We start from the raw sequence: 134,639 nt of genomic DNA, 5'->3' as shown, positions 1-134,639 counted from the left end.
TCACAAAATTGACTGCCTCCGCACAGATTGCAAGGTGAGTGATGTTGCAGTGCGTAACAGGCACTGGTCTTTCTCTCCTATCTGAAAGAGAAGTGCCTCATTTGCTGACAGAATCAAGCCTTTAGATATTAATAATGATCCTACATTATATTTGTCAAACATGACTGGTGTTTAAGTCCATACGTACAGTGAGGGAAAAAGGTATTTGATCCCCTGATGATTTTGTACGTTTGCCCACTGACAAAGAAATGGTCCGTCTATAATTGTAATGGTAGGTTTATTTGAACAGTAAGAGACAGAATAACAACAAAAAAGTCTTTAAATTGAAAAAATGTTATAAATTGATTTGCATTTTAATGAGGGAAATAAGTATTTGACCCTTCTGCAAAACATGACTTAGTAACTTGGTGGAAAAACCCTTGATGGCAATCGCAGAGGTCAGACGTTTCTTGTAGTTGCCCACCAGTTTTGCACACATCTCAGGAGGGATTTTGTCCCACTCCTCTTTGCAGATCTTCTCCAAGTCATTAAGGTTGCGAGGCTGACGTTTGGCAACTCGAACCTTCAGCTCCCTCCACAGATTTTCTATGGGATTAAGGTCTGGAGACTGGCTAGGCCAGTCCAGGACCTTAATGTGCTTCTTCTTGAGCCACTCCTTTGTTGCCTTGGCCGTGTGTTTGGGGTCATTGTCATGCTGAAATACCCATCCATGACCCATTTTCAATGGCCTGGCTGAGGGAAGGAGGTTCTCACCCAAGATTTGACGGTACATGGCCCCGTCCATCGTCCCTTTGATGCGGTGAAGTTGTCCTGTCCCCTTAGCAAAAAAACACCCCCAAAGCATATTGTTTCCACCTCCATGTTTGACGGTGGGGATGGTGTTCTTGGGGTCATAGACAGCATTCCTCCTCCTCCAAACACAGCAAGTTGAGTTGATGCCAAAGAGCATTTAAAACTTTTCGTTCGACGTTCGGCTGGACCTGAAAGCGCGTTTGGATTTCTTTACCAAACGCGCTAACAAAAGAAGCTATTTTGACATAAATTATGAACTTTATCGAACAAATCAAACATTTATTGTGGAACTGGGATTCATGGGAGAGCATTCTGATGAAGATCATCAAAGGTAAGTGAATATTTATAATGCTATTTCTAACTAATGTTGACTACACAATATGTCAGATATATTTTTGGCTGCTTTGTTGTCTGAACGCTGTACTCAGATTACTGCATGGTTTGCTTTTTCCGTAAAGTTTTTTTAAAAATCTGACACAGCAGTTGCATTAAGGAGAAGTATATCTCTTATTCCATGTTTAACACTTGTATTTTCATCAACATTTATGATGAGTATTTCTGTGAATTGATGTGGCTCTCTGCACAATCACCGCATGTTTTAGAACTACTGAATGTAACGCACCAATGTAAAATGAGATTTTTTTTATATAAATATGCACTTTATCGAACAAAACATACATATGTTGTGTAACATGAAGTCCTATGAGTGCCATCTGATGAAGATCATCAAAGGTTATTGATTAATTTTATCTCTATTTGTGCTTTTTGTGACTCCTCTCTTTGTCTGGAAAAATGGCTGTGTTTTTCTGTGAGTTGATGGTGACCTAACATAATCGTTTGTGGTGCTTTCGCTGTAAATAATTTTTGAAATCAGACACTGTGGCTGGATTAACGAAAATGTTATCTTTAAAATGGTGTAAAATACTTGTATGCTACTTGTATTTGTTGTTTTGAATTTGGCACTTTCACTGGCTGTTGGCGAGGTGGGACGGTACATATCCCAGGGAGGTTAAATAGCCTACTTCCATGTCAGTGAAGGGCTGTTAAGTTAAGACCAGGACACAAATTGAGGGGGTGTGAGAGGGTATGCCATAGGCCTACTTTTGATTAAAGAAAATGGCAAAAACGCACAGGCCTACCCCTTCTTAGCTTAAAAGAATAGAAAATGGATTTGATTATGTAAAGAGATCTGTAAAAGTGCATTGGTGTCACGCCTACTCCCGCTCCAGCGCTCAACGTCATCAGTTTACCAACCACCGCACCTGGCAACGATCATTATGCACACATGCACCCCGTCATTAGGCACACATCTGGACTTCATCACTACCCTGATTACTCCCCCTTTATCTAGCACTCTGTAGCATTACTCATCAGGCAGTATTGGTTCTGTTATCATGTCCAGATGATGCTTGTGTTTTGTTTTCGCTACGATTAAACTCACCAACTGCACCTCCTTCCTGACTCCCTGCGTCTTCGTTACAGAATATACCGCCTCAACAAATTGAATACGCAGGTATTCAAGACATCTCCTAGATGGTTGGCAAACAGGGCAACCTACAACCGCTAACACCGCGACCAGCTGGCGCAACTGGGGACGGCTATGGATGAGGTCCTCCTCATTCAACGTCTCTACGTTACCCGAGGGGCGTCACCTCCAAATAGCGGAGGATTCTCTACCACGAGTTGAGCCAGCACCCCAGCCCATCCAACAGTCCGCCCAGGTCAGCGATGCCCGTTTGTCCCTCCAGGACAAATATGACGGGACTCCATCCAAATGCCGCGGCTTCCTACGCCAGTGCTCCCTCTATTTCACTCATCAGATGGGAGCCCACACCACTGAGAGGTCCAAGGTTGCCACAGTTATTTCCGTGCTGAGCGTTGGAGTGGACTACGGCCATCTGAGAGAGAGGAGAGGAGGAGCTGGGTTCCTATGAGAGGCTCATGGCTCTGTTCAGTGGGGTTCTTCGATCATCCACCGGAGGGCAGAGAGGTGGATGAGTGCCTAATCCAACTACGGCAGGATGGCCAGACCGCTGCGGAGTACGCCCCCTTCCGGACAGTGGCAGAATCCAGCGGATGGAATGAGCCGGCGTTCCACACCCTATTCAGGAGGGTGGACTGCGCGAAGAGTTCCAGATGGAGTTGGCATGCTGAGACAACACCCTCTCCTTGGACACACTGCCTTATGGATTAGCCAATGCTCAAAGTGGAGAAGTGCTTCCGAAGGACATCGTCTCCGACCGTGGCCCCCAATTCATGTCACGGTTATGGAAAGCGTTCATGGAGAAGCTGGGGGTCACGGTCAGCCTCACATCCAGGTATCGGCCTCAGTCTAACGGGCAGGTGTAAAGAATGAACCAGGAGCTGGGGAGGTTCCTGAGGAGTCACTGCCAGGGCCGACAAGCGGAGTAGGCCTGATTCCTTCCCTGAGCGGAGTATGCCCAGAATACATTGTGTCACTCCTCCACCGGGCTGACTCTCTTCCATTGTGTTCTGGGTTATCAGCCAGCCCTTGCTCCGTGGACCCCGAGCCAGACCGAAGCTCCTGCGGTGGACGAGGGGTCAGGTGCGCAGAAGAGATTTGGAACAATGCCGCCTTGAGGCTCCAGTAGGCCGTCTGCTGTCAGAAGGAGCAGACAGATCGCCACCGCAGTGAGGCTCCATCCTGGTGTGTTCCATCCTGGTGATCACGTCTGGCTCTCCACCAGGAACCTCCCACTCCGCCTGTCCTGTGAGAAGCTGAGCCCCTGGTTTTTGGGGTCGTTAAAACATTTATTTTAGGTGAAATATATTTTGTTGAAGGGAGGGCCATTCATTTTATTTATTTTTTACATCTTTTCGGTTTTGTACACCAGCTTCAAAAAGCTGAAAATACAATATTTTTGGTTATTGAAAATATATTTCAGAGCGGTTTAGATGCTGCAATGATTCTCTACACTATACATTTGTCACAATCAGAAATTAGGAAAACAATTCGAATTTTTGCGTCCAGGAAATGGCTGCGTGATTTCTGCATATTCCTATTGCACCTTTAAACAGTTCCTCAGCTACCTTAGATCTCTCTTACCTAGCTCCACCTTTAACTGAACCAGAGAGGAATATAAAGTTTGTCCACTCCAAACCATTGCTGATAATTGCTGCTTGATTGTGCTTGATTGTGCTTGATTAACTGCTAATTCTTCCTTTCTTTTGTCGTCTTCTGTTGACTTTATATGGCGGTTGGCAACCAACTTTAATGGGCATTACCACCACTACCTGGACTGGAGTGTGAGACAGTGACATTCTAAATCCTACCCCATATTCTCGTCTCCTTAAGAAAACAAAATACATAATTGAAATACGACATCCCCTGACGATTTCCCCAGTAGTTATTTAACCCTGGCTCTTCAACCCCATTACTCCGCAAATCTAATAACAATTGCTCCCTTTCCCTCACATATTTCTGGCACTGAAATGGAACGTGTTCCACTATCTCCAGCTCCTGACTATGATCACACCTCCCAGTCGGATGTTTCCCTACCAATTTCAATGTACTATTGAGTCTTGTGTGTCCCAGGCTCAGCCTTGTGGCTACACTTTCCTCCCTTCCATCTCAGCCTGAGGACCTCCCTGCCCCCACTTTTTCCTGGATCTTATACAGGCGTCTTCCCTTTCTCTACCTGTTCCACAACTCTTGTCATTTGTTTTTCAACCACTGTTCTTATTAACCCCTTGGCTTCTGGCTTTACTGATTTGACAATTCCATCTCAGCATTAGGCTGTTTAAGAGCCTGCTTGGTGATAACATCCACCCTACTCATTCCCCTCTACTTCCACATGAATTGTGATTTCTTTGTTAAAAATGGTTAAGCCATACAAATTTGTATCATTCAGAATATCTAGAGATAGAAGTTCTACAACCAAAATGAATAAAAATGGCAAAATTGGGCATCCCTGTCGTACACTTCTGTTGATACTAAATCTTTTGGAAGTATTACGGTTTAGTAGCACAGAACTATTTATATATTTGTAAAACATGCAAATTACTTTAATAAAATGTACACCAAATCCAAAAAGTTTGAGACCTAAAGAGAAATTCATGTTCAATTGTGTCAAAGGCTTTACAGAAGTCCAGAAATAGGATGACCGCATCTGAGTCAATTGCATCTGAATAATCTATAAGGTCCAAGACCAAACGAATGTTAGAGCTTATGTGACGTCTCTTCATAAATCCTGTTTGAGTCTCATTTATAATGGTATCTATTCCTTTCTTTAATCTTTTGGCATAAACCAGAGCAATCAATTTATAATCAACATTTAATAAAGCAATTGGTCTCCAATTGTCAATGAGAGAAGGGTCTTTATCAGGCTTTGGAATCAATGAAATAAGGCCCTGTTTCATAGTGGAGACCATTTCCCCATTTTTAATGCAATCTTGAAACATATTGAAAATCGGGTCTTCTAGCAACTCCCAAAACTGTCTATAGAATTCAACTGACACAACCATCTTCCTGAAATTGAGAGCTGTAAAGGTTTTCTTAAAAGGAATTGACAAATGATGATATTGTAATGGGATCTTTGCATAAAACACCGTTAATTTTGAGTGCAGTTATAGATTTTCTTTTGTAGTTTCTCTTTTCAAGTGCAAAAAAGTAACTAGTGTTTGTTTCCCCCTCTTCAATCCATTTGACTCTTGACCTTACAAAGGCGGCCTTTGCCAGATCCGTGTAAGTCTGTTCTAGTTCTAGTTGTAAAGACCTGAACACAGACTCCTCTTCTTCAGATAGATGATCTTTCTTTAGAAAACTGTCAAGCTTGCTCATCATCGTCTTTTCTCTATGGTTCTTTAAGTGCATCAGCTCTTTGGCGCGTTTAAGACTTGGGTCATCTACTTCCATGACCCAAGTCTTTTCTTGCGAAAATATCTTTAGCTAATGATTTTATGTTTTCAATGAGATCAGTATCTTTAAGAAGTGTGTTTTTTAATTTCCAATATCCTCGAGTACCTTTTTATTTTTTAGTAGCTTGTAAATTCAGGGAAATCAAGTGATGATCAGAAAAGGGAGCCAACTGATGATCTACATCTATAACAAATTGTAACAAAAAAGGGGAAATTAGGAATAAATCTATTCTAGATTTACGTGACATAGTTTTGTTGGTCCAGGTATAACCCTTAGCATCCGGATTGAAATAACGCCAGGCATCCTCAACACAGAGATCCTTGCATAATGTAATGATAATGTTACTATTTTGAGGGTTTTGTCTCATTCTAGGAGGAAAACGATCAGCAGATGCATCAGGTGTTTCATTAAAATCCCCTGAAATAATTAGAAAAGCCTCTGAGTATTTGTTGTTTAAATCCTGTACTTTCCTGGTAAATTGGGTGAAAAGGGTCTTATTAGGAGCATGTGAGTTATGTCCGTATACATTACAGATGATGAAAATAGCATTGTCAAGTTTAACAGTTACTATGACCAATCTGCCATCTTGTGAAGATGTGGATTCTAGAATGTCACCTTTAAACTTGTGAATAAGGGTCAAAACACCAGCAGAATGGTTTGATCCATGACTGAAATAGGCCATATCTCCCCATTGTGCTTTCCAAAATTTCAAATCACTTTCACCCGAATGAGTTTCCTGAAGAAGGACAAAATCTGCATTACTGCGTTTACAGTATAAAAATAAAGCTCTCCTTTTTGTAGGATTTCTCAAACCCCTAGCATTCAGACTAACGATATTGAGTGACTTGAAAACGAACTCCTGCATTAAAAAAGAAAGAACACAAATTAGATAACAAGTATTAATGTGAACAATAAAACAAACAGTGAACCTTGAGAAGATGACTCGACGGAAAACTACGCTCAGATGAGGTAGCGGTGGTTAACAGAATAACAAATCTATTTACTTCCTTTTCTTTGGCAAGTGTTCATTAGTTGTAGATCGAACGTTACATGTATAAATGGCAGTACATTAACTGTACTCATGGTAGTACTCACAGTTCCAATTTGGTTAATGTCAACAGAGTTACCCAGTAATCATTCTTCCTTCGATAAACGCGTGTGGGCCCTTGAACCCCGCCTTCTTTCCTTCTTGTCGCGCCTTCTGTATAAGTGGCCACACTTTCTCTCTGGCAGCCTGATCCTGCGGTATCAGAGCTTCTTTGATGCAGAGTTTCTTCTCGTCCAGAAACTTGTTCCCCTTGGCCATTTTCCATATGATGTCCCTGTAATGGTGCATAGTTGAGCGCAAGTCGATGTACCACATCAATCACGTCTCTCAGTCTGTATTTGATGCATGATGCCACTTTTTCCAGGATATTAATGACTACCTCTCTAATATCCTCTACCTCTTTTACACCTTGGATTTTCAGATTCCACCTGCGAGAGTACCTTTGAAGTTCAGCTACATTCTCACACAGCTCATTATTTTTGGATTGCATTTTCTTCAGCTCATTCTCTAGGAACGTTATCTTTTCCTTGTTTATCTTTTCCTTGTTCTCGCTCACAATTTTGCGTAGTTGATTGACAGTTTCTGACAAATGATCGATCTTCTTTGATGTTTCTTCTGTAGCCCGCTCTATGATGGACACTTTGGAGAGCGTGGCGTCTTGTTTAGTAGACAGGGACTGGATTGCAGAGAAAAGTTCCGACATGGAAATTGTCTTCTTTTACTTTTTTCACCGGTGGATTTTTACTTGGGGTCTGAGGTAAAGAGGTTGCAAGGATTTCATCCTGGTCAGTTGCGTTCTTTCTCTTGCTTGAGATCGGGGCTTCTTGTGTATCCATGCTGCTCTGGTCCTCGTGGTGGCTAGCTAGCATGTCAGGAAAAAGAAGAGTCTGTGACCGAAGTTTATGGAAGAAGTTGACTCTTGTCTTTTGGCGGATCCATTTGTGGTTTCACGGTGGGTGAAAAAACAGTTGGGTCGTGTGGAATCGGTGAGGGTAACCAGAAGTGGTCTAGTGATAATTGTTTGTGTTTCTGTTGGGCAGAGGGAGAATGCGCTCGGAGTAAAACGAATGGGGGTAAGAAAGGGGCACCAAGAAAGGGGCACCAATGAAAGGAGTGATAACTGGGGTAGCAGCAATATAAAAGTTGACCAGCTGAGGGGAAAGATTCCCGGTGTATGTGATGCTCGTCATTTGATGTGACACAGACAGGGTGGCGAGAGTGGGGAAACAGAAGAGTCATTGTCGGTTCTTTTGAGTTTAGAAGTTGAGTCTTTGCCTGACAAAGTGAAGTTAGGATATATACAGTGCCTTGCGAAAGTATTCGGCCCCCTTGAACTTTGCGACCTTTTGCCACATTTCAGGCTTCAAACATAAAGATATAAAACTGTATTTTTTTGTGAAGAATCAACAACAAGTGGGACACAATCATGAAGTGGAACGACATTTATTGGATATTTCAAACTTTTTTAACAAATCAAAAACTGAAAAATTGTGCGTGCAAAATTATTCAGCCCCTTTAAGTTAATACTTTGTAGCGCCACCTTTTGCTGCGATTACAGCTGTAAGTCGCTTGGGGTATGTCTCTATCAGTTTTGCACATCGAGAGACTGAAATTTTTTCCCATTCCTCCTTGCAAAACAGCTCGAGCTCAGTGAGGTTGGATGGAGAGCATTTGTGAACAGCAGTTTTCAGTTCTTTCCACAGATTCTCGATTGGATTCAGGTCTGGACTTTGACTTGGCCATTCTACACCTGGATATGTTTATTTTTGAACCATTCCATTGTAGATTTTGCTTTCTGTTTTGGATCATTGTCTTGTTGGAAGACAAATCTCCGTCCCAGTCTCAGGTCTTTTGCAGACTCCATCAGGTTTTCTTCCAGAATGGTCCTGTATTTGGCTCCATCCATCTTCCCATCAATTTTAACCATCTTCCCTGTCCCTGCTGAAGAAAAGCAGGCCCAAACCATGATGCTGCCACCACCATGTTTGACAGTGGGGATGGTGTGTTCAGCTGTGTTGCTTTTACGCCAAACATAACGTTTTGCATTGTTGCCAAAAAGTTCAATTTTGGTTTCATCTGACCAGAGCACCTTCTTCCACATGTTTGGTGTGTCTCCCAGGTGGCTTGTGGCAAACTTTAAACGACACTTTTTATGGATATCTTTAAGAAATGGCTTTCTTCTTGCCACTCTTCCATAAAGGCCAGATTTGTGCAATATACGACTGATTGTTGTCCTATGGACAGAGTCTCCCACCTCAGCTGTAGATCTCTGCAGTTCATCCAGAGTGATCATGGGCCTCTTGGCTGCATCTCTGATCAGTCTTCTCCTTGTATGAGCTGAAAGTTTAGAGGGACGGCCAGGTCTTGGTAGATTTGCAGTGGTCTGATACTCCTTCCATTTCAATATTATCGCTTGCACAGTGCTCCTTGGGATGTTTAAAGTTTGGGAAATCTTTTTGTATCCAAATCCGGCTTTAAACTTCTTCACAACAGTATCTCGGACCTGCCTGGTGTGTTCCTTGTTCTTCATGATGCTCTCTGCGCTTTTAACGGACCTCTGAGACTATCACAGTGCAGGTGCATTTATACGGAGACTTGATTACACACAGGTGGATTGTATTTATCATCATTAGTCATTTAGGTCAACATTGGATCATTCAGAGATCCTCACTGAACTTCTGGAGAGAGTTTGCTGCACTGAAAGTAAAGGGGCTGAATAATTTTGCACGCCCAATTTTTCAGTTTTTGATTTGTTAAAAAAGTTTGAAATATCCAATAAATGTCGTTCCACTTCATGATTGTGTCCCACTTGTTGTTGATTCTTCACAAAAAAATACAGTTTTATATCTTTATGTTTGAAGCCTGAAATGTGGCAAAAGGTCGCAAAGTTCAAGGGGGCCGAATACTTTCGCAAGGCACTGTAAGTTATCCTGTACGAGCGTATGTGCCAAATACATTACGATGTTACAGGTGTCAAGCTTATGGGCATGTGGCAGCCGTGTGTAGAAGGGTTCAAAGGTGTGAGAAATGTGCAGAAGGGAATGAGACAAATGAATGTGTAGTATTGGGGATAGTAATGGAATGTGTTAATTGTAGGGGATCAGAAATGCCCCGTGCGAGAGGGGCAGGTTGAGGTTTCCAGGGTTAGAGTAGTGCAGAAGGTGCCATATGCTGAGGCAGTGAAGAAAGTACAGGAAGATGGGTTTAAGGGGGAGGATTGGTGAGAGTAGTAGAGACATACCAGTACAGAGTACAGTACATAGTTTTGAAATTAGTGAGTGTAGTGTTAGATGGTAGGGTATTTATTTAGTACATCATTTTTTTCAAGCAAAGTATAAGGGAATTGTACTCCAGTCTAGTAGGTGGCGGTAATGCAACAAATTGGATGCCAACCACTGTTATACCTCATAGAAGAATAGGGTTTAGGGCGGAGGGCTGTCTACGGTCCAAACACTTAAAAGACACATCCTTGTCCACTTATGATCCCCGTCACCGTCTTGGAGTGTGGTCCAAATGATTAACCAAGCAAGGGAAGTTTGCAACGTAAGCTCCGCAGCCCTCGTTTTCAGTCGGCTTTGTGAGTGTACAATTATGTTCACTCCGGGGCCTGAAACTCCCCATAATTCAACTTGCAACGATTGCACATCCGCTAGTCAAAAGTCTGCGAAAACTTAAAAACAACATCAATGGAGAAGTCAAAACAAATGCATATAAGTTAGAAATTGTTCTACTCCGTAAAAAGTAAATATATTTTTGTTTGGTTATCTGTTGGAAATTGTAGAAATAAAACATTTCCCTTCTTCAGAGGTTCCAGCTAGGCAGGATAGTGTTAGTTAGCTAATTAATTTGCTAGCTATCATATAGAGGCGTATATTAATTATTATATATTTAATATAAGTAGACATGCGCTCATAATTTTATGTAGCACATATAAAGCCACATACAAGCCACCAGTGGCTGAAAATACAATCATTGCGGCATGAAGGAGTGACAATTTCCGGCCAAGGATGGTCCATTGCCCTGCAAGTGTATACTCGTCAGACGTCATTATACGTCATCAGAAGTGTCCACTTAATTTGTTGGCTGAGGGGATAGGAAGGTGGCTTGAACAGAAGCTTTTTTTACGAAGCTCCGCACCAAACTTCAGAAAGATTGTGAAGAAAACAAGTTTACAGTCATTACTATTACTGTTTTTATTTGTTCAAGATATAAGAACTTTCCTGTGACTGGAATAAGAATTGGATATTTTATCTCGGCATGTCGATGCAAAGTCGTGACAAAAAAAGAAAGGAAGCTATCCGTTCTCTTGCTAATCAACAAAAGAGAAACGTGCTTATAGACAACTGCCATAACTATGCTTGCCCTATGGATAACATCATGCTTTCGAATGCTGTTAAAGATGACGAATTCCTCTCTTTACCGGTTACTCCATGCAAACCTCCACCCTCCAAAAAACCCAACATGAACTCTGACATCGTGGCTACCCTCTCCTTACTCATCAACTCCAGGTGTGACGCCATTGAGAAAATGGCAGGCACGAACACCATGGTTATCGAAGGCTTGAAAAAGACTGTGGAGTTTGCATGTGGTGAAATCAAGGATGTGGAAATGAGAGTGGCAAAAGTTGAAAAAAGTGTGGAAAAGGTGGAAAAGAATAACAATGTCTACCATAGATGTCTCACTGATCTGGAACAATACACAAGAAGATGGAACCTGAGACTCTATGGCTTGCCAGAGGTGGAGAATGAGGATGTGCGAGGGAGGCTATCCGCATCTGCCAAGAGTGTTACGCCTGCAGAGAAGAACAAAGTTGGTAATACCATCGACGTTGTGCATCGCCTCGGCAAGAAGCAACAGCAAAATGATTCAAGACCAAGGGGTATCATAATCCTCTTCACTGCCAGATTCTACAGGGATGCTGTCTGGAAAGCTGCTAGGAAAAACGCCTTCCTTCAGAGCCATGGTATGCGTTTCGCCAAACATCTCAGCCCGGAGGACATAGAAAGAAGGAACAAGTTGTGGCCAATGATCAGGAAAGCACGAAATGAGGGAAAGGCTGCTTATTGGCGTCCAATTTGTCTTCTTAATAATGACTATAAGATATTATCCTTACTACTTGCAAAAAGAATTAAAGAAATCATGGATGCAATCATTGATGAAACACAGTCTGGCTTTACGAGGAACAGACATATTAACTTCATGTTAGTTTGCAATTATAGTATTGACAAAGTTCCAGTGACACTTTCTGCTTTTCATCGGCAGGGTTTCTTGTCATGGTCCTTAATTTTGAGCATCATTTTTCTCCACACAGATATTATGTATGGAATAATCAGGATACACTGTATATTGTATAAAAATACTTCTTTGTTTTTAGAATATTGGTTCCGAAATAATATCCTATTGGTGAGCCAACTGGTAAATGCAGAGGGTCTTTTACTCAGTTATAAGGAAATCTTATCACTTTACAAGGTCCCTGTAACGTCTAAAGATTTTGCAACTGTTTTAGATGCCATTCCCTCAGGTGTTGCTTTATTATTCAGGAATGTGTCAAGACCTGACCCTCAGAGCCTACCTTCCGTTGACCCTGTTGACTCGTCAGTAGGAAAGATTTGTTTATCTTTTCATCCATTCAACAACAGAGTGATACGAACCTTGTTTCAGCAAAATGTTGTATCTCTATACCTTATGTCATGCCTTATTGGAATGGATTTATTTCTAATATCTGTTGGAAAAAAGTTTGGATGTTGCCACACACATACCTACTTGTTAACAAAATTAAGTAAGTTTCATTTAAAATTATTCATAAATATTATCCTGCCAATCACGATATGAAGAAGTTTAAGGAAAACATCAACTCAAATTGCTCCTTTTGTAATGACCACCCAGAAACCATGTTGCATCTTTTTTGGCATTGTATTCATGTAAGAAAACTGTAGCAAGACATCAGTAGATTTATAATTGAACACATTAATGAAGATCTTACACTCTTGTGGAGAGATGTACTGCTTGGATTCTTTACCTACGATAGAAATAAGCTGAAACATTTTATGTAATTAATTTCATTATTCTTTTGGCCAAATTTCATAAATGTAAATTTACAAACAAAACACATTGTCTTACCTTACAAAAATAAATTGACCTGTATTTTAAGACAATTAAATACTCTACTAAAAAAAAAAAGCTGTTAGAATAATAATGTATGTATGTCCCTTAATAAGGTCCTTGTGTAATGTGATATTATACCTCCTAGCCCAATTATCCTTTGTACATTATTTATATATACAAGTGTGTTCCCACATGTACTTCCTGTATTGATTTGTTGTTGATAAAAAAATATTTAAAAAATAAAAGCGCTGAGGTGATAGGGTGTGTCTTTCATGTGTTTGGACTGCACACTTTGATTTTGAAACGCAATCCCTGTTTACGTTCCTTTGTTTGCCCTCTGGGGCCTTTACTCATTGGTCAGAAAGGATCCGTTTTCGCGCCAATTGCACCACAGTGCATTGTGGGAATTCAATGACCGGTGGTGTGTTTGTGGTGTCTCTGGACTGCTTTGTTGACATAGATAGCTATATTTTTTAATTTCTCTGCCACTGTAACTTAGATTTACAAATGCGGGGAGACGAGTCAGATTCCGACTCCGGGCGGACGGACGAGAGCTCCGTCCGAAAGAGCTTGGAAATGCTTTGTCAGGAGCTGAATATGGACGAACAGACGGCATCTGAAGCCATGCAAAACTTCAAGTCGATTTGGAATACATACACACTGGAGGTAAACTAGCCAGCTAACTAACAGTAGCTAGCTATATTATTAAACTAGGTAGTTTTAGATAGACGTAGTCTCTTAGCGGTACTTTGTTTAGGACGTTGGGAGCAGATATTGTGGGATCAACAATGCGGCCGGACATGGACGGTCTTAACTCTCCTGTCGCGTGTGTTCAGCGTAACGTAAATGTTCATATTTATATTTGGTAACGTTAGTTGTGTTAGCAATGTTACTAACGTTGTTCGTTTTGAAAGTTAGTCGTTTAGCGCATATAGAAATTAGCTAGCTAGCTAACGTTAGCTGAACATAGTAAATAACACTATTTTCCATCAACCAGCCCACTTGCCAAGACAGGGAACTGGTAATTTGCGACATCGGTCACAATGCTAGACTTTAGGTTGTCTATCTAGTTAACTAACTCAACTAATTTGGGAACACACCAGTCGCGGTCAGTTCCGTTAAAGATTATGGAGGACGATTTTTTTTATGAACTCATTGTAACTTAAGGTGACCAGTTTTCTGAAATTAAAACCATCGACATTTCCAGTTCGGTGGTCAATATATAATTAAAATATACAATGTTATTATCTATGAAATAAAAAAAGGGGGACAATTCCGGTTTCATGTATTTAGTCTAACGGGCACACTGGGATAGAGAAAACAACTATATTACAGAAACACTACAGACAAGACAGAACAAGTTAGTCTGTAATATATTCTGTAATATAGTTGTTTTCTCTATCACAGTGTGCCTGTTAGAATCTGAACAGCCATGCAGTGGTCCTGGTAGTCTGGGTAGAATAAGAGCATGTGAGAACATGAGCCAAATTTAAAAATCAGGCAATAGTACATGTGAAATACTTAATAAAGAAATAAGATGATGATGTGATTGGTAACTACATAATATAACTTATACCAACCTAATCTATATATTTCTCAGAAGAATGTATCTTCTTAACGATTGCTCTGTCTTTGGCCAGCTTCTCCATGAACTCCTGGCAGGGGAGGTTGAAGTTTGTCTTCACAATAAGCATAGGAACCGTGAACCTATTTCTTGCTGCTGTCCATGTATCATTCATTCTGTTTCTTGGAAAGAGCCATTTTCTTCTGCTCCAATCTTTCTCCTCTTTTCTTCACTCGTCTTCCTGCTCTCTTCCTTTCCTTCTCTTTACCTTTCCACCTCACTCTTCTACACTCTCTTCGCTTCACTCTTTTTACTCCTTAATTTTCCCTTCTCTTTCCTCTCTAATTTTTAATAATAAATAGTACACTATTTGATAAAATACTTTGGTTAACAGATTCCCATTGCTTGCCTAATTTTTGTATTCCAAACATTGTTTGGAATAATAAATTGGCAGGCTCTGTAATCATATCTTAACCTTTCCTCCTCTATCTCTTTCACTCTTCTTCCTATCCAGTCTTCCTCCTCTCTTTCCTCTCCACTCTAACAGAAAACATTATGCCAATGTTATCCATGAAATTTTCAAAATATATTTTCACACTACTTATTATAATGCCAAACCATAAAAATTGTAATCTACAAATAAATATTCTCATAATTAATTGCGCATTAATTTAATATAATAATATTTTCAAAATAGCCCGTCCACTGCATGTTTACATGTGAACGTTTTTTAACCTAGCTAAGTTACCGTGACAGTAGCTAGCTAACTTAGTCTACATAGCTAAAGTTAGCTAGCATAATTTATTTAAAACCTTATAGAGCAGATCATCTATCTATATAATACATTGTGACATAACATCGGCTAGTATCTCAAAAGATTGTAACTAACCTGGCTTGAAGATATGTTTGTGGTGATGTTGTGGATTCACTTCTGGCTGAGTTTTCCACAGCAGTTTTCTCTAAAACTAGCGCAAGTAGTTAGTAGAAGAAGAGTGAATGAAGCTGCTATAGCGAGCAGCCCCCTCTGCTGGAGAAAACAAGCACAATGTGATTGAGACGTCAACCGGTAGGCTCTGCTGCCCGGTCTTTAATGCCACGTAAAATATTATTTCACTTTGCAGTTTGTTTTTAATGCACTGTTAAAAACAGGGACATTTCCGGGGACAGCTTCAACAGGGGACAGGCCACTAAAAACGGGGACTGTCCCCGGAAAACAGGGACGTCTGGTCACCCCAATGTAACTGTCTCCTTTAAGTCCATTATTGGGCAAACGTTACTCCTTCTAGTCCATGGACCCTACATGTTCTGTTTTAAAGACAAATTGGTTGTTGAAGCCAAAACATCCAAATACTCCATGTAATTGTGAATCGATTCTCAATTGCAGTACGGTTCTATAAACAAATCCTTCTACTTTCATATCACTTCAAAGATAATTTCACAACTTCGAACAACAATTTATATATACAACAGATGACTGATAGGGGGCTCTGTGTACTGAACCGCCATCTTGGCACGTCACCTCAGCTTCCAAAACGGAAGCTATAGAAATGCATTTATTAATGTCTCCGTTCGTTTTTCCCCCATGTGTTCTATTAGACAATATTAATGCAGATTTTTCTATTGTTGTGAGTTTAACATAAAAATACAAAATAACATGTTTAATACATTTTTTTATGGCTAATTTTACTGTCCCCACTACAACAAAAACATACTTCTATACATGTAATTTTGTCCTTGAAACCTTTAGGCCTAATTTGAAATGCTGTAGAATTCCAATGGTGTGTCGCAACGTGTAAATGTATAATTATTTAATTAATTGATTTGGCCAAGTGCGACTGCGGTCTCTGTTCAGTGCGCTCTCTGCTTAGCAGCGGTGTCAGCTCAGTTTGGCAACTGCACGAGTGGGAGAGTTTTCTTGGAAGATCACTCCGACACACGCTGCAGTGCTGCAGATAAGGCGCTGTAAGCCACTGATTTGTCATTCCCACTCGCCAAATGGACTCCTGCTTGCAACAAGTTCAGACTGAGCTCCATTGTCATGAAAAGTCAATACACCGATGAGTTTCTCTTTCATACACGCTTTGAGAATCAACAAGGAGCTTCTTCAATGTGTTTTGTGCGGGGAAGTGATTAGTAAGGAGTCAATCAAAACAAACAAATTAATTTAACGACACGTCCCGACCAAACATCCACAGCATTGCAGTATACCTAGGGAATTCTTTCAGAACAGGTCAGAGTGCTTCAGGAAACATTGCTTCGACAGTGGAAAAGTAAGTCCCCCAGCAAGGTATTGTTATTTTATAAAAGACGATAAGCAGAAATAAGGGAGTACTGTCTCATAGTAGTATGAGTTTCTCTTTCAAACAATCTCCTGGTATTGTACACAGCTAATAGCTAATGTTAGCTCAAGCAAGTTAGCTAACTACTGATAGGTTTGCACTAAGTAACAGTACAGACGAAGATGAAAAATTCAGGCCTACTGTACACATTACTGTAGAAGTTCTTATTGAAAACAAGTCTAGGTTGGAATCATTGCTGTTAAAGTACAAGCCATTTTTATGGCCATTACGAGCGGCGCTTCTGGATGAGCGTTTTCTTGTTTGCTTATGTCCTTAGTTGGTTGAGTGTGGTCTTAATGCCAGCATCGGTCTATAATATAAATGAATAATATAAACTCAGCAAAAAAAGAGATCCCTTTTTCAGGACCGTGTCTTTCAAAGATAATTTGTAAAAATCCACTTCACAGATCTTTATTGTAAGTGGTTTAAACGCTGTTTCCCATGCTTGTTCAATGAAACATAAATAATTCATGATCATGTACCTGTGGAACGGTCATTAGGACATTAACAGCTTACAGGCGGTAGGCAATTAAGGTAACAGTTATGTAAACTTAGGACACAAAAGAGGCCTTACTGACTCTTTAAAACAGGCATGCTGCAAGAAGGCATGAGGACTGCAGATGTGGCCAGGGCAATAAATCGCAATGTCTACTGTAAGACGCCTAATACAGAGCTACAGGGAGACAGGACGTACAGCTGATCGTCCTCGCAGTGGCAAACCACGTGTAACAACACCTGCACAGGATCCGAACATCACACCTGCAGGACAGGTACAGGATGGCAACAACAACTGCCCGAGTTGCACCAGGAACGCACAATCCCTCCATCAGTGCTCAGACTCTTCGCAACAGGCTGAGAGAGTCTGGACTGAGGGCTTGTAGGTCTGTTGTAAGGCAGGTCCTCACCAGACATCACTGGCACCAACGTCGCATATGGGCACAAACCCGCCATCGCTGGACCAGACAGGACTGGGAAAAGTGCTCTTCTCTGATGAGTCACGGTTTTGTCTCACCAGGGGTGATGGTCGGATTTGCGTTTATCGTCGAAGGAATGAGCATTATATCGAGGCCTGTGCTCTGGAGCGGGATCGATTTGGCAGTGGCGGGTCCGCCATGGTCTGGGGCGGTGTGTCACAGCATCATTGGACTGAGCTTGTTATCATTGCAGACAATCTCGATGCTGTGTGTTACAGGGAAGACATCCTATTCCCTTCATGTGGTACCCTTCCTGCAGGCTCATCCTGACATGACCCTCCAGCATGACAATGCCACCAGCCATACTGCTTGTTCAGTGCATGATTTCCTGCAAGGCTGGAATGTCAGTGTTCTGCTATCTCCAGCGAAGTGCCTGGATCTCAATCCCATAGAGCACGCTTGGGTCCTGTTGGATCGGAGGGTGAGGGCTAGGGCCGCCCCCCCTCCAGAAATGTCTGGGAACTTGCAGGTGCCTTGATGGAAGAGTGGGGTAACATCTCACAGCAAGAACTGGCAAATCTGGTGCTGTCTATGAGGAGGAGATGCACTGCAGTACTTAATGCAGCTGGTGGCCACACCAGATACGGACTTACTTTTGATTATTTTGACCCCCCCTTTGTTCAGGGACACATTATTCCATTTCTGTTAGTCACATTTCTGTCGAACTTGTTCAAATATGTACACATGTTAAGTTTGTTTAAAATAAGTGCAGTTGACAGCGAGAGGACATTTTTTTTTTTGCTGAGTTTAGATGAGAACAATCTTGGTAGATAGTGTAGTCTACATCTTATCATAAGGTACTCTACCTAATTCGACTTCTTAAATGTTAGACATCGCCCACCAACTGTTATTGATAAATAGCAACACACCCCTACCCCTCATCTTACCAGGCGTAGCTTCTTCTCTGTTCTGCCGGTGCATGGAAAATCCCGCCAGCTCTATTATTCGTGTCATCGTTCAGCCACGACTCTGTGAAGCGTAAGATATTAGTGTTTAATGTCCCGTTGGTAGGGTAATCGTTGGTGATCAATTTTATTTTCCAATTATTGCATGTTAGCCAGTAGAATGGATGGCAGTGGGAGTTGACTCGCTACGGATTCTCAGAAGGCAGCCTGACCCGCGGCCCTTCTCTTAACGCATATGACGGGGATTAGGGCCTGTTTCCTGCAAAGCAGTATATCCTTCTCGTCAGACTCGCTAAACGAAAAAGCTTCTTCCAGTTCGTGGTGAGTAATCACTCTTATTTTTGGTCATAAGAGACGGTAGAAGAAACATTATGTACATATTAAGTTACGAACAAAATAGACAGTTGGTTAGGAGCATGTAAAATGTCATCCATCCTCTTCGGTGCCACCTTTCCAGAATGGGGAATGTGACTTAGATGCACAAGGCACGTCTCTCCAGAATGCACTCTCGCCATTTTGTGTGCATTTATTGTGAATGGTTTTCCCTTTTGATTGTTAGTTCCTTTCAATTCCATTACATACAGTGCATTCGGAAAGTATTCAGACCAGAAGTATTCTTGACTTTTTCCACATTTTTGTTACATTACAGCCTTGTTCTAAAACATATATATATATATTTTTAATCTCAATCTACACACAATACCCCATAATGACAAAGCAAAAACAGGTTTTTAGAAATGTTTGCAAATGTGTGAAAAATAATAAACAAATACCTATTCACACCCTTTGCTAATGAGACTTGCATTTGAGCTCAGGTGCATCCTGTTTCCATTGATTATCCTTGATGTTTCTACAACTTGATTGGAGTCCACCTGTGGTAAATTCAATTAATTGGACATGATTTGGAAAGGCTGTCTATATGAAGTTCCCACAGTTGATAGTACACGTCAGAGCAAAAACCAAGCCATGAGGTCAAAGGAATTGTCCGTGGAGCTCAGAGACAGCATTGTGTCCAGGCACAGATCTGGGAAAGGGTACCAAAAAATGTCTGCAGTTTTGAAGATCCCCAAGAACACAGTGGCCTCCATCATTCTTAAATGGAAGAATTTTGGAACCACCAAGACTATTCTTAGAGCTGGCCAAACTGAGCAATCGGGGGAGAAGAACCCGATGGTCGTTTTGACAGGGCTCCATGAAAATACTTAGGAAATGTGAAATGTACACTATCTCTCAGAAGTTTGGGGTCACGTAGAAATGTCCTGGTTTTTGAAAGAAAATAGAAAAAAACTGTTCTTTTTTAAAATAACATCAAATTGATCAGATACAGTGTAGACATTGTTAATGTTGTAAATGACTATTGTTGCTGGAAATGGCTGATTTTCAATTCTGTTGAATTGGGGATCGTTTAACCCAAATATGCCACAAGACCTAGACTTGCCATGTGTATCCCAAATAAAAGGTTAACTGTTATAAGCTAACTTTTTAAAAATGAATTTAAGCTAAATTCCCGGGCTTAACCTCCTATGGAAAATTTCCCGGAAAGTTTCCGACCTTTTGCAACCCAAGGCCTACAGCTCGATGGTGGTTATATAATTCTGCTATACTAAGCCTACTACTGACATTTACATTACTTATTATTATAATGAATGATCATAATAGTAATAATAACAACAAGGAGATCGAGGGGAGGGCTGCTATAATTTTCCTGACAATTTGGAACAGTGTAAGCACTACTACATTATTATACCTGCTGGGCTGGTCTAAATTTAAAAAAGGTTGAAGCCTTTATTACAGCATAGCAAAGATTTAAAATTTCACGTTTGTTTATTATTTTTTTTTATCTTGAGGCTTGGTGCTCACTGAATCAGGAGGCTATCAACCAAACACTCAAACAGGCAACAGAAGCAGGATCTGTTTTTATTTCTGTAGATAAACGGACCAGTCAAAAGTTTAGAAACACCTACTCATTCTGGGGGTTTTCTTTTTTATATTTTCTACATTGTCAAATAATAGTGAAGACCTCAGCTATGAAATAACACATGGAATTATGTAGTAACCGAAAAAGTGTTAACCTCTCTAGGGTATGTGGGACGCTAGCGTCCCTCTGGCCAACATCCAGTGAGATTGCAGAGCGCCAAATTCAAATACAGAAATGCTCATTATAAAAATTCAGAAAACAAAACATATTTTACATAGGTTTAAAGATTAACTTCTTGTTAATCCAACCACGGTGTCAGATTTATAAAATGCTTTTCGGCGAAAGCATACCCTTTTTATTTATTTGTATTTTACCTTTTTTTAACTAGGCAAGTCGGTTAAGAACAAATTCTTTTTTTTCAATGACGGCCTAGGAAGAGTGGGTTAACTGCCTGTTCAGGGGCAGATCGACAGATTTGTACCTTGTCAGCTCTGGGGTTTGAACTTGCAACCTTCCGGTTACTAGTCCAACGCTCTAACCAGTAGGCAACCTAGCCAAGAACAGCCCAGTTGACAAATGATTACAAACAGTAACCAGCCAAGCAGAAGCGTTACAAAACTCAGAAATAGAGATAAAATTAATCCCTTACCTTTGATGATCTTCATATGGTGGCACTCAGACATTAATTTACTCAAATGTTCCTTTTGTTCAATAAAGTCTCTTTATATCCAAAAACCTCGGCAGTGTAGACTACCAATGATTTGAAGAGAATAAACGGTTGGTCCTTCTTGAATTCACCTTCTTAGATACAGTGCTTCTTAGATACAGAATAGCCACTCCACCATAAACTTAAATGTTCATAGATTTTCTTTTGTCTTCAACGTCGTGTTGCATTTCGGGGTCACGACAAGTCGTATACCTCAGGCTGCAGCGCGTGGTCAACTTAGTCTGCATGTAAATTCTTAACTCGCATGTTTTATGCCCTCGGGCGTTTCCGTCTTTGACATGGTCTCTGGGTTCCCTGGGGCGTATCTCGTTTCAAGGTATTAGGATTTAGTAGGATCTCATTTAGACGACTAAAATCAGTCTTATCGTCACCAAAACATTCTTTCATCTGGATATTCTCTACACAACAAAGTATGTAAACAGCACATATACATTAACTCAAGTTACAATGTTTGTCATAACATCTTTATTTAACTATTAATAACATAACAAAATCAACATTCATTTTCATATTCATATTCCATCTACCATTGTTACCACCATTTTGTCTGATGAAATATAATGTCCCAAAGTCCATTTATTTGACCTGTATTTCCGGGCTGTAAACTCTTCCTAAGGCACACACATTCCAGTCCCTCACATTAGAGACTAGGAAGGAGTTGGGCTGCTGCCTTATACTTTACGATGGGTGTGAGGTCATAACACCCCCCCCCCCCCCCCCCCCCGGTCAATCCCTCTACACCTCTCTGTAGAAAGATCTCTGTAGAGCTGTGATCCATTGTAACCTGATCCTCACAGGCCAGTCATGACACAGTTGATGAGCTTATTTCGCAAGTCAGTTGTTTGAATGGAGCTAGGAGTGTGTTCATGTTTCAAACTTGTTCTCAAATGCCATTGAAATGGCAGCAGCGGTATGAGATCCAGCACATTCTTGAGCATGCAATATGGCTTTCCTCCGTACTAAATCCTCGTCGACTAACTGTCCTGTCAGACTCAGCATGCTCATGAGGCTGACATTGCTGGTCCAAATGTCAGTCGTGAAGCTAATAGCAGTGACGCCCATATCAAATCAAAATCAAATTTATTTCTATAGCCCTTCATACATCAAGTCCTGTACAGAAAGCCAGCCTAAAACCCCAAACAGCAAGCAATGCAGGTGTAGAAGCACGGTGACTCGGAAAAACTCCCTTGAAAAGCCAAAACCTAGGAAGAAACCTAGAGAGGAACCAGGCTTATGAGGGGTGGCCATAGCAGGTTGATGTGCGTTTTCAACAATACTGTGTAACTCCGGTACAGCAACGTCGGAAAAATAGTGCCTACTGTGTGTACCGGGGCTCGAGGTGCTCAACCAGTCCGCGAAAGACAACATCATCCACGACAGAGATGTCTTGATGAGTTCTATTATCTTGGCGTTAACTTCTTGCGTCGAGCAATCCCGTATCCGGGAGTGTAATCATAGCCTCAAGCTCATTACCATAACGCAATGTTAACTATTCATGAAAATCGCAAATGAAATGAAATAAATATATTGTCTCACAAGCTTAGTTAGCCTTTTGTTAACAACACTGTCATCTCAGATTTTCAAAATATGCTTTTCAACCATAGCTACACAAGCATTTGTGTAAGAGTATTGATAGCTAGCATAGCATTAAGCCTAGCATTCAGCAGGCAACATTTTCACAAAAACAAGAAAAGCATTAAAATAAAATAATTTACCTTTGAAGAACTTTGGATGTTTTCAATGAGGAGACTCTCCAGTTAGATAGCAAATGTTCAGTTTTTCCAAAAATATTATTTGTGTAGGAGAAATCGCTCCGTTTTGTTCATCACGTAAGAAAAAACCCAGGAAATTCAGTCATCACAACGCCAAACTTTTTTCCAAATTAACTCCATAATATCGACAGAAACATGGCAAACGTTGTTTAGAATCAATCCTCAAGGTGTTTTTCACATATCTATTCGATTTTATTTATTTTATTTTACCTTTATTTAACTAGGCAAGTCAGTTAAGAACTGATTCTTATTTTCAATGACGGCCTAGGAACAGGAACGACAGATTTGTACCTTGTCAGCTCTGGGGTTTGAACTTGCAACCTTCTGGTTGCTGCTCTAACCACTAGGCTACCCTGCCGCTCGATGATAAGTCATTCGTGGCAGTTGGGTTTCTCCTCTGAAGCAAATGGAAAAATACACGCAGCCGGAGATTACGCAATAATTGCAACGGAGGACACCAAGCGAGCACCTGGTAAATGTAGTCTCTTATGGTCAATCTTCCAATGATATGCCTACAAATATGTCACAATGCTGCAGACACCGTGGGGAAACGACAGAAAGTGTAGGCTCATTCCTTGCGCATTCACAGCCATATAAGGAGACATTGGAACACAGCGCCTTCAAAATCTGGGGCATTTCCTGTTTGAAATGTAATCTTGGTTTCGCCTGTAGCATCAGTTCTGTGGCACTCACAGATAATATCTTTGCAGTTTTGGAAACGTCGGTGTTTTCTTTCCAAAGCTGTCAATTATATGCATAGTCGAGCATCTTTTCGTGACAAAATATCTTGTTTAAAACGGGAACGTTTTTTTATCCAAAAATTAAAAGAGCGCCCCCTATATCGAAGAAGTTAATGGATTTGGCCTTTTCTCGCTGAAATGTTCTTAGTCTTTCAAATGACTGCTCGACTTGTTGACTGCTTAATCCACACAGCAGACATAGTGGGCTAGGTTAGGAATGCTGTGTTGCACATGTAGCGCTGTATTTTTTTTGTGGTGTCATTACATTGTCTACCTACGTTATATAGGTATGCACGTCAGCTTTGATATTCATTTTGCACATCGGGAGGGTTCTACTAAGCTAAAAATAAAAAAAAAGATGGACAAGGATCATTTTTCTATTTGATTTTGGACCCCTTAGGGTATCAAATAATTATATAGCAAAAGTATTTGAAAAATTCGATTTGGCATCAATGCTATTAGGGAAAAGGAAAGGGGGATACCTTGTCAGTTGTACAACTGAATGCATTCAACTAAAATGTGTTTACCACATATAACCCAAACTCTGAATCAGAGAGGTGTGGGCTGCCTTAACTTCCTACGGCTGAAATCCCATTAACGGGATCGATATGACAACATCCAGTGACAGTGCAGGGCACCAAATTCAAACAACAGACATCTCATAATTAAAATAAAAAGTAAAAAGTATTATACACCATTTTAAAGAGTAACTTGTTAGGTCAGCACCTAGTCACAGAAAACCACAGCCATTTTTCCAGCCAAAGAGAGAGAGTCACAAAAAGCAGAAATAGAGATACAATTAATCACTAACCTTTGATGATCTTCATCAGATGACACTCATAGGACTTCATGTTACACAATACATGTATGTTTTGTTCGATAAAGTTAATATTTATATCCAAAAATCTGTTTACATTGGCGCATTATGTTCAGTAATGTTTTGCTTCCAAAACATCCAGTGATTTTGCAGAGAGCCACATCAATTTACAGAAATATTCATAATAAACATTGATAAAAGATAACTGTTATGCATGGAATTATAGCTATACTTCTCCTTAATGCAACCCCTGTGTCAGATTTCAAAAAAGCTTTACGGCGAAAGTACAGCGCTCAGACAAAAAAACAAGCCATACAGATACCCGCCATGTTGTGGAGTCAATAAAGTCAGAAATAGCATTATAAATATTCACTTACCTTTGATGATCATCAGAATGCACTCCCAGGAATCCCAGTTCCACAATAAATGTTTGTTTTGTTCGATAAAGTCCCTCATTTATGTCCAAATGCCTACTTTTTGTTTGCGCGTTTAGTTCACAAATCCAAATTCATGAGGCGTGAGCACTAGGTCCAGACAAAAAGTCAAAAAGTTCCGTTACAGTTCGTAGAAACATGTCACACGATGTATAGAATAAATCTTTAGGATGTTTTTAACATAAATCTTCAATAATGTTCCAACCCGACAATTCCTTTGTCTTTAGAAATGCAATGGAACGCAGGTCACGCTCACGCGCGTGACCAGCTCATGGCCTTCTGCCAGACACCTGGTTGAAACAGCTCTCATTCGCTCCCCCTTCACAGTAGAAGCCTGAAACAAGGTTCTAAAGACTGTTGACATCTAGTGGAAGCCTTAGGAAGTGCAATCGGACCAAATTTACACTATCTTGGATAGGCAAAGAGTTAAAACTACAAACCTCAGATTTCCCACTTCCTGGTTGGATTTTTTTCTCAGGTTTTTCCCTGCCATATGAATTCTGTTATACTCACAGACATCATTCAAGCAGTTAAAAACTTCAGAGTATTTTCTACCCAAATTAATATGCATATCTTAGCTTCTGGGTCTGAGTAGCAGGCAGTTTACCTCAGTCTCAGTTGCTAATATATGCATATTATTATTAGTATTGGATAGAAAACACTAAAGTTTCCAAAACTGTCAAATGTTGTCTGAGTATAACAGAACTGATATTGCAGGCGAAACCCTGAGGAAAATCAAACCAGGAAGTGGCTTCTATTTTGAAAACTCCATGTTCCATAGCCTGCCTTTGCTCCATTTAAAAGGGTATCAACCAGATTCCTTTTCCTATCGCTTCCTCAAGGTGTCAACAGTCTTTAGACATAGTTTCAGGCTTTTATTTAAAAAAATTAGCAAGAAAGATAACATTGCGTCATTGTATGGCCGGGTGCCAGCAGCGTTTTGTATGCATAACTGAATTTGGGCAGCCATTGCCTTTCCCTCTCCGACTGAAAAATACAGTTGCGGTTGATATATTATTGATTATATATTTTAAAAACAACCCGAGGAATGATTATAAAAAAACGTTTGACATGTTTCTGTGGACATTACGGATACTACTTGGAATTTGTCTGCGTTGTCGTGACTGCGCTTTCCTGTGGATTTCTGAACATAACGCGCCAAACAAACGGAGGTATTTTGGATATAAAAATAATATTTATGGAACAAAAGGAACATTTATTGTGTAACACTCGTGAGTGAAAACATCAGGAGATCATCAAAGGTAAACGATTAATTTGATTGCTTTTCTGATTTTCGTGACCAAGCTACTTGATGCTAGGTGTACATAATGTTTTGTCGAGCGATCGATAAACTTACACAAACGCTTGGATTGCTTTCGCTGTAAAGCATATTTTCAAAATCTGACACTACAGGTGGATTAACAATAGGCTAAGCCGTGTTTTGCTATATTGCACTTGTGATTTCATGAATATAAATATTTTTAGTAATATTATTTGAATGTGGAGCTATGCAATTCAGCGGTTGTTGATGACAATTATCCCGTTAACTTCTTATGGCTGCCATCCCGTTAATTGACATCCACATCATCGGCGTCCGGGGATTCGATCCATATATACTTCACTTTTTTAAAACTGGTCCCGGGGCCCTTCAGGGGAGGCTTGTGGGCGTCCTAGAACAAAACGTGTTTGAAACTCACCTTTCCACAGAGTGGTCAGCACACTGAAATGACCCAACTGTTCGGAAGCTACAGACCAAAGTTGTCAGAAGATGCTGTACCGACTTCAGACGAGTCCCGTGGTGATTTTGGGAGTAGTAGAGCAAAACAGAGAATGCCTTCCTGTTCGTGTCATCTTTCCACATAAGGGTCATAGTAGTTTCTAGGCCAAACTGTTTGCACGCCACAGCTCTTATTGTGAGAAGACCATTTCTTTCTTTTTTTTTTGTTGGCGGGGGGGATGTCTCATGGTCTGACAAACACCGCTGTAGCTCTGCCACCTTTCACCGTAGAATCGTAAGGGTGATATCAGCGGATATGGTGGATTGAGACAGCCCATGCAAAAAATAAATATATCGCTAGCTTAAATAGACAGATTGATGGGGATTTTTTAAAATTTTAATTTGATTTCTGCGGGGCTGCTGAACTTGTAGAAGGGTTAAAATAGTTATAAGTAGTGGTGTAGCACTCACCCCTGCAGACCCTTCTGTCTGGGGTTGCCCCCAACCCTCCAAATTTGTGTATATTCATACTTTTTTCTTTACCGTATTGAAAATCATACCGTCTGTGTTTCGAAATACCCCGATATACGGTATAGCATAAAGCACTGTGACTTACTGTCATTTTCCATACACTTCTGACTTGTCTTTCTTTCAGGGGGAAGTAGTTCATTGGCTAGCCTGCTCTCTCTATGCAGCCTGCAGAAAGGGCTCCACACCCACTGTGGGTAAGGGGGTGATGGAAGGCAACTGTGTGTCCCTGACTCGAATACTCAGGACGTCAAAACTGAGGTCAGTGATAAGAGGCTTGGTCCCCAAACCTCCCACAATTTACAGTGCCTTCAGAAAGTATTCACACCTTTTACTTTTTCCAAACTAATAAAACATGTATTGAGTCAACCCATTTTTGTTATGGCAAGCCAAAATAACTTCAGGAATCAACATTTGCTTAACAAGTCATATGTTGCATGGACTTTTTGTATGTCTCTGTACCGTGCACACAATTATTTGTAAGGTCCCTCAGCCGAGCAGGGAATTTCAAACACTGATTCAACCACAAAGACCAGGGAGGTTTTCCAATGCCTCGCAAATAATGACACCTATTGGTTTTTAAAAAGCTGACCTTTAAATATCCTTTAGAGCATGGTGAAGTTATTAATTGCACTTTGGATGGTGTATCAATACACCCAATCACTACAGAGATACAGGCATCCTTCCTAACTCAGGTTGACGGAGATGAAGGAAACTGCTCGTGGATTTCACCACGAGGCCAATGGTGACTTTGAAACAGTTAAGAGTTTTATGGCCGTGATAGGAGAACTTTGTAGTTAATCCAAAATACATAATACAAAAATTCTAGAACTTGCATCCTGTTTGCATCAACTCACTAAAGTAATACTGCAAAACATGTGGGTAAGCAATTACCTTTTTTAAATCCTGATTACAGAGTGTTATGTTTGGGTCAAATTTAATACAACACATGACTGAGTACCACTCTCCATATTTTCAATCATAGTGGTGGCTAAATCATGTAATGGGTATGCTAGTAATCGTTAAGGACCGGGGAGTTTCAGGATAAGAAATAAACTGAATGGAACTAAGCACAGTCAAAATCCTAGAGGATAACCTGGTTGTCTGCTTTCCACCAGGCACTGGGCGATTTAATTCACTTTTCAGCAGGACAATAACCTAAAACACAAGGCCAAATCTACACTGGAGTTGCTTACCAAGAAGACAATGAATGTTCCCGAGTGGCCGAGTTAGTTTTGACTTAAATTTGCTAAAATCTGTCAAGACTTAAATTGTTGTCTAGCGAGGATCATCAAGCAATTTGAAGGGCTTGAATTTAGAAAATAATGGACATTTTGTACTGTTGGGTTCTGAGAATATTAAGATATACTTAGTCATGTCACTGATGGAGAGCTTAGGTTTAGAGGGTCTACACCAGAGGTTAAGGGTTATTGGAGGAAAGTATATAGTGTGTGCAACTAAGCTAGGAATGTGTTGAGTGCAGGGAAGCGAGTACATGTGGCAGGCATTTGATAAGGGGAGACGGGTGGAGATCTTAGAAACTAACAATGTCACTGAGGGAGAGAGAGTAATGTATAACGTTTACATTGTCAGGATATTTTTGTTGTTATCCATCAGGGATCCTCTGGGAGGAGAAGAGAGTGTCTGGTATCAATAACCATGACAGCCTTGAGTTGGGGAGGAGTGAGTACTTTGGGTTAGAGGTCAGGTTAGATGAAGTGAGGAAGAACGGGTATCACTAAGGTTCTGTCTAGCAGCAGAGATGCATTGGCTGTTCAGTTGTGGTGGAGGAGGAGACTCAGCCTAGGAGAAAGGGTTAAATATTAGTGCTTGTGTGAAATTGTTTTTTTTTGTCTGAATACAGGTGTGTCGACCCTTTGGGAAGAATTAAACTTGGTTAAGCATATCGAGTGTCTGTGAGGTTGTTTACTCTGAAAAATTAGAACCTAACAGTACAATCCATGTGTGAAAAGCTTTTTAGGGACTTACCTAGAAAGACTCACAGCTGTAATCACTGCCAAAGGTGATTCTAACCAGTATTGAATCCGTATCTAATGGGATATTTCTATATTTCATTTTCAATAAATTTGCAAACATTTTTAAAAACATGTTTTCACTTGGTCATTATGGGTTATTGTGTTTAGATGGGTGAGAAACCTCCCCAATGTAATCCATTTTTAATTCAGGCTTTAACACAACAAAATGTGTAATAAGTCAAGGGTATGAATACTTTGATGGCACTTATGTGCACTGTGATTCTTTCCATAACTCGTAAGTTAATGTAATTTATTTTCATACATTGGTTTCAGTTTGATTCAGTTCTTCAACAAGATGAAGAAATGGTCGGATATGTCCAACTTATCTCAGGAATTTCGGAATCGCATGGGCCGCCTGGAGAGAACCTTTGAAGTGTCAACTGTGATCTTTCGGAAGTTTGAGCCCATATTCATGGACATGTTCCAGGATCCTCAAGGGGAGCCCCCACGACAGCCTAGAAGCAGAAAACACAGGTATAGGCCTACATTTCGCTCCCTCTCTAGCCCCATTTCCTTTTTCTGCCTCCGTCTGTCCTTCTATCTCCCTCTGTCTCTCTGTTTGTCTGGCCCGCTCTGTCTGTCTGCCTCCCTTTTATTTTAGTTCTAAAATAAAGCAAGCCTTAAATAATTAGCTTAAATAAACTGTTCCATTTTTGGAAATTGCATTCACAAATGAATGTGACTGTTTTTAGTGTTTGCTGTAGTACAACAGACTCTCTGGTACACTTCTAATTTATTTAGTAGTGTTTACATTGTTCCAAACAGTCAGAAACATTGTTGTAATCTATACAGCACCTGTTTGGCACACACAATATGCACGCAGCCCTCGGTCCTTAACTTATTTTTCTTTATCTCCAGTATTTTCCACGAGTCAAATTTAATCCAAACATCTGACTTTCCCTTTACCTCCTAAGCAACCATTTCCCTTTTCGAGTTTGTCACGTCCTCTGCATCCATTGTGTTGTCACGGTGTTCAGAGTTTGTTATATAGTGCCTTGCGAAAGTATTCGGCCCCCTTGAACTTTGCGACCTTTTGCCACATTTCAGGCTTCAAACATAAAGATATAAAACTGTATTTTTTTGTGAAGAATCAACAACAAGTGGGACACAATCATGAAGTGGAACGACATTTATTGGATATTTCAAACTTTTTTTTAACAAATCAAAAACTGAAAAATTGGGCGTGCAAAATTATTCAGCCCCCTTAAGTTAATACTTTGTAGCGCCACCTTTTGCTGCGATTACAGCTGTAAGTCGCTTGGGGTATGTCTCTATCAGTTTTGCACATCGAGAGACTGAATTTTTTTCCCATTCCTCCTTGCAAAACAGCTCGAGCTCAGTGAGGTTGGATGGAGAGCATTTGTGAACAGCAGTTTTCAGTTCTTTCCACAGATTCTCGATTGGATTCAGGTCTGGACTTTGACTTGGCCATTCTAACACCTGGATATGTTTATTTTTGAACCATTCCATTGTAGATTTTGCTTTATGTTTTGGATCATTGTCTTGTTGGAAGACAAATCTCCGTCCCAGTCTCAGGTCTTTTGCAGACTCCATCAGGTTTTCTTCCAGAATGGTCCTGTATTTGGCTCCATTCATCTTCCCATCAATTTTAACCATCTTCCCTGTCCCTGCTGAAGAAAAGCAGGCCCAAACCATGATGCTGCCACCACCATGTTTGACAGTGGGGATGGTGTGTTGCTTTTACGCCAAACATAATGTTTTGCATTGTTGCCAAAAAGTTCAATTTTGGTTTCATCTGACCAGAGCACCTTCTTCCACATGTTTGGTGTGTCTCCCAGGTGGCTTGTGGCAAACTTTAAACAACACTTTTTATGGATATCTTTAAGAAATGGCTTTCTTCTTGCCACTCTTCCATAAAGGCCAGATTTGTGCAATATACGACTGATTGTTGTCCTATGGACAGAGTCTCCCACCTCAGCTGTAGATCTCTGCAGTTCATCCAGAGTGATCATGGGCCTCTTGGCTGCATCTCTGATCAGTCTTCTCCTTGTATGAGCTGAAAGTTTAGAGGGACGGCCAGGTCTTGGTAGATTTGCGGTGGTCTGATACTCCTTCCATTTCAATATTATCGCTTGCACAGTGCTCCTTGGGATGTTTAAAGCTTGGGAAATCTTTTTGTATCCAAATCCGGCTTTAAACTTCTTCACAACAGTATCTCGGACCTGCCTGGTGTGTTCCTTGTTCTTCATGATGCTCTCTGCGCTTTTAACGGACCTCTGAGACTATCACAGTGCAGGTGCATTTATACGGAGACTTGATTACACACAGGTGGATTGTATTTATCATCATTAGTCATTTAGGTCAACATTGGATCATTCAGAGATCCTCACTGAACTTCTGGAGAGAGTTTGCTGCACTGAAAGTAAAGGGGCTGAATAATTTTGCACGCCCAATTTTTCAGTTTTTGATTTGTTAAAAAAGTTTGAAATATCCAATAAATGTCGTTCCACTTCATGATTGTGTCCCACTTGTTGTTGATTCTTCACAAAAAAATACAGTTTTATATCTTTATGTTTGAAGCCTGAAATGTGGCAAAAGGTCGCAAAGTTCAAGGGGGCCGAATACTTTCGCAATGCACTGTAGGTGTTGCTTGCGGTTTGCGCAAGAAAACAATAACTGATTCAATAAATTGAATAAAGTTTTGTGCATAAGCTATGTATGAATGAATGTGCATATGAATTGAATAAGAACCTCCAGGCTTCCGACCGACAGAGACAGCCAGCGAGCGCCCGACCGACAGAGACAGCCAGCCAGCGAGCGCCCGACCGACAGAGACAGCGAGCGAGCGCCCGCCCGACAGAGACAGCCAGCGAGCGAGCGCCCGCCCGACAGAGACAGCCAGCGAGCAAGCGAGCGCCCGACCGACAGAGACAGCCAGCGAGCAAGCGAGCGCCCGACCGACAGAGACAGCCAGCGAGCGAGCGCCCGACAGAGACAGCCAGCGAGCGAGCGCCCGACAGAGACAGCCAGCGAGCGAGCGCCCGACAGAGACAGCGAGCGAGCGCCCGACAGAGACAGCGAGCGAGCGCCCGACAGAGACAGCGAGCGAGCGAGCGCCCGACAGAGACAGCGAGCGAGCGAGCGCCCGACAGAGACAGCCAGCGAGCGAGCGAGCGCCCGACAGAGATAGCCAGCGAGCGAGCGAGCGCCCGACAGAGACAGCCAGCGAGCGAGCGCCCGACAGAGACAGCCAGCGAGCGAGCGAGCGCCCGACAGAGACAGCCAGCGAGCGAGCGAGCGCCCGACAGAGACAGCCAGCGAGCGAGCGAGCGCCCGACAGAGACAGCCAGCGAGCGAGCGAGCGCCCGACAGAGACAGCCAGCGAGCGAGCGAGCGCCCGACAGAGACAGCCAGCGAGCGAGCGAGCGCCCGACAGAGACAGCCAGCGAGCGAGCGAGCGCCCGACAGAGACAGCCAGCGAGCGAGCGAGCGCCCGACCGACAGAGACAGCCAGCGAGCGAGCGAGCGCCCGACCGACAGAGACAGCCAGCGAGCGAGCGAGCGCCCGACCGACAGACAGCCAGCGAGCGAGCGAGCGCCCGACCGACAGAGACAGCCAGCGAGCGAGCGCCCGACCGACAGAGACAGCGAGCGAGCGCCCGACCGACAGAGACAGCGAGCGAGCGCCCGACCGACAGAGACAGCGAGCGAGCGCCCGACAGAGACAGCGAGCGAGCGCCCGACAGAGACAGCGAGCGAGCGCCCGACAGAGACAGCGAGCGAGCGCCCGACAGAGACAGCGAGCGAGCGCCCGACAGAGACAGCGAGCGCCCGACAGAGACAGCGAGCGAGCGCCCGACAGAGACAGCCAGCGAGCGCCCGACAGAGACAGCCAGCGAGCGAGCGAGCGCCCGACAGAGACAGCCAGCGAGCGAGCGCCCGACAGAGACAGCCAGCGAGCGAGCGCCCGACAGAGACAGCCAGCGAGCGAGCGCCCGACCGACAGAGACAGCCAGCGAGCGAGCGCCCGACCGACAGAGACAGCCAGCGAGCGAGCGCCCGACCGACAGAGACAGCCAGCGAGCGAGCCCCCGCCCGACCGACAGAGACAGCCAGCGAGCGAGCGCCCGACCGACAGAGACAGCCAGCGAGCGAGCTCCCGCCCGACCGACAGAGACAGCCAGCGAGCGAGCGCCGCTGGCTTTCTCTGTCGGGCGAGCGCTCGCTCGCTGGCTGTCTCGGTCGGGCGCTCGCTCGCTGGCTGTCTCGGTCGGGTGGGCGCTCGCTCGCTGTCTCTGTCGGGCGGTTGCTCGCTCGCTCGTCCGCTGGCTGTCTATCAGTCGGGTGCTCGCTCGCTGGCTGTCTCGGTCGGGCGCTCGCTCGCTGGCTGTCTCGGTCGGGCGCTCGCTCGCTGTCTCTGTCTGTCGGGCGCTCGCTCGCTCACTGTCTCTGTCGGGCGCTCGCTCACTCACTGTCTCTGTCGGGCGCTCGCTCGCTGTCTCTGTCGGGTGCTCGCTGTCTCTGTCGGGCGCTCGCTCGCTCGCTGTCTCTGTCGGTCGGGCGCTCGCTCGCTGTCTCTGTCGGTCGGGCGGGCGCTCGCTCACTGGCTGTGTCGGTCGGGTGGGCGCTCGCTCGCTGGCTGTCCCTGTCGGGCGGGCGCTCGCTCGCTGGCTGTCTCTGTAGATCGGGCGCTCGCTCGCTGGCTGTCTCTGTCGGTCGGGCGCTCGCTCGCTGGCTGTCTCGGTCGGGCGCTCGCTCGCTGGCTGTCTCGGTCGGGTGCTCGCTCGCTGGCTGTCTCGGTCGGGCGCTCGCTCGCTGGCTGTCTCGGTCGGGCGCTCGCTCGCTGTCTCTGTCTGTCGGGCGCTCGCTCGCTCACTGTCTCTGTCGGGCGCTCGCTCACTCACTGTCTCTGTCGGGCGCTCGCTCGCTGTCTCTGGTGGGCGCTCGCTCGCTGGCTGTCCCTGTCGGTCGGGCGGGCGCTCGCTCGCTGGCTGTCTCTGTCGGGCTCGCTCGCTCGCTGGCTGTCTCTGTCGGGTGGGCGCTCGCTCGCTGTCTCTGTCGGGCGGTTGCTCGCTCGCTCGTCCGCTGGCTGTCTATCAGTCGGGTGCTCGCTCGCTGGCTGTCTCGGTCGGGCGCTCGCTCGCTGGCTGTCTCGGTCGGGCGCTCGCTCGCTGTCTCTGTCTGTCGGGCGCTCGCTCGCTGTCTCTGTCTGTCGGGCGCTCGCTCGCTGTCTCTGTCTGTCGGGCGCTCGCTCGCTCACTGTCTCTGTCGGGCGCTCGCTCACTCACTGTCTCTGTCGGGCGCTCGCTCGCTGTCTCTGTCGGGCGCTCGCTCGCTGTCTCTGTCGGGTGCTCGCTGTCTCTGTCGGGCGCTCGCTCGCTCGCTCGCTGTCTCTGTCGGTCGGGCGCTCGCTCGCTGTCTCTGTCGGTCGGGCGCTCGCTCGCTGGCTGTCTCTGTCGGTCGGGCGCTCGCTCGCTGTCTCTGTCGGTCGGGCGGGCGCTCGCTCGCTGGCTGGCTGTCTGTCGGTCGGGCGGGCGCTCGCTCGCTGGCTGGCTGTCTGTCGGTCGGGTGGGCGCTCGCTCGCTGGCTGTCCCTGTCGGGCGGGCGCTCGCTCGCTGGCTGTCTCTGTAGATCGGGCGCTCGCTCGCTGGCTGTCTCTGTCGGTCGGGCGCTCGCTCGCTGGCTGTCTCGGTCGGGCGCTCGCTGGCTGTCTCGGTCGGGTGCTCGCTCGCTGGCTGTCTCGGTCGGGCGCTCGCTCGCTGGCTGTCTCGGTCGGGCGCTCGCTCGCTGGCTGTCTCGGTCGGGCGCTCGCTCGCTGGCTGTCTCGGTCGGGCGCTCGCTCGCTGGCTGTCTCGGTCGGGCGCTCGCTCGCTGTCTCTGTCTGTCGGGCGCTCGCTCGCTCACTGTCTCTGTCGGGCGCTCGCTCACTCACTGTCTCTGTCGGGCGCTCGCTGGCTGTCCCTGTCGGTCGGGCGGGCGCTCGCTGGCTGTCTCTGTCGGGCTCGCTCGCTCGCTGGCTGTCTCTGTCGGGTGGGCGCTCGCTCGCTGTCTCTGTCGGGCGGTTGCTCGCTCGCTCGTCCGCTGCCTGTCTCTATCAGTCGGGCGGGCGCTCGCTGGCTGTCTGTCGGGCGGGCGCTCGCTCGCTCGCTGTCTGTCGGGCGTGCGCTCGCTCGCTGGCTGTCTCTGTCGGTCGGGCGGGCGCTCGCTCGCTGGCTGTCTCTGTAGGGTCGGGCGGGCGCTCGCTCGCTGGCTGTCTCTGTCGGTCGGGCGCTCGCTCGCTGCCTGTCTCTGTCCGTCGGGCGGGCGCTCGCTCGCTCGCTGGCTTTCTCTGTCGGGCGGGCGCTCGCTGTCTGTCGGGCGGGCGCTCGCTCGCTGGCTGTCGGGCGGGCGCTCGCTGTCTGTCGGGCAGGCGCTCGCTTGCTGGCTGTCTGTCGGGCGGGCGCTCGCTCGCTGGCTGTCTCTGTCGGGCGCTCGCTGGCTGTCTCTGTCGGGCGGGCTGGCGCTCGCTGGCTGTCTCTGTCGGGCGCTCGCTGGCTGTCTCTGTCGGTCGGGCGCTCGCAGGCTGTCTGTCGGTCGGGCGGGCACTTGCTCGCTCGCTGTCTCTGTCGGTCGGGCGCTGGCTGTCTCTGTCGGGCGGGCGCTCGCTCGCTGGCTGTCTCTGTCGGTCGGGTGGGCGCTCGCTCGCTGGCTGTCTCTGTCGGTCGGGCGGGCGCTCGCTCGCTGGCTGTCTCTGTCGGGCTCGCTCGCTCGCTCGCTGGCTGTCTCTGTCGGTCGGGCGCTCGCTGGCTGTCTCTGTCGGGCGGGCGGGCGCTCGCTCGCTGGCTGTCTCTGTCGGTCGGGCGGGCGCTCGCTCGCTGGCTGTCTCTGTCGGGCGGGCGCTCGCTCGCTGGCTGTCTCTGTCGGTCGGGTGGGCGCTCGCTCGCTGTCTCTGTCGGTCGGGCGCTCGCTCGCGGTCTGTCTGTCGGGCACTCGCTCGCTGCCTCTGTCGGTCGGGCACTCGCTCGCTGCCTCTGTCGGTCGGGCGCTCGCTCGCTGTCTCTGTTGGTCGGTCGCTCGCTCGCTGCCTCTGTCGGTCTGGCGCTCGCTGTCTGTCACTCTCTCTTTACCAAAGATCTCATCACCTTTGAAATATTAATTGCATATTTCAGACGATTGCATGAAATGCTACCTATGACATCCCATAACGGAAACCCTATCTCCCCTCTCACTATGTTAGGCGCATGCCCTGTCACGTCAGCGACGTATTCAAATTCTGCTGGACCCTGTTTGTGTACACTAAAGGTAAGCTAGGAAATGTAATCCGTTTTCTTTAGCATGTTTTAACCAATGTGGGAAATTCTGTTTAATTTAACCCAATGCATTCAGTCCCACCTATTAGTGACATAATCTACTCCCCGATTGTGATTGTAGGAAATTTCCGTATGATTGGCGATGACTTGGTGAACTCATACCACCTCCTGCTCTGCTGCTTGGACTTGGTGTTTGGAAATGCCCTGCTATGCTCCAACAGGAACGACCTTGTCAACCCACTTTTCAAAGGTAGCAAGCTGTAATTGATGTAAAAGTAGGGCTGGACGAAATGGCAAATAAATTATCACTAAATATATTTTTTTACATTTTTCATTCGATAATGATAATTATCACGATATTAATCAAATAATGTTTAAAAGGTGCATATCCGCTTCAGACTCAAGAATGCCTGAACAAACCAAAGGCTTTAATGTTTCTTATTGTCAGAAGTAGAACTCTAAAATAACATTTAACTGTAAACCCTTACAAGCTATGAACAATAAATAAAAAAATATGCATTATAACTGTTAGCCAAATGGCACATAACAGTTGAACTTGGGGTAGTTGTTGTCTTAAAAGTTACAAGCAAGAAAGACAAGTCTGTCTATGGTTTCTGGCTTTAAATCTGCCCTATGGCAGGTCACTATGTTGTCACCTGTGCTAAAAACACACTCTCGGGGGGAGCTGGTCGCAGGAATGCACAGGTAGCGCTTTGCCAGGTGGCTGACTTTGGGAAAGGTTTTTTTGGTGGATCTTCCGCCAGTCCAGTGGATTGATTTCACTGTCAGCATTAGGAGACTGAAGGTAGCAGCTGAGTTCCTTTTCTACCAGCTGGATTTCAGTAAGACCTGTGGTGGTGGAGCATGGATTTTTTTTTTTAACTGCCCAGTGACTTTCTCTTTTTAGCTGTCAGTTGTGGTGAAGCAGCAGCAACGAAAGCCCAGCACAGGGAGACATGTCCCCAGAGGTTTCGTGACCTCTGTATTGAATAGGTGTAGTACTGGCTTCAGGTAAGACACACTGACAGAAGACTCACCAGACAGCATTTGTGATTTCTAGGAGTGGGGTCAATGCCTGGTTGATGGACTCAAGAACACCTACAGTTAAAGTCGGAAGTTTACATATACCTTAGCCAAATATATTTAAACTCAGTTTTTCACCATTCCTAGTATGTAATCCTGGTAAAAAAATTCCCTGTCTTAGGTCAATTAGGATCACCACTTTATTTAAAGAATTGGAAATATCAGAGTAATAGTAGTGATTTATTTCAGCTTTTTTTAATTTCATCACATTCCCAGTGTGTCAGAAGTTTACATACACTCAAATTAGCATTTGGTAGCATTGCCTTTAAATTGTTTAACTTGGGTCAAACGTTTCGGTAGCCTTCCACAAGCTTCCCACAATAAGTTGGGTGAATTTTGGCCCATTCCTCCTGACAGAGCTGGTGTAACTGAGTCAGGTTTGTAGGCCTCCTTGCTCGCACATGCTTTTTCAGTTCTGCCCACAACTTTTTGATGGGATTGAGGTCAGGGCTTTGTGATGGCCACTCCAATACCTTGACTTTGTTGTCCTTAAGCCATTTTGCCACAACTTTGGAAGTATGCTTGGGGTCATTGTCCATCCGGAAGGTCCATTTGCGACTAAGCTTTAACTTCCTGACTGATGTCTTGAGATGTTGCTTCAATATATCCATATTTTTACCTCCCTCATGAAGCCATCTATTTTGTGATGTGCACCAGTCCCTCCTGCAGCAAAGCACCCCCACAACATGATGCTGCCACCCCCGTGCTTCACGGTTGGGATTGTGTTCTTCGGCTGGCAAGCCTCCCCCTTTTCCCTCCAAACATAACGATGGTCATTATGGCCAGTTCTATTTTTGTTTCATCAGACCAGATGACATTACTCCAACAAGTATGATATTTGTCCCCATGTGCAGTTGCAAACCGTAGTCTGGCTTTTTTATGGCGGTTTTGGAGCAGTGGCTTCTTCCTTGCTGAGCAGCCTTTCAAGGTTATGTTGACCTAGAACTCCTTTTACTGTGGATATGGATACTTTTGTACCTGTTTCCTCCAGCATCTTCACATGGTCCTTTGCTGCTGTTCTGGGATTGATTTGCACTTTTCACACCAAGATACGTTCATCTCTGGGAGACAGAACGCGCCTCCTGCCTGAGCGGTATGACGGCTGCATGGTCCCATGGTGTTTATACTTGCGTACTATTGTTTGTACAGATGAACGTGGTACCTTCAGGTGTTTGGAAATTGCTCCCAGGGATGAAACAGACTTGTGGAGGGCAAAAAATATATATATGTCTTGGCTGATTACTTTGGATTTCCCATGATGTCAAGCAAAGGGGGACTGAGTTTGAAGGTAGGCCTTGAAATATATCCACAGGTACACCTCCAATTGACGTCAATTAGCCTATCAGAAGCTTCTAACGCCATGACATCATTTTCTGGAATTTTCCAAGCTGTTTAAAGGCACAGGCAACTTAGTGCATGTAAACTTCTGATCCACGGTAATTGTGATTTAAGTGAATTAATCTGTCTGTAAACAATTGTTGTAAAAATTACCTGTCATGCATAAAGTAGATGTCCCAACCGACTTGCCAAAACTATAGTTTGTTAACTTCTTATGGCTGCAATCCCGTTAACCTGTTGTGACTCTAGGGGCAGTATTTTCATTTTTGGAGAAAAAAAACGTTCCTGTTTTAAACGGGATATTTTGTCAGGACAAGATGTTAGAATATGCAAATAAGCTTTGGATAGAAAACACTCTAACGTTTCCAAAAATGTAAAGACATTGTCTTTGAGTATAACAGAACTGATGTTGCAGGCGAAAGCCTGAGAGAAATCCAATCCGGAAGTGCTCCATATTTTGAAAGCGCTGCGTTCCAATAAGTCCCTATTGAGCTGTGAATGTGCTATCAACCAGCTTACGCTTTCTACGTATTCCCCAAGGTGTCTACAGCATTGTGACGTAGTTTTAAGCATTTATGTTGAAGAATAGCTGTAGGCGGCAACATTGCGTAAGTGGTCACCTGATGGCTCCCAGGGTGATTCTCGCGTAAAATACAGAGGTAGCCATTACTCCAATCGGTCCTACTGGAAAAACGAATTGTCCCGTCGGATATATTATCGAATAGATATTTGAAAAACACCTTGAGGATTGATTATAAACAACGTTTGCCATGTTTCTGTCGATATTATGGAGATAATTTGGAATATATTTCGCCGTGTTCGTGGCTGCAATTTCCCGGTGATTTCTCAGCCAAACGTGAAGAACAAACGGAGCTATTTCGCCTACAAAAATAATATTTTGGGAAAAAATGAACTTTGGCTATCTACTTGGGAGTCTCGTGAGTGAAAACATCTGAAGTTCATCAAAGGTAAACGATTTAATTTGATTGCTTTTCTGATTTTCGTGACACGGTTACCTGCTGCTAGCAAGGCATAATGCTATGCTAGTCTATCGATAAACTTACACAAATGCATGTCTAGCTTTGGCTGTAAAGCATATTTTGAAAATCTGAGATGACGGGGTGATTAACAAAAGGCTAAGCTGTGTTCCAATATATTTCACTTGTGATTTTCATGAATAGGAAGATTTTCTAGGAAGATTTATGTCTGTTGCGTTATGCTAATTAGTGTCAGGAGATTATTACGCTCCCGGACCCGGGATGGGGAGTCACAAGAAATTAACGGGAGTGATATGACAACAGCCAGTGAAAGTGCAGGGCGCCAATTTCAAAACATCAAACATCTCACAATTAAAATTCCTCAAACATACATGTATCTCATACCATTTTAAAGCTAATCTTGTTGTTAATCCCACCACAGTGTCCGATTTCAAATATGCTTTACAGCAAAAGCACCACAAACGATTGTTAGGTCACCACATAGGTCACCAGCCACAGAAAAACAGCCATTTTCCAGCCAAAGAGAGGAGTCACAAAAACCACAAATAGAGATCAAATTAATCACTAACCTTTGATGATCGTCATCAGATGACACTCATAGATGACACTCATAGATGACACATGTTACACAATACATGTATGTTTTGTTTGATAAAGTTCATATTTATCAAAATATGAGTTTACATTGGCGCTTTACGTTCACTAGTTCCAAAAACATCCAGTGATTTTGCATAGCCACATCATTCAACAGAAATACTCATCATAAATGTAGATGATAATACAAGTTATACACATGGAATTACAGATATACCTCTCCTTAATGCAACCGCTGTGTCTGATTTCAAAGAAACTTTACGGAATAAGAAAACCATGCAGTAATCTGAGACGGCGATCAGAATAATTAGTCACAATAGCCGTCATGTTGGCGTCAACATAAACAAGAAATTACATGATAAATATTCCCTTACCTTTGATCTACATCAGAAAGCACTCCAGGAATCCCAGGTCCACAATTAATGTTTGTTTTGTTCGATAATGTACGTTATTTATGTCCAAATACCCTCTTTTGTTAGTGCGTTTGGTATACATATCGAAACGCTCATTCTGGTCAGCGTTACTTCGGACAAAAACTTTAAAAAGTTATATTACAGGTCGAAGAAACATTTCAAACTAAGTACAGAACCAATCATTAGGATGTTTTTAACATATAGCTTCAATAAAGTTCCAACCGGAGTATTCCTTTGTGTCTTCATGAGCAATGGAACGCAAGTGGATACCATGAGGAATAAGCATGATCAGAAAATGGCTGACTGCCAGACACCTGATAGATTCTGCTCTCATTCACTCCCACAACACAGTAGTCTCATTCAAATTTATATTGCTGGTTGACATCTAGTGGAACCCCTAGGCAGTGCAACATCATTAATATCTCAAGGGGATTTCATTGGGAACTGTGGTGAATACATACAAAGCTCAGATTTCTCACTTCCTGTTTTGATTTCTCCTCAGGATTTTGCCTGCCAAATAAGTTATGTTATACTCAGACATCATTCAAACAGTTTTAGAAACTTTAGATTGTTTTCTATCCAATACTAATAATAATATGCATATATTAGCAACTGAGACTGAGGAGCAGGCTGTTTACTTTGGGCATCAAATTCATCCAAGCTACTCAATACTGCCCCCCAGCCATAAGAAGTTAACAAGAAATTTGTGGAGTGGTTGAAAAACAAGTTTTAATGACTCCAACCTAATTGTATGTTAACTTCCGACTTCAACTGTATATCTCTATAGGTGGGAGCTAAGTTCTGGGTCTTGTCACTGGACAAGACGTGTGAAATGGCTTTCTCCTGCTCCAGTGCTCTTTGCACCATCTTTTGACGTGATCCCCAGCTGGTTGGCTGCTCTGTCACCAACTTGTGCTGTTCTAGGGCAACTGCCAGGTATCTTCTTTTTCCACAAATAGGAAAAGGCACCTACCACTTTCTTACACACTACAATTGCTCGATGCAGTCGTTTTTATCTACCCACGCTCTGAGAAATCACAAGATTTTAATCAAATGTTAAAATCACAATCCCTTTAGTTATGTACAAATGTAATATTTAACTTAATCACTTCAATATACACAATTGACAAAGTTACTTACCAATGGCCAGTGCAGACGAAGTCCAAAACATTGCAGTCTGGTCCATTTGTTGATTTGAGCGGCCTTCACCACGTTCGCACCACTATCCGTTGTAATGTCTTGTCTGTCTTGACTGAGTTCCCAGGAGACGAGAGTGTCAATGAGCACCTCTGCTATAGCTTCACCCGTGTGGTCATCGGGAAAGTATGATGTTTGAAGGCATTTCGAAGATTCCACTCTGTCAATATAGTGGATAGTGAGGCTAATATAAGGCTCTGACGTGTGACTAGACCACAGATATGTAATAGTAGCAAAATACGTAAAATCTTTAAGCAGTTCCTAAACTTTTTCCCTACAGTCGGGCGTAGAGTTTAGGCAGTGCGGTGTGAGAGAGATGTTTGCGGCCAGAGAGAACGTACCTGGAGTCAATTAAATTGATAAGCCTCTTGAAACCTTCCTTTTCGGCTGTGCTAATTGGTAGCATGTCCTTGGCAATGCAATGCATAATAGCATTTGTGATGTCTTTTCGATGTTTGCTCGTAGGGCATAAACGCTGTCAGTGTTGACTGCTTTGGGCGAACATCCCTAGATTGGCTGGTGCTTGAGGGGCGTTTATCAATACCGTGGCACAAACTCAAACTTTCAGCATGTTCCAAAGAGTGATTTTGCTTCAGATGGTGAACAAGGTTTGTCGTATTACCAGACTTGGTAGCCACCTGTCTACGGCACAAGTCACACCAAACATTGCTCTTCTCTTTGTCGGACTTCAAAAAACCAAACCACCTACAAATAACAAACAGTTGAACCCTTTTTATCAATAATTTCTGAGTTGGAAGCTGCTCCTACTCCATGGCTATCACCGCCACTTTTCGCCTACATCACTCATTTTTCAAGGTGCTAAGTGGTTTTTAGTGTGCCTATACCTCTCCACGTGCATATTGTCACTTCTCTGCACGTTCCTTCTGCGTCAGAGGGAAAATGGACTGCTGTACCTAATTATTCTTTATCGACAATATTGAAAATTAATCTGAACTTTTTTATATCGTTATTGAGGGAAGTAATTACCTCTAATTATTGATATTGATTTATCGCCCAGCCCTACGTAAGTAATTTGCAACCAATAACAAAACACAGCTACATTAGAAAAGGTAATAAATAAAATGAAGCGAGCTGATGACACTTATTTGACTTACTCATTCAGACTTAAATTATGAAAAATAGCATTATACTTTTGAATATGAGATAAATGGAGAAAGGGGCAGATTAATCAGTGGTGATGCGTCGATAACATACTGAAGAGTGGAGATAAACAAAACAAAATGTAAAAATGTTCTTTGACCTTGGCTTCCTTTGTCCTCAGGCATGCCCAGCATCTTCAGGTTGGAAAACAACACCCCGGACGAGCCGCCATGTGTCATCGATCGGCTGTGTGAGCTACACGACGGCTTGGTGGTGGAGGCGAAGGGCATCAAGGAGCACTACTTCAAGCCCTACATTAAAAGGCTCTTTGAGCGGCAGGTGAGACCCCTCAGTAAAACAATGACAACCTGCTATCTGGAGGAGTACTGTGGTGGGTTAAAACGACCATGCCCCACACACACACAAAAGCTCAGTAATGTACACATTCCATAATCCAACCACAAACCCCTACACATAAAATGTTCAGACACATGCCCCCCCCCCCCCCCCCCCAGCCAAGGTCATTTCTCTTCTTCTGTCAGTCCTTCTGTGGGAGGATTCCCCCATCCACAGCACATAAATACAGATGCCGGCATAATTCATTTTGAATATAGTAAATCCTGTGGGAGATAGTAGTTGGAACATCTTTTTGTCTGGACTAGAATAAAATGATCCTTGAAAATATGGGAAAGTGCATCAGTCTCGTTTGATCCCTGCGAGGGAACTGTTAAGCCCCCAGGGCCCAGTGTGTTGACTCATTCATTGTCTTCTCCAGATACTTAAAGGGAATGAGGAGCTGCTCACTGATCTTCTGGACACACCAAATTTCATAGATAACAAGTAAGTTTGTTATTGTATCCTAATCTGTCATTTGTAGAGGTGCCTAGAATGTTTTCAATCTCGGTCACGTTTGAAGCTTCTTGTGTTTAACATTGCTTGCTTATGGTCTGATAACGTGTGGGTGTGTGCGTGCCACCCAGTAAAGCGATAAACCGGGAGTATGAGGAGTATGTGCTGACTGTGGGGGACTTTGACGAGAGGGTGTTCCTGGGGGCGGATGCCGATGAGGAGATCGGGACACCCAGGAAGGCTGCACCAGAACCCCGGGCCTGCCAGCTGTCAGCCCGCATGCAGGTGGAGAGCAACCTGCAACAGCACTTTGAGAAGGTAGATACCTGAAGCCAGTTAAATTCCTAAACATATAGCTGAAAATCAACAGGGATGAGGCTCATTTATGGCACCATCTCCGCAAACTAACTGAACAGATGTTTTTTCCTGATTATTCATAAAATATAGATTTTTCTAATTAAATTGCCACATACTGCTAAAAAAATGCCCTCTGTCTTGTCTGTGTTCGCCACATCTTTGCTAATGTCATCTCGCTAAATAATGTTGTGAATAAAATGTGAAAGAGTGAGTCCACTCTCCCATTTTCAGTCACAAATCAAAATCCTGCCACTAGCGGGACACCTCGACAGCATCCGGTGAAATGGCAGAGCGCCAAATTACTATAAATATGAAACTTTCATGAAAGTGAAATACAACAAAATAAAGCTTAACTTGTTGTTAACCTCTTGATACTACCCTTCCCGGATCCGGGTGCGTAATCATCGCCTGAAACTAATTAGCATAACGCATCGGACATAAATATCCCTAGAAAATATTCCAATTCATGAAAATCACAAATTAAATATATTGAGACACAGCTTAGCCTTTTGTTAATCACCCTGTCATCTCAGATTTTCAAAATATGCTTTACAGCCAACGCTAGACAAGCATTTGTGTAAGTTTATCATAGCCTAGCATAGGATTATGCCCTGCTAGCAGCAGGCAACATTTTCACGAAAATAAGAAAAGCAATCAAATTAAATCATTTACCTATTAACTTCGGATGTTTTCACTCACGAAACTCCCAGTTAGATAGCAAATGTTCCCCTTTTCCAAAAATATTATTTTTGTAGGCGAAATAGCTCCCGTTTGTTCTTCACGTTTGGCTGAGAAATCGACTGGAAAATGCAGTCACTACAACGCCAAAATAGCTCCATAATAACAGAAACATGGCAAACGTTGTTTAGAATCAATCCTCAAGGTGTTTTTCACATATCTATTCGATAATATATCCACCGGGACAATTGGTTTCTCATTAGAAGTGATTGGAATAATGGCTACTTCTGTACTTTACGCAAGATTTTCTGCGGGAGCCATCATGTGACCACTTGCTCAATGTGGTCCCTTACGGCTATTCTTCAACATAAATGCGTAAAAAGACGTCACAATGCTGTAGACACCTTGGGGAATACGTAGAAAACGTAAGCTCATTCGTAGCCCATTCACAGCCATATAAGGAGTCATTGGCATGCAGCGCTTTCAAAATATGGGGCACTTCCTGACTGGATTTTTATCTGGGTTTCACCTGTAACATCAGTTCTGTTGCACTCACAGACAATATCTTTGCAGGTTTGGAAACGTTAGTGATTTCTATCCAAAGCTGTCAATTATATGCATAGTCGAGCATCTTGTCGTGACAAAATATAAAAAAAATTAAATACTGCCCCCAGAGTTTCAAGAGGTTAATCCAGCCGCCGTGTTAGATTTCAAAAATACTTTATGGCGAAAGCAAACCATGTGATTATCCGAAGACAGCGCCCAGCACACACACATGCATAACAAATAATTTTCAACCAGGGAGTTGTGACACGAAAGTCAGAAATAGCGATATAATATATGCGTTACCTTTGAAGATAATCTTCTTCTGTTGGCACTCCAAAAGGTCACAGTTACGTTACAAATGGTCCTTTTGTTCGATAAAGTCCTTCTTTATTTATATCCATAAAAACTCAGTTTAGCTGTCGCGCTTCAGTCAATATTCCACTCGGTTTCCCTCCTTCAAAATGCATACAAAATGAATCCCAAACTTTAACAATAAAATTATCCAAACAAGTCAATCAACGTTTATAATCAAACCTTAGGTACCCTAATACGCAAATAAACTATACAATTTAAGACGGAGAATCGTTATTGTCTTTACCAGATATAAACAAAAAGAATGCGCTCTCTCAGCCATGCGCTTGGAAACATTTGGAAACACTACAGCCAAAATGGGAGACACTTAAAAAAAATACAACTTCTACCTCATTTTTCCAAAAAACAGCCCGAAACTCTTTCTAAAGACTGTTGACATCTAGTGGAAGCCCTAGGAACTGCAATCGGGGACGATTTCACCCAATGAAATCAGTGGTATTTCTTTTTAATGGTTTGTCCTCTGGTTTTTGCTTCTGTTATACTCAGACATTATTCTAACAGTTGTAGAAATTCTAGAGTGATTTCTATCCAAATCTTCCAATTTTATATGCATATCCTAGCTTCTGGGCCTGAGTAGCAGGCAGTTTCCTTTGGGCACGCTTTTCATCCGGACGTCAAAATACCGCCCCCTATCCCAAACAAGTTTTAAGGGGCTTAAACAGAGATCCTGTGACTCCTGTGACTTTGATAGGAAATAAAACCTTTTTCTGTCGTGTGTGTGTCTGTGTGCAGAAGCGCACCCTGGCCCCCTCCACTCCTCTGACAGGCAGGCGTTACCTGAAGGAGAAGGAGCTACTGGTGACCCCTGTGTCCTCGGCCACGCAAAGCGTCAGCCGACTCCAGAGCATGGTCTCGGGCCTGCGTAGCGCCCCCAGCGAGGCCCTGATGCAGATATTCAAGTAAGCTCACATCCACTGCCTCAAATGTCCATTAGTGTATAGGGACATTTTCATGGACCCAGATCTGAGATGAAGCCTCTTCTTGGATTAAAAATGTCGAATCTATGGAGAATCTCCATTTGAAAGTGTATTTTAGTCCAGGACTGGGTTTATAACAAGGGTCGGGGAAACCGTCGCTACATGTTAAATAGTTTTGTCTAAACTAGGCATGTTAATCTGGTTTTGGGTCAATTACAATTCAGGAAGTAAACAAAAATGTAAATTTTCACATTGAAATGTAATTGCCCCTAACTGTGATTTGGTTGATAAATCAAGTCCCAGGGAGAGGAGAAACAGAGGCCAGAAACAGAGACTTGAATTGGAAGGTATGTGGTGTTTAACTGTTTTGGCCCTGTGACTTTTTCCACCTGTAGGTCATGTTCGCGGGACCCCATCGTAGCCATTCTGAGCAGAGTGAAAACCCTGGGCGAGACGTTCAAGCAACATTACACAAAGGACTCAGAGGAGCTGCCTGGATCACACATGGGTGAGATACCAGACACACATGCAGATGGAATACATTGAGCATGTAGAAATAGGGGTTAAATATGCTTGGAGACGGGGTACATCACAAATGTCAAAAAGTAAACATTGGTACACAAAGTGGACTTAGTACACAACTGCTCAAACACTCTTTTGCTATTTACCTTAAGTGTTCTGTCAAACATGCCTCAAAATTATGAGGTGTCTCCATCTACTGTGCATGTTCCGCTTTCTATGCATATTACTTCTACGTTTGATCAGGCAAAAAGCAGACACAAGACCACTATTGAATTAAGATAATGGGTCAATGAAAGCTTGCATGTTCTTCTTAATGCCATTTCTTGGCCCCTTCGTTCAGATTTTGCTGAGAACAGGATGAAGCTGGCTGAAATCCTCTATTACAAGATCCTTGAGAACGTCATGGCCCAAGAGACAAGGAGGCTACACGGCAAAGACATGGCTGTAAGTTACACCTGGGTCGTGTTCATTAGGGTACACAGTATATGAAATGACAACTGAAAAAGTGTTTATTGGACGAGTTCAGATAGTGCCTCTCTGTTTCAGACCGCTTTCTTCTGTTTCATGCTATGGCACACATCTGTGTAACTAACGCTTACAGATATGAAGAATAGCAAAGCTAATGTGTGATGGTGCATTGCATCAGACTGTTGGACATTCAGTGTGCCAATGACTGAACATTCTAGGTGCTGCTGGAGCAGGACATCTTCCACTGCTCTCTGATGGCCTGCTGTCTGGAGGTGGTGCTGTTTGCCTACAGCTCCCAGCGCACCTTCCCCTGGATCATCAGCATCTTCAAACTACGACCGTTCTACTTCTTCAAGGTAAGTGGCCCGCCGCCTAGCTGCACTCGCACGCAAACACTCAATCACAGTAGATTCTAATCAACCCCCCCTTTCTACTCTGCCGCTACTCTGTTATTATCTATCCATAGTCACTTTAACAAAAGTCCCTGCTCATCTGCGTGAACGTGCCTTAGGCATGCTGCAAGGAGGCATGAGAACTGCAGATGTGGCCAGGGCAATAAATTGCAATGTCTGTACTGTGAGACACCTAAGACAGAGCTACAGGGAGACAAGATGGACAGCTGATCGTCCTCGCAGTGGCAAATCACGTGTAACAACACCTGCACAGGATCGGTAGATCCGAACATCACACCTGCGGGGCAGGTACAGGATGGCAACAACAACTGCCCGAGTTAGACCAGGAACGCACAATCCCTCCATCAGTGCTCAGACTGTCCACAGGTCCCCACCAGACATCACCGGCAAGAACGTCGCCTATGAGCACAAACCCACTGTCGCTGGACCAGACAGGACTGGAAAAAAGACTAGCTGACGAGTCGCGCTTTTGTCTCACCAGGGGTGATGGTCGGATTTGCGTTCATCGTCGAAGGAATGAGCGTTACACCGAGGCCTGTACTCTGGAGCGGGATCGATTTGGAGGTGGAGGGTCCGTCATGGTCTGGGGCAGTGTGTCACAGCATCATCGGACTGAGCTTGTTGTCATTGCAGGAAATCTCATCACTGTACGTTACAGGGAAGACATCCTCCTCCCTCATGTGGTACCCTTCTTGCAGGCTTATCTGACATGACTCTTCAGCATGACAATGCCACCAGCCATACTGCTCGTTCTGTGTGTGATTTTCTGCAAGACAGGAATGTCAGTGTTCTGCCATGGCCAGCGAAGAGCCCGGATCTCAATCCCATTGAGCACGTCCAGCAGGTATATTTCACTGGTCGTCTCCAAAGCCAACACTTCCTTTGGCCGCCTTTCCTTCCAGTTCTCTGCTGCCAATGACTGGAACAAATTGCTAAAATCACTGAAGCTGGACACTTATCTCCCTCTCTAACTTTAAGCATCAGCTGTCAGAGCAACTTACCGATCACTGTACCTGTACACAGCCCATCTGTAAATAACACACTCAACTGTTAACTCAAAATGACACAACGACAAGGTTCCAGTTTAACAAATTTTACTATACCGTATGAACACCCTCACAGGTTGCCATTATTCTCAAGGCTAGGTCCACCAACCACCAGACTTCATGCGCATGCGTACTCTTGACTGAGTGATAGCCCCGCAATAACAGAAATATTGGGATACTTAAAACATTTAACTTAACAATAACTACCTCATCCCCATATTGTTATTTATCTTGCTCTTTTGCACCCCAGTATCTCTACTTGCACATCATCATCTGCACATCTATCATTCCAGTGTTAATATAAAATTCTAATTATTTCACCTCTATGGCCTATTTATTGCCTTACCTCCCTAATCTTCTACATTTGCACACACTGTACATATATTTTTCTATTGTGTTATTGACTGTACGTTTGTTTGTTTAACTGTTGTTTTTGTCGCTCTGCTTTATCTTGGCCAGGTCGCAGTTGTAAATGAGAACTTGTTCTCAACCGGCCTACCTGGTGAAATAAAAATGTCTACTGATACACACACACACTATCTGATGTCAAACTACGCTGAAAATGTGCACATGCAGGTAATTGAGGTGTTCATCCGCTCGGAAGAGGGCCTGTCCCGGGACATGGTGAAGCACCTGAACTCCATCGAAGAGCAGGTGCTGGAGTGCCGGGCCTGGACAGCCGACTCTGTGCTGTGGGAGGCCCTGGAGCAGGCTCACAACAAGGTCCCCACCGTGGAGGAGGTGAGCACCCAAGAAACACTACAACTACAATGCACAGCCCATGGGGGATCTACTGTACATCAGATTATTTTTATTTTTTTACTGTTGTGGTGAATAAGTTATAAGATGCATTAATTTAACTTTTGGAATGTGGTGAGCTAGATCCTGGCTCTGTCTTTAACTGACAAATAATTTCTGTGGTTAACTGTGCCTAGTGCATTTTGATTTGGCACTTAAACCCTACAAATTACAATAATGCAAGCCATATAATAGTAGAAGTGCGTGATCCAAGGTAACATGGACCAAATGGAATTCTCATAAGGCCAGGTGTCAGTTAACCATTTACAAATATATCTATTCTTAACTATTCCTAACTGATCTTCCTCCCCCTATCATATCCAGGTGAACTTCCCCAGTAGTTTTGACACGGGGAGCAGTAGTGCTGGTCCCTCCCACCTCCCTCTGGTGGCCCTTTCCCCCATCATCCACCCTCGCATCCGCGAGTTTAGGACGGGCCTGAGCAGCGCACGCAAAGGTAGGCCACTTTGAGGTGTTAGAGCCTCTCTCTCAATTAGTCTTTCCACGATTCCTCGCATTGTATCTCCTTTCCACCTCAACCGCATTGGAGGAGAAATTACAAGGACCTTATCAAATCTGCTTCAGAAAGAGGCAGGTAGAAGGGATGTGAGGAATTGAGAAAATCTAAATTGAGAAAGAGACAATATGTCAGCATTTCTTATTTTTCTCCTTTTGGTGTATGTCAGTATTTTATGTCAGTGTGTCCTCACTCAGCCACTAGAGGGAGGTTGTATCATAATCTTCGGGTTCACATGGAGTGGTGTGACTTTAATGTCCCTTTTGATAACAGTAGACTGTACATCCATATTGTCCTATAACAATATGGATGTACAATAACATGAAAGCTCTATTGAATTCTGTGCCCGTCTGTGTTACGATGAAATAAAGCCACGTAATTTTCTACTCAGGCTTATGCTAAGTTCCCCAGGAAAATGAATGCTATTTTAAGTCTAACAAACTGAACCTCTTTTCCTTTTCCCAGACATTCCTCCGTCGCCCTTATCCGTCCACGACCGTTACAGCTCCCCGGCGGCGGGCAGTGCCAAGCGGCGTCTGTTTGGGGACGACAGCAGCAGCCAGGCCCAGCAGTCTCCGTCCCTTGCCAAGAGGCTCATGTTCACACCCGGCGGGACGCTGAAGATCGACACTCCCACCATACTCAATATGACCACAGCCAACGGCCAGCAGCTCAGCATCCCACTGCAAGGTACACCTGCGATGATAACACTCATCGCACGCTGTGGTATTTATACACATTTTTGGTCAGTTAAATTAATGATTTATACGGATCAATCCATTTGAATTCAATCACTTTTTGATAGCACCCCTTTTGATTTGAACGGAACCTTCCATACATATTTACCCATTGTAGAAGTGCTCAGAAAGTTACTTTTTGGACCTGAATGCCAAAACATTTAACAGATAAAGGTGCTTAGAGTTGACCCATTTTGCATACCATGAGATATCCATGTCTTAATCACTGGAAAATATCAACATCATTTAAAAGCTTACAAACAGGGTTGTCAAACTATTTGATAACTTCTGGGGGGGAAATTATTTTTAATTAAAAAACATACCATTATCCTCAATTACTGTTGTAGTTTAGACCATATTTTACATCTAAGGTAGGGATTGGCAGCTAGTGTTGCTTTTTGTAGTCCCCCGGATCAAACGTTGTCAAGAGGGTGGCTTCTGAAATGTTTTGCTCACAATTTCACTTAGGGCCCCCAGACTGTTGGTATGGATGTAGGAACCGTCTATGACTACAGCCACCCTAGTCATAGACTGTTCTCTCTGCTACTGCACGGAAAGCGGTTCCGGATCGTAAAGTCTAGGTCTAAGAGGCTTTTAAACAGCTTCTACCCCCAAGCCATAAGACTCTTGAACATGTGGCTACCCATTTGCATTAATAATTTGCATTGCCCCCCTCTTACGCTGCTGCTTTTCTGTTTATTATCTATGCATAGTCACTTTAATAACTCTACCTACATGTACATATTACCTCAACTAACCGGTGCCCCCGCACATTGACTCTGTACTGGTACCCCCCTATATATAGCCTCACTATTGTTATTTTCTGCTGCTCTTTAATTATTAGTTTTTTCTTTAAAAAAAATCCTAACTGCATTGTTGGTTAAGAGCTTGTAAGTAAGCATTTCTCTGTTGTATTCTGTGCATGTGACAAATACCGTTTTATTTCAGGTATGCAGACCCGTGAGCCACTGCGGCCCCTCAGGATGAGTTCAGATTTTTGTGTGGCGCACATCCCTGATCGAAGGTTTTTGTGTTGTGCTAGCCATCGGTTGAGCCACAAAATGCTCTTGAATACAGGCTGGTTGTCAGGTTTTGGCTTATAAATGTACTTTTTAAATGGTACCACAAAGAGAATGTTGAGTTAAGTGGGAATATCTTTTTTTGGGGGGGGGGGCTTTATTATACTGTCAATCCTCCATAGGAAACCTATTGAAATGTAGATGATAGAATAGACATGACAATTTTAAGTTAGCAGTGGGTGGACCGGCAGCCATCTTTGTCGTTGTAATTAGAAGTAAAAAAATAAATTCAATTTTACATTTCAATGGTGTACCAGCTATATTGCAGTGTCTTAAAGGGATAGGTTCGTTAAATGAGTTATATTTATATGATAGAAATGACACCCATCCTGTATTCAAGACAAATTTGTCTCTCAACCGATGGTAGGCAAAACACAACCTCAGCTGATGTGAAATAGGGTCTATGCTACATTGTATTTTTTAAATATGGAGCCAATTAGATTTTAGCACTTATTTCCATGACTGATCAAAACAAATTTTTCTCATGGCTCTCTTTTCCCTCAGCAGCAGACATGGTGAGCAATATGTTTGGAACATTGACTCGCAATACATATAGAATCGTGAAAATCGTATCGGCACCTTAAGTATCGTGATTAATATCGGTCCCAGGCAATTCCCAGCCCTAATGCAAATATGGAAAACAAATGGCTGTTTCCTCATTTTTAGATAATTGACGGTAAGTTGAAAATGACTTTTTATTCAAGCAATTTTTTTTTCACCAGAATGTTTTGGACTCTAAAAAGTAACTTTCTGGCCACTTCTTCTACGTGAAAACATGTATGGAAAGATTTGTAAACCAAAAGGGGTGCTGTCAAAAAGAGATTGAATTAACACGTATTTACCCAGCAGTGGAAGAAGTACCCAATTGTCATACTTGAATAAAGTAAAGCTTTTAGAAAGTTACTCAAGTGAGTCACCCAGTAAAATACTACTTGAGTAAAAGTCTAAAAGTATTTGGTTTTAAGTATACTTAATTATCAAAAGGAAAAGTACAAATAATTTAAAATTCCTTATATTAAGTAAACCAGATGGTACCATTTTCTAGTTTTTTACTGAAAGCCAGGGACATAATCCAACACTCAGACGTAATTTATAAATGAAGCATGTGTGTTTAGTCAGTCCACCAGATCAGAGGCAGTAGGGATGACCAAAGATGTTCTCTTGATAAGCGCATGAATTTGACAGTTTTCCTGACCTACTAAGCATTCAAAGTGTAACGAGTACTTTTGGGTGTCAGGGAAAATGTATGGATTAAAAAGTACATTTATTTTCTTTAGGAATGTAGTGAAGCAAAAGTTAATTGTCAAAAATATAAATAGTGAAATACAGATACCCCAAAACTACTTAGTTAAGGAGTACTTTAAAGTATTTTAATTTAAGTACTTTAAACCACTGGATTTACCCATACCCATCTTGTGGCTGATGTTTATTTTTTAATTAAGGAGAATGCCTTTAAAAAGCGACAAACAAACCCTAAAGGATACCACTACGGTTCTAGAGGATAGTGGTGTCCTCAGATTTATTTTGTCCGTATCTTGTATAACAATCTCTGATAAATGGTCTGCAGACTTCGGCTAACAAATAAATTAATATAGAATGTATTAAGTTATTCTCGAAGATTGAGTAGCGAATAAAAATCATGATCAATTTGGTACCATCACACACGCAACTAGTTTTCCTGAATTTTCAGTCATCTATGGTTACTTTGGACATTTATAGTTTAACTATTTAGTATTAATATACACTGCTCAAAAAAATAAAGGGAACACTTAAACAACACAATGTAACTGCAAGTCAATCACACTTCTGTGAAATCAAACTGTCCACTTAGGAAGCAACACTGATTGACAATAAATTTCACATGCTGTTGTGCAAATGGAATAGGTGGAAATTATAGGCAATTAGCAAGACGCCCCCAATAAAGGAGTGGTTCTGCAGGTGGTGACCACAGACCACTTCTCAGTTCCTATGCTTCCTGGCTGATGTTTTGGTCACTTTTGAATGCTGGCGGTGCTTTCACTCTAGTGGTAGCATGAGACTGAGTCTACAACCCACACAAGTGGCTCAGGTAGTGCAGCTCATCCAGGATGGCACATCAATGCGAGCTGTGGCAAGAAGGTTTGCTGTGTCTGTCAGCGTAGTGTCCAGAGCATGGAGGCGCTACCAGGAGACAGGCCAGTACATCAGGAAACGTGGAGGAGGCCGTAGGAGGGCAACAACCCAGCAGCAGGACCGCTACCTCTGCCTTTGTGCAAGGAGGAGCAGGAGGAGCACTGCCAGAGCCCTGCAAAATGACCTCCAGCAGACCACAAATGTGCATGTGTCTGCTCAAACGGTCAGAAAACGACTCCAGGAGGGTGGTATGAGGGCCCGACGTCCACAGGTGGGGGTTGTGCTTACAGCCCAACACCGTGCAGGACGTTTGGCATTTGCCAGAGCACACCAAGATTGGCAAATTCGCCACTGGCGCCCTGTGCTCTTCACAGATGAAAGCAGGTTCACACTGAGCACATGTGACAGACGTGACAGAGTCTGGAGACGCCGTGGAGAACGTTCTGCTGCCTGCAACATCCTCCAGCATGACCGGTTTGGCGGTGGGTCATACATGGTGTGGGATGGCATTTCTTTGGGGGGCCGCACAGCCCTCCATGTGCTCGGCAGAGGTAGCCTGACTGCCATTAGGTACCGAGATGAGATCCTCAGACGGTTGGCCCTGGGTTCCTCCTAATGCAAGACAATGCTAGACCTCATGTGGCTGGAGTGTGTCAGCAGTTCCTGCATTAGGAAGGCATTGATGCTATGGACTGGCCCGCCCGTTCCCCAGACCTGAATCCAATTGAGCACATCTGGGACATCATGTCTCGCTCCATCCACCACAGACTGTCCAGGAGTTGGCGGTTGCTTTAGTCCAGGTCTGGGAGGAGATCCCTCAGGAGACCACATCACATCAGACCTCATCAGGATCATGCCCAGGCGTTGTAGGGAGGTCATACAGGAACGTGGAGGCCACAAACACTACTGAGCCCTCCATGGGTTGATTTCCATTGATCATTTTTGTGTGATTTTGTTGTCAGCACATTCAACTATATAAAGAAAAAAGTATTTAATAAGAATCATTCATTCAGATCTAGGATGTGTTATTTTAGTGTTCCCTTTATTTTTTGGAGCAGTGTGTGTGTGTGTGTGTATGTGTGTGTATATGTATGTATGTATGTATGTATGTATGTATGTATGTATGTATGTATGTATAGTATTCCTTTTCTATATCTGTGTCCATGAGTTTCTATTGGATAGACCATATAGTTCAAGAGAAAATTGCATTACAGACCCCTGTACACAAAAAGGCCACTAAATTCTGGTAGTTTACTGCTGAAATCAGTTTCCAGTAATATACCCTCCCTTTGCAACTTTATGCGTAACACACTTTTGGTAAATTTATTGATATGAACTTGTGCAACGCCTCCACAAGCCAATCGCGCCCCTTCGTTCTGAGTACAATGTGCCTATGTGATCCCCAGGTATAAAGAATGATCTGGGAGGCATCACGCTGATCCAGGTACAGACCAGAGGGGAGCCCGGCAGTCCCATTACAGCCCAGGTCCTCTTGACAGCCTCCCCCAGCCGGCCCATCCCGGCACCCCAGGCTCAGCCAGACCCCCAACAGAGCCGGCCCCGACGCACCGGCTCCTTGGCCCTCTTCTTCAGGAAGGTGAAAGAGGACACACAGGCTGCGTCACAAAGGCACCCTATTCCCTATATCAGTGGTTCGCAAACCTGTCCTTGGGTTCCCCCGGCCATTCCACGTATCTATCCCAGAGAACAGCACACAGTCATTATCCTCAGGGGGCCTTTATTTTTACATGCAACACAAATGATGAATAATGGTGTACGTAGTACTAGCCGCTACAAATAACTCAAATGTTTCACTCTTGGAGCGTTAAATCTTCAGCCAGCTGAGACACATTCCCGTTCGCCCGCCGCTCTCGCCCGCCCCCCCCCTTGCACTCGCTCTCGCTCTCTCTCTCGTCCCCCCTCGCTCTCTCTCTCGTCCCCCCTTGCTCTCTCTCTCGACCCCCTCGCTCTCTCTCTCGCCCCCCCTCGCTCTCTCTCTCGCCCCCCCCTCGCTCTCTCTCTCGCCCCCCCTCGCTCTCTCTCTCTCTCGCCCCCCCGCTCTCTCTCTCTCTCGCCCCCCTCGCGCTCGCTCTCTCTCGCCCCCCCTCGCGCTCGCTCTCTCTCGCCCGCGCACCCCCTTGCGCTTGCTCTCTCTCGCCCCCCCTCGCGCTCGCACCCCCTTGCGCTTGCTCTCTCTCGCCCCCCCTCTCTCTCGCCCCCCCTCTCTCTCGCCCCCCCTCGCGCTCGCTCGCGCTCGCTCTCTCTCTCGCCCCCCCTCGCGCTCGCTCGCGCTCGCTCTCTCTCTCGCCCCCCCTCGCGCTCGCTCGCGCTCGCTCTCTCTCTCGCCCCCCTCGCGCTCGCTCTCTCTCTCGCCCCCCTCGCGCTCGCTCTCTCTCCCCCCCCCCCGCGCCCGCTCGCTCTCTCCCCCCCTCGCGCTCGCTCTCTCTCTCCCCCCCTCGCGCTCGCTCTCTCTCTCGCCCCCCCTCGCGCTCGCTCTCTCTCTCTCGCCCCCCCTCGCGCTCTCTCTCTCTCGCGCTCGCTCTCTCTCTCTCGCTCGCTCTCTCGCCCCCCCTCGCGCTCGCTCTCCCCCCGCTCTCTCTCCCCCCCGCTCTCTCTCCCCCCGCTCTCTCTCGCCCCTCCCTCGCTCTCTCTCGCCCCTCCCTCGCTCTCTCTCGACCCCCCTTCGCTCTCTTTCTCGACCCCCCTTCGCTCTCTTTCTCGACCCCCCTTCGCTCTCTTTCTCGACCCCCCTTCGCTCTCTTTCTCGACCCCCCTTCGCTCTCTTTCTCGACCCCCCTTCGCGCTCTCTCGACCCCCCTCGCGCTCTCTCGACCCCCCCTCGCGCTCGCTCTCGACCCCCCTCGCGCTCTCTCTCGACCCCCCTCGCGCTCTCTCTCGACCCCCCCCTCGCGCTCTCTCTCGACCCCCCCCTCGCGCTCTCTCTCGACCCCCCCCTCGCGCTCTCTCTCGACCCCCCCCTCGCGCTCTCTCTCTCGCCCCCCCTCGCGCTCTCTCTCTCGCCCCCCCTCGCGCTCTCTCTCTCGCCCCCCCTCGCTCTCGCTCTCTCTCTCGCACTCGCTCTCTCTCTCTCACTCGCGCTCGCTCTCTCTCTCTCGCCCCCCCTCGCGCTCGCTCTCCCCCCTGCTCTCTCTCGCCCCTCCCTCGCTCTCTCTCGCCCCTCCCTCGCTCTCTCTCGCCCCCCCTTCGCTCTCTCTCGACCCCCCTTCGCTCTCTCTCGACCCCCCTTCGCTCTCTCTCGACCCCCCTTCGCTCTCTTTCTCGACTCCCCTTCGCTCTCTTTCTCGACCCCCCTTCGCTCTCTTTCTCGACCCCTCTTCGCTCTCTTTCTCGACCCCCCTCGCGCTCTCTCGACCCCCCTCGCGCTCTCTCGACCCCCCTCGCGCTCTCTCGACCCCCCTCGCGCTCTCTCGACCCCCCTCGCGCTCTCTCGACCCCCCTCGCGCTCTCTCGACCCCCCTCGCGCTCTCTCGACCCCCCTCGCGCTCTCTCTCGACCCCCCTCGCGCTCTCTCTCGACCCCCCTCGCGCTCTCTCTCGACCCCCCTCGCGCTCTCTCTCGACCCCCCTCGCGCTCTCTCTCGACCCCCCTCGCGCTCTCTCTCGACCCCCCTCGCGCTCTCTCTCGACCCCCCCCCGCGCTCTCTCGACCCCCCCGCGCTCTCTCTCGACCCCCCCTCGCGCTCTCTCTCGACCCCCCCTCGCGCTCTCTCTCGACCCCCCTCGCGCTCTCTCTCGACCCCCCTCGCGCTCTCTCTCGACCCCCCTCGCGCTCTCTCTCGACCCCCCTCGCTCGCGCTCTCTCTCGACCCCCCTCGCTCGCGCTCTCTCTCGACCCCCCCTCGCGCTCTCTCTCGACCCCCCTCACTCGCGCTCTCTCTCGACCCCCCTCACTCACGCTCTCTCGACCCCCCCCGCTCGCGCTCTCTCGCCCCCCCTCGCTCGCGCTCTCTCGCCCCCCCTCGCTCGCGCTCTCTCGCCCCCCCTCGCTCGCGCTCTCTCGCCCCCCCTCGCTCGCGCTCTCTCGCCCCCCCTCGCTCGCGCTCTCTCGCTCGCGCTCGCTCTCTCGCCCCCCCTCGCTCGCTCTCTCGTCCCCCTCGCTCGCTCGCTCTCTCGACCCCTCGCTCGCTCTCTCGCCCCCCTCGCTCGCTCTCTCGCCCCCCTCGCTCGCTCGCTCTCTCTCGTCCCCCCCGCGCTCGCTCTCTCTCGCTCGCTCTCTCTCTCGCCCCCTCTCGCGCTCGCTTTCGCTCGCTCTCTCTCTCGCCCGCGCTCGCTTTGCGCTCGCTTTCGCACTCTTTCCCCCCCTCGCTCTCTCTCGCTCGCTCTCTCTCTCGCCCCCCCTCGCTCGCTCGCCCCCCCTCGCTCGCTCGCTCTCTCGCCCCCCCTCGCTCGCTCGCTCGCTCGCCCCCCTCGCGCTCTCTCTCGACCCCCCTCGCGCTCTCTCTCGACCCCCCTCGCGCTCTCTCTCGCCCCCCCTCGCTCGCTCGCTCTCTCGCCCCCCTCGCTCGCTCTCTCGTCCCCCTCGCTCGCTCTCTCGCCCCCCTCGCTCGCTCTCTCGCCCCCCTCGCTCGCTCTCTCGCCCCCCCTCGCTCGCTCTCTCGCCCCCCTCGCTCGCTCTCTCTCGTCCCCCCCGCGCTCGCTCTCTCTCGCTCGCTCTCTCTCTCGCCCCCTCTCGCGCTCGCTTTCGCTCGCTCTCTCTCTCGCCCGCGCTCGCTTTGCGCTCGCTTTCGCACTCTTTCCCCCCCTCGCTCTCTCTCTCTCGCCCCCCCTCGCTCGCTCGCCCCCCCTCGCTCGCTCGCCCCCCCTCGCTCGCTCGCCCCCCCTCGCTCGCTCGCCCCCCTCGCTCGCTCGCCCCCCCTCGCTCGCTCGCCCCCCTCGCGCTCTCTCTCGACCCCCCTCGCGCTCTCTCTCGACCCCCCTCGCGCTCTCTCTCGACCCCCCTCGCGCTCTCTCTCGACCCCCCTCGCGCTCTCTCTCGACCCCCCTCGCGCTCTCTCTCGACCCCCCTCGCGCTCTCTCTCGACCCCCCTCGCGCTCTCTCTCGACCCCCCTCGCGCTCTCTCTCGACCCCCCTCGCGCTCTCTCTCGACCCCCCTCGCGCTCTCTCTCGACCCCCCTCGCTCGCGCTCTCTCTCGACCCCCCTCGCTCGCGCTCTCTCTCGACCCCCCCTCGCTCGCGCTCTCTCGACCCCCCCTCGCTCGCGCTCTCTCGACCCCCCCTCGCTCGCGCTCTCTCGACCCCCCCTCGCTCGCGCTCTCTCGACCCCCCCTCGCTCGCGCTCTCTCGACCCCCCCTCGCTCGCGCTCTCTCGACCCCCCCCCTCGCTCGCGCTCTCTCGACCCCCCCTCGCTCGCGCTCTCTCGACCCCCCCTCGCTCGCGCTCTCTCGCCCCCCCTCGCTCGCTCGCTCTCTCGCCCCCCTCGCTCGCTCTCTCGCCCCCCTCGCTCGCTCTCTCGCCCCCCTCGCTCGCTCTCTCGTCCCCCTCGCTCGCTCTCTCGCCCCCCTCGCTCGCTCTCTCGCCCCCCCTCGCTCGCTCTCTCGCCCCCCCTCGCTCGCTCTCTCGCCCCCCCTCGCTCGCCCCCCCCTCGCTCGCTCGCCCCCCTCGCTCGCTCTCTCGCCCCCCCTCGCTCGCTCTCTCGCCCCCCCTCGCTCGCTCTCTCGCCCCCCCTCGCTCGCTCTCTCGCCCCCCCTCGCTCGCTCTCTCGCCCCCCCTCGCTCGCTCTCGCCCCCCCTCGCTCGCTCTCTCTCGTCCCCCCCGCGCTCGCTCTCTCTCGCTCGCTCTCTCTCTCGCCCCCTCTCGCGCTCGCTTTCGCACTCTTTCCCTTGCTCTCGCCCCCCCTCTTTCTCACCGCCCCCCCCCTCTTTCTCTCTCGCCCCCTCGCTCTCTCTCACCCCCCCTCGCTCTCTCTTTCGCGCACTCTTTCCCTCGCTCTCGCCCTCCCCTCTCTCATCCCCCCTCTCTCGCCCCCTCGCGCTTGCTCTCTCTCTCGCCCCCCTCTTTCTCGTCCCCCTCTCTCGCCCTGCCTCGCACTCGCTCTCTCTCTCGCCCTCTCTCGTGCTCCCTTTCGCACACTTTCCCTCGCGCTCTCTCGCCCTCGTGCTCTCTCGCTCTTGCCCCCCCTCGCTCGTGCTCACTCTCTCGCCCCCCCCCCCGTGCTCTCTGTAGGTGTACCACCTGGCCAGTGTGCGGCTGAGAGATCTGTGCGTTAGGCTGGACATCTCGGCAGAGCTGCGGGGCAAGATCTGGACTTGCTTTGAGCACTCCATCGTCCAGTGTCCGGAGCTGATGAAGGACAGACACCTGGACCAGCTCCTCCTTTGCTCCATCTACATCATCTCTAAGGTACTAAAGCACTGAGAAGAAAGATTTGCTTATTTTTGTTGTTTTACCATCTTCAGTTGAATGCATTGATTAAGCCTCTTGAGATCAACTGCTAAATGGCTTTCTACGTGGCTGTGTTTCTGGATTCACTGAATGAGTTGAGCGATGTTCTGTTGGTCTTGAACCTAGGGATTGACACATTGATAATGACTTGATTATTTCTGTGTCATGCAGGGCACCTAGTACTTAGTATGGTACTTTCTTGTTTTTATTTCTTATGTGCACCATAATAAAATTATTTATTAATCTTTCTTTTTCAATTCACAGGAAAATTGGTTATACTTACGTTCCACATTAAAACACAGAATACCCTTTCTATTCAAATTTGACAAATGCATTCCCTTGTTTCTTAATGTAGAATATCTAATACTTTTCTGCACCATCAAGAAATCTGACTGAAAACATTTGTAATGCTCTTTGGATTCATTATTTTATTGAAGAACTGCAGGTGTTTGCGGGTTTAAAACACTTTTGAATACAGTGGATTTTGGTGGTTCTGTAAACAATACTACTGCCTCCTAGTAGTACAGCCTCTTTTTGGAACCCTCGCTAATCCAAGGTAGAGGTCATCTTTTGGGCAACGGTTGGTCTAGCAGTCACCACCAATGCCGACAGCACATGTCTCTTCTCGAATCTCAGCCCCACTACTCTTCCCATCTGTCCGTTGAATCAAACATACAAAAGAGTGATAATTTCCAGACCGTCCCGGGTCCCTTGGTGCATCGCACCATGGATCGCTTGACGTAGCCGGCGGCTAGGTCAGTGCCCTTGAGAGTGCCCCTGTCTGGAGCTCTTAGAGGACTGTTTGGCACAGATCTCGCCGTGTTTTCTAGGCTGTAATAACTTTACCTCAGGAGGAATCTGCTAGATTGTCTTGTTAAAACTGGTGTTTTATGTTCCCTAGTCACCAGAATGTTTAAACGGAATGTATTGATTAGTTGTGACATGGCTGGCTCAGACATGGCATAGAATGGCATTTTAATTCTGTGGGTGCACATGCTTATGTAGTTGTTCTAATGGACAAACTGCCCAAAATGGTGAATAATGGGACCTACCTGTGTTGATCTGCTTGCCCTCATCTCATATTTAAACATAGATGCAGTACAGGAGTCATTGGAATGGTGCACATTTAACAAATCTGATCTAACGGCATGGATATTGGATCATTGTTACTCTAACTTCCGCGACGCATATAAGGCCCTGCCCCGCCCCCCTTTCGGAAAAGCTGACCACGACTCCATTTTGTTGATCCCTGCCTACAGACAGAAACTAAAACAAGAGGCTCCCACGCTGAGGTCTGTCCAACGCTGGTCCGACCAAGCTGACTCCACACTCCAAGACTGCTTCCATCACGTGGACTGGGAGATGTTTCGTATTGCGTCAGATAACAACATTGACGAATACACTGATTCGGTGTGCGAGTTCATTAGAACGTGCGTTGAAGATGTCGTTCCCATAGCAACGATTAAAACATTCCCTAACCAGAAACCGTGGATTGATGGCAGCATTCGTGTGAAACTGAAAGCGCGAACCACTGCTTTTAATCAGGGCAAGGTGTCTGGTAACATGACCGAATACAAACAGTGCAGCTATTCCCTCCGCAAGGCTATCAAACAAGCTAAGCGCCAGTACAGAGACAAAGTAGAATCTCAATTCAACGGCTCAGACACAAGAGGAATGTGGCAGGGTCTACAGTCAATCACGGACTACAGGAAGAAATCCAGCCCAGTCACGGACCAGGATGTCTTGCTCCCAGGCAGACTAAATAACTTTTTTGCCCGCTTTGAGGACAATACAGTGCCACTGACACGGCCTGCAACAAAAACATGCGGTCTCTCCTTCACTGCAGCCGAGGTGAGTAAGACATTTAAACGTGTTAACCCTCGCAAGGCTGCAGGCCCAGACGGCATCCCCAGCCGCGCCCTCAGAGCATGCGCAGACCAGCTGGCCGGTGTGTTTAAGGACATATTCAATCAATCCCTATACCAGTCTGCTGTTCCCACATGCTTCAAGAGGGCCACCATTGTTCCTGTTCCCAAGAAAGCTAAGGTAACTGAGCTAAACGACTACCGCCCGTAGCACTCACATCCGTCATCATGAAGTGCTTTGAGAGACTAGTCAAGGACCATATCACCTCCACCCTACCTGACACCCTAGACCCACTCCAATTTGCTTACCGCCCAAATAGGTCCACAGACGATGCAATCTCAACCACACTGCACACTGCCCTAACCCATCTGGACAAGAGGAATACCTATGTGAGAATGCTGTTCATCGACCACAGCTCGGCATTCAACACCATAGTACCCTCCAAGCTCGTCATCAAGCTCGAGACCCTGTGTCTCGACCCCGCCCTGTGCAACTGGGTACTGGACTTCCTGACGGGCCGCCCCCAGGTGGTGAAGGTAGGCAACAACATCTCCTCCCCGCTGATCCTCAACACTGGGGCCCCACAAGGGTGCGTTCTGAGCCCTCTCCTGTACTCCCTGTTCACCCACGACTGCGTGGCCACGCACGCCTCCAACTCAATCATCAAGTTTGCGGACGACACAACAGTGGTAGGCTTGATTACCAACAACGACGAGACGGCCTACAGGGAGGAGGTGAGGGCCCTCGGAGTGTGGTGTCAGGAAAATAACCTCACACTCAACGTCAACAAAACTAAGGAGATGATTGTGGACTTCAGGAAACAGCAGAGGGAACACCCCCCTATCCACATCGATGGAACAGTAGTGGAGAGGGTAGCAAGTTTTAAGTTCCTCGGCATACACATCACAGACAAACTGAATTGGTCCACTCACACAGACAGCATCGTGAAGAAGGCGCAGCAGCGCCTCTTCAACCTCAGGAGGCTGAAGAAATTCGGCTTGTCACCAAAAGCACTCACAAACTTCTACAGATGCACAATCGAGAGCATCCTGGCGGGCTGTATCACCGCCTGGTATGGCAACTGCACCGCCCTCAACCGTAAGGCTCTCCAGAGGGTAGTAGGGTCTGCACAACGCATCACCGGGGGCAAACTACCTGCCCTCCAGGACACCTACACCACCCGATGTCACAGGAAGGCCATAAAGATCATCAAGGACATCAACCACCCGAGCCACTGCCTGTTCACCCCACTATCATCCAGAAGGCGAGGTCAGTACAGGTGCATCAAAGCTGGGACCGAGAGACTGAAAAACAGCTTCTATCTCAAGGCCATCAGACTGTTAAACAGCCACCACTAACACTGAGTGGCTGCTGCCAACACACTGACACTGACTCAACTCCAGCCACTTTAATAATGGGAATTGATGGGAAATGATGTAAATATATCACTAGCCACTTTAAACAATGCTACCTTATATAATGTTACTTACCCTACATTATTCATCTCATATGCATACGTATATACTGTACTCTATATCATCGACTGTATCCTTATGTAATACATGTATCACTAGCCACTTTAAACTATGCCACTTTGTTTACATACTCATCTCATTTGTACATACTGTACTCGATACCATCTACTGTATCTTGCCTATGCTGCTCTGTACCATCACTCATTCATATATCCTTATGTACATATTCTTTATCCCCTTACACTGTGTACAAGACAGTAGTTTTGGAATTGTTAGTTAGATTACTTGTTATTACTGCATTGTCGGAACTAGAAGCACAAGCATTTCGCTACACTCGCATTAACATCTGCTAACCATGTGTATGTGACAAATACAATTTGATTGATTGATGATTGATTGATTGGATATTGTGGTTACTTAAGTCCGATTTTGATATTTGGCTGTTTTCACTTCATAACATGTGGAAGTTGTCCCGTTTCAATTTTAGAAGTGACTGCTAAATGCTAACTCCCATTCTTATAAGCTGGTTAGCATAGCTCGCATACTGAATTCGGTGGTGGTAGTCAGTTGTTGTTTTTAACTGCAATGCAGTTGATTGGTAACGATGACATGAACACGTGTTGGGGTTGGCATCCATACAAAAAGCATTATACTGTGGTTTGAGAAATATATCTTTTTTTGCCTCAACAGTTTGAAATGCACAAACAATAGTGTGAATGTAGGTAGATTTTGCCAGGGGGCAATGAGGAGACTGGATCTTAACCCATGGCCCTTTCCCCCCCACGTGTTTCCATGGTAACACCATTGTTTTGGTCGAGTTCGATTGACCGCATCTATGGCACATTTCTCTACCGCATCTATGGCACATTTCCTCGAGGGGAAACTGTAATCTGACAATTGACTCAATAATACAATGTATGTGTCCATCCTACTGCGATAAATGCCATACTCCGGATGGCCCATATCATAAAGAAGCCTCCTTAATCACCTTATCTTATTGACTCAATGTTACCTTCAGCAGAATTGACTCATTTTCACTGTAGAATATTATTCTGACTGCATATTCAGCATATAAATCCTCCCAATATTCGATAGCTATTTTCATTTTTTTTTTTTCACATCTGTTTCTGATCTCTAGGTGTCCGTCCTTCAATAGATAATCAAATAGTAATCTTAAAACAATTATGTGTTAGGGTAGTAGAACCCACAGATTTTTGTTTTGTTTTTGGTTTAAAAAAAAGCTGTACCCAGAGGAAGAAGGCCATGTCTTGCCGGTCCCTGGCACAAACACGTTTTACTGCTGTCATACAGACATTCAACCGTGTTTTTTCTTACCTGAGTGATTGTTGCTTGGATTCTTATTAATAGTGTACATATGAATGTTGTAGATTACGAAAGAAGGCCACACATTCCAGGACATCATGAAATGTTACCGCAGTCAACCACAAGCCAGCAGTCATGTAAGTGACCCCACATGCCAGGTTTTTCTGAATTTATTTCAAGATCTTCTCAAACACTTCTGCAGAGGGAGGTGTGCATAGTCAGAAAACCGATTTTAATATAGACCACTAATATTATATTACATGTATAGAATTTGTGCCTGCCGTGAAGTCAAAAAATAATTTGAGTGACGTGTTCCTTATGGCTCTTGTTTATGCTCACTCCACAGGTCTACCGCAGTGTCCTCATCCGACCCAGCAGCACCAGAGAACAGCCCTCAGACGAGAACATGGAAGTGGACCCCTCTGGTGGAACATGTAAGACAGCACACCCCCAAATAGCCTTTCTATCTGCAGCTGTCCACTACTGGAGTATAGCCAGGTGGTTCAGAGTTATTTTCGCCCCACTAAAAGATACCTCCGCCCTGAGAAAGACTCTGGAAATGAATCCCACTGTATGTAACCTGAATGAATGTCCAGCTGTTTAAAAATGTTGGTTTCATATGGTTTGTTTCTAGCACAGAAATTATGAGAAAAAAAATATATTATTTTTAAATTATATATCAAAAAATTATATTGATACTGTAAGCATATTTTGAAGATAAATACGCAACGCAGAGGACGAAAGGTCAATGGAAAGTGTTTTTTTCTTCTGTAATATCAATGGGTCAGAGACATGGGAGGAATTTCAGTCTGGGACTCATAGCTACATGACAAGTTCTCATTGGTCCAAATTGTTTATACATTGAACCTGAAATAGGATACTTGTTATCTGGCCATTGGCCCAGTTTTATTGCAAGGAATTATAGTTAGTCAACCACAGGCTAGGGCTGGGTTATAACACTACATCCTGTCCCTTTGTTCTGTGGAGAGAATCACTGAGGACAGGGAAGAAATTACCACCTACTTCCAAGCATGATTTGTCCTCTTTGAGTAAACCTGGTTTCCTCCCCCTGATTTGCTTTGGGGTCTGTGTTATTGAAGAATAACATCAACTGCTAACATAACGATAGGCAGACTCTTTGGTGATATGAGTATCCATTACTGAACAATGCATCCACCAGCCTTAATTTCAGCTGCTGAGAAAGCCGACCAGAGCAGCAGAGAGGAGGATCTCGCCCAAGGCGAGGAGCGCGGCGACCTCATCCAGTTCTACAACTCTGTCTATGTGCTGAAGATTAAGGGCTTTGCCCTCCGATACGCCGCCCCCAGCATGGACAACAGGGTATGGTATGAGGTCTGATACCAACAGGCTCGGGAGACCATTTCTATCTACACGCGATCTGAACTGGTCTGATCACCTGCACTGACTCTCCACACCATGGCACACATGCACTCACACACACATACATTCATGCTACACACATACATTCATGCTACACACAAATCACAACTGCCGATAGCAGACTCTTCTCTACTATTGCTAATACTGCACAATTTAAACAATTGCCCTCTAATCCCCCCCTTCCCTGATACTCTGTGTAAATATTTTACTATAAATTGTGCTTTCTTATATTCTACTGTGCCATTTACTTTCTGTTCATGTTATTTCTTATTGTTGCATTGTCGAAGGAACCTGCATGTTAGCATTTCGTTGGACAGTATATACTAATTCAACTTTAATCATGGGTATACTTCTGTCCTGAGCTAGTTGTCTGTAGTTAGTTGTTTTGTTCCCTCTTGTCTTCCAGATGGAGGCCCCTCCTTTGTCCCCGTTCCCCTCGATGAGAGCCCAGCCCCTGTCCCCCCGCCGCATCTCTCAGAGACACTCGATCTACGTGTCCCCACACAAGAACGGCTCCTGTCTCACCCCGAACTCTGCCTACACCTACAAGATCAACGGCAGCCCCTCCAAAGTATGTCCCCACCCTTATGCATGTATGTGTTTGTATTTTGAAGAGGCAGTACAGAAGTTTAGATGCACATTTTTTACATCAAATTGTGTTGTCTGTATGGTTCATATACACATGCTTTAACATAAATCAATGTATTAACTCATGAATCAACATGATCCATAGTTTAAGGCAATATGTTTTGCACATAAGTGTGGGGAGGTGTGGTCCTTTCTTTCCAATGAGGTAATTTATGGACAATATTTCAGTCCATTTACCTTGATGTTTGTCAAACCTCTCCTCAGGGAGCCCCAGGCGTTTCACAATTTTGCTGAACTAGCACACCTGATTGAAGTAGTCAAGGGCTTGATGATTAGTTGATCAGGCCTGGCGTGTTATCTCTGGAATAATTCAAATATATTTGATGGCCAGGTGTACGCTAGGAGAGGCAGATTTATTTATTTAACTAGGCAAGTCAGTTAAATAACAAATTTATTATTTACACTGACTGCCAAACCTGGATGAGGCTGGGCCAATTTTTCGCTGCCTTATGGGACTCCCAATCACAGCCGGATGTGTTACAGCCTGGATTCGAACCAGGGACTGTAGTGACACCTCTTGCACTGAGATGCAGTGCCTTAGACTGCTGCGCCACTCAGGATTTAGGGGACCCCTTTTGGCTCAGGTTCCTTTACTTCCTGTCTGTATGTTAATGTTAGCTCACCTGTGCTTTACCCCCTCCTTCCGCAGGAACTGACTGACATCAACCGGATGATCCGCCAGGGAGGGGTGAGCAGGAAAAGGGCCTTTTCCATGGAGGGCGACTACTTGGGCGAGTCCCCCACCAAACGGGTGTGTCCCGAGAGCGAGGATGTGCTGCTCAAACGGCTGCAGGACGTGGTCAGCGAGAGAGCCCACCACTGAGAACCCCACCCTGAAACTCAATCTCCTTTTAAGAACCCCACATTCCAGTGCCAACAACTCATTCATGTCTTCTGCAAGTGCTTACCCTACTTACAGCATGAGTATATATTTTTCTGGTCAACATTTCTTTGTTTTCAGATGTGATTTCAACGTGATGAACCAAAACCTGCGTTGCTTTTAAATTGTCCATGGACTTCAAGACTGTGACCAAAATAGGCTTTTGCTGCTGAATTTGTCTATCATAAATTATCCTTTGGCCCTCTATTGCATTGTAAAGTATGCAGGCGGTATCGTAGCAGTAAGGGCTAGTCTCTATATGAAATATGGCAGTTGACTTTTTTTCCCCTTCATGCTGCTAATTAAGGCAGCATTTGTGTAGTATCTACACTTTTTATTTGGTCTTATTTTAAGGGAAATTTCTGAGTTATGATTAGTGGTGCTATTTTTGATAAAATATAAATTTGTTTTTAATCTTAACTCAACCGCAACATCTTACAGTAAATCTAAACATCAACTCCATACCAACATGTCTGGTATTGCACAATTACTTGCTTGATCCTTGATGTAGTAGGTGCTCAAATTTGATGGGTTTCTTATCAGGAGTTGAAAATCCAAGTGTTACAACAACCGCATTTAGTAATTGAGCATCATTATGTCATACATTGTATTTGGAAAGTATTTAGACCCCTTTACTTTTTCCTTATTTTGTTATTATTCTTAAATGTATATTTTCCTCATCAATCTACACACCATACCCCATAATTACAAAGCAAAAACAGGTTCTTAGAAATGTTTGCAAATGTATTAAAAAATAAACACTATCACATTTAAATAAGTATTCAGACCCTTTTACTCAGTACTTTGTTGAAGCACCTTTTGCAGCGATTACAACCTCGACTCTTCTTGGGTATGACGCTACAAGCTTGGCACACCTGTATTTGGGTAGTTTCTCCCATTCTCTGTAGATCCTCTCAAGCAAGCTCTGTCAGGTTGGATGGGGAGCGTCGCTGCACAGCTATTTTCAGGTCTCTCCAGAGATGTTTGATTGGTTTCTAGTCCGGGCTCTGGCTGGACCACTCAAGGGCACCCATAGACTTGTCCCGAAGCCATTCCTGCGTTGTCTTGGCTGTGTACTTAGGGTCGTTATCCTGTTGGAAGGTGAACCTTTGCCCCAGTCTGATGTCCTGAGGGCCCTGGAGCAGGTTATCATCAAGGATCTCTCTATATTTTGTTCCGTTCATCTTTCCCTCGATCCTGACTTCTCCCAGTCCATGCCGCTGAAGAACAGCCCCACAGCATGATGCTGCCACCACCATGCTTCGACCTAGGGATGGTGCCAGATTTCCTCCAGATGTGACGCTTGGCATTCAGGCCAAAGAGTTCAATCTTGGTTTCATCAGACCAGAGCATCTTGTTTCTCATGGTCTGAGAGTCCTTTAGGTGCCTTTTTAGCTAACCTCGAGCAGGCTGTTGTGCCTTTTACTAAGGAGTGACTTCCGTCTGGCCATTCTACCATAAAGACCTGATTGGTGGAATGCTGCAGAGATGGTTGTCCTTCTGGAAGGTTCTCCCATCTCCACAGGGAAACTCTGGAGCCCTGTCAGAGTAACTATCGGGTTATTGGTCACTTCCCTGACCAAAGCCCTTCTCCCCCTATTGGTCAGTTTGGCTGGGCAGTTGCCATCTAGTCTTGAAGTCTTGGTGGTTCCAACCTTCTTCCATTTAAGAATGATGGAGGCCACTGTGTTCCCGAGGACCTTCAATGCTGCAGACATTTTTTGGTGCCCATCTCCAGATCTGTGCCCTTACTCAATCCTGTTGAGGAGCTCTATGGACAATTCCTTCGACCTCATGGCTTGGTTTTTGCTCTGACATGCACTGTCAACTGTGGTACCTTCATATAGACAGGTGTGTGCCTTTCCAAATCAATTTACCACAGGTGGACTCCAGTCAAGTTGTAGAAACATCAAGGATGATCAATGGAAACAGGATGCACCTGAGCCCAATTTCGAGTGTCATACCGAAGGGACTGAATACTTGTGTAAATAAGGTATGTTTATTTTTTATACATTTGCACAAAAAATGCAAAACCCGTTTTGGCTTTGTCGTGGAGTATTGTGTAGATAAAAAAAATAAAAAAAATCATCCATTTTAGATTAAGGCTGTAACAATGTGGAAAAAGTCAATGAGTCTGAATACACCATACATGTGCCCGCATTGTCTTCTGTGTTAAATATTATGTTGGAGTAATCTTTTTTAATGATGTGACACTGTCAAACTACATCAGTGTTTTATGAAATTAGTGTTTTACTGGTGATGATGATTGGTCACATATTAATGATCTTTTCCTAACTTGTATTAGCACTGTTGTACAATAAAACGTTGATATCCGTTTCCTTTTTATTTTCACCAAAAGGCTCCGAGCCAAATGTACGTTCATGATTACATTGTCAATAGATAATACATCTGCTTATTCTCATGTCCTCAGAATATTTATTAGGCTATTATGCTCGTATAACTGACCGTGCCTTGGCAAGTTGGATGTCCTCATAGGATGGTATAACTCATCACAAAATATTTTGTGAAGCGATTGTATCACTGTCGTAGTCTTTGGCAAGTAAAAAATAGATTAACACAATCAACTGATCACAGAATCTACTACATTGCAACAAGTCCTTTTAGATTTTGCTCCATGCCACATTGTAGAAGTATTTTGAAGTACTACTATGTATCATGTTCCTGCATTGTGCATACAGTACCAGTCAAAAGTTTGGACACCTACTCATTCCAGAGTTTATTTGTACTGTATTCTACTTCGTAGAATGATAGTGAAGACAAACTATGAAATATCACATATGGTATCATGCCATTAACAAAAGTGTTAAACAAATCAAAATATATTTGAGATTCTTCAAACTGGCCACAGCTTTGTACACTCTTTGCATTTGCAAGCTTTGCATTCTGTCAACCGGCTTCATGAGAGAGTCACCTGGAATGCATTTGTTAAAAGTTCATTTGTGGAATTTCCTTCCTTAATGCAGTTGAGCCAATCAGTTGTGTTGTGACAAGGTAGGGGTGGTATACAGAAGATAGCCCTATTTTGTAAAAGACCAAGTCCATATTATGGCAAGAACAGCTCAAATAAGCAAAGAGAAATGGCAGTCCATTACTTTAAGATATGGTCAGTCAATACGGTCAAACTTTGAAAGTTTCTTCAAGTGCAGTTGCAAAAACCATCAAGCGCTATGATGAAACTGGCTCTCATGAGGACTGCCACAGGAAAGAAATACCCAGAGCTACTGCTAAGTAATGGCTGGTTCCACCCCTCCCATGCAGACCAAGGGGCATCATAAGCCACTGGGTTCATATTGTGATTATCTGCACCTGGTGTTGTTTTAATTCCCACCCAGCTTAGTCTCCCAGATGCAAGGATGATTTTGAGACAATGAGGGATTGTTCTACTCCAAAGCTATCCCTATCTCGGTTACACCCACCCCATCTTGTCAGCTCAAGCCCCACAGACACATGAAAGAGTACTCATCAAACCTTATTTAACGTATAAACAGTATAACATAATCTTGTAATTTTGCCCTCACATTCCCCCATTTTGAGAATTTTCTCAAGAATTACAAGGTTTAAAAAGACTACAATATCGTAAAACAATTATCTGCAATCTAAGTCAGAGTACTAAGAGTACTAATGAGCATATCTTGTTTGACAAATCCAGGTAGTGACTCATGGTTTAAGTAAGATTTCTTATATTTAGTGCCTAATGATACAGGACAAACATCATGATCCCACTATTTATAAGGCTATGGATATGTGCCATTAGCACAAACCTGCTATAGTTCCTGAGTATTATCATTATCATCACAAATTCAATTTGGCAATGGATAGAAATTAGGATCACTTTCACTCAGAGTTCACCCTCTCCATTCACAAGGGAATGCTGAGAATAGTATCAATCTCTTTGGTACACAACTTCTTTACACAGGTCACAATCAGCTTAACAACAATCCAAACAATCAATACATTAATTGTTTGTCACTCATATAGTTAACATGCTAAAAACTTTCTCAAATCAGTCAGTTTTAAAAATCATTCAGTTTACAAATCATAACCCATCAAAACCCAATTAATTATCCAACCCAATTTAGATTGATATTCTTCAGTGATTATATCACTCAAAATTAAAACCCTCAATGTAACACACATTAATACTGGCAGAAGGTACATTTATATTAAACTTGTTGGGGATAGGGGGCAGTATTTTCACTTTGGATGAATTGCGTGCCCGTAGTGAACTGCATCCTACTCTGTCCTAGATTGCTAATATATGCATATTATTATTACTATTGGATAGAAAACACTGAAGTTTCTAAAACTGTTTGAATTATGTCTGTGAGTATAACAGAACTCATAGGGCAGGCAATCTTCCAAACAGGAAGTGAAATTCTGAATGCGGGTCTAATTTTAAGTCATCACCTCTTCACTTCCAAACAAGGTATGGATCTGTTAGCACTTCCTACGCCTTCCACTAGATGTCCTCATTCAGTAGAATGTGGAATGGAGCCTCTGGTGTGAACTTTGACCGAATGGGAGGGGAAATAGTCACTGTCTTAGCAGAATGCAATTTCCCTGTGGCGCATTTGTCTGTGGGTGCCACCGTCGTTCCATTTGGCTGCAGATGAAAACTTATGATCCGGTTGGAACGTTATTGGATATATATGAAAATAATATCCTGAAGATTGAATCTCTACTTAGTTTGACCAATTTATTCGACCTGGAATATATATTTTTGAAGTTTTCGTCCGAGTTCTCGTGGACAAACGTCAGCTTTTGGGCACGTGAGCTGAAAGTGCTAGCAAATGCAGCTAATTGGACACTAGTATTGGACATTATGGAACAAAACAACGATTTATTGTGGAACTAGGACTCCTTGCACTGCATTCTGATGAAAGATCATCAAAGGTAAGGGAATATTTATGATGTAATTTCGTATTTCTGTTGACTCCAAACATGGCGGAGAAATATATTTACGTCTGAGCGCTGTCTCAGATTATTGCATGGTAGGCTTTTTTTTGTAACGTTTAAAAAAAATCTGACACAGCGGTTGCATTAAGAACCAGTGTATCTTTAATGATATGTAGAACATGTATCTTTAGTCAAAGTTTATGATGAGTATTTCTGTTATCTGGCGTAGCTTTCTATAATTCCTCCGGATATTTTGGAGGCATTTCTGAACATGGCGTCAATGTAAACCGAGATTTATGGATATAAAATGCATATTATCGAACAAAACATAAATGTATTATGTAACATGTCATATGAGTGTCATCTGATGAAGATTTTCAAAAGGTTAGTGATTCATTTAATCTCTAATCCTGCTTTTGTGACTATCCTTGGCTGGGAAAAATGGCTGTTTTTTTTTATTCGGTGGTGGTCTAACAAATATATGTTGTGTTTTCGCTGTAAAACATTTTAAAAATCGGACATGATGGGTAGATGAACAATATGTTTATCTTTCATTAGCTGTATTGGACTTGTTAATGTGTGAAAGTTAAATATTTCTAAATAATATTTTTGAATTCCCTGCGCCACCTTTTCAGCTGAATGGGGGGGGGGTTCCCCTAGAGGATCGCCTTGCCATAACAGGTTTTAACATACAAGAATTATAAGATTAATATATTGTATTAACTTTCTCATCACAATTATAATTACAGATCAGTATCTCAATGCATTATTAGTCTAAATTACTATAAACGTAGCAGTGTGTTGACCTCCACAATCAACCTGATACCCCAAATAACAATTTCAGACAAGTCTAAATCAATTACGGGCACAGTTGACCAACCAAATTTCAATGTCTCAGGAATAATCTGATTTTCCCAAACAGACTAATTTATCATCTGAGCCCCACAACTAATGCCGATTATGTCTTGTCTATTTGCCAACCAGTATGTATACCAGCAATATGAGAGAGGTTTTGGAAAGGATCTCCCTCCATGCTCACTCCACGTGGACTTCTGTTGCACTCCTTAGAGAAAAGGCAGTTGATAGCGTCAACTGGATGTTGTACACCGGTTGCTGGCTCGGACTCCAGTTAGAGGGGGTTTTGAGGTTCACACACTGTTTGGTCAAATTGTCCCTTCCATGCATCTAGATACCATCTGTAGTCACCTTTCCATAATTTTGAAAGAGGACAGATCAGAACAACAGTTTAGTTCATTTCTGGTTCAGGAAATTCAGACAAGAATTGGCTATGACAAATTATTACTTTTACCAATATTCTTAATACCAATTTCTAAAACAAATGTCAAAGAAAATAACATCACATTCTGTTGAAACAATTTTCCAAATGAGCTTATCACACTGTCAACCTCATCGCACAGGGTCAGGAAATTATCCAGATCATCCAGCAGACCCAATCTGGTGAGATTTATATCGAAACAAAACAGACAAACAACAATACCCTCCTTCATACATCATTCGATACATTCCTACATATCACTCAAGGTGTGTAAACTTCAAAAACCTAAAAGGACCCTGTAATTTCCCCCATTTTGACACAAATCAAATTAGAATTACTACCCTTAATAATTCCATAAAAAATTGTACCCATAACTTCATAGTAAAATAGACTAGAGGCTGGTCTATCCTTCTCGTGGTCAAAATCACACATAACTATTAATTATCAAATAAGTTATTTCTCTATTAGATTAATTATGTAAAACAATAACATATAACCGATATTACATATTCAAGGGTTACAGTATTTTAAAAATGTTATTTAACCTTTATTTAACTAGGCAAGTCAGTTAAGAACAAATTCTTATTTACAACGACGCCCTACCAAAAGGCCTCCTGCGGGTACAGAGGCTGGGATTAAAAATTAGGATTTTTTAAATATAGGACAAAACACACATTATGACAAGAGAGACCTAAGACAACAACATGGCCAGGCAGAAACGCATTACAACTCAGCATTGTAGCAACAGAACATGGTAGCAACACAACATGGTAGCAGCACAAATAATGGTACAAACATTATTTGGCAGCGATAACAGCACAAAGGGCAAGAAGGTAGAGACAACAAAACATCACGCAAAACAGCCACAACCGTCAGTACGTTTCTTCAGTACATTTCTTATCAAAATAATTCACGTGTTTAATTAAAATTCAAACTTCAGAAAATTCCATGTGTGTGCGCCCCTTTAAGGTACATTTTCTCTGAAAAACCCGATAAGACCAAATGAAAATAGACCACTCATAATAAATCAGACAGCGTTAAAACACTAATAAAAAATGACACCGTAAAGAACACTGTTTCAGAGAGTTCCCGTGGCATTCGTTAATTTCTTTCTTATATTCATCTTTTAGCTTGAAAAAGTGGTCAAATTTTTTAAATAAGGCCTGACGGCTATTTCTCAAATGTTTCCGACAACATACCCAGCAGAACATCGAAGAACTCGACCAAAACCACCACCCCTGTAGATGTGCAGGATGAGCTAACTAATGTTAGCGAAGCTAATACCATTGCAGATCCAGGCACAATGGACCTGGTGATTCAAAAGATGACTGATAACATTACTAAAGTGATCGATATCATAATTGGAACGGTGTTGATGAGGAAGAATTGCTACTGTGGAAACTTCAACTACATCAATGGACACTAAGATAAAAGCACTTGAGAAACAAATGCACAAAATGGGGGGCGCACATTGATGACTTTGATAACCAAGGGCGCAGTTGCAATATCCGTGTGGTGCGACTCCTGAAAAATATTGAAGGGACACGTTCAGTTAAATTCTGACAGCAAGAGCTGGCAAATCTGGACTGCACCCCACTCTTTCACCAAGGCACCTGCACGTTCCCAGACATTTCTGGGATTAATGGCCCTAGCCCTCACCCTCCGATCCAACAGGTCCCAGACGTGCTCAATGGGATTGAGATCCAGGCTCTTCGCTGGCCATGGCAGAACACTGACAATCCTGTCTTGCAGGAAATCATGCACAGAACGAGCAGTATGGCTGGTGGCATTGTCATGTCAGGATGAGCCTGCAGGAAGGGTACCACATGAGGGAGGAGGACGTCTTCCCTGTAATGCACAGCGTTGAGATTGCCTACAATGACAACAAGCTCAGTCCGATGATGCTGTGACACACCGCCCCAGACCATGACGAACCCTCCAACTCCAAATTGATCCCGCTCCAGAGTACAGGCCTCAGTGAAACGCTCATTCCTTCGACGATAAACGCGAATCCGACCATCACCCCTGGTGAGACAAAACCGTGACTCGTCAGTGAAGAGCACTTTTTGCCAGTCTTGTCTTGTCCAGTGACGGTGGGTTTGTGCCCATAGGCGGCTTTGTTGCCGGTGATGTCTGGTGAGGACCTGCCTTACAACAGGCTTAAAAGCCCTCAGTCCAGCCTCTCTTAGCCTATTGCGGACAGTCTGAGCACTGATGGAGGGATTGTGCGTTCCTGGTGTAACTTGGGTAGTTGTTGTTGCCATCCTGTACCTTTCCCGCAGGTGTGATGTTCGGATGTACTGATCCTGTGCAGGTGTTGTTACACGTGGTCTGCCACTGCGAGGACGATCAGCTGTCCGTCTTGTCTCCCCGTAGCGCTGTCTTAGGGGACTCACAGTACGGGCATTGTATTTTATTGCTCTGGCCACATCTGCAGTCCTCATGCCTCCTCGCAGCATGTCTAAGGCATGTTCACACAGATGAGCAGGGACCCTAAACATCTTTCTTTTGGTGTTTTTCAGAGTCAGTAGAAAGGCCTCTTTAGTGTTCTAAGTTTTCATAACTGTGACCTTAATTGCCTACCGTCTGTTAGCTGTTAGTGTCTTAACGACCGTTCCACAGGTGCATGTTCATTAATTGTTTATGGTTTATTGAACAAGCATGGGAAACAGTGTTTAAACCCTTTACAATGAAGATCTGTGAAGTTATTTGGATTTTTACGAATTGTCTTTGAAAGACAGGGTCCTGAAAAGGGGACGTTTTCTTTTTTGGCTGAGCTTATATCCACAGTAAAATGAGTCCTATACTTCGACATAACCTGAAAGGCCACTCAGCAAGGAAGAAGCCACTGCTCCAAAACCGACATAAAAGCCAGACTACGGTTTGCAACTGCACATGGGGACAAAGATCGTACTTGTTGGAGAAATGTCCTCTGGTCTGATGAAACAAAAACAGAACTGTTTGACCATCGTTATGTTTGGAGGAAAAAGGGGGAGTATTGCAAGCCGAAGAGCATCATCCCAACCGTGAAGCACGGGGGTGGCAGCATCATGTTGTGGGGGTGCTTTGCTGCAGGAGGGACTGGTGCACTTCACAAAATAGATGGCTTCATGAGGGTGGAAAATTATGTGGCTGTATTGAAGCAATATCTCAAGACATAAGTCAGGAAGTTAAAGCTTGGTCGCAAATGGGTCTTCCAAATGGACAATGATTCCAAGGATACTTCCAAAGTTGTGGCAAAATGGCTTAAGGACAACAAAGTCAAGGTATTGGAGTGGCCATCACAAAGCCTTGACCTCAATCCTATAGAAAATTTGTGGGCAGAACTGAAAAAGCGTGTGTGAGCAAGGAGGCCTACAAACCTGACTAAGTTACACCAGCTCTGTCAGGAGGAATGGGACAAAATTCACCCAACCTATTGTGGCAAGCTTGTGGAAGGCTACCCAAACGTTTGACCCAAGTTAAACAATTTAAAGGCAATGCTACCAAATACTAATTGACTGTATGTAAACTTCTGACCCACTGGGAATGCGATGAAAGAAATAAAAACGGAAATAAATCATTCGCTCTAATATTATTCTGATATTTCACATTCTTAAAATAAAGTTGTGATCCTAACTAACCTAAGACAGGGAATTTTTACTAGGATTACATGTCAGGAATTGTGAAAAACTGAGTTTAAATGTATTTGGCTGAGGTGTATGTAAACTTCCGACTTCAACTGTACATTGCAGTTTAAAACTGATCAGTTCTACAAAGTGTGGGAACCTTATTTCAATTACCTAGAACCTGATTTATCAGCTATTCTGCTGCAAGGATTTACTTAGAATGGTGGTTGTTTACCTTTCTCAGGATTACACTCATTATTTAATGTGGGAGCTCCCTTAACAGACATACTGTAGTGGACTTCCATCAGTCCTGGAATAATGATTTCTACTCAATCACATCAGATAATACAGTGTTCCATTAAGTGGAATAGACACCTTCTAAAGTAAAGAAACCCAAAGCCCCGTTCTGGTATTCTTATCAGTTTAACCTGTTGTATTAATTTAGTGAAAACATAAAACCTGTTTTTAACAAATCTAGGACCTACAAAAAGTTGGCCTCAATATTCAATCAGCTCAATGTTCAATACTAAAACATTCACTTTAAATACTTGACACTGTTCCACATCGTGGGAACAGATTATTGTTTTAAATGACATTACCTTCAGGCTCCAATTTACTGGTGTTACCTAAACTACAAAACCGAGCAACAATAATCAGAAATTGTCAAAGAAAGTTTTTCATACCTCGACTTCAAACGTCCCACTGCCCGCTCGCTTTCAACCGCAGCTAATCTATTTTACATTCTCAAGGCTCAATCGCTCTACTCAACAGTTAATCTTGTATTGAAACATTAGCTTTTCAAATTACTAAAATATTGCAACATATTACCATTCACATACTGTCAACACTCATTAAGTGTACATCCACCCTCCTTATCAATGTCTTTGTCACTGTCACACATCGTAAGGTTTAGTAAAGAAAATAATCCTAACATGATTTTTCTCTCCTTACCAAAAGGAAAGGTTTTTATTGTAGTCTACCCTAACAATACGACAATATGATATTTTTAATACCACCCTCTGCTGGATATCCCCTTTCTGCTTCACACTTATTAAACGTCTATTTTAAGGTTAACCTGTAATGTGCCAAATGTATAAAATACATCAGCCAATTCTTAAGGAAAAAACATTTTTGTGGGCACAATACTACAGCCTCTTACTACCCACAAATTTTATCCATTGCTGTTGTAGCCTAGTTTTATCATTATCATGGTCACAGCTTTATCGCAATTGCCTACCCTGTATTATTAGAATTCATTAGATTTAGGTAAATGTCTCTTCTGATTAGGCTACAAGTAATAAAACAAACACTTACGATTGTTTACAAGCATATATTCAGTTCAGGATTCAAATACGACTCCATTCTCAGTATATTATTCCAGCAGACCATTTAGGCCACAAAAACGTATTACCTCGAAATTGCCTCGCAATTTATGTTGAATAATTTAGCCTTTAAATTTGAACTAAGCATACTGTTAAAACATTCAGTTTACATCTTAAAACAAACACTGGCTGCTAAGAAAAACATGGAACCAGTTGAATCACAATCAGAAACTCAGATTTCAGTCAGGAACATAGACCCAATGCTATTGAAATTACAAATAAATCCCGCAAATAACCCAATTATAATGGTTTATAGTCTTAACATCTGGCACACAATAACACAACTACCAGGTGAATTAAAAAAATATATATAGTCAAAACAAACATAACTTCTGTTCACAGGGAGGCCACTTTAATTACTATGTTATCTCTTGCCTCGCTGGTTGTACTTTCCCATATGATGCCTTGTGATCATGTTCTACAAAATTGTTTACTAATGTGGCGATGTTCAGCATATGAGTTTCTTCGTCTTTTTACTCCAATAACAAATTCACTACATATTGTATCAACACAGAACACTCAAATCTACACCATTTAGCGATTACATTTAAATGCGGTGTGATGGAGTTTGACTATTTGTAAACATAATTCGTGCTCTCGCCCATATATACTGCCAATTTTAATATGTTACCTAATCCACTGTCCTTGATTCTCACAAGGACTATTCAACCCCAAAATCTGCCAAGGAGCAGGGTTAAGCACCCAAGTTAACTGGCTAAAGTTGGCTAGCTTGCTAGCTACTTCCAGACACAAAACACATCCTCACTCTCCATTCTACTCACCTAGCAGAGCTGATTAGGCTTTGTCAGTGTTATTAAAAGCGTTGGTGACTAACTGTGCTGCTGGTAATAATTTAAATTAAATTATTTTCCTTAACGTTTACTGACACCGGCCATATTCAACGGGCGTTGACCGCTCGTAAATTCATCAATATTCTGCGCTCTAGTACATTCAGACAAGTGCTCTGAAATCCAAACAAAATAGCCAGAGCGAATTTACAAAGCACCCTGTTTAACAATGTCCATTGAGAACGCACAACGACTATACCATTTAGCTAGATAAAAAAAAAGAAGCTAATTAGCAACTTTGCAACTACTTACACCCTAACCTTAACCCCAACTCCTACCCCACGGACAATAAAAAAAAGTTATTTTGTGTGCTTGTGCCAAATTTCGAATAAGTAATTTGTGTTTATTTCCCGATAATCTGTGGTTGTGTGACCACATTCACTCACCATGCTTAAAGAGTGACTGCCCCTAAAAAGCAACTAATTTCTTTGAAAACGGCCTGTGGCATCGATATGAGTCACACATTTATTCTATTGTCAAAATTGACTACAATGTGTAAATAGAATATTTTTGGTCATAAAGTCAGAGTTCGGAACCTGTGTGTCACAACGAGTAAATATTAAGGTTTGGATCACAATTATGTCAACAAATCATGCCCCCTTTTGCCAAGCTCCACGTGCAAATCGCCCCTCTTCCCACGTTGCTTCACTTCATTGAAACGGGCTCCATTGTTTCATCGCCTCTAATGCGTTCAAACGATCAAGGGCCCTATAAGGATTGACCGATTGGAGAACCATCGAATGAGTGAACATGTAATTCATCTAAAACATTCCTACGAGAGTTTGAAAACAACATTTAGTTTTATCTGTATTTAGCACAAGTTTTAAATCAGCAAGGGATTCCTGCATAGCAATAAAATCTGACTGTAGTTTTGACACAGCCTGATCAACAGTCGGGGCAACAGCATACATAATAGTAGAGATGAAACGGTATGAAAATGTCATATCACGATTATAGTGACCAAAATTATCAGGTTATCGGTATATTCACGCTTTTGTTCAAATGTGCTGAACATTTTCAAAAAGTACAGATACACACTTAAATATTAAATAATTTCAACAAGTTTTATATTGAAAACCGACAACAACAAATTAAATTAGCAGCACTATGCACTTTTTGTGTGCATAAACATGAAAATAATAACATTAAAGATGGCACCATGTGGCCATGAGAGGTAAAAGTTTCCCTACTGCAGTTTTAAATGAGTACAACCTTAAGTAAGAAAATCAAATCAAATTCGCAGCACTCACTTTGTAGTGAGGCACGGCAACCTTCATCAGCCTCAGAGAGCCAGGCCTCTCAACAATGTGAAATAACATCATGTCCTTTGCAATGTAATATGAAAAGGCTGCAGTGAGGTCGAGCATTTTTTGATGTGGGTGCATAAATACTGCCTTTTTAAATGCTTGATCGTGTCACAACTGTAGATGAGGAGGGACCATTAGCATCACTGGGTTTGCCTGCTGCACTCCCACTCTGTTAACAAGGGAATAGCAAATGTATTATTATTATTATTTTTGTTACATTATAAGTATTATTATTATCCACTCACACACAGTCTATCTTCTGTGTTGCATTTGAGTATATGCAATGACCCCATTAACAATTTACATAAATACAGGAGTCTTGTATAGTAGTCTATAGTGTTTCTCCTGTTGAAACACTTTAAACACCAAGTCGACATCTGGCAGATTTTAAATTAACAAAATATGTTGTTTGGGTGACTAAACTACATAACATGTTGTCGTGTGCAATGGGCGAATAGAGTCTGCAGACACACAACGCACACAGCAGTAGAACAAAGTGTAGTGTTTTTACAAGAGTAGGTAACGCTGAAAGCTTCCGTTTACATTATTGACAAGCTATTAGCAAGTTAGACAGACAAACCAATGACATTTTCCCCCATTCCGAAGTCCCCACATCAAGCATTGAGCTAGAAGTTAACTTAGTTCGCTGTAAAGTAGTGGGAGTTTTATTTGTAATTTTTTTATTTAACCTTTATTTAACTAGGCAAGTCCGTTAAGAACACATTCTTATTTACAATGACGGCCTAGGAACAGTTAACCTTTCTGGCGCAGGCGTTCTGCTAGGGACTCACCTCGACAACATCCGGTGCAATTGCAGTCCGCGAAATTCAAATGACAGAAATATAAATATTTAACATTCATGAAAATACAAGTGTCATACATCACAATAAAGCTTAACTTCTTGTTAATCCAGCCGCTGTGTCAGATTTCAAAAAGGCTTTACGGCGAAAGCACACCATGCGATTATCTGAGGACAGCGCCCGCATGCAAAAGCATAATTTTTTTTTAAACCAGGCAGGAATAGCGATATAATAAATGCCTTACCTTTGAAGATCTTCTTCTGTTGGAACCCCAACAAGGTCCCAGCTACATCACAAATGGTCCTTTTGTTCGATAAAGAGATAAACAACAAAGAACGCGCTCTCATCCACGCGCATGAAAACACTACAGTCAACCTGGGAGCCACTTAGAAAAATGACAAATTCTAGCTCATTTTTCCAAAAACAAGCCTGAAACTCTTTCTAAAGACTGACATCTAGTGGAAGCCATAGGAACTGCAATCTGGGAGGTTTTCAACTCATAATAAATATGACAGCCATTGGAAACAGTGGTAGGCTGTGGTTTGTCCTCGGGTTTTTGCCTGCCCATATCAGTTCAGCCATTTTCCAAAGAAAGAGAGGTGTCACAAAGTCAGAAATAGCATTATAAATATTCACTTACCCTTGATGATCTTCATCAGAATGCACTCCCAGGAATCCCCGTTCCACAATAAATGTTTGATTTGTTCGATAAAGTCCCTCATTTATGTCCAAATACCTACTTTTAGTTCGCACGTTTAGTTCACAAACTCACGAGGCGCGGGCAAGTCCAAGCGAAAGTTCAGACTAAAAGTCCCAAAAGTTATATTACAGTTCGTAGAAACATGTCAAACAATGTATAGAAGCAATATTTAGGATGTTTTTTTTATCATATATCTTCAATAATGTTTCAACCGGACAACCGGCGCGAGACTGAGCTCATGGCACTCTGCCAGACACCTGGTTGATACAGCTCTCATTCTCTCCCCCTTCACAGTAGAAGCCTCAAACAAGGTTCTAAAGACTGTTGACGTCTAGTGGAAGCCTTAGGAAGTGCAATAGGACCCCATAGACACTGTATATTCGATAGGCAATGACTTGAAAAACTACAAACCTCAGATTTCCAACTTCCTGGTTGGATTTGTTCTCAGGTGTTTGCCTGCCATATGAGTTATGTTATACTCACAGACATCATTCAAACAGTTTTAAAAACTTCAGTGTTTTCTATCCAAATCTACTAATTATATGCATATTCTAGCTTTTAGGCCTGAGAGCAGGCAGTTTACTCTGGGCACCTTATTATCCAAGCTACTCAATACTGCCCCCCAGTCCCAAAGAAGTTAACAGTTTTAGAAACTTCAGAGTGTTTTCTATCCAAATACACCAATTATATGTATATCCTAGCTTCTGGGCCTGAGTAACAGGCAGTTTACTTTGGGCACGATTTTCATCCAGATGTCAAAATACTGCCCCCTAACCCATAGAGGTTTTAACTGCTTTGTTCAGGGGCAGAACAACAGATCTTTACCTTGTCAGCTCGTGGATTCAATCTAGAAACCTTTCAGTTACAGGTCCAACGCTCTAACCACAAGGCTACCTGCTGCCCCAAGGTGTTGTCCCCTTTCGCAGTGTTTTTTGTTGATTTTTTTGCATGTTCTGCAGACAGGGTGACCATCTTCGATTAAGTGTCCCTCAGCCCTCTTGTAAAACCCAAAATACGACCACACTTCAGATTTGCGCTATCACTGCCTTCCGCCATGTTTTCACACAAACAACTTTGTGCTAACTTTGGTTGATGCTGGACAGTATTTACCGTGACTTTTTCAAACCGTGGTAATCAAAAACGGTTTTAATTAGAATTTGAAACGGTAATTACTAATCGACTGAAATTTTATTGTGAAACCGGTAACCGTTTCATCCCTACATAATAGTATCATCTGCATATAGATGAGGTTTACCATTTTTAACAGATTGACCAATGGTATATTGTAAATAGTAAAGAGAATACGTCCCAAAATCAACCCCTGTGGCACACCTTTATGTACTTCAAGAAATTCAGATTTAACACCATCAACCACAATGGACAGAGTTCTGTCACTAAGATAATCATGAAACCATGAACAGGTGTCAGAGTTCAGGCCTATCGAGGTCAACTTATTCAATAAAATAGCATGATCAACAGTATCAAAAGCTTTTGACAGGTCCACAAGCAAAGCGGCACATTTCATTTTAGTGTCTAAAGTCTTGACAAGATCATTCAAAACGAAAGTGGTTGCTGTAATAGTGCTGTGCCCAGGCCTAAAAACCCTGATTGGTTTACATTCAAAATACATTTCTCAGATAAAAAATAGCAAAGTTGTACATTCAAGAATCTTTGCTAGACAAGGAAGCCTTGAAATGGGGCGATAATTATTAAGATCACAACTATCCTTGCCCTTATGGAGTGGCAGCACAAGAGATGATTTCCATACTTTTGGAATATTTCCTAATAACGATGTCAAATAAAAAAAATGAGGGTTATTGAGACAACAATGCTGGGCACTGCACACTTAAGTAGACCGGGATCCAATTGGTCGACCCCTGTGGATCTTTGGTTGTCTATTGCTAGCAAAGCATCCAGGACTTTTTTTTCCTGCAAATAGCCTAAAAGTATTGCTTTGACTATCATTTATCTGATCATTCAGCAAGTTTCCTCTATCAGCATCCAGCCTAATATCATACGCTTAGAAGTTCTTAAAATGAGAGAGCCCGCTGAAATAAAATGGTGATTAAATGCATTAATGATGGTATATTTTTCCGTAATGAGACCAGTGTCTGAATTAATTTGTTTTGGCAGAGAGGAGGAAGTAGAACCCTTCAGGGATTTGATAGTTTTCCAGAATTTAGCCTGGTTCCCATTACAATCTGAAAGAGCAGTTGCATAATAATCAGATTTTGCCTTTCTAATTTGTCTTACACAATGATTCTTCAGTTTCTTAAAAGCTTGCCAGTCCGGGGCTAAGTCTGTGTTCCTGGCCTTGACCCAAGCATCATCTCTTTTATGAATTTCTAATAATTCCAGACTGTACCAGGCATTCGATCTATCTTTAACCGGTACATTTTTTTAAAGGGATCATGATTATCCACAATAGTATTGAAGACATCTGCAAAAAGGCTCAAAGCTAAGTCCGGTTCAGGTGATAGGCTGAAATGCAATCAAGGTCAATAAAACTAAAATAGCCTCTTCACTGAAGTTTTTAAAATTTTTATTTTAAGTTCCTCTTTATGATGACATAAGGCTTAGCTTTTTGTAATCTCACATCTCTAACACAAACAACTGGGAAATGGTCACTAATGTCTTGGGCGAAGTACCAGTAGTAGCATATTTCTCTGGTGTATTTTTTAAGATAAGATCAATTAGAGTTGACTTTGAAGGGTCTTTAGGGTTGGGCCATGCAGGCTTAGTCACCAGTTGGGTTAGGTTTAGACGGTGCTTAATTTGTAACTCGGGAGGTGCCGGGGAAAATAAAAAGTGAGCGCGAGAGTGGGGAGCTCTGAGGTACTGGAATGCATGAGAAAAAAAATCTCCTTTATAATCAAGCATTGAATGCATACCATCACATTTGCGTAGTGGCATAGAACAGTAGAGTAGAGGCACTTACAGAAGTTGCACACATGAGATTGTTTTTTTTTGTGGCCTAGTGTCGGGGAAATGTTGGGCCTTTTTATGAACGCATTTCATGCAATTCTACATGACTGCCGTGTTTAAAACAACTGGGCATTAGGAGCTGGGAAATCTCTGACTTCAGTGTGTTCAAGACAGCTTTTTTTTTTGACTGGGAAAAACTCGGAATTCGAAGTGGGGGAACTCTGGCCTCTTGCTAGAGTTCCGACCTGAAGATCACTGACGTCATAATTCAACAATTTTTCTGAGTTTCCAGTTGTCTTGAAAGCAGCATAATACTGCACAAATGATCGAAATGACAGGCTACTTTGACACTGACAAACTGAGAATCTGAGATCAATGACAACGAGCTTGTCTTGAATCCATCAATAGCCTAGGTGTGTGGAGACATATTGTATTCTACAATATGAGGGAATTATGTCCTAAAAATGCTTTCATTGAAACACCCAATGATGCACAGCTCACTTGCTGGTGAGGATGCCCTCATGCCAAAATGAGTTCAAAATGAGCTCATGCCAAAAGCCTCTCTGCTTCTCTCGCTCTCTCGTTTTACTTTGTAAAACAATATTTGGAAGTTGATCAAATATTTTGGTAGCCTACAGCTTTCCAGCCTGTGCTTTCCTGCAATGAAACTATTTGAAATATTATTTTATAACAAAATGCAATTTACCACTTGGCTGTCTATTGTTTCACCCGGTCACAGGCCCTCCCAGTAAACACCACTTCATAAGATGAAGTACATTGTTTATGAACTGCCTGATGCAGTTGTTCGAGAGATGTCCAGTTTGCAGCTGAACATGCAACATAGAGAAGACCAGCAAAGGGACCCCCAGCATCAGGCAAACATGCCCTCGCTGTGAGCATTCCTATAAATGGAACAGAGAGGACACTTGAATCAGGTTGGTGACATTTGACCAGATCAAAGGTCAAAACAGTTTTGAGTTTTGTCCCAGTTCACTGTCATAACCTAGGCTGGTGGAACCAGCCTGATCTCTGTGCTTACCATTCTATTTCACTTCACAAATCCTGATATCTGAAGGGAAATAGAAATGTGAATGCAGAAATCAGGTTGTTTCCACCGTGCTAATAATATCCACCATTGAGAATGTAATCAGTGCTCTGGGTGTGACCGATCAGTGCTCTGTGTGTGTGTGTGACCGACTAGTATCTTTGGGGCCAGGAGCTGGTCTACGCTGCCAATGCCCATCAATGGGAGGCTGACAAAGACCCTACCTACAGTCTCACCTTTTGCCTGCTCACCAATTGTCATTGATGGGGAGAACAGACTTAGGTAGGTTTAGTCTGACCTGTTGGGCATGGTTCTGGCAGATGGGTGTGTCTTGGGTGGTAGCAAGGACACACCCAAGAAACGCCCACATCAAACCACACCCCCAAGACAACTCACATTTGGCTTCTGTCATGGCCACCAGAATTTCTTGAGGAGCAAGCCAAAAAATAAGGCCAAATCAGCGGGTGCAGTTCCTCTTTAAAGTAACTACCTAGTAAAAATCGTACTTTTAAAAGTTCATATTTGATTCTACTCGTATCCAAATAACTTTGTTGAATCGTCCTATACTCATCTTTGTGGCCAAAGCATAAATTGTAGAAAGAAAAAAAAACTTTAAAAAAAAAAAAACCCACCTTAAACTTAAAAAATGCTTGCTATTTCCTCATAGAACATGATGTAATCTCCCTGAGGATGAGCTGGCCATTCAGTGGTCTACTTATATTTTTTATGACCGCTATGCACTCACACCAGTCTGTTGTTGGGGTACGCCCACACCATTCTAACACAGAAAAGCTGCTTTTTAACATATTTCACTCATATCGTAAGTAATTATAGGTCATATTTAATAGAAATCGGGAAACACTGGACAGTTACTTTAAGACTCCTCCCTGTTATTCATTGTAGATTTAATAAAGCATATTCAAATGATATAAGAATAATTTCAATGACTAATTAATCCTCCAAATTCAATAACATGATTGATTCCCATAACAGTCAGCGACGAACGGCATGGAAGTGGCCTAAACCTTGGACAGCATGGCAGTTAAGCAGTGGGAAGACACGGAAGAGAACAGCAAACCCCACTGTGTAATTTAGGATGAGCAACTAGCCCTTCACAGCGGCGACATCACGCAGGCTATCGAGAAAAGATCCAACAATCCCTGTGTATTATTCCTCTCCCTCCCTTTCTGGGAAAATAATGCCCTGACATAGTTGTGTTCACATGTGGTCCTGCAGAGAAAAGAGGATGGGAAAGCAGGGAAAGGCTATCCACAATAGAATCGTCTCACCTTTCTCTGCATGTGACCGTTCAGGGGACTGAACAACATTGTCATGGAAAAGAAAACGTTACCATGGAAATATTTGAACTTCTACAATACAAAGAACTGCCTAGCAATATCTCGAAGAAGGCGACAAAAGGAACTTGTTGAATGCAATTAACTCGCATAACCATGAGAATGAGCAGAGCGACACTTACCTGAGTTGTATAGAGTACAATTGATTTCTAGGCCTTAAGGGTTTGACCTTGAGACAGGAACACTTCATTGACACACAGGTTCACACACTGAAGCAAGTGTGGCCCTGGATGCTGAAGCAAGTCTTGCCCTGAACGTGTTCCCGCATATAAATACTTAGGCATTTGGAATGATATGGATTTGACAATAAGAAACTCAGATTTAAAGTTGTCTTTTTCTACAGAAACAGATGGCTCTCTCTAAGCAGTAGGAAGCAGATTATTCAGTTAACCTTTTTTATCCGTTTTTGATTATGGTGATACTATTTATTAAAGTGCAGCTGCTACCACTCTTAAACCTTTGGATGCCATCTACCATAGTGTCCTTCGTTTTGTTACATGTGACAGTCTTGATACTCATCACTGCCTCAAAAGGTTCACTTCACTAAAGGCCAGTAGATCTCTACATTACTTCATTTTTGTTTACAAGGCCCTACTTCATACACTTCCATCTAGTCTAACGTTGCTGTTGAAGTATGCACATCTGAGTTGGCTAACCCGCTCACAGGCTTGGTTAACTCTTGAGGTTCCTAGTTTTAATGCACCGTATTGCTGGAACAAAACTCAACATACATTTCATCATCTTGATTCATCATCTTCATCATCTTGATGTTCTGGTGGCATTCGGGCCATTTAAAGCATTGATTGGGGACTTATTTGTGGAGGAAAGTAACTGTCTATCTGGGTGATTTGTGATGTTTTATTTGTGTTTGCCACGACTGTTTATTTGTATTTTTATGCATATATACAGTACCAGTCAAAAGTTTGGACACACCCACTCATTCAAGGGTTTTTCTACATTATAAACTGACACATACGGAATCATGATCTGGTCTCCGTTGCATACAGGAGCAGTGTCATGATAATACATTACCCTGTTATTGGTTCAAGCGGAGAGAATTTAATTTCCCCCAAATCTGTGGGTGTTTAACTCTGACAGAGGCAGGCTGGGGAGAGGTAGAGAGAGAGAGGGCGTGCGTGTGTGCATCACAGGAGGCCGGTGGTACCTTAATTGGGGAGGACTGGCTCATAGTAATGGCTTGACTGGAATCAATGGAATGGTATCGAACACATCAAACACGGTTTCCATGTGTTTGATACCATTCTATTCACTCAATTCCAGCCATTATTATTAACTGAACCTCCCATTAGCAGCCTCCTGTGGCGTGCATGCATGCACGCACATCTGAATGTGTGAGAGCTTGTTCTTTTGCCACACATTCCACTGACAGCTCTATTATGAAGAGAAATGAGCAATATAATGGGAGTCTGTTCTCTAGTGAGAAGCCCCACGTCCCCTCCTAAATCAAATATGAAAAAGGAGAGCCGTAATCTTTGAGCCCCTCTATGTGATTACAACTGTATATTCAATGATGACTCAAAATACAGCCATGATTTAGCACCACTGTTAAAGAGTCAGAGATATTGAGGTGTGTTCAAATATGATTATTTACTAGGTAGAGTTTTCCCTTAGTTCAGTAGATGTACCTTTTTAAGTCATTCCATTATTGTTGGTCCCTTAATTAATTGTAGGCCTACTGTTCTGACAAACACAACTTTTCATTACCTGCTCATACATCTTTACACTTAAATAAGTGGTTATTTTACACATGCTGTTAGCATATAAGAATGTTAGCGACAGCTGCACCGGGCGCGAATGATATATCTAATGTGCATATTCAACCCATCATCCATTCCATTATGCATTATTGGTTACATGTGAAATGTAAATAGAGATATTTGCAAAACATTGATGTTTCTGTCATTGGACAGAAAGGCACACCTCCTCACCACCATGAGAAACATAATACATTGTATGGAAATGAATCATACAGCTAACATTCAAGCCAAAATATATAAATAATTCTACATTTAAGTCAAATCTAGAAAAATGTACAAATTTTTTCCCCAAATGCCATGCCCAAAAGCCACCGCATTTCAAGAATGACCAATTTAGTGTGTTGTGTACATTGTGTATTTACAGTAAATGCAAATTACATAAATGTCTCAAATTATGCAATTTCCATTTGACATCCTCAATTAAAATTTCTTGATGTGCTGGTTTCTGTAATGAAGAAGAAAATGTAGTAATACATGTTTTCCTCGAAACCCTAATAGAACAACTTGTGACAAAAAAAAATGTAGAACATTTTTCAAACCTGTCATTCTAATGTATAATTGATGTCAATATCAAACGTTCCTCTAATTCTAGAGGAAACTTCTCTGCTGACCCTACAGCTACGTAAAACATGATTTCTGTACTAAGTTTTCTTCCTCCTAGAAACAGTCTCTCTGTGCCTTGTGTTTCATTAGAAACTTTTCATTTCCACAATATTGCGATCAAAATACTATCCCATCCCCATCTTAATCAGAGTAGTCTTTTCCATTGGCACTATCTCTTCCAACAGCCACCTGTGTTGCCCGTACACTAGAAACGTACTGTTGATCCTTTCCTATGTCTGGCACTGCCATCCCTTCTATGGTCTGTATCAAAAAGCACTGAGCCTGTCTCAGAACTCTCACTCTTTATCTTCTCTCACCACTGCTGGTCAGACTCAAAAGCAGTGAGCCCCAAACCCATCTCCCCTGTGACTCTAAAGCAGTTTGATCTGAGAATTGGAGCTACCAGTAGTTACTCCATTCCCACCATTGCCTCCAATGTGACTCACCATTTGGGGGTTTGGAAAGTAACACATCAATTTGTAGAAACATTTATCAAAACGCAGAATTGTTGCTGATATGCACTGTTTTGGGTTGGGGGGATTCTAATCATTCTAACGGTCGACTAATGAACAAAATACAAAAAAAAGATTTTGAGTGAACTATCCCTTTAAGTGTTGAGTAAGCTTACAGAGCTCAAGCACTTCATCCCCTAAAGTCAACCAAAGTTAGTGACTTTGCATGCATCCTTCGCTGCAATCATATTGTAGGGGCTAACTGCTAAACTGCAAAATAGTTCCATCAAAAATAGATACCTCCATACAGGGCATTGTCTAATTATGTTCTGTATTATGTTTCATGTTTTGTGTGGACCCCAGGCTAATGGGGATCCTAATAAAATAGCAGAATACATGCAGCCCGGATTGTAAAATCTAGTGGACTTTTCAGAAGGGGGCACTTGTCTGTTACTTGTTTGTCCAAATTTATAAATCTCTGCTCCCAGAATCAAATCCAGTAGCTGACCCGAGTGCACATGTGCTTTTGTTCCGGGTACTGAGATTACTCTAAAGGTAAATGGCCTGTATTATGCCATAGTATGTTCACATGGGTTGATTCCAAACAGAGGAGAATGACTGCCCCCTCTCATTCAAGCCACGGAAGATCAAGGCCAACCGCGGTACTGCAGGCATTGTTAGCAGAAAACAGGATCCCTGTTATATTGAATGTGTTAGTAATTTATATTATTCTTCAATAACACAAACTCCAAAGCAAATAAGGGGGAGGACAATTGGTTTATTCAAAGAGGACAAATCATACCGGGAGGTAGATAGTCATTCTCCCCTGTCCTCAGTGATGCTCTCCAGTGATGCTCCCCAGTGATGCTCTCCTGTGGTTCTCTCCCTAGAACAAAGGGACAGCATGTAGTTTTATAAACCAGCCCTAGCCTGTGGTTGACCAAATAACAAGTATCCTATTTCAGAAGACATATTCCTCCCATGTCTCTGAACCATTGATCAATAATTCCCTATTACAGAAAAAACACTATTTCCCTTAATCGTTATTACTGTATTGACTTCTCGTCCTTTTGACCTCTCGTGCTCTGTCTCTTGTGTATTTATCTTTGACATATTCTTACAGTCCCCCCTAGATATTTAAAAAATTGTAAAATGTATTTTCAGAAAACAATAAAAAAACATTAAGAAATAGACAGTATAAAAAAACATTAGTAGTAAGCATAAAATCATTCACATTAAACACCTTGCATTTCTATGAAACGCAAAGAGCACATTGTACTTGCTGTTACAATAAGAAATAGATTTCAAAACAAAGTTATAAAAAATAAGTATTAACCGGTGTAATGATGATGTCCCTTACGATTCCTACCACATCCTGTCTTAGGAGGAAATTCACAAAAAATTTTTTTTATCTACAAGACAATAATATTCTATCGTCCAATTGGCAAGGTAATCATTCACCAAGTCCTTTAAAAGTGAGCAGCTCTTCCACACTGGTATCAGTCCCACATAGATAACTATTAGAAGTTATGTTCTGACAGTCTGCCGGTAGTGAGGAATTCTTCTTCCGTTCCACTGGTTGCACTTCACAGGTGGTCTTGTATCGTTTCAGGTACAGTCAAGGGCTATTGCTGCAGCCTCAGACGATAGATTCTCATAACCTGTAACGAAGGAAACAAAAAAGTGAAAATAACATGTCCTGGCTTCAAGAGAAATGTATATTTCAAATAGATTTCCCTGAGTAAGCATGTCCCTATTTTCAGGAAAATGTTGGACATTTCACCTAGATATCCCTAATATGATGACTGTGGTATACAACATAGAAGCATTTTTTTCACGCTGTTAGTGGTAGGTGCACTTGATTCATCAGCCCTAGAACCGGGAAGACAAAGTGTTCCCATTTTGAGCCATTTCATGTGTGTCACGCCCTGACCCGAGAGAGCCTTTTTATGTCTCTATTTTGGTTTGGTCAGGGTGTGATTTGGGTGGGCATTCTATGTTTTGTTTTCTAGGTTTTTGTGCTTCTATGTTTTGGCTGGGTATGGTTTTCAATCAGGGACAGCTGTCTATCATTGTCTCTGATTGGGAATCATACTGTAACGGCTTTCCTCCTAGGAAGGAGAGGCGGACCAAAATGCAGCGTGGTTATAGTTCATGTTTTTAATATAGGAAAACTCAACATGAACATAATACAAAAACAATAAACGTGGAAAACCGAAACAGCCCTATCTGGTGCAACAAACACAAAGACAGGAAACAACCACCCACAAAACCCAACACAAAACAGGCTACCTAAATATGGTTCCCAATCAGAGACAATGACTAACACATGCCTCTGATTGAGAACCATATCAGGCCCAACACAGAAACAGACAAACTAGACATCCAACACAGAATGCCCACTCAGATCACACTCTGACCAAACAAAACATAGAAACATACAAAGCAAACTATGGTCAGGGTGTGACACATACTTAGGCAGCCTTCTTTCCCTGTTGTATTTGTGGGTAGTTGACTTGTGTTAGTGGCACTTTGCCCTCGTATGCTTCACGGTTGTTCATTTTGTTTCTTGTTTTGTTGTCGTCATTCCAAAACAAAATAAAATGTATGCTCACAACGCTGGACACATTGGTCTACATTGACAATGTGTCTGAAGGTAGAACTTCGCCTACCCAGCAGGCCCAGCGAGCAAATTTGGTATTTTATTAGGATCCCTATTAGCTGTTGCAAAAGCAGCAGCTACTCTTCCTGGGGTTCACACAAAACATGAAACATGGCATAATACAGAGCATCAGAAGACAAGAACAGAACTACATACATTTTAAATCAACTGCAACCTCTGGCCAATCAGATAAGGTGTAACCTCCTGTGATGTTTTAAAACAATCTGAGTGGTAGATTCCAGTTCTCTGCTGCCAATGACTGGAACAAACTACAAAAATCTCTGGAACTGGAAACACTTATCTCCCTCACTAGCTTTAAGCACCAGCTGTCAGAGCAGCTCACAGATCACTGTACCTGTACATAGCCCATCTATAAATAGCCCAAACAACTACCTCTTCCCCTACTGTATTTATTTATTTTGCTCCTTTGCACCCCAGTATACTTTGCACACTCATCAACTGTCAAAACTACCATTCCAGTGTTTTAATTGCTATATTGTATTTACTTCGCCACCATGGCCTATTTATTGCCTTTACCTCCCTCATCTCACCTCATTTGCTCACATTGTATATAGACTTATTTTTCTACTGTATGTTTGTTTTACTCGGTGTAACTCTGTGTTGTTATATGTGTCGAACTGCTTTGCTTTATCTTGGCCAGGTCGCAGTTGTAAATGAGAACTTGTTCTCAACTTGCCTACCTGGTTAAATAATGGTGAAATAAAATAATAAAAAAGAAGATCCTGGCTTGCATTTTGACTCAGAAAATGATCTTGACCTCTCAGTTTTGGACTATTTCTTTCTGGAACCCATTTGCCAGGATCCGGTACCTTTCGTAGCATGAAACATTATTTTCAATGTTTGCAATGTAAAAATGATAACAAAAGCAATCAGAATTCATTCAAGTGGACTCCTCTGTAAATCTCATGGCTGACCGCTAAAAAACGTAATGTGAAAACAATGCCTGATATTCTAGGAATTGACTTGTGTTGGGCTGGCCCGAGTTTATGGTTTGCTCAACATTGTAGCCTGTATAGAACAACGCATGGCCATTGCTGTGGTGAGAAAGAGAGAAAAGGGCCTGTGTCTCTCTCAGAACTAGAATGAAATTCACTTTCTATGATATCTCCCTCTCTCTCTGCTCTGATAGACATGAGCATGCAAGTCATCTATCCAGCGTTGCACTTAATAATGTATTTCCGTATAGCCGCGGGAAGGGTGCTGGAGGAGCCGCAGCCCCCCTGATAAATTGAAATAATGTAAATTTGCCAAAATTATAGAATTACTGCTGTCAGCCAAAACAAGCCTTTCGCGATATTTCAAATACAATTGCAGGAAAACACAGATCATGCTAAAAAGAGAAGACTAATGTTTGTAGGCTACTTCAAAATTGAGCGAACAGCATTGTTTTACAAAGTAAAAAGAGAGAGAGAAGCTTCTGGCACATCGGCCATCGCTGGTGAGTCAGTGAATCTGAAAAGCTTTTTTAGGACTGTAATTTCTTCCTCATACTGTACAATATGTGTGTCTCCACACATATTGATGGATTCAAGACAGTCATATTTTTTTTACCCCCTTTTTCTCCCCAATTTTGTGGTATCCAATTGTTAGTCGTTACTCCAATGGCACGTTGTGCTACAACTCCCGTACAGGCTCAGGAGAGACAAAGGTCGAGAGCCATGCGTTCTCCGAAACACAACCCAACCAAGCCGGACTGCTTCTTAACACAGCACGCATCCAACCCGGAAGCCAGCCGCACCAATGTGTCAGAGGAAACACCGTACACCTGGCAACCTGGTTAGCGTGCACTGCGCCTGGCCCGCAGAAGGAGTCGCTAGTGCGCGATGAGACAAGAATATCCCTACCGGGCAAACCCTCCCTAACCCAGACGACGCAAGGCCAATTGTGCGTCGCCCCATGTACCTCCCAGTCGCGGCTGGCTGCGACAGAGCCTGGGCTCGAACCCAGAGTCTCTGGTGGCACACTTTTATAATAAAGCATTGCATGCGTTATAATCACTTTTGTGTACTAGCATAGAGCAATAGAGTAGAGAGAGGAGCTTGCAGAAGTTGCACACGTAGGGAACATTTTTAGTAGCCTAGGGTCCGGGAAAAAAATCTGCCTTTATAAACTAATTTCATGCAATTCTACATAATTTTAGTTGACAATCTTTTTAATACCTCACAAATCTCGAAATGACACTGATACTGACAAACTGAGAATCTGAGATCAATAAAAACGACATTGTGGGGCCTCCCGGGTCTTAGGCGATGCAGTGCCTAAGACCACTGAAGAACTTCTGCAAGCTCCTCTCTCTACTCTATTGCTCTATGCTAGTACACAAAAGCGATTATAACGCATGCAATGCTTTATTATAAAAGTGATTTTTCATGAGTTCAGGTACCTCAGAGCACCCCAGGTCACCCTCCTGTCAGGTTCACATTTTGTTCCGGAACCTCCCAGTTTATAAATTAAGCACTGATCTTGACACTGATTTAGTTGCTATTGCGAGGTCAGTACAGATGCATGAAAGCTGGGACCGAGAGACTGGAAAACAGCTTCTATCTCAAGGCCATCAAACTGTTAAATAACCATCACTAGCACCTTAGAGGCTGCTGCCCTATATACATAGACTTCAAATCACTGGCCACTTTAATAATTGGAACACTAGTCAATTTAATAATGTTTCCATATTTTGCACTACTCATCTCATATGTACACTACCATTCAAAAGTTTGTGGTCACTTAGAAATGTCCTTGTTTTTTTAAAGAAAAGCAAATTTTTTGTCCATTAAAATATCAAATGGATCAGAAAAACAGTGTAGACATGGTTAATGTTGAAAATTACTATTGTAGCTGGAAACGGATGATTTTTAATGGAATATCTACATAGGCGTACAGAGACCCATTATCAGCAAACATCATTCCTGTTTTCCAATGGCACGTTGTGTTAGCTAATCCAAGTTTATAATTTTAAAAGGCTAATTGATCATTAGAAAACATTTTTTGCAATTATGCTAGCACAGCTGAAAACTGTTGTCTGATTAAAGAAGAAATAAAACTGGACTTCATTAGGCTAGTTGAGGATCTGGAGCATCAGCATTTGTGGGTTGGATTACAGGCTTAAAATGGCTAGAAACAAAGGACTTTCTTCTGAAACTCATCCATCTATTCTTGTTCTGAGAAATGAAGGCTATTCCATGCGAGAAATTACCAAGAAACTGAAGATCTTGTACAAGGCTGTGTACTACTCCCTTCACAGAACAGCGCAAAATGGCTCTAACCAGAATAGAAAGAGGAGTGTGAGGCCCCGGTGCACAACTGAGCAAGAGGACAAGTACATTAGGGTGTCTAATTTGAGAAACAGACGCCTCACAAGTCCTCAACTGGTAGCTTCATTAAATAGTACCCGCAAAACACCTTTCTCAATGTCAACAGTGACAGTGACTCCAGGATGCTGGCCTTCTAGGCAGAGTTGCAAAGAAAAAGCCATATCTCAGACTGGCCAATAAAAATAATTTGTTTAAGATGGGCAGAAGAACACAGACACTGGACAGAGGAACTCTGCCTAGAAGGCCAGCATCCCGGAGTCACCTCTTCACTGTTGACGTTGAGACTGGTATTTTGAGGGTACTACTTAATGAATCTGCCAGTTGAGGACTTGTGAGGTGTCTGTTTATCAAACTAGAATAGAAAGAGGAGTGGGAGCCAGTTTGCGCTGTTCTGTGAAGGGAGTCAGCGTTTGATGGGGTTGAGGTCAGGGCTCTGTGCAAGCCAGTCAAGTTTTTCCACACCGATCTCAACAAACCATCTCTGTATGGACCTCGCTTTGTGCACAAGGGTTTTGTCATGCTGAAAAAGGAAAGAGCCTTTCCCAAACTGTTACCACAAAGTTGGAAGCACAGAATTGTCTAGTATGTCATTGTACGCTGGTTTGTTGGTTTGTATGTTAAAGCTTCGCAACAATGTGCTACTAATCCATGCGATCCGTAACGGGCGCGGTCCCAAACAAAAACAACCACGATCTAAATCGATCACACCGATGATTGAGTTAAATACTTTAGAAACTACAAACACTGAAAACAAACAACTTCTGCAGCACAGCACACACAATCAAACTGTCGCGCCACCCAAGAGCCCCTCCCCAAAGAGCTGAACGAGCTCTCTTTATTTCCTCCTTCCTTACTGCTAATGCGCTCTTAAAGTGGCAGCGCACGGTGAAGGCTCCGAGCAGATTTCGCCACAACGCGATACAAAGACAAGCATCTGGACATGAACACAGAACCAATACTGCCTGAAGAGTGCTGCTAGCGAGTGCTAGATAAAGGGGGAGTAATCAGGTTAGTGATGGATTCCAGGTGTGGCTCATGATTGGGCGCAGGTGTGCGTAATGAGGGTTGCCAGTTGTGCGTAATGATGGGTTGCCAGGACTGGTAGTTAGTAAACCGGCGGCGTCGAGCACCGGAGTAGATGTGACATGCACACATGGAGTGTGTCTGAAAGTGGGCGTGTCAACAGAAGTGGGTGTATGGAAAGGGAATCAGCTTATTGGGCAGATTTGTTGCCACACAAGACTGCTTGCGTGGCTGATCGGTGAGTTGATTGTTGACAATTGTAGCATTTTAGCTTAACCATAACCCTTTTCTTAACCTGTTAAAGTAATTTCAATGTTGGAAGATAATTATGAAATAATTCCACTCTGAAACCTTATAACTGTATGAAATTGATTAGAATCATACAATTATTATCTGATAGTTTTGTTTAGGTTTAGTCAGTAAAATTATATATCTGTACAATATATCTTTATAGTATCTTAAACACAGACTGTCTGAGCAAAATTCGGTGCCGACCTTGCTAGGGGCCTCTGAGAGATTTGGGAGAGTGCAGGGAGTACTTCTCAAGGTCCCCCTAAACTCGAGGGAGGACAGGGAGTGCTTCCCACGGTCTCCCTAATCTTTGTCGGCTGGGTAGTGATACAGTATGTGCGTAGGATACCTACTGTTTGTGTGTGTATGTATGTGCGCCGCTATAAAACTGATGTTTTTGTATTGTGGACTTCAGAACGTTCTCGTGAATAAACTGTACTAACCTTTTGCATAAGCTGAGTCTTTGACTAATTATTATTAAACCCATGGTCTTACAAACCTCGGGGATTGGTCAAAGCTATTGATTGATTGATATTATCATTGGGATTGAAAATTCTCGTGATATAACCTTAACCTCATTCTCCTAACCTGCCACGTTAACTACCCTAACCTGCTCTGCATTTTAGCTGTCCCTTTTCCTAACCTTTTTCCAATGCTTTTCTACGCCCTACTCCACATAAATAACGACAAGCACATCATTAGGGACCTTATTTATCAGGGGCCTCCTAAATGAATTATCTTTATCAGTTCTTCCTTTCATCCCCAGTTACATTTTATGCACAGGATAAAGATCCTGAGTCACAGTAAAGTTCAGATGAAGGGTAAAGTGTGCATAGAAAACCTAATCTGAGACACTATCTTGGATTCAATTAAATCTACCCCAAAATATATTCAAAAAGCATGATTTTTTTTTCTTAGAACTTCCCTTTGAGTCCACATAAAGCCAGGAGTGGGACAGTGACAAGGATGTTTTCCAGTGTTGTATACTTACATAGTCTCAGTGGTATTGGTGGTGAGGCACTTAGCCATTTTATATGTCTGCGCCTCTTTACCCTTGGTAAAACTTTCATCCAACCACTAGATTGGGGCGGCAAGTAGCCTAGTGGTTAGAGTGTTGGGCCAGTAACTGAAAGGTTGCTAGATCAAATCCTCAAGCTGTTGTTCGGCCACAGAACAAGGCCCACTGTTCCTAGGCTGTCATTGTAAGAATTTATTCTTCACTGACTTGCCTAGTTAAATAAAGTTAAAATAAAATGACACATACATGTTAGAGGTCATTTGAATACTTACTTTGATATCAGTGCAAATATGATATATGGCTAAGAAATCCCATGTGCTTGTAAGATGGGAGCATTGAAGATGTTTACTCTCAATGACAGCCAATCATAAAGGATACAGCGAACTTGCAAATGTATTACTAACTAGCTGTTTATTATGTTTTTCATGGGATACAGCAAACTGGCAAAATTGTAATGCATAGCACCATGCATTGCATATTTCTTACGAGCTGTTTATTATGTTTTTGCATTTTTGAACATCTATGAAAATGGTCCCCAGTGTGCCAAGTAGGGACATTCATTTTGTGAAAATGGGAGCAAGTAGTCACAGTGAAATTATTTTTAAAACTCTAACCATCTTGATCTGCATAATTATTTATGCAATATAAACAAATATGTCCTTAATGTTGTTCTATCTTAGTGTGATAGACTTTACTGTGCTATTATAGATTATCCAAGTTAATAGAGTTTGAAATTCAATCTCCCGTCTTACCCTCTGGCCTATGTTCCTTGGCCTTGGTTTGAATAACAAGATTACCCAATAACCCAATAACAAGATTGCCTCCGCGTTTAATTGAGCCCCTTACATATCTCTGTCTGGTTTATAAAACCACATTTATATTTGAATATTTTTTTTCAGGAGATAAATCTGGGGAGAATTAAATTTTCTTTCATAATACCCCCATGAGGGAGCAAGGGGAAGAAATTAGAAGAGGGAGAGAGACACAGTCTGACTATGCTATCATTAAGAAGCCACAGGGAGTGATAGAATTAAAAGGTAGCTTTCTAGAAATGTAACTAGAGACCCAGTTCATTATTAATGTCTCAATCAGCTGCATCTGTTAAAGGCTTTATTCTGCAGCTCATATTATCATGTCTGCCATACTGTCAGTGGCTGGACTGTGGACACAGTTTGTAATAATTTCACTGGCCAGGAAAGGAGGCAACCAAACACAGTGGAAGGAAGTAATCAGCATACATTTGCTTACAAAAGGCATCCATGCTCTGTGGGTGGGTATGATTTTCAGAGAGAAAACAAAACAATAAACAATGTATCTCTCAGCATAATTTTCTATAGTGAGGTAATAATGATTTTGCTATTCTTTGGAAAATTCTTAAATGGAAGAAGTTTGGAACCACCAAGACTCTTCTTAGGGCTGTCCGCCCGGCCAAACTGAGCAATCGGGGGAGAAGGGCCTTGGTCAGGGAGATGACCAAGAACCAGATGGCCACTCTGACAGCCCTCCAGAGTTCTTCTGTGGAGATGGGAGAAACTTCCAGAAGGACAACCATCTCTGCAGCACTCCACAAATCAGGCATTTATGGTAGAGTGGCCAGACGGAGGCCACTCCTCAGTAAAAGGCACATGAGAGCCCGTTTGGAGTCTAAGACAATGGAAAACAAGATTCTCTGGTCTGATAAAACCAAGATTGAACTCTTTGGCCTTAATGCCAAGTGTCACATCTGGAGGAAACCTGGTACCAGTGACTGGGAGACTAGTCAGCATCGAGGGAAAGATGAACATAGCAAAGTACAGAGAGATCATTAAGGAAAACATGCTCCAGAGCGCTCAGGACCTCAGACTGGGGTGAAGGTTCACCTTCCAACAGGACAACAACCCTAAGCACACAGCCAAGACAACACAGGAGTGGCTTCGGGACAAGTATCTGAAGGTCCTTGAGTGGCCCTGCCAGAGCCCGGACTTGGAACTCAATCTAACATTTCTGGAGAGACCTGAAAATACATAATACTTATGTAAATGTAATATTTCAGTTATTTATTTTAATACAGTTGCATAAATGTATAAAATGTGTTTTGTTCATTATGGGGTATTTTGTAACATAACAAAATGTGAAAAAAGTAAAGGGGTCTGAATACTTTCCGAATGCACTGTACACTGAACAAAAATATCAACGCAACATGCAACAATTTAAGAGTTTTACAGTACAGGTCAAAAGTTTGGACACATACTCATTCAAGGGTTTTTCTTTATTTTACTATTTTCTACATTGTAGAACAAAATAACAGCTTTGGAATCATGTAGTAACCAAAAGAGTTAAACAAATCAAAATATATTTTCTGTTCTATACTGTAGGTTTGACCATAAACTCTTTTTAAAGGATGGGCCCATATCACTTAAAGGCCCTAGGATCCATGTGTACAGGGATGGTCAGCCAGTCACTGGGACGACAACCCAAATTGGGATGGGGGGAGGTTTTAGTGGGTGGAATATTGGAGGACAATTAGAGGTTTACTTAGTCGCAGCTAGGTTACAGTATTCTTAATTAACAGGGATCAGGTAGGCCTGATCACCGACAACGACGAGGCATCCTATAGGGAGAAGGTCAGAGACCTGGCCTGGTGGTGCCAGAATAACAACCTATCCCTCAACGTAACCAAAACTAAGGAGATGATTGTGGACTACAGGAAAAGGAGGACCGACCACGCCCCCATTCTCATCGACGGGGCTGTAGTGGAGCAGGTTGAGAGCTTCAAGTTCCTTGGTGTCCACATCAACAACAAACTAGATTGGTCCAAACACACCAAGACAGTCGTGAAGTAGGGCACGCCAAAGCCTATTCCCCCCCAGGAAGCTAAAAATATTTGGCATGGGTCCTGAGATCCTCAAAAGGTTCTACAGCTGCAACATCGAGAGCATGGTTGCATCACTGCCTGGTACGGCAATTGCTCGGCCTCTGACCGCAAGGCACTACAGAGTGTAGTGTACCCAGTACATCACTGGGGCTAAGCTGCCTGCCATCCAGGACCTCTACACCAGGCGGTGTGAGCTGGTAATCAAATAGCTAGTCGGACTATTTGCATTGTGTTCCCCCCCACGCTTTTTACGGTGCTGCTACTCTTTAATGTGCTGCTACTCTGTATATACTGTATGCATAGTCACTTTAACTATACACTCATGTACATACTACCTCAATTGGGCCGACCAACCAGTGCTCCCGCACATTGGCTAACCGCGATATCTGCATTGTGTCCCACCACCCGCCAACCCCTCTTTTACGCTACTGCTACTCTCTTTAACCATTTTAAAGACTTTAAGACCACTTTAAACATATCTACATGTACATACTACCTCAATCAGCCAGACTAACCGGTGTCTGTATGTAGCCTCGCTACTCTATATAGCCTCGCTACTGTATATAGCATGTTTTTTTACTGTTGTCTTATTTCTTTACTTACCCATTGTTCACCTAATACCTTTTTTGCACTATTGGTTAGAGCCTGTAAGTAACCATTTCACTGTAAGGTGTTGTATTCGGTGCACATGACAAATAATCTTAAATTTGATTTGAAATATCATGGTACAGTTATACGGAAACTCAATTATCATGGTACTTCTTAATGGTACATTTACAAACATATATTATGGTAAATATAATCAAAACTTGTATCTCATTATGGTAAGTGGTGAAATAAGTGTAGCTAGTTATAATTGTAGTGTCTTAGCAGATAAGAAAAGACGATCAGTATTTACCTGGATAAAAGAGAAGGAATATAGTATCTATTGTTTACAGGACACTCATTCTACACCTTTAGATGATGTTCTGTGGGAAAAGGACTAGGGGGGGTGCAAAGTATATTTCTCCCATGAGCAAAGAAACTCAAAATGGGTGATGATGATATTAATTAACAATCATTTTGATCGGAATTTGCAAACTGTTCAAACAGATCCTCAAGGAAGGTGGATCCTTTTAAATATAATATATTAATCTATACGGTCCATATAATGAGGATCCACGCTTCTTTGAAAATATATATAATCATTTATCGAGCATTACAGGCAATACATAACTCAATTATTATGGTGGGAGATTATAACACAGTTTAAGTACTTCAATGGACCATAAAGGAAATCACTCCTCAAACTATCACCCTGATGTACTTAAGTTTATCACGAATAACATGGATATATTGGAACTAGTGTGTACATTATATGGAAGCTTAAATATCCCGACCTAGTGAGATATACATGGCGGACACTCAGTTCAAACTAGTCGTCTTGACTACTTTCTTATGTCATTTTCGCTGGCACCAAAACAAAAAAGTTTTGATAGGGGACAGAATACGGTCGGACCATCAAATAATTGGTATACACATTACTCTTACAGAATTTACACGAGGGCAAGGATATTGGAAATGTAATCAAAGTCTACTGGATGACAACATGTTTTTGACCAAGACAGAATCATTTCTAACTTACTTTTTCCTACATAGCATAGGTACAGCAGATCCCTTTATTGTATGGGACACTTTTAAATGTGCCTTTAGAGGCCATGCAATTCAATACTCATCTTTAAAACAAAAACAATTTAGCTCAAAAGACTTAAAAAAGGAAATAGAGGAACTAACAGTACAGATAGATAGCAATATAACTGTTACATAGAGGCACAGAATATGTTAGAGGGAAAAATGTATAAATGGAGGAACTTATTCAAGAAAGATCAAGTGTAAAATATTATAAAAATAAAGCGGACACCGAGGAACTTAAAGCTCTCAACTTGCTCCACTGCAGCGACGTCGATGAGAATGCTCAGTCCTCCTTTTCCTGTGGTCCACAATCATCTCCTTTGTCTTGATCACGATGAGGGAGAGGTTGTTGTCCTGGAACCACACGGCCAGGTCTCTGACCTCCTCCCTATAGGCTGTGTCATCGTTGTTGGTGACCAGGCCTTCCACTGTTGTGTTATTGGCAAACTTGATGGTGTTGGAGTCGTGCCTGGCCATGCAGTCATGAGTGAACAGGAAGTACAAGAGGGGACTGAGCACGCACCCCTGAGGGGCCCCCGTGTTGAGGATCAGCGTGGCAGATGTGTTGTTACCTACGTGGGCGGCCCGTCAGGAAGTCCAGGATCCAGTTGCAGAGGGAGGTGTTTAGTCCCAGGGTCCTCAGCTTAGTGATAAGCTTTGAGGGCACTATGGTGTTGAATGCTGAGCTGTAGTCAATGAATAGCATTCTCACATAGGTGTTCCTTTTGTCCAGGTGGGAAAGGGCAGTGTGGAGTGCAATATCGATTGCATCATCGGTGGATCTGCAAATTAGAGTGGGTCTAGGGTTTCTGGGATAAGGGTGTTGATGTGAGCCATGACAAGCCTTTTAAAGCCCTTCATGGCTACAGACGTGAGTGCTACGGGTCAGTAGTCATTTAGGCAGGTTACCTTAGTGTTCTTGGGCACAAGGACTATGGTGATCTGCTTGAAACATGTTGGTATTAGACTCAGCTAGGGACAGATTGAAAATGTCAGTGAAGACACTCGCCAGTTGGTCAGCGCATGCTCGGAGTGCACGTCCTGGTAATCCGTCTGGCCCTGCGGCCTTGTGAATGTTGACCTGTTTAAAGGTCTTACTCACATTGGCTACGGAGAGCGTGATCGCACAGCCCGGAATAGCTGATGCTCTTACGCAAGATTCAGTGTTACTTGCCTTGAAGCGAGCATAGAAGTAAATTAGCTCGTCTGGTAGGCTCGAGTCACTGGGCAGCTCGAGGCTGTGCTTCCCTTTGTAGTCTGTTATAGTTTGCAAGCCCTGCCACATTCGACAAGCGTCAGAGCCGATGTGGTACATTTCAATCTTAGTCCTGTAATGATGCTTTTCCTGTTTGATGGGTTGTCAGAGGGCATAGCGGGATTTCTTATAAGCTTCCGGGTTAGAGTCCCGGTCCTTGAAAGCGGCAGCTCTACCCTTTAGCTCAGTGCAAATGTTGCCTGTAATCCATGTCTTCTGGTTGGGGTATGTACGTACGGTCACCTTGGGGACGACATCATCAATGCACTTATTGATGAAGCCCGGAACATATTCCAGTCTGTGCTAGCAAAACAGTCCTGTAGCTTAGCATCTGCTTTATCTGACAACTTTTTATTGACCGGTGCTTCCTGCTTTAGTTTTTTGCTTGTAAGTAGGATCTAGAGTTTTTTCCCCTCTGGTTGCACATTTAACATGCTGGTAGAAATTAGGTCAAACATATTTGAGTTTCCCTGCATTAATGTCCCTGGCCACTAGGAGCGCCGCCTCTGGATGAACGTTTTCCTGTTTGCTTATGGCCATATACAGCTCATTGAGTGCGGTCTTAGTGCCAGCATCGGTTTGTGGTGGTGTATAGACAGCTATGAAAAATACAGACAAACTCTCTTGGTAAATAGTGTGGTTTACAGCTTATCATGAGATACTCTACCTCGGGCAAGCAAAATCTTGAGACTTCCTTAGATTTCGTGCACCAGCTGCTGTTTACAAATATACATAGACCGTCACCCCTTGTCTTACCAGAGGCTGCTGTTCTATCCTGACTAAAAGCTTAAAACCCAGCTGTATGTTATTCATGTCATCGTTCAGCCACGACTCAGTGAAACAAAAGATATTACAGTTTTTAATGTCCCGTTGATAGGATACGTGATCGCAGTTTGTCTATTTTATTATCAATTGATTGTACGTTGGCTAATAGAACATGTTTTAACCACTCCTTAGAAAATGATCGACTTTCAGATACTCAGCAAGAAGGTCTGATTTCACTATTACTGAAACAGGTTCCAGGTGGTCAATATAAAGATCCAAACTGGAGACCCCTTACACTTCAGTGTTGTGATGCCAAAATACTAGCAAAATGTATAGCACAGAATTAAACATGTATTGTCAGATATCATTCATCCTAATCAGACAAGTTTTTTTTACATGGACGGTAGTATAAGTCAAATACTGGAAACAATAGAACACTATGAATAATCTGGATAAACCAGGCCTTTTATTCATAGCTGACTTTGAAAAGGAGAATTTCTTATACAATGGGTTATGTACAGTGACCCCAGGTGTAAAATAGTAAATAATGACTACTTCTCAGAAAGTGTTAAATTGTCAAGTGGAGTAAAACAAGGTTGTCCATCGGCATATCTATTTATTAAAGTCATCGAAATTTTTGCAATTAAAATCAGAACCAACAATGATATCAAGGGGTTAGAAATCCAGGGATTAAAATCAAAGGTGTCATTGTACACTGACAATTCATGTTTTCTTTTACATCCGCAATTTGGATCCCTGCACAGTCTCAGAGAGGATCTATGTCATTTTTTAACCTCTCTGGATTAAAACCGGATTATGATAAATGCACCATATTACATATTAGATCGCTAAAAAATACAATTTTTACATCACCGTGTAATTTACCAATAAAACGGTCTGATGGAGAAGTGGACATACTCGGTATTCATATCCCGAAAGAAAGACATGATCTCATTACAATACATTTTAATAGAAGTTAGACAAATTAGATATGATTTTGCTACCATGGAAAGTACAACACCAGTCTATTTGTGGAAAGATCACTCTGATTAATTCTTTAGTCATATCCCAGTTTACCTATTTACTTATTGCTCTGCCTACACCTAACGACTTGTTTTTAAAATTATATGAGCAAATAAATATTCCTCTTTATTTCGGACAGCAAGCCAGACAAAATTAAACAAGCATATTTATATAATATATATGAATTTGGAGGGCAGAAATGATTAAATAGTAATTCATTGGACCTCTCACTAAAGGCTTTAGTCATATTATACTTAAATCCGAACTGGTTCTCTAGCAGATTAGAAAGAATGGTTCACCTCGTGTTCAAGAATGGCCTTTTCCCCTTCATTCAGATTATAACCTCTCACTTTTTGTTATTTGAAAATGAAATAATCTCCAAAATATCACTATTTTTTAAACAAACAATATAAAGCTGGTTGCAATTTCAGTTTAATCCACCAGAGAAGTCAGAACAAATATTATGGTTAAGCTCAAATATACAAATGTAATTTTTTACGGTATAATCTTTGTACATTATATTATTAATAGGACTGGTGAAGTTGTCACACATGCAGTCTAACAAAAATTGATGGAAATGTCTTCTCTATCCAAAATTACAACCAACTGATTGCAGCATTACCACATAAATGGAGGAGGCAAGTAGAAAGGGGAAAAGGTAAGGAACTTGTCTGTCGCCCTGCATTAAAGACCAAAATTAGCTAAATAAAATTGTGATTAATAAAAAAGTATAACATTTTCATTTAAGGACCAAAAAATGTACAGCTGCACCATACAGGTTCCAGAATAGTTGGGAGGAGATTTTCCATGTACCGATTCTACGGCACATGGTTTATGAATTGATACACAAAGCGACTTCGGATTCAAAACAAAGTTTTTCAATTGAAATAATTATACAAAATTCTTGCAGCCAATAGAATGTTATATATTTGAAGGATTCAACCATCCCAGCTCTGCAGAATATGCTGCGAAGAGACAGAATAATTACATCACTTGTTTTGGTACTGCCCATTTGTAGCTTGTTTTTGGTCGCAGGTCCAGGAATGGCTGAAGAATTGCAACATTTACCTGGAGCTAACTCTATAAATAGCACTGTTGGGTGATTTGACAAGTAATAGTAAATCTATCAATAATATAATAATACTTTTAGCAAAACAATGTACAATTTGTAGAATCTATGAGATTGGAAAGGTTCAGAACGCTTGTGAAACATCACAGAACACTTGAAGAATATATGGCAACTATCAATTAAACTATATGGTCTTCAGAGACAGATGGGAGGTTTTGAGGGTAGCTGAAAGCTGGGACTAAAAAAAGCAAAAAGATGATAATGTAAAATATTCCGCCCGCGAAATGTATGTAGTATGTACAGTATAAGCTGGAAGTGGATGCCTAAGTATTGTTGACCATTAGTTTACTCCAGTTAGGGGAAGGGTGGAAAGGCTAGGGGAAAATAATAAAGAAGGAAATATTTGACAAAAAAATATATACACTACATGACCAAAAGTATGTGGACACCTGCTGGTCGAACATCTTATTCCAAAATCATGGGCATTAATATGGAGTTGGTCCCCCCTTTGCTGCTATAACAGACTCCACTGTTCTGGGAAGGCTTTCCACTAGATGTTGGAACATTGCTGCAGGGACTTGTTTCCATTCAGCCACTTGGTTAGGTCGAGCACTGCTATTAGGCCATTAGGCCTGGCTTGCAGTCAGTGTTCCAATTAATTTCAAAGGTGTTTGATGGGGTTGATGTCTGTGCTCTTTGCAGGCCAATCAAGTTCTTCCACACTGATCTCAACAAACCATTTTTCTATGGACCTCGCTTTGTGCACGGGGGCATTGTCATGCTGAAACAGGAAAGGGCCTTCCCCAAATTATTGCCACAAAGTTGGAAGCACAGAATTGTCTACAATGTCATTGTATGGTGTAGGGTTAAGATTTCCCTTCACTTGAACTAAGGGGCCTAGCCCGAACCATGAAAAACAGCCCCAGACTATTATTCCTCCTCCACCAAACGTTACAGTTGGCACTATGTGTTCGAGCAGGTAGCGTTGTCCTGGAATCCGCCAAACCCAGATTTGTCCGTCGGACTGCCAGATGGTGAAGGGTGATTCATCATGCCAGAGAATGCTTTTCCACTGCTCCAGCTGAAGCTTGGCATTGCCATGGTGATCTTAGACTTGTGTGCAGCTGCTCAGCCATGGAAACCCATCTCACGAAGGTCCTGACAAACAGTTATTGTGCTGACATTGCTTCAAGAGTCAGTTTCAAACTTGGTAGTGAGTGTTGCAACACAGGACAGATTATTTTTTACATGCTACGTGTTTCAGTACTTGGTGGTTTCGTTCTGTGAGCTTGTGTGGCATACCACTTTGTGGCTGAGCCATTGTTGCTACTACACGTTTCCACTTCACAATAACAGCACTTACAGTTGTCTGGGGCAGCTCTAGCAGGGCAGAAATTTGACAAACTGAGCAGCTTACCGATCGCTGCAGCTGTACACAGCCCATCCAACTACCTACAGTGCCTTGCGAAAGTATTCGGCCCCCTTGAGCTGTGCGACTTTTTGCCACATTTTAGGCTTCAAACATAAAGATATAAAACTGTATTTTTTTGTGAAGAATCAACAACAAGTGGGACACAATCATGAAGTGGAACGACATTTATTGGATATTTCAAACTTTTTTAACAAATCAAAAACTGAAAAATTGGGCGTGCAAAATTATTCAGCCCCCTTAAGTTAATACTTTGTAGCGCCACCTTTTGCTGCGATTACAGCTGTAAGTCGCTTGGGGTATGTCTCTATCAGTTTTGCACATCGAGAGACTGAAATCTTTTTGTATCCAAATCCGGCTTTAAACTTCTTCACAACAGTATCTCGGACCTGCCTGGTGTGTTCCTTGTTCTTCATGATGCTCTCTGCGCTTTTAACGGACCTCTGAGACTATCACAGTGCAGGTGCATTTATACGGAGACTTGATTACACACAGGTGGATTGTATTTATCATCATTAGTCATTTAGGTCAACATTGGATCATTCAGAGATCCTCACTGAACTTCTGGAGAGAGTTTGCTGCACTGAAAGTAAAGGGGCTGAATAATTTTGCACGCCCAATTTTTCAGTTTTTGATTTGTTAAAAAAGTTTGAAATATCCAATAAATGTCGTTCCACTTCATGATTGTGTCCCACTTGTTGTTGATTCTTCACAAAAAAATACAGTTTTATATCTTTATGTTTGAAGCCTGAAATGTGGCAAAAGGTCGCAAAGTTCAAGGGGGCCGAATACTTTCTGTATCTATACATTTGAAAGCCTCCGGATCAAAATGACAGACAACATCATGTTCGTATACAAAATATACAGAGACATTTCACAACACATCAGTGTGTCCACATTTTGAAGTTAGGTTCATGACCGTAAATGAGGTAAAGTAATTTAATATCATGGAGAAAAAGAGAGGTTAACTAGTATTTTAGACAACTCAAAAGTGGAAATGGGTCAAATTGACCAGCAACATAATAGGAAGGATAATCAAGGCATCTAGCACATCACAAGTACAAAATTGTTGGAACGAAAACAAAGATTCACTACAAGTTGACTGATCTTCCATCGAGCCAACTGGAGGCTGGGTGAGGGAAGAGCAGTCAATTGACTGACCAGGTTCAATTAAACCATAATGTCTTCAAATAAAAAGCCTGCCGAGATAAAATGCTGATTAGAAGTATCACTTATCAATATTTTCTCAGCAATGATGACAGACTCTGATAGAAAGGAGAGGAATTTCCACGCTTCAGTGCATTTCTTGTTTTTCAAAATTTGGATGGATCAGCAGTCTGACATAAAACTTAAAAAGTAGCTTGACTTAGCTTTCTTAATTGAGGAAGTGCATATATTTATCAATTGCCTGAAAAGCTGCCAATAAACCTGCGAGTCAGGTTTTCTAGCCTTGGCCCAGGCCTGATTTCTCATCAGAACGAGATCTGAAATTTCTACAAAGAACCAAGGATTTGTTCTATTTTTAACTCTTCGGCGGGGCGTGTTTGTCAACCAAAGGTATGAAAATAGATTATAAAAATTCTAGAGCCAATTCAAGGTTAGGCTTGCAGCTGATAGAGGAAAGCTCAGAGCAATAAATATCATAACGGAACGCCTGTGGAGAATAAAACAAGATATCTTCCTAATTATACGAGGATCAATGTTTTTCTGTTATGTATCTCTAATACATGCAATAGGAGAGGGATCACTGAGGTCATTAGCTTGTACTTGTGGGGGCTATTTGTCAAAATTAGGTCAATCAGCAAGGAGTTTGATTGGTTTCCTTAAATTTATCCTTGTAGTTTTGTAGTTTGGTTGAGTCAGGTTAAAGTTGAGACAAATATTCTTCAAATGATCAGAGGCCGGGGTAAGCCAATCCAGGTTAAAATCTCCTAAAATAACTAATTCAGATGACAGAAAAAGGTTTTAAATAGTACCAACAGCATCCGCCAGTGCAGCAGCGGGAGCGATACATCGATGCTACAAACAAATGCATGTTTTGGCACAAGGCCACATCTATAAACAAACGCTCAAACTTTTGGGGAAAGTGACACTTTGAGAACATGATGACACAACGGTCAATTTCACATATATAGCCATCCCTCGCCCCCATTTTTCAGTCTAACACATCTGAAGATGTAATAACCAGCCATTTCAATGTCCTTCTTCATGATGGAACCATTGAGCCAGGTCTCTGTGAGAACCAGAATAGCAGGTCTCGAATCATGCTCCCAGACATCAAGAAGGTCCATATTCGACATCAAGCTTGGCACGTTTACGTGCAACAGTCCAAGCCCTCTACGTGATTTGAAAACAGTGGGGTTATCTATATAGGTATTTGAAATAATCGCACTGGATGAGCTGACTACAGTGGACTTCCCATTTGGGCTAACAGAGCTAACAGAATACAAATTTATGGGCACAAGATTGTCAATGACAACACCCCTGAGAATATGGATATCTTTAGCAGTAAGATTATAACTCTGTGAAATAATGGGAATGGGAAGAATTACCTGAGCAGGGGTTGATCTGTTTTTGAGTCAATGTTTTACAAGAGCCTCCTCCATGTTGGCCGAGAGAACTCATGCCCCTCTCCTATATGAATCCCTCTTGAAAAACATGGGCCTCTCCCAGAAGTTTTCAAAATTGTCAATGAACTCCAAATCAATTAAGGAACAGTAAGATTTAAGACAGTATTGCAGACTGTGGAGAAGACTAAACTGATTAATTCCGTGACCTACTGTTGTTAGAAGCCCGTAGATTAGAACCTGCTTGTCGGTCTCCTTTGAGCACTTTGAAGTGAGCTTTGAATTGCTCCGACATTATGGCTGATGCCTATTGTACCAACATGAATGACTACTGTGTGAGCATTCGGATGCTTCTCCATCACAGTAGGGACCTGGTGATTTATGTCACAAACACAGGCTCCAGGGAAGCAGTGGGTCCTTGCTGCCGTGACCATCACATCCCTAGTTATGGAGCTCCTTATAACAGCCAACACCACCGGAGGATGAGGAGAGGGTCGTTGTGAGCCTGTGGGACGTGTTCTGGGAGCTGCTCCAGTCAATGGCCGGCGCTGAGGTGGAGTGGGAAGGACGGTGAGAACCTCGAAGGACCTCGTCGGAGGGCCCTGGTGAAGTCAGAGAGTAAAAAATTGGCGAGCTTCAGGTCTGGATGAGAGGGCAGAGGCAGGATACATTGGCATATTCTTCATTTCCTACCTTTAACTCGATTCCACTTTGCCTCTGATAGTGTAGAACATCGTCGGTGGGATTTGTTAATACGGAAAGTGGTCCAAGGTAGTATCCTCAGTAGCTACTGCACAGTAGCCCAATCTTTTAGAGCACTCTGGATTATCCCCTCTGACGTTTATAATTGTTACATCAAAAACAGCATGCAGTCTTGAAGTCTCTTTAGCCAGATTGAGATGTTATTTTAGGACCGTTCTCCCCTTGTAGGTCAATGATCTTTTGAGGCAACAAGTTGCTTACATTTTTCACAAATGTATAAAATCAGTCAATTCTTCCTCTTTCACTATGCTGAACGTATCACAGGTCTCACATTTTATGGCTTTACTGTCCATCTATGGATCCGACTCCAAAACAGAGCTGTCTGACATTCTTATACTCTTATACTTATAAACAGCTGTCCTGGCTACAAGAGCCAACCTTGACGTGAGAGAAGCTTTGCCGGTGACAGCCAGGTAACCTAGCTAGCAGAGCTAGCCAAGGCTGCTAATGCTAGCTCCAGGAGACCATAAAATCCAGAAAAACACGGTGGGTTAAGAACAGCAGTAACACTGTGGTCCTGAAATTACACACTTAAAACAAACGTTTTAAAGTTATGACATGTTTAAGTGTCTTAGAAATATAAAAAGTATGGCGAAGTGTTTTTTTTTAAACTATAAAAACACTGAAGTGCTGTATTGCCACTGCACATGTTGTGCTTATGGAGGAGAATGGAGGAGAAAACAAAAAGTAGCTGTTATTGGCAGAGCGGTTTGGAATTCTTTCATATTGGTCTATTAACTAATTTACTACCTGGCAGGCCAAAACTCCATCCCACCAAAACAGTCGGAAACTTCAGGGGGTCTTTTCAAGCAGCTCCTACACTAAAAGTGTAATGAACACGAGGGGAGACAGAGGTGGTTTCAAGCGCAGGGTGCAGCAGGTGTTTATTGCAAAGGACCACAGGAGGAGTCAGGTAGCTGGGTCCAGGGCAGGCAGAAGGTTATACACAAGGGGACCAAAAGGGCAACAGTACAGGCAGGGAAAAGGCTAGGAGCATAGGCCGGGAGATCAGGCAATAGGTAGATAACAGGAAATACAATAGGCTAAAGTACAGGCAGAGAATAGGAAAAAACGATCACAGTGATGAGGTGCAAAGAACTGAGCTTTCGGAGTGATAGTGAGTGATAATGATATACAGGTGTGTCAACAGATGATTAGAATTCAGGTGATTGGGATCTGGAGAGTGAGCTGCGTTCAGGGGATCTAGGTGTTTGAGAGTGTGGGCTGGAAAGTGAGCTGTGTTCAGGAGATCTATGTGTTTGAGGGTGTGAGTTGGATGCAGATGTTACAAAAAGGGCATTATCATCATATTCACAATTTCACAGTATTATTCCAACCTCAGTGTGGAATTTGTTTTGTGACTGCACTGGGCCTTTAAACTTGGCACTCTCATTCAGCATATCAGGAAGGCTCAATGTACTAATTTAAGATTACATTTCATAGAATTTGTCCATATGAGCCAATGAATCAGTTGCATTTACTGCCACTGTCCTCCTGCTAAGTCCTAATGCAAGGACACGGTTGATGTGAGCTGTTCTGTCAGTGTGATGTAAATGTACGCTGATAACGAAACCTTTCAATATCTGCCCGCTGTCCTTGGGGATTCGACACAAGAGTGTTTGCTTTCAAATGAAAAGCATGGAAGGTGGGCGTCTCTAAGCCCCTATCCCACCTGATTCTTTCCCTCCTACCTATCATTTGCAGTGAGCACTTTCATAAATATTATATCCTGAAGTAATCCTCAAGGTACACCTACGGTTTTAATTATTAATTATTAAGACCCTCGAAATACAAGGCATTTATGGATTATACACATATTAACAAACAAAACATGGACACACACACACACACACACACACACACACACACACACACACACACACACACACACACACACACACACACACACACACACACACACACACACACATGCATATTGTGCAGCAATTATTTAACGTTTCTGTTTACATGGGGCTACTTATGTTCTTCAATTCAAGGCTTGTTTTTCCTCTGAGCATGGCCAGATTACTTGAACGGCCTCTCCAGAAGATAAGAAGGTTGTTTTTGATCACTTTTGCAAGCCCTCTTTTCCCCTCTTGCGGCGTAGCAATAACTGTTTATCTATGCTACCATCCTTCACATCCAAGACAAATTCATGCAGGTGTAGCCTGATACTACAGCCACCACAGAGCTGCAAAATCGATTGATACATGAACAAAAACTATTATTTGATCTCTCACAGTCTCTATAAAAAAATAGCAAAGGATCACTTACTTTCCTGGTATTTTTGTGGTGAGAACTCATAGTCATTGGTAGAACATCCTTCAAATAACTTGCAGAAGGAAAATAAAGTAAGCAGAACACCATATAAACATGACAACATGGTGTTCTTATGTGTTACATCCTAACTGTCAGACTGAACTGATTGAAGCTATCAGCCCTACATCAAGGCATATCATTTCAACTCTCCACAGGTTCTCTTAATAAGTCAATATATTATAATGCCTTTATCCCCCGCAGGTATTGTGTTTAGCACCACATTGTTTTCCACTTTTAACCGGCAATAAAAACAGCAGCGGACAAGGCCTGTTCTCCGACAGGAAGCGAAGCAGTTGTGGGACCTCCAACCACGTCAATTCAACAGCCATCTTCATATTAACAGCGACAGCAGGGGAAATACCGAACTCTCACAGCACAGTTTAATGTTTCAGACAGAAATGGGCGGTGCAGAAGGAACGAACACCTTTTTACAAAGGACCAGAGATCTCATCTGGGGGTGCTTGTTTATTTTTGTGCTCTTGATCGACGGACATGTTTGCGGTACATAAGTCGGTCCCTGTGGGGAGAACAGCACTACGCACGGAGTGTGTGTGTAGCCTTCGCTCGGGCTACGAAGGCGAAACGTGTGCACTGAGGTTTATTTTCTCTTGGTTACTACCTACATGAGAAGTACTATACTTCTCACTATACTACTATTCATTGACTGCAGCCCAGCGTTCAACACCATAGTGGCCTCAAAGCTCATCACAAAAGCTAAGGACCCTGGGACTAAACACCTCCCTCTGCAACTGGATCCTGGACTTCCTGACGGAACGTCCCCAGGTGGTAAGGGTAGCTAACAACACATGCTGATCCTCAACATGGGGTCCCTCAGGGGTGCGTGCTCAGTCCCCTCCTGTACTCCCTGTTCACCCATGACTGCATGGCCAAGCACGACTTCAACAACATCATTACATTTGCCGATGACACAACAGTGGTAGGCCTGATCACCAACAATGATGAGACAGCCTATAGGGAGGAGTTCAGAGACCTGACAGTGTGGTGCCAGGATAACAACCTCTACCTCTCTCCTTCAAAGTGATCAAGACAAAGGGGATGATCGTGGACTCCAGGAAAGGAGGGCCGAGCACGCCCCCATTCTCATCGACGGGGCTGCAGTGGAGCAGGTTGAAAGCTTAAAGTTGCTTGGTGTCCACATCACCAACGAACTATCATGATCCAAACACACCAAGACAGTCATGAAGAGGGCACGACAACGCCTATTCCTCCTCAGAAGACTGAAAAGTTTTGGCATGGGTCCCCAGATTCCCAAAAACCTCTACAGCTGCACCATTGAGAGCATCCTGACATCCTGACTGGTTGCATCACCGCCTGGTATGGCAACTGCTCAGCCTCTGACTACAAGGCACTACAGAGGGTAATGCGTACTGCCCAGTACATCACTGGGCCAAGCTTCCTGCCATCCAGGACATCTATACCAGGCGGTGTCAGAGGAAGGCCCTAAAAATTGCCAAAGAATCCAGCCACCCTAGTCATAGATTGTTCTCTCTGCTGCCGCATGGCAAGCGGTACCAGAGCAAGCCATAAGACTCCTGAACAGCTAATCAAATGGCTACCCTGACTATTTGCATTACCCCCCCCCCCCCCCCCCCCATTTTTACACTGCTGCTACTCTGTTTATTATCTATGCATAGTCAACTTTACCTCTATCTACAAGTACATATTATCTCAATTACCTCGACTAACCTGTGCCTCCGCACATTGACTCTGTACCGGTAACCCCTGTATATAGCCTCGTTACTGTTATTTTATTGTTGCTCTTAAATAATTTGTTATTTTTCTATTTTCTTATTTTTTACTTCAGTTTAATTTAGTAAATACTTTCTTAACACTTATTTTTCTTAACTGCATTGTTGGTTACGGGCATGTAAGTAAGCATTTCACTTTAAGGTTGTATTTGGCGCATGTGACAAATAACATTTTATTTTGATTTAATACATTATTCCCCCTCAGCTTCCTATACATTATTCCCCCTCAGCTTCCTATACATTATTCCCCCTCAGCTTCCTATACCATTTTTTATAATGACCTGTGAACTGGGGAAAGAGAAATAGATGCACCTGTTCATTTGGATGAGTCCGGTTGAACTGTCTGATGACAAATGAAGATGTGATCTGTTCAAACATGTTCAGTTAAGATTCTGACAGCCTATGTCAAGTATTTCAGAAACAAACATGACTGAAAATGGGGATTTCTAAGGCATAAAACACGTTATTACTCAACCGGCAATTATCAACGTCTTGTTTTTTTCTGCCAGGCTCTAAATTGTTATATTCACTGTAGAAAACAAACCTGGGATGCTGTCAAGATACACAATTTCAGCAGCATGGAAACCACAATTCAGTCGTTGTTCAGCCCGGGTAATGCTGTTGCCTTTCACGTGGGGTCATAGGACAAGCTGTTGTTGTATACACCTGTTTGTCTCTCGCCTATTCATCGCCTTGTTCTTCAGTGGTCCTCGAAATTGGCTTCCATCTAAATGCCAATTGAAAGGAGAGTTCACATCTCTGCTCTGAGTGACTTCCCCAGTGATTTATGCCTCCCCAGAGAAGCGTGATAAGGGGCTTATGTCCAGCTATCTGCGCCAGCCAGGCCCCTAAACAATCATTCAGGACGCCTAAGAACATAATGTATTCAATGCTCGGTGACTGATGTATAGACATATTATCTCCTGCTGCTGGCTTTAGATAGTGGCTGACAAACAGTCCTCCTGTGGGGGAAATGTGAAATATATCACCTGTGGTAAAGATAATTCCCTGTGGGATGAGATTTGATTATCCTCTTTGTGAGGTGTAATGCCCGCCAGATAACAGAATTAGAGGAAATGGTGGATAGGGACCTTTATGGACACTTTCGCACCGTCATCAGCCATGATGATCGGTGTTGTCACATCGCCGCGATTGCAGTCATAGTCTTGAGCGACGAGTTGTCTTTCAAACGTATGGTGCTAAACAAAAGCTGTGGCAGGGATATAGTGATGGATGTGTTGATAAATAAGTTGGCTGCCGTCACTCTAGGGTGCGTTCTGAAGGCGCCAACGGAAAACCTTCAGTAAACTAGGGTCATGTTTAGGAAGCAAAAAACAAGTGCAAGTTCATGTTAATTTATTTCATTGACATGGCAGAATGTAATAATATATAATATAATAGAATATATAATATAACAGAATATAATGAAAAAATGTTTTTAAATCAAAAACAAAGGCAACACTTTACTGTAGGAGTCCTTATGAATGCATTCATGAAGCCTTTATAACAGCTATATAACACATAACATTTGTCATATGCTGTAAGAAGTCGTTTTGGTCCTGCTTTAAATTATGTGCAGCTTATAGAGGCTTCATAAAGCCTTCAAAAACACCACATCAATGTGTTACACATCATCTATGTCATGCTCTATAAAGGTTCATAAATGTGGCATGCAGTAAGTCTGACATAACCACCAATGTCAAATGTGACATAACCCACTATTTCAAATATGACATCAACCTGTGCTTTATTAAGGGTGGCATAAGCACTGCTTAATAAAGGCATTATAAACCATATTAAATTGAGGCTTCACAAAGCATTTATAACCCTGTCATGCATCCAGGTAGAGCATTGCAATGCCAGGATATTGGGTTCGATTTTCGTGACCATCACATGAATGTAAGTTGCTTTGGATAAAAGTGTCTGCTAAATTTGAAATATTATATTTCACTAAAACATTTCTATGATGGCCGAACGTCTTTCTTTCTTGGGTGCATAGACAATATTGGACCTGATCTCAACTTCTCCCAAAATGCTATGCTGCAGGATGACACACATTCATGCAAAAAACATTGGTAGGGCCTTTCAGGTTTCGGATTTCCCCATTTCTTTATTTTTAAGTGTAGTTGCACTTTAAATCAGTGAGACTGCCCTGCACTGTTGTTTCGTTGGCGGGTTTTCTGTAATACAGTAAGCGCACGTGATGTGATTTGGACTCCAATGGAATGGGTGGAGTAACAGTCCAGCAACAATCCGTATAATTCAGATCCCTATGAAATGACACCATATATACTTTTTACAGACCCTCCTGAGTATTCCCTACAATACTTTTACTGCAGCACCCAGAATAGTTATTGCTCTAAGCCAATACAGTATCTATTCCATATACAGTGATTCGCAATTTAAAAAACAAACAAATGTAATGCAATTGTCACTTACATATGAACAAATATGAATAATTGTTAATGTTCAGACAAATAAAATGTCATATATCATGAATGGTTATTGACATTTTCTACTATTACATGAGACATTAAATATATATCTATATATTTACTGTAGGAGTCCTTATGAATGCATTCATGAAGCCTTTATAACAGCTATATAACACATAACATTTGTCATATGCTGTAAGAAGTAGTTTTGGTCCTGCTTTAAATTATATATTTATTTGATGACACGGAAGTACTTTTTTGTGTTGACGAGAGTCTGATCATGTGATGAGTTCGCGAATCAAAATTCCCACTTGTGCTGCCACTGGACAGCAAAAAAACAAGTAAGTTATGTATTGTAATTTAAATTAGTTTGTAGTGGTTACGTGTTCAGTTAGATTACATATTGTAGCTACCTCAATTGGTATTTAAAATAAGTTAGCTGACTTAACAGCAATCGCTAGCTAGCCGAAATTTAACTAACTAGCAGGCGTAGCTAAACGCCCCCCCCCTCATTTGTAAATGAAAGAGGAATATAATAATACGAATTAAATGGAGTTTACCATTTTCCCATTTAGAGTTTCTGGCACAGCACAGAAATGCCCTTATCCAGATGGTGGGACAAAGGCATTTCCTGACAGACTTGCTAACTTTATCAAAAAGAAAGGAGGACCATGTTCAATAGAAATAAAGTTTTACAAATCAGACGCGTTTCGGCTGCATGGTCTTTGTCAGGGAGTACTAAGAAATGATAATACAATGTCCTCTTTTGAACAGCTTTTTCCAAATCAGCCCTAATTAGAAGAGGGAGTGGTTACAAAATTAATTGGACAACAACTAGTAAGCAATAATATATTAAAGTGAAAGTTAAAGTGAAATACTGTAGATATGTTAACTAACTTTCTTTGTTGATACTTTTAAGGTTGGAACCAACATGCAGTACATCCAGCAGGAAGAGAGGCAAGAACCATTGGTCTGCCAGTTCAGGGACAAGCTAAACTATTCACAGCCTTTTGTAATTTTCAGTGTAATTGCATTGCTGGACTTTTTGAAACTATGTATTTGTATTGTTTTATAAATGTACAGATTAAAGGAAATGTGTGGATTAAACATGTCTTTTTTTTATGTTTATTTGTTTTATCTGTTAGTGATAATTCCCTAAGTGTTAATACATTTGTAATCACCTCATTAAGCCTTTATGTAATGTATGTGTTATGAATGACCAAAGGTCTCTGAATTTATAGTAGGTATTAGCATTCTGCTGATTTATGAAGGTTCTCTCATGGTCCACAGGTTATTGAAATGGTTTCTTTGGACCTGCAAAGCTTGTGTTTGTGTGTCAGAGCCAAGACATTTTGGAGGAGTCCAACCTGAGACTACCACACAAGGTATTCCTCTCCTGTTCCAATGCTGGAGACCAGGGCTTGATTACAACCTGTTGAATCGGTGCCAGTATTTTGTGGCTGATCTATCAGCGGGATAGTGGGTGAATGTGTCAAAGAACTGACTGGGCCCAGCACCGTGAGGTATGGCTAGTTTTTGTTTGTGTACTCAGGAACATGCAACTTGGTTCCAGAACAAAGACACTTTTAATTTCTTTAGGTTGGGGACTTCCATCAAGGTAAGTGTTTCTTGGTGTAACGTCGTCCCCAGGTTATTGCACGCACAGCACATATAAGCCTGGGATATCAACTATTCAAAGTTGGCCTTAGTGTGAGTGACCATAGAAGTCTATAGGAGTGAACTTCCTGAGTAAAGAATTTGTCATCGTCACTACTTAACACAGTCAAAAATACCTAATTATGGCTAAACCCTGCCCATTACCACAATTTAGCTTCTTAAAATGAGATTTTAAACCTAACCCTAACTAATTAGGGCTGGTCCCTCAGACCTTCAGTGCATTTGGGCGGAAGTGTCTGGGAAGGAGATTAGGTGTAATGTGATTAACATGACATCACTTTAGAGCATATGTCATCCTTCAGTACAACATGTCCTTTATAAAGCACATGTTTATGTCACATTTGACTTTGGTGATTATCTCCCACAGTGATGTCACACTTATTAACCCTTTATAAAGCATGATTTACGGTTATAGATGCTTTGCAATACATGTAGTGCCGATGAAGGCTTTGTGAAGCTTTTCAAAGCTACACGTCATTTAAAGCGGACCGTAGTTGGGGGGGGGGGGGGGGGGGGGGGGGTAGATTGGGAAGCTCTGTAGTCCTGCTGTGTGGCCAATGACACATGTGGCCATGTTATACCGATCGTACTGTACATTGCTGTGTGTAGATATGGTTGTCCTTGTTTGATAGAGCCATTGGACGTCTTTCAGAGATGCTTTATTGCTAAATATGCAAGACTATTTTAGCCACACCCGGTGTATATAATTGCGCGCAAACACTCACTTCATAAAAATGGGTTTCCATGGCCGAGCAGTCGCACTCAAGCCTAAGATCACCATGCGCAATGCCAAACTTCAACTGGAGTGGTGTAAAGCTAGCCACTATTGGACTCTGGAGCAGTGTAAACGCGTTCTCTGGAGTGATAAATCACGCTTCACCATCTGTCAGTCTTACATATGAATCTGAGTTTGGTGAATGCCAGGAGAACGCAACCTGACCGAATGCATAGTGCTAAATGTAAAGTTTGGTGGAGGAGGAATAATGGTCTGTGGCTGTTTTTCATGGTTCGGGCTTGGCCCCTTAGTTCCTGTGCTTCCAACTTTGTGGCACAAGTTTGGGGAAGGCCCCTTCCTGTTTCAGCATAACAATGCCCCCGTGCACAGAACCTTGACCTCCAAACCCATCAAACATCTTTGGGATGAATTGGAACGCCGACTGCGAGCCACGCCTAATCGTCCAATATCAGTGCTGACCTCACTAATGCCATTGTGGCTGAATGGAAGCAAATCCCCGCAGCAATGTTCCAACATCTAGTGGAAAGGCTTTCCAGAAGAGTGGAGGCTATTATAGCAGCAAAGGTGGGACCAACTCCATATTAATGCATTTTGGAATGAGATGTTCGACGAGTAGGCATCCACATACTTGTGGTCATGTAGTGTAGCTAGCTAAACATCTTTCGGTAGCCATATTTATGACTAAAAAGAGAAGAGGTTTTACAATAAAACCTTTTCTCTTTTTAGTAGTAGATATAGTTACTAAACAGCAAGTTACAATGTTACAACCAGCCACCCAAAGCTATGTTTACCAGCAGACATTAGTACATGACTGGAGTTGGCTATTTAGCCACACTTTACGTTTGTAACTTCAGCAATTGTACATAATTGTGCTAACTAGTTATGTAACATCATTGACGAGGGTTCATATTGGTTATGATTATGACTGGATGCATTTTAATCTCACAAAATTATAGGCATGACACAAAATAAGATTTCAAACAGATGTAAATAAGCAAGCTAGCTCCCTAAGTTTACTAACAGTAAGGAAAAACAAAATAATTTGCTATTGTAAATCTCAAACTGAAGCTGCTTTTATTATAAAAAATATTTTGCCTACGCATGCCTGTTAGACATGACTGTATCTAGATACTGTCTGCCTACCTACATACCTAGGTACATTTGTACAGTCTGGTCACTATACAGAAGTTCAAGTTTATGCCATATTTCTTTCTATTAGGCTAGATATTTTTCTAAATGTATGCATGTTCAACTAGCCTACCCTACTGTTGACGTTATATGCTGGCAAAGTTCAACTGTGAATGTAACATTCTTGCTTAATACCCAGTTCTCTTTCTTAGTTAACATTGAACTGTGTACACTCCCCTGTGTTTTAGATTTTGACAAATTAAAATGATTTGGACATCTGTTTGATGCTACAGAGCCCTGTACAGATTATATAAATATATTCAGTGAATCCATAAAGGTAGACCAATTTTGAAGATTGATAGAAAATATCCATATTTAATTTAGTAGTTCTACATGGTCTTATGCTGAGCCACACTGGCTGCAATTACACAAGCAGCCCAAGTCTGATTTTTTTTCCGTTTAACCAATCACTTCAGATCTTTTCACATCAGATCTTGTTCAGAACTGATCTGATTGGTCTAAAGACCAATGAATGAAAAAAGGATCCAAATTGGGCTGGCTGTCTAAATGCAGCAATAGCCCTTGATCCGGCTTTGGCAATGGTGTTTGGCGTGGTGAGCTGGGGAAGCTGAGACTCTTTGTGCTTGTGGCAAAGGTTATTTTCCTGTCTGCGGTGTACTGCCAGCTGGATAAGACTCTGCCGGAAGTGGTGTAGGGCTTCTTAACCACCAACTGTTTGGACCTCTTGCAGAAGATGTGCTGGTACTGCACGTCTCCTGGAAAGACATGGTTGTGGCGTTAGCATTTTATACTTTTTTGTAAGGGATGTAGGGCAATTCGCCTTTGTTGGTAAAGGTGTTAACCGAATGGGATCTAAGTGTTTAGAGACAGGCTAGTGTATTGTTTAAGGAAAATGAGGAACATTAGGAGCTGCCCTTGAGAGGAAGAACAATCAACAAAGTGAACGGGCTGCAGAAAGTGTGAAAAGTCTTAGGAGGGCAGTTCTTACAGAGTATTGTTGTGTTTGGGAGATTGAGGAGAAATGGCACCTCAATCGCTCTCATATACAACAATACATTTACTGTCTCTAAACACTACCATGCACAAAAATATCCTTCCTCATCTCAAAGACCTGTCTGTAAACCTCCTCCAGCCTATTGACTTTGACATATCATTCTTGTCAATAGTACCCCTTGGCAGAGGATTTCTGTAGACATGTTTTTTTATTTGTGTTTTGAGACTCTTCAGAGAGAAGAATGAGGTGGTTGTGTCATTACTGTTGTAGTCTTGATTTTATACCTTTCAGTGTCCCTTGCTGGTTTTTGTCCCACAATCTTGTTTGTGCTCCATAATTACAAGGTGTGTCCACTCCCTCATGCTTTTGTACCCAGAATTCTGCCGCTTTGGGGTATTTTTCAACAGGGCGCTGTGGAAGGACTCCAGATAACCAGTGTTTTACAAAGAGAAAAGGTGAAAAGGGGTAGTCTAAATTGATTACATGGTCTGGAAGGAACTCTGTGGTACTCAGGCTACCTCTAACCACCCCATAACACCCCATAACACAAACCCATACAAACACTACCCAATTCATGCTAATGCCATGCTTACTGTACATGTATCTAAGCCGTTAGCTTGTAAATATTTTTGACAACGTGCCTTCACTTTGTGCAGAGCTAGGGGTTGGAAGCACATGGTGGTGGAAACAGATTCTGTACCACCTACAACAAAATACACAATAAACAATTGAACCACCCCATTATTTGTATTGATCGCTATCTGACTGGATAGCTTGGTACACTTAAAACAGACATTTCAATATGGCTAGCTTGCTCTTAGCTAGCGAGCATCACTAAATTGGAAGCACGATTGCTAGCCAGCTGAAAACCAACTAACCAACCATAGACGATTTATGCACAGTCATCATTGCGACCAACACAGAGAGTGAGTTAGCTATATGGACAATTCTATTTTTAGTAATGGAATGTTTTCCAGACAAGTGTGGAATAGAAGGCTACCAGATTGGGCTATTCATATTTGCTTACGTTAGCTAACGTTAGTCTAAGATAGAATGAACAAACTAACATGTTTACTCTGCTTCTGATAGCTACCAGTCTAGTAGTGACTATCATGGCATAGGTGAAATTGATAGACAGTGTGTATCCAAAAGATAGCTATATACAGGCAGTGGCGACCCACATTTTTTTCAAGCAAAAAATATATACAGTTGAAGTTAGAAGTTTACAAACACCTTAGCCAAATACATTTAAACTCAGTTTTTCACAATTCCAGACATTTAATCCTAAAATTCCCTGTATTAGGATAGTTAGGATCACCACTTTATTTTAAGAATGTGAAATGTCAGAATAATAATAGAGAGAATGAATTTCAACTTTTATTTATTTCATCACATTCCCAGTGGGTCAGAAGTTAACATACACTCAATTAGTATTTTGTAGCATTGCCTTTAAAATGTGTAACTTGGGTCAAATGTTTTGGGTAGCCTTCCACAAGCTTCCCACAATACATTGGGTGAATTTTGGCCCATTCCTCCTGACAGAGCTGGTGTAACTGAGCCAGGTTAGGAGGCCTCACACTTTTTCAGTTCTGTCCACACATTTTCTATAGGATTGAGGTCAGGTCTTTGTTATGGCCACTCCAATACCTTGACTTTGTTGTCCTTCAGCCATTTTACCACAACTTTGGATGTATGTTTGGTGTCATTGTCCATTTGGAAGACCCATTTGCGAACAAGCTTTAACTTCCTGACTGATGTCTTGAGATGTTACCTCAATATATCCACATAATTTTCCATCCTCATGATGCCATCTATTTTGTGATGTGCACCAGTCCCACCTGCAGCAAAGCACACCCACAACATGATGCTGCCACCCCTGTGCTTCAGGGTTGGGATGGTGTTCTTCAGCTTGCAAGCCTCCCCTTTTTCCTCCAAATGTAACGATGGTCACTATGGCCAAACAGTTCTATTTTTGTTTCATCAGACCAGAGGACATTTCTCCAAAAATTATGATCTTTGTCCCCATGTGCAGTTTCAAACCATAGTTATCCAGGTGTTATAAATACATGCATTATAATTATGATAATTTCATTTTATAAATACAAGTTCAATCTTTACTTCAACGCACATATGGTGTGCCTTATGAAACGAGGAAGAAAGACAAGGTGGGGAGAGGTGTAGAAGACAGAAAGGGAAACAGGTAAGAACAGAGGCAGACAGCATATGATTAATGAATTATAGTGCTCCCTTAATATTATCTCAGTTCATCACAGTGTCTCTAGTGGTGTCTCCTAACCAGCCTTGGGCCCCCAGTCGGCCCGAAGGTTATCTTAAGAGCCGGTGAGGTGACGATGATGGGACTGAATACCTCTCTCACATCAAAACATACCTGCAGACGAGAGACTGATGGATAGAGAGCATTATTAAGCCTTGTTTAAAAAAGAAATCTAACACGGTCAGTCATCATAATCATCAGGTAGTGAAATGCAAAATTAACCTTTGATCATTAACTCTGGGACTACTACATCTGTCTGTCTGTATTTTAAACGATGTAAGACATATTTTCATGAATGTTCAATATTACGATTTTGTATTTTGAATTTGGCACGCTCTGATTTCACCGGATGTTGTCGTACTTCATCCCGGTAATGGGATTTCCGCTCTAAGTTAAGAGGCAGATGCGGTGGGACCCGAGTTTCGCCATCAGTTGGTAGACTGTCCCCTCTCTAGTCAGTTACACTGAAGAAAGGGTGAGAGCAGTGACCTTGAGAGAGAGTCTCTCTCCCGCTTAAAAATAATTTTTGATTGGTCATCCAACCTTGGAAACTCTGGCATTTTCTAGAGCTCCAACCAGTTCCCCATTGTCTTGAAAGCACCATGACCATCAGATGCAGGTAGCATCAGTCTATTAAAATAAAATATGCTCATCTGTGCCTCGCAAGTGCTACACTAATTGAGCTATTATGTTGTCAAAGCTCGATTTTTGAAATATGATATGGTCTGAGAAGAACAATATTGGTGGGCCAAGCATATAGCTGATATGCTGTGATAATGTATTAGGTCTACTGCACAAAACTCATTACTACAGAACTGTTTTTAAAAGTTATATGTTTAGTGGTAGATCTCTGCTTGCTTTTTGACTGCAAAAGTGACCCTGACTCAAAGGTTGGTGGCCAATGTTGTAAAGTCTCCTTTCACTGAAAGATGTGTCACCAATTAAGCCCCCGAGGATTGGAGTTAGATAGATAAATCAAACAACATGCTCCATCAATCCTAATTTGGAATACGATTTAACCATTTGCAACTATGACAGAATCACATTGTTGACCATCAGTCTTAGATTTCCAGGGTAAATACAGTACCAGTCAAACATTTGGACACCTACTCATTCCAGGGTTTTTCTTTAGAATAATAGCGACGACATCAAAACTATGAACAACAGGTTGAGATAATGCCAATAGTGTGCAAAGCTGTCATCAAGGCAAAGGGTGACTACTTTGAAGAATCTCCGTATGTGTGGTTCCCACCGTGAAGCGGTGGGGGTGCTTGCTGGTAACACTTTTTTTTGGTTACTACATGATTCCATATGTGTTATGTCATAGTTTTGATGTCTTCACTATTATTCTATAATGTAGAAAATTGTAAAAATAAAGACAAAACCCTTGAATGAGTAGGTGTCCAAACTTTTGACTGGTACTGTATATTCTAAATGCAGAAGACACATTTCAGTTGAAGGCATTGACTTTCGTTCAGTTGAGGATGTTTTTTTTTCATCATTGGATAAGGTGGTTATTAGGCAGAAAGAAGAATGAAAGTTTCCAGCCATTCAATATAATGTCATGTTAGTCTTAAACACTCAATACAGGTGTATATTTTGTGCTAAGTCTGTTTACATCTCCACCAGATAGCTCAAATAGGGAATACAATTGTAATATCTCTGTGCAGTAGGCTAATGTTGGGATAGTATGTAATCAATACTCAAAGTAAATTCTGGGTAGTTCATTTTCCTAAACAGCTTCGATGCCTAGAATTCTAGATGTCTACTATTTTATTAGATAAAACATTATTGTTATTGGCCAGCTAGGGGAAAGATAATGATGGAATAAACAACATGGTCAAAAATACTTAAACACAGACTACAGCAATCTGATTCTGCTCCAATATTCGACAATGGTGGGGCTGGAAACACAGGCTTGCCAGGTGTTGATGTCGATTTATTTATTTCATGCTTCAAGTAATGAAGCCCAGGTCAGATACATCAGACAAGACGAGATAAAAGTAGCTAGCTTTGGAAGGGGGCATTACAATCAAGAAGAGATGCGCAGTTGATACTGTTTCCATGGTAACTATTTCCAATTATGTGATAAAACTTTTAAAACAAAGTTGCCACTTGTAGCAAATGAGTGTCATGAAATAGATGTTCCAGAAACAGGGTACATTGACTTGTCAGATAAATATCAGCAAGCTAGGCTAGCTATTTGCAGCAAAATGGCTAGCTAGTTCTCTACTTGGCTAGCTAGTTAGCTGTTTGGCTAAACACAAACCGTTAGTGCATTGTTCTTTGCTTAGCTAAATGGATCCATCTCGTCGCAAGACATTGGCTAAACATTTAAGCTAGGCCTAGCTACATGCTGAATCTTCGAAACTCCAGCCGACGACATGAGATATTCTAAAAGTAGACCGTTCAGATCAAACAAACCATTGCATCATGCCTCATCTTCACGGAACCCAAACCAGCTGCGCGCGCGTGTGCCATCGTGCATAAATGTATTTTGTCCCCCCACACAAAATGCGATCACACCACGCAGGATAAAATATTAAAACAAACTCTGAACCAATTATATTAATTTGGGGACAGATCAAAAAGCATTAAACATTTATGGCAATGTAGCTAGCTAGCTTGCTGTTGTTAGCTAATTTGTCCTGGGATATAAACATTGAGTTTACCTGAAATGCACAAGGTCCTCTACTCCACCAATTAATCCACACATAAAACGGTCAACCGAATCGTTTCTAGTCATCTATCCTCCTTCTAGACTTTTTCTTCTCTTTTTATATTTTGTATATATTTTTTAAGTAATATGTTTATTATTTTCCAATAAAAAAATAATTAAAAAAGACAGTAATACAAACAATGACATTCATTGGCCAATTTAGAGGACAAAACTAAACTTAACTCACACATACACAAAATAAAACAAAATTCTATTAGGTGGTACATGTATAAGAAGACAGCATATAATCATTACAAGCAGTGTAGTTAAGCCAAAAATAAATATTGAGTGGAGTACAGCACAGAGTAGCAGCAGATCGTCAATCCAGTATTTTTTGTAAAACATTGGACATTCTATTGGAGGTATTGTATCGAATATTTTCCATATGTATTACATTCCCTAAATCCCGTAACCACATTTCAAAGGTAGGTACAGTCTCCAATTTCCAAAATTGCAATATTACCTTTTTGGCTAATAGAGTACAAAGAGAGACAGCTTTCCCTTCCTGGTTATTCCCATCAACTGTACCAAACAGAGTGATCAATGGGTCTGGGGCTAGAACTCTATCGAAGGCTTTAGATAAATAATCAAAAATGAGAGTAACTTAGGACATGTCCAGAATAAGTGGGTCAACGTCCCCTCATCCTGCTTGCACCTCTCACACAGTGGTGAGGTGTCTGGGAATATTTTATGCAGTTTTACTTTTGAGTAATGTAACCCGTGTATCACCTTAAACTGTACAAGGTTGTGTCTGGCATTCACTGAACTGTGGTTTATATTCCTGAGAGCTTCTACACAGTCCTCATCTGAGATTTCTGAACCAAACATCAAACACCACATCATCCAATGCAGGGTGGAAAGCATGATTCAGGCAAATTGGGCTGTCTATGTAAACTAGAGGTTGACCGATTAATCGGAATGGCCGATTAATTAGGGCCGATTTCAAGTTTTCATAATCGGAAATCGGGATATTTTTGGGCTCCGATTTGCCGATTTAAAAAATGTTTTTTACACCTTTATTTAACTAGGCAAGTCAGTTAGGAACACATTCTTATTTTCAATGGCGGCCTAGGAACGGTGGGTTAACTGCCTCATTCATGGGCAGAAAGACAGATTTTCACCTTGTCAGCTCGGGGATCCAATCTTGCAACCTTACAGTTAACTAGTCCAACGCAATAAAGACCTGCCTCTCTCTCATTGCACTCCACAAGGAGACTGCCTGTTAGGCAAATGCAGTAAGTTGCTAGCTAGCATTAAACTTATCTTATAAAAAACAATCAATCATAATCACTAGTTAACTACACATGGTTGATGATATTACTAGATATTATCTAGCATGTCCTGTGTTGCATATAATCTGACTGAGCATACAAGCATACAAGTATCTAAGTATCTGACTGAGCGGTGGTAGGCAGAAGCAGGTGCGTAAACATTCATTCAAACAGCACTTTCGTGCGTTTTGCCAGCAGCTCTTCGTTGTGCATCAAGCATTGCGCTGTTTATGACTTCAAACCTATCAACTCCCGAGATGAGGCTGGTGTAACCGAAGTGAAATGGCTGGCTAGTTAGCGTGCGCTAATAGCGTTTCAAACTTCACTCACTCTGAGCCTTGGGGTGGTTGTTCCCCTTGCTCTGCATGGGTAACGCTGCTTCGAGAGTGGCTGTTGTCATTGTGTTGCTGGTTCGAGCCCAGGGAGGAGCCTGGAGAGGAACGGAAGCTATACTGTTACACTGGCAATACTAAAGTGCCTATAAGAACATCCAATAGTCAAAGGTTAATGAAATACAAATGGTATAGAGAGAAATAGTCCTATAATAACTACAACCTAAAACTTCTTACCTGGGAATATTGAAGACTCATGTTAAAAGGAACCACCAGCTTTCATATGTTCTGAGCAAGGAAATGAAACGTTAGCTTTCTTACGTGGCACATATTTTACATGGCACACATTGCACTTTTACGTTCTTCTCCAACACTTTGTTTTTGCATTATTTAAACCAAATTGAACATGTTTCATTATCTACTTGAGGCTAAATTGATTTTATTGATGTATTATATTAAGTTAAAATAAGTGTTAATTCAGTATTGTTGTAATTGTCATCATTACAAATAAAAACATTTTTTTTTATCGGAATTGGCTTTTCTGGTCCTCCAATTATCGGTATCGGCGTTGAAAAATCATAATCGGTCGACCTCTAATGTAAACAGTGGGTATGTTGAGAACCTTTAGTGACTCCCCATCCCGCATGTGTGAGCATAATCATCGCCAGACACTAATTAGCATAACGCAACAGACATAAATATCCCTAGAAAATATTCCTATTCATGAAAATCACAAATTAAATATTTTGAGACACAGTTTAGCCTTTTGTTAATCACTCTGTCATCTCAGATTTTCAAAATATGCTTTACAGCCAAAGCTAGACAAGCATTTGTGTAAGTTTATCGATAGCCTAGCATAGCATTTTGTCCAGCTAGCAGCAGGTAACTTGGCCACGTAAATCAGAAAAGCAATCAAATTAAATCGTTTACCTTTGATGAGCTTCGGATGTTTTCACTCAGGAGACTCCCAGTTAGATAGCAAATGTTCCTTTTTTCCAAAAATATTATTTGTAGGCGAAATAGCTCCGTTTGTTCTACACGTTTGGCTGAGAAATCGCCCAGAAATTGCAGTCACAAAAACAGCGAAAAATATTCCAAATTAACTCCATAATATCGACAGAAACATGGCAAATGTTGTTTATAATCAATCCTCAAGGTGTTTTCAAATATCTATTCGATAATATATCCATCGGGACAATTCGTTTTTTAGTAGGACCGATTGGAGTAATGGCTACCTCAGTATTTTACGCAAGAATCACTCTGGCAGCATCAGGTGACCACTTGCGCAATGTAGCCGCTTACGGGTATTCTTCAACATAAATGCGTAAAACTACGTCACAATGCTGTAGACACCTTCGGGAAAGAGTAATCTGGTTGATAGCCCATTCACAGCTCAATAGGGACTCATTGGACTCATTGGAACGCAGCGCTTTCAAAACATGGGGCACTTCCGGATTGGATTTTTCTCAGGCTTTCGCCTGCAACATCAGTTCTGTTATACTCACAGACAATATTTTTACAGTTTTGGAAACTTTAGAGTGTTTTCTATCCTAAGCTGTCAATTATATGCATATTCTAGCATCTTGTCCTGACAAAATATCCCGTTTACTACGGGAACGTTTTTTTTCCAAAAATGAAAATACTGCCCCCGAGTCACCGAGTTTTAATGAGGGTTACAGGTTCGAGGGGAGGAAAGTTACCACTCTGGCGTTCGCTGATGACCTGGTGCTCATGAGCGACTCATGGGCAGGTATGCAGCATAATTAAGAAAATACCTAATCTGTTTCCAGATCCAAATGACTGGGTTAGTCATAAGTGGATTTTTTCACATATGATGGGCTATTAACAAGTGCAGGGAGTGAGGAACGTTGACAGGAGGCCTGCTCAATCAAAAGCCATGAAGGCATATCCTTCTGTCTCATCGCAGGTTAACTTTCCCTCCAGACAGACACAATGTTCAGATTAGCAGCCCAATAATACAGTTTAAAGTGAGGAAGGCCAAAGCCCCGCTCTATTTTGTACTTGCATAAATGCTTCTTTGAAATTCTGGCTGCCTTGTTATCCCATAAAAATGTTGTTACTAATTGAATCCAGTTTCATAAAATAGCTATGTGGTATGAAATTGGGTAGACATTGGAAGAGGTAAAGAAACCTGGGTAGGACAACCATTTTAATAGCGTTTATACGACCAACCAAGGAGATAGGCAGAGTTTTCCAAAAATCTATATTTTGTTTAAGCTGATATATTTTCCTGTCCCAATTCGCTTTCAATAGCTGATCAAGGTCTCTTGTCACTACAATGCCAAGGCTCGTGAACTTGTCCATCACTGTTCTAAACAGGGTAGATTGCAGAAATTGCATATCCCCAGGCCGTGATATTGGCATCAACTCACTTTTTTGACAGTTTATCTTGTAGCCAGAGAAGGAGCCAAATGTGTTTATCAAGTTAAGTAAGGGTGAAATATAAGTTTTAGGCATGGACAAAAACAAAAGAACATCGTCTGCATATAGGGACATTTTGTGCTGTGTGTCCTTTATTTTAACAGAAGCTATATCGGCACATGCCCGAATGTGAGTAGCAAGGGGTTCCCTGGCTATAGCGAAGAGAGCAGGCGAAATAGGGCACCCCTTTCGGCACCCCTTGAACAAGCGGAATGACTGCGACATTTCCTGATTGGTTACCACGGACGCCATTGGGTGTGCATAAATAATTCTTATCCAATTAATAAATTCCTTTCCAAACCCGAAGTGCTCCAGAACCGACATCATGTACTTCTACTCAATCTGATCAAACGCCTTCTCTGCATCAAGAGCTATTACCACTGCCTCAACCTTATGATACATTACGTTGAAAAGGTGTCTCAAATTGTAGTATATATGTCGGCCCGGGATAAAACCTGTCTGGTCAGGGTGTATGATGTCGGAAATATATGTTTTCAATCGGTTTCCAAGATCTTTGTCAACACCTTCTTTTCTATGGGGAGTAACGACACGGGGCGATAAAGACGAAATCTCCATGGAATCTCTATCTTTTTTTCAAGATCATTGCTATTGTAGCCCTCATACAGTGCTTGCGGGAGTTTGACATTTTCTTTGGATATAGACTGGCGCAGTACTTCTTATAGAATTCTATTACATATCCATCGGGCCCAGGGGCCTTGCTGTTTGGAAATCGTGCTATTGCTGTGTTAATTTCTTCTAAAGTTATCCCTGCATCGAGTGCAGCAGCTGCCCCCCTATCTAGTTTAGGAAGTTCACATTCAGTGAGAAAGCGTTCCATAGTTTGTGGATCAGTAGCATCGCATTTTGATTGGTATAGCTCTGAGTAAAACTGCGCAAAGCATTTATTAATATCCTGCGGATCTGTTATTTTACCCTTCTAGCTCTAGATGCCTGTACATGCCTTAGCTGTCTTGCTAATCATTTGTGGTTTGTCACCCAGTTCAAAATAGCTTTGTTACGTTCTAGCAAGTAAAGAGCCCACCCGTTTCGAAAGGATGGTATTGTATTCATATTTTAACTTTGTGATCTTTTCAAGGACTGTATATGCGGAATTCGTCCTAAAAATGT

The 134,639-nt window shown here is 42.9% G+C and overlaps 1 protein-coding gene across 1 annotated transcript; it reads left to right on the top strand.

The window, feature by feature from the left end:
* Positions 1-12,984: 12,984 nt before the first annotated feature.
* Positions 12,985-71,011, top strand: LOC139370693 (retinoblastoma-like 1 (p107)). The gene is made up of 22 exons (XM_071110322.1): positions 12,985-13,490; positions 27,387-27,520; positions 29,569-29,769; positions 36,473-36,537; positions 36,667-36,795; positions 43,451-43,608; positions 44,045-44,109; positions 44,250-44,436; positions 46,804-46,970; positions 47,384-47,496; positions 47,851-47,954; positions 48,197-48,334; positions 50,014-50,178; positions 50,560-50,692; positions 51,218-51,442; positions 56,087-56,277; positions 60,865-61,041; positions 65,813-65,884; positions 66,094-66,181; positions 66,928-67,088; positions 67,555-67,719; positions 68,446-71,011. The coding sequence occupies exons 1-22, from the start codon at positions 13,332-13,334 to the stop codon at positions 68,617-68,619; spliced, it is 3,171 nt and encodes a 1,056-aa protein (XP_070966423.1). The 5' UTR covers positions 12,985-13,331; the 3' UTR covers positions 68,620-71,011.
* The last annotated feature ends 63,628 nt before the right edge of the window (positions 71,012-134,639 follow it).

The sequence above is a fragment of the Oncorhynchus clarkii genome, chromosome 17, assembly GCF_045791955.1.
Source record: "Oncorhynchus clarkii lewisi isolate Uvic-CL-2024 chromosome 17, UVic_Ocla_1.0, whole genome shotgun sequence".
NCBI lineage: Eukaryota > Metazoa > Chordata > Actinopteri > Salmoniformes > Salmonidae > Oncorhynchus > Oncorhynchus clarkii.
The sequence above is the reverse complement of the archived record's forward strand: the minus strand, read 5'-3'. Positions and strand labels throughout refer to the sequence as shown.

What these genes read in the sequence shown, in the direction of transcription:
- LOC139370693 (XM_071110322.1), top strand. Translation starts at nt 13,332, where the DNA reads ATGCGGGGAGACGAGTCAGATTCCGACTCCGGGCGGACGGACGAGAGC. An exon ending in CCTGAGCAGCGCACGCAAAG is followed by an intron (nt 50,693 to 51,217) that starts GTAGGCCACTTT and finishes TCCTTTTCCCAG; the next exon opens with ACATTCCTCCGTCGCCCTTA. An exon ending in TCAACGGCAGCCCCTCCAAA is followed by an intron (nt 67,720 to 68,445) that starts GTATGTCCCCAC and finishes CTCCTTCCGCAG; the next exon opens with GAACTGACTGACATCAACCG.